Here is a 112,544-nt window from a genome sequence, read left to right as displayed (position 1 = left end):
GCCGGATGGTCTCACTCATAGCAGGAATCTAGAAAACTTAAATAAGGGACCAGGAAAATGAATAACTATAAGAAAGTGAAAATCAAAATCAACAAAAAAACTATGAACCAGAGACACTTTTTGGGGGTGGGGGGGGCGGGAGGGGAAGGATTGGGGTCAGAATGGGGCGTTTGCAATTGTATGGGGGAATATAAAAATAAAATTTAATATTTAAAAAAAAAAAAAAAAAAAAAAAAAAAAGACTTCCTAGGAGACATTGAGCATTCATGCCTGAGAATGCAAATGAAAGATCCAAAAACTAAGGTCCTTTGATAAAGTTATGGTGGCTTTTCTTGGATGTGTGACCCTGAGAGAGTTACTCAATCTCTGAGCCTTGGCTTTCTTGCCTATGAAATGAGGACATTAAAATTTCCAACTTCACAATAAAAAAAAAAAAAAAAAAAAAAAAAAAAAAAAAAAATAAAAGAGTGCCTAGGAGATAGCAAGTATATGAAAGGGCTTGTTAGATAATCAGCCATCCTGTGAGGTGGACAATATTATTTCCACTGAAATTTGAAATTCAAAGAAATATATATATAGGTATGTAGGGTAAGGAAAAATGTCAGGCTTTTCTGCCTTCCCGCCGTCAGGATAGATGATGGATCCTTGCGGTCCTGAATGCCTGATGGCGGACACCTGGAGTAGGGTGTGGGCATAGGTAGATGGGATTCACCTGGGCTAAGACTGTGCATTTAAGGGCGGCGTCACGGAGACGCCAATAGAAGCAGCAGCAGAAGCCGAGTGAGAGAGGTCAGAGAGCCCAGATAGAGTGAAGACTTGCTGGGGGCTGGGAGGCCTGCCAGCCTCCCGGACCTCCAGCACCCCTGCCTGCTGTGTACCTTGTAAATATAAATAAAAAACCTGCAAAAACCACTCAGGACTCTGACTCCTATACCCGGTCTGCTGGATCATAGAAAACCTGCACTGGTCCATTCCTGACCTTACAATGTATGTTACTGTTAAGAAAGTTAGACTTGAACCTAGTTTTCTCATTTCCGATATAATTGCTCTTTTCTCATCAGAGATGAAATCATCACATCTAAACAAGCAAAATTCCCTGTAAAGTATAGGAGGCGGGTCTTGCCCCTAAAACCATCGTTTTAAAGGATGGCTTGTGTTTCTTCCACTCCCAGTCCACACAAAGACCTACTATAAGCTTCAGTGTGCAGGAGCCAATTTGTATTGGCTCATTAGAGCAGATTGCCAAATTTTCAGGAATTTCATGAGCTGCTTAAACTGTTGGTAGCTTGAAATTGGCTGTGGTGGGAGTATTTACACCATGAAATTGGCAGGTGCTACAAATAGGGCTTATTTCCTCTAATGGACCAGTTAGCTAGCACATGCCTGGTCTTATGCCATGAGCAGACAATCCTCCAACAGAGAGTTGGTAAACAGTATTCAGTGGCATGTGATCCACCATATCCTAGGGCACTATGGCCTAAGAAGAATGCCTGGCTCATAGCTAGTGCTTTGTGGCAGAGATTTAAAAAAAAATTACACACTTTGCTTAGCAACAGAAACAAATCAGTGGTGGCCCCTGGTCTCTGATTTCTAGGCATCTGACTCACCATTCTGCTCCTTGTTCCTGTTCCAACACACACACACACAAACACACTTGTCTGCATTATTCAAGTTAAATAGGGACAGAATGACCTAGGAGGAGCCAAAGGAAAGAGTTTACTGTGCAAACATAATTAAATTGCCTTTTTTTACTTACCTTTTTTTCTAGGAAAGGCAGTGAGTGTGGGGGTATTGTTTTAGTCTTTCTTAAAGTGAAGTCTTCCTAATCTAAGCACGTGTGCTCTAACCTTTTGTGGAAACAGCAGAGGAAATACAAAGGGGGCCTAAAGCCAGTAAGAAGAGCTGGTAGACAAGTTGCTGCTTCTTGTGAAGTTGTGAGCCTCAGTTTTCTTCTCCATAAAATGGGAATCATAGCCATTTCATCACTGGTGTGACATAGTGATTGTGAAAATCAGTGATAGCATATTCTCTTCTTACTTAGCATACATATTACTATAATGAACTGCATCATGTGTTGGGTGGGTCCTCCACTGAGGGCTGAGGGTCTGGAGATGGCTTTGTTAGGTCTTGTTCATGGGGAATTGAGAATTAGCATTATTAAATAGATAATACAAGGAGCCTGGATCCAGAATGGAGCGCTGTGACTTCACTGGTCCTGTGGGGAGAGTTTGACCCCAGACCAAGTTGATTGGGTTGAATCTTGGCTGTACTATTTACTAGTTCTATGACCGTATGTGCATTATTTAACATCTTTTCCTACTCTGTAAAATGGGATTGTAAGCTTTCCTCAATTTAATCTGTCAACAGGGGTGATAATAGAACCTACTTCCTAGTATTGTTCTAAATATTAAATGAGATAATACATGTAAAGTTCCCTTAGTTTCTTTTCTATGAAAAATACAGATAATGGTAATGACTTCACTTAGTATGGGCATTAGTGTCATTCTCAAATAACACATGAGAACACTTTGAAGGGTAGAAACAAAAACATGGCTACAATATAGACTAATAGACAACAGGGGTGTTGAATAGATACTTACTCAAGGTGGTAACTGGAGTGAAAAAATACACAGAAGAGGGATTCTTAACAGCCCGGGAGTCAGAAAAGGCATTTGAAGGAGCTGTTGTAAATTGTAAATTCATTCATTCATCAGACAATAAACATTTGTATATCTACCATATGCCAGGCACATATACCCATAGGCTGGGTATGTAGTGATAAACCAAACTGACTCAGTCTTTTCCAGTAGCAGCACTAAGAGATGGCCTGGAAGAAGGGAGAACAGGTGTGGGGGCACTGATTTATTTGTCTGTTCCCCATAATTTCAAGTTTTTGCTTATTTGCAAGAATGGAAAACTGATACTTTTTCAGTTTTACATAAAGTGCCATGCAAACACAATCTCAACACAAACTCTCATTTCAACTTCCAAAAAAGATGTCGACTTTTAAGTCCTTTCTAGAAACATTTTGGAAGTGCGACTAAATGGTTCCCATTTTTACAGAGCTTAAAGTCTGGTGGGAGAAAGAGATATTAAATGCATACATAAACTCTTCAGAAATAAAAATTGCAATAATGGTTTTAAAGAAAATAAGGGGTTCACTAGAAAACAAAACAGAATGAATGGCCAGGGAAGGTTTTTCTCAAGAACTGATGTATACATATTTAAGCCAATGGCTGAACTGATGAGAGTTTGCCAGACAAGGGAAAAGGGGAGAAGAAAGAGTAGTTAGTTCAAAGGCCCTGAGGCAGGAAAGAGATTGGTGTATTTGAGGAACTCAGAAAAGACCTGCTATAGTTGGAATGAAGTAGGGAAGGAGATTTGGGGTAGGAGCAAGACGAGGAGTTCCAGCGAAAGAGGAGTGATGGGCAGGCCACATCCAACAGTGGATCTTGTGGGTCAAAAGTTCACATTTTATTTTCAGTGAAATGGCAAGCATTTGAAAGCCTTCATCAAGAGCTGTGCTAAAGACAGCACTATCAAGCTATCACCACCCACTGCAGCACGAATTCGATCCCCGACCTGGCAAGGGAGCAACCCACATGGCACAGCAGACCTCTTCTGCCTTGTCCACTGCTCCCCTCAGCAGTGTATTTCAGTAGATCTGACTGTTCTGCCCCCCCACTCTCTCTGGTGAATCCTCTCACCCCTCTCACCTCTAGTTTACACCCTGGTTCTTGTATACATACATAAATAAATATTTTTTTTAAAAAAAGAACTGTGCTCCAAGTCACACACAGCAATAAGCTCTGACTGCTGCGTAAAAATGGGTTGGAAGAGGATATGCATGACAGTGAGGAAATCAGCTGGAGGCTAATGCAGTAGTCCTGAGAGAAAGAGAGGGTGGCTTGGGCTATTCAGGTGGCAGTAGAGGTAGAGAAGTGTAGAGGGATTGGAGGACTTGGCATTGTATTGGAGCAGGTGGGTTGATCATAGTGCCTTTTGCTAAGGTTGAGAAACCAAAGAAAGGAGTTGGTTGGCGGGAAGAAAGGCAAGAGTTGAACATTGTATAAGTGAATCCATGACGTAACAGTGAGACATCATGTGAGGATGACAAAGAGGTATGGCACAGGAACTGTGAAGAGAGACCTGGGCTGTGCATATATGGTAGGGTGTTATTAATGGACACATAGATGGTAGTTGTAGCCATGGTGGAGAGCACGTGTGGATCAGGGCTCTTATCCTTTTTTGGGGTCCCAGACCCCTTTCAGAAGCTGATGGAAGCTATACTTCTTTCTTTAAAAATATAAAAATATAAAATGGAAAAAAATTTTGCATTCAAGTTTAAGGAATTTATAGACCTCCTGCAGCCTATCTACAACTCTTGTAAGGTTGATAGATAACAAATTAAAATAGCAAGTTACACAACTTGTGAAGAGAGAGACATGGTTCCTGGATTGAGTCCTGGGAAACAGCATCCTTTAGCACCATTAGGTAGAGGAGGCACCCATAAGAGATTGTGATGGAGTAAACAGAGAGGGAGGAGGAATTCCAAAAGAATGTCATTAAAACTAAGAGAAGGGCCTCCCTGGTGATGAAAAGGGTTAAGCAATGCACTATGAAGCAATCCACAGCCTCTGCAGCTCGAGTTCGATCCCCGGCCAGGGAGCAACCCACATGGCACAGCAGACCTCTCCTGTCTTGCTGGCTGCTCCCCTCAGCAGTGTATTTCAGTCAGTCTGCCTGTTCTGTTCCCCACTCTGTCTCTAGTGAATCCTCTCACCTGCTCCCACACCTGTGGCCTGTACCCCAGTTCTTGTATGCATAAATAAATAAATCTTAAAAAAAAAAACAACTAAGAGAAAAGTGTTTCAGGAATGGCAGATAAATGTTGCTGAGAGGGCCAATAAGATAAGTCTGAAAAGTGTCCACTGAAATTGGCAACAGCGGTGACCTTTGGGAGGCCCAGCACTAGACTACAAAAGATTGTCTCTCCCAGGAGGAGGCGTTGCTCCTCTTCAAAAATGGTTAGGTAAGGGAGGGACACTGGAGCAGATGAGGGTTGATGCATACATTTGTGGGTGGCAAGAGGAAGGTATGGTATTCCCTCTTGTTGGTCTGCATTTTCTGAGTGAAATAGAAAACAAGGTGACAGTGAGAGAGGAAGGCAAGCAAAAATGGAGCTTTCAAGGATGGAGTACATGGGAAACAGTCTTTCTGGAAAGTAAAGTTAGAGCTAACTAGGAAGACTATTATTTATTTGGGGTTGTGATCATGGATTTGGTTTTAACAATTAAGTAAGATAAGAGGAGGCAAAGGTTGGGCCCAAAATGAACAGGGGCCTGGACCCAGAATCATCAAGGGCCAAGAATCAGCAAGACTTCTAGAACTTCTCAAGACTTGCTCCATTCCTTTTCTCTTCAGATTTAGGCTTCTCACTTTCTAATCCATTTTTTCCTTTAGCCTATAAGCATGCTTAAACTTTTCCCAGTGACTCAGCATGTGCTCTCAAGTCAGTATCCAAACTGTTTTCTCTCCATCCTCAAAACATCAGTAGTAGCAGGGAGCTTTTTAAAACATGCAATTGCTTTTTTTTCTCTCTAGAGTTTTCCCTTGCCTGCCTGTGTGTTGCCTTACTTTAGGGATTTTGGCTGCTTCCTAAAATCTGGGACTCTTCATGGTCTTTAATAGCTGGCATGCATTGACAGCATCCTGCTTCCAGCCTTGAGGTACATAGTATAAAAGAAGTACGAGGCAAACACCTGTAGCATTTTTAAAACTTACACATTCTAGATGTGGGTCTGCTACTCCTAAGCGGCCTGCTCGGCCACCATTTTGTTACCTGCAATTCTGCATTCCTATACAAGGTCAGAACTGCCTAGTCAATCAGTCATAGCTAAACCTTACAAGATGCTTTTCAAATCAACCAAGAATAGAAAGCTTGGGACTTCTCTGGAGGCGCAAGGGGTTTAGCGCAGCACTGTGAAGCTGTCCGCAGCCACTGCAGCATGAGTGTGATCTGCGGTCAGGGAGCTACCCACGTGGCGCAGCAGACCTCTCCTGTCTCACCCGCTGCTCGCCTCAGAAGTGTGTTTCAGTCAGTCCCCCTATTCTGCTCCCCACTCTGTCTCTGGTGAATCCTCTCACCCCTCGTCCCCCTCTAGCCTGTACCCCAGTTCTTCTATGTATAAATAAATAAATCTTAAAAAAAAAAAAAAAGCAGAACGCTTGATCACTCTCGGAAGGGTATGCATCGTGAAGTATGACTGGGAACCCCTGGGTGGGGGGAGGCTGAGATCCGCTGTTTGACAAGGGACCCCAGAAGCTGATCAGTGGAATGCCTTGTTGATAAGATTGAAACCCTGGCTGGGGATCTAGGGCTTGATCTTAATTACAATACCAAGTCATCAAGCGATGAGAAGTGCCTGGGGGGGCAGACTCACAGCCCCTGATACTATAGATGACAGAGCACATTTTCTAGTTTCACTCCTCCCTTTTCTTTTTGTCCTCCTTTCCCTCACAACTGATGCTGTATAATTATTCTATCAATAAAAAGGCCAGGATCTTGCTTTTTGGCAGCATCATGCGTCCTATAACTTGCTCTGAGACTCCCATTTATCAGTGTGGTGTTGTCAATGCAACACTAGATAGTTCACTCTGGAGGCTAGGCGAGCTTGTCTGAAGGAGACGGTTTAAAGGCTGCTGTTAACAGTTCAGTCTGGAAAGGATAGCTGAGCTCACGACAGGGGGAACGGAGGTAGGGATTTCAGGTTTAGTAAGGAGGTAAATTAGATAGGATTTGGTGTTGGGACAAGACAGAAGACTGAATCAAGTATGAATCACTCAAGGGCTGAATCAAGAATGACTCACTCATTCCCAACTTTCTAATTCCTGATGACTAGCTGGTGATGCCAAAAGCTGAGGGAGGGGCCCCTATGGAGGCAGAAGATGAGTTGTTTTGGACATGGTGAGTTTGGGGTGTCCTTGTGTTATAGGGTAGTCCTGATACAAAATGGGTTGCCTGACTGTGGGTCCTCACCTGCGTGCTTAAAAGGATTTATCAATGCTCTACTGCAGGCACACATGAAAGGTTAATAAAAGGTTTATTTACAAGGGAAGGGCAAATGAGGAAATGTACAGCTCAGGGAGAAAAGTGGGAGACAAAGTTTTAAATGCGTCCTACCCGATCCGCCGATCAGGAATCCCAAATGGCGCTCTGAGAGCTGGCCGCGAGCCAGGAGCCCAGTGAGAGAGTGAGCCCCCCAAGGCCCACGTGTTTGGTTTTTATACCCAACCTGGCTGCTTAACTCCACCCTCAGGTCCCAGCCACCTTCCCTTTGGTGGTGACAGATTTGTCTTTCCCAATGTCTTGATGGCTTTGGTCTGGAGTGGGGGTGGGGCCCACAAAGCCTGCATGGAATTAGCTCAGGACATCCTTTCCCCCCAACACTTGTAATATCTAGCTAGATTTGCCTGGCAGGCCATTGGATTTTTGGGTCCAATTATTATTATTATTATTATTTTTTTTAAAGATTTATTTATTTATTATTTATACAAGCACTGGGTACAGTCAGAAGCGGGAGGGTGAGAGGATTCACCAGAGCCAGAGCGGGGAACAGAACAGGCAGACTGACGAAGGACACTGCTGAGGGGAGCAGCGGGCGGCAGGAGAGGTCTGCGCGCCATGTGGGACCCTCCTCCAGTGGCCGGGGAGCAGCTGGGGATCGAACCGGCGCTGCAGAGGCTGCGGGCAGCTTCGCAACCCAGCGCTCAACCGCTGCGCCAATGGGGAAGCCCTTTGGGTCCAATTATTGTGGAAGAGGTCTGTACTGGAGACAGCTATCTGATAGCTGAAACTATGAGAGTGGAGGCAATCCTCCCAGAGTGAGTGGAGTGAGAAGAACTATGGGTTTCTACTGGCATCTTGCATTTAAGGTGCAGACTCACAATTGATAGCACTTGACAATACCACCAAAGGAGGCAGAGGCCTTATTTACTGAGAAGTGAGAATTGGAGAAGTGCACTTTTTAGGGGACCAAGGTAATATGAAGATTCCAGAAGGTGGTTGTCAACTGAGGGGTCTAATGTAGCAGAAAGATCCAGAGAAAAAAAGGTCTGGAGAATGCCAGATTTTGGGGAAATGACGGTCTTGGGTCACTCTTGCTTGAGCAGGGTGAGGGAGAGTGGTGGATGTTGGTGGAGAAATCAGTAAGTGTTGAGAAATGAGGAAGTGTAGATAGTCAGGGCACTGTTAATAGGTCTGCATGCAAGGGAGGGAAGCAATTTCTTGGACTCTGACTGGAGAGGGCACTTTGGGTGGAGGGTTCTGCTTGACAGTGTTATTTTGAGGACTTGAGAAACTTGATTTTGTTTCAAGGTTGAGGGGAAATGGCCGGGAGATGAGAGAGGTGGGAATGGAGGTTTTACGGGATGTCCACATCCCTTATGTCACTCAATCCTTTGAATACTGAGCTCTTTGAAGGGGAAGGTGAGCCTAGGGGTTGGGGAGGCAGCAGTGGCTCCATCAGTGCAGTATGCAGTCCACACTACCTACATAGTGTGAGGAAAGGCGAGGAGGCTGTCCAGGGCCGTGAAACCGAGGGGAGCCAGGAGAAGCGTTTTCCAGGCTCCCAGTGAGGTGTCATCGTGCTGTGGCTTGGGGCGGTGTGTTGCCCCAGGTGAGGCGTCACCATGTGTAGTGGACCAGGGGTGACAGCCTCCCATTAAATGTTGCCCTGTGCTACAAAATAGAGGCTCACTGCTCCCTGCCCCTGGACAGGTATCCAGGAGAGCAGCGCACCAGAAACAGCGCGTGCCAGCGTCTTCTTTCTTAAGCTTAAGCAGTTAGAGCTTCTGTTAGCCGCAAGGTGTAATAACAACGACAGCAGGACGGAAAGGCGTAGGCGAGGTAGACTCAAGGTCGAAAGACTTCTACAGCCAGAGGCAGCTGGTTTTTGTGCGCTCTCCACGCGCACCCGGCGCGGTCGCCCTCGCCAAAGGGAAAACCAAACTTGCGATTTGGATGTCCGGCCGGGGGCGGCGGGTAGATAAATCTTCAGCGGAGGGAAGTATTTCATTTGCATTCAGCACTGACGGAAGAGACTCCTTCCCGCCGGAGGCACTGGAGCCGGCGCGAGGAGCTTTCTCTTGCCTCTGCCTCCTTCCCCGCGAGCCTAGCCGCTTGTGAAATGCGGGTTCTAGTTTCTTCGTTTTCCGAGCAGGCTGGGAGGGGGGAGAGTGTTAAGGAATCAAAGAGACCGGGGGGCCTTCCTGGTGGCGCAAGGGATTAAGCGTGAGCACTATGAAGCTATCCGCAGCTGCTGCAGCAGTTCGACCCCCGGCCAGGGAGGTGACCCGCATGGCGCGGCAGACCTCTCCTGTCTCGTCCGCTGCTCCCCTCAGCAGTGCATTTCACTCAGTCTGCCTGGTCTGTTCCCCACTCTGTCTCTAGTGAATTCTCTCACCCCCCACATTTCTGGCCTGTACCCCAGCTCTTGCATGCATACATAAACCTTAAAAAGAAGGAAAAAAAAGAAAAAGGAAAGAGCCCTGGACTGGGAGCCAGGATCTGGCTTCCTCTCCATCCTAGCACCTCCACTCTGGGGAATTCTAGTCGGGGACCCTCGCAGGGCCTCAGTTTCCCTGTTCACAAAATGGGGATTTGGACTATGATTTTGTCTTTCTACGGTGAGTTGCAAATTCACCTCCTCCCGCCAAAAAAAGCCGTCCTGCTAAGTTAGTAATTTCTTTCCCCAACGCGCAACTCTTCAGGCGCGCCTTTCCCCGCCCTTTCTTTGCACGCCGGGGGAGGGCTAGAGCTTAGGCCCTGAGGGGTGGGTGGGGCCAGCCACTCGCCCCGCCCGACACCGTCGGCCCCGCCCCTCTGACGTCCCCTCTGCGCCCCTCCGCCCTCGGCGCGGGGATGAGGCAATCACGTGACCTCACGTCCGGCGCGGGAGTCCCGAGCTCGCCGCGCGCGCTCCCCCGCCCGCTCGCCGGCTCTCCCCGCAGCGTGATCTGGGCGCCACGGCGGAGGGGGGGGGGGGGGCCGCTACGTAGCTGGCGGCTGGAGGCTGTTTCGGAGCGCAGACCGCCCCCTCCCCTGCCCGCCTCCCCCTGCCGCCCTCCCTTGTTCTCTCCCTGCCTCGGCTGCACGCCGCCGCCGCGGGCGCGGAGGAGCGGAGCGCGGACGCCCCTGCGCCCGGCTCGGCCCGGGCCGCGGAGCCTCCCTCTCTCACCCCGAGCCGCAGCGCGGCGGTAGCGGCGGCGGCTGCAGCGGCGCCTCGAGCCCGAGCGACCCGCGGCCGCCGGCGCCGGCCGAGGGCGATGGGGCTGGGCTGAGGCGAGGCGGCGGCGGCGAGACCGGCGGCCCGGCCCCGGCCCCCCGCGGTCCTTCGGCTGCTCGGGCGGGAGGCCGCCGAGGAGACGGCGCGGCGGCGGCGGTAAGCGGCTCCGGCTTCCTGAGGTGAGCGGGGCGCGGAGAGGGTGGGTGGTGGTGATGGGGGAGGTTGCTGGAGGGAAGGGTGAGATCGGGAGCGGCGAGTACCGGGGGCGCCTGTGGTCGGCCTGCCGGAGCCGGAATCGGGCATCTGCTTTCTGGGAAGGGGCGTGTGGGGTGGGGACTGAGCGCTGCGACCGCGGAATGTCAGGGGCAGGTGAAGCGAGGCGGGATCCACGTTGTGGGTGTGAAGGCCTGGTTTGAACACGCTGCTTGAGGGGAGGGCGATTGTTCTGGGGCTTGGCAGTGGGAGGATGGACTCACCCTTTTAGGACGACCCGGAGATGGTGTGGTCGAGGACAGGGGGCATGGGCAGGGCCCTTGATGGGTTTGTGCGAGCGCTGACTGAAGGAATGTTGAGTTCGCTCTTAGCCACCGAGCCGTAGAGCGCTTTGCCAATCTCGCCGCATTTTATTGATAAACCCAGAGGGGCCCCAGGGGAGAAGTGACTGCTGACTTGCCTAAGCCTCTCACTTTGACTTGTAGTAGTGAGGGCTACAAAAGTCCAGGGCCCTTTCCTCTAGTACCTCCGGGGTCTGGCTCTTCGTGACCTTTCCTTCTGCCCATTCCCATCACAAAGTTAGGTTCTGGTGGGTGGTGTGTGACCTTTTTGGGGGGAGGTTGGCGGTGGGCGAGGGAACCAAGTTGGGTTGACAGCTAACTCAGTTCCGGCTTCCCCATAGGAAAGCTTTTGTGACAGGTGTTTACACTTTCCTCTCCTGTAGATCTGACAGAAACATCCTTGGAGCTTGGTGTCTGGACATAGGAGGTATGAATCACTCACATAATTAACTACTTTTAATCATCAGTGTCTTAGGACTATATTTAGTGGTTATATTAGAGCAAAATGACTGGGTATGGAGTCGTAAATCCAGAAACAGAAACCTGTGTTTCCTACATATGATTCTGAATTGAATGAGTAGAACACACGTACACATGTAATGACTGTTTTAGATGTAAGTCGGGAAGTTAGCACTTTTTAAAAAAATCTAAGAAATGTGGGAACCTTAGAGATTATTGCAAAATGGACACTATCATCTAAAGACTTTGTTGCTAAAATGAAGGTGTTCTGCTTCTGATTTGTCTTTTGAAGGGCGATTACATGGTTAAAAGTACTCTACAAGGCACATGTATTAATTTTGTTTTACTGTAACATATGTGGCATTCTTTTCTCAAAAGGATTGTTGCTTTGCTGAATTGGCTACACTTGCCACAATGAGTATATATGGGCATCCCATTTTTGTTTAGCCACCCTTTTAAAAGGCACATCAGTTCCTGGACGTTTGAAATAGTAAACCTATTGTTATGGAAATTTACTTTTTTGCTACTATCCTTGGTTTTTGCACTTTGTTTTATTCAGCATTAAATCAGGTGAGGGTGAGAGTTAAGTGAAGTTTTTGACCATTGTCATAACAACAGAGCCTGTTTTTGATTAGGGATTGAGTGGAAGTAGTGATAACACTGTTTGGTTGCTTCAGTTTATAAATAGTAGAGAAATAAAGTGGCTGTTTATTTTGAAAATAAAGTTGACAGGCAGTGTTCAAATTATATAGCAGGAGGGCCGATTTCTTTCTATAATCTAACCAGGTAGCTTTATTTGAAATACCTCTGGTAATTAAAATTTTAATTTACTACTAGGAAGATTTGCATTATTGTGAAAGAGCTTTATAAGTTGTTAATGTTTTCCATGAAATTTAAAGTATCTGAACGTAAACAATACTCAGGGGATAGCACGATAAGAAAACAACAGTCTTAAACATGACAGCACCTAAAATTTAAGTCATGTTGCCTGGTACATTGGTTAAAATGTGGACTTCAAAGCCATAGACAAGTGATTTTTGAATTCCAGCCTCATTACTTACTAGCTATGTGGCCTGGATCCAGTCATTTAACCTTTTTTAGTTTCTTCATTTGTCAAGTGGAGGCAATAAAGCCTACCTTAGACAATTGTGAGGCTAAGAGGCTCAGTAAATGATAACTTATTATATATATTAGTTTATTAACATGTAACATATTCAAAGAAAGTTGTGTGTGTGTAGAGGGGATACAGTTGAGGATTGCTGTATTGTTTTTTAACTGGGGCAACAGGCAATAATGACATGAATTATATTCAGACTTTCATAGCAAAAATACCATGTGTCTTTGAAAGCCCATCCTTAAAACACAAGATATTTAATCTCATGTGTTTCTAATGTACATGCAGTGTATATTTTTGTCTTTATGTCTTTGGGTATGTTGTTAGTCCTTGTCCTCGCCCTCTTCCCTCCCCACCCCCACTGTTACTCATTGTTTCTTACTGGTAACAAAATTTAAAAATATGTTTAATTGTGTCTAATAGGTTTTTATATGCCTTAATTTCATTTAAAAACCGAATTTGTGAACTAGCTATATCTCTTCTTTTATTTATGTAGCCTTTGGATCCATTTCTTTAAATGTTTGGCACTCATTCTTCATACATCAAAGAGTTGTCATCTATCTCTAGAATATGCCGTAGCTTTTTAAACCATTAGTTTTCTAACCTCCTACTTAATTTTTTTTCCATGATTACCTAAACTTTCTTTAAATTTCCCCATGTTTTTCTAAGTACAAGAATTGTACTCCTTATTTACATGGCAATTATAATAATTTAGTTTACTAAGTAAAATGCAATGTACTACAGGAAAATCAGGAACACTTAATTATTTGAAAGACAAGAGAAACCTAGCAAATTCTTAGTTAAAATAGGTATTTATATTACAAGTCCTTTTGATAGGAAAATATATATTTTTATAATTATTGCCTCTGCCGTAGAATGAGTTGATGAATAATTTTGACCTAATCCAGTCAGTTTTTGGCAAAAAGGATAGAATTAACTGCTTAGTCAGCTTCATAATCATGAATGATTCTGTCCCCTCCCCTTCCAATAGTTTCTTATCTTTGGGGCAGCCCATAGTCAGTGAGCTCTTTCATGTTCCCTTAAGAGTTGTGGTGATTAGAAATTATAGTAGCACGTAAGACTTGTGATTTTATCGGCAGTAAGGAAGGAGACTTGATTAGGACTTCTTGGTTATGCTATTAGCATTACGTTGTTACATCAGCTATGCCAATACTTTTTTTAGTGTTTGTATGTGGCAATCACAGGCATAGATGGTGGGTATACATTGATGAATGAGTTCTGCCATTTTAGAGATAGTCCTGTAGGTGAATACAGTTCTTGTGTAAGTCTAAAGGATGCCATCACACCAGATTCTTTGGGAATGTGACTCCCTGGAATGGCCCTGGGTTGCTTTCATTTAAAAGTCCAAACTCTCCATCACCTATGAGTCCATCTGTATCTTTATCATGTCAAATAAGGCCATTCATCATAATCTGAGCCGGTACCATCTTTCTTAGCTCCATTTCTACCTCTTTAGTAGCCACCAGTGCTCCAAATAGTTGAAATAATTTGTATTCCTGACAGTTTCTGGGATTTTTCACCTTATTTCTGTATGTGGTAATTCTGCTCGGATTCCATCCTTCTGTTATATTTCTGTTTTTTTCCTCATTTATTTGAGGTCTTAGATCAAGGGATAGTTCTTCTCTAAAGTCTTTTCTGGGGCCTCCCCGGTGGCGCAGCGGTTGAGCGCTGGGTTGCGAAGCTGCCTGCAGCCTCCGCAGCACCGGTTCGATCCCCGGCTGCTCCCCGGCCACTGGAGGAGGGTCCCACATGGCGCGCAGACCTCTCCTGCCGCCCGCTGCTCCCCTCAGCAGTGTACTTCGGTCCTTCTGCCTGCTCTGCTCCCCGCTCTGGCTCTGGTGAATTCTCTCACCCTCCTGCGCTTCTGACTGTACCATGTTTGTATGAATAAATAAATAAATACATCTTTAAAAAAAAAATAGTCTTTTCTGTGCTTTACCTACCTCTTCCTCACTACTCTTTTTTATTTTATTGCAGCACTCAACCATTTGCTTTGTATGTTTGCTTACTTACCTGTCTAACCCACTGTATTTAGCTCCTTGAGGTTGGAAATTTAATCTTTGTAATTTCCAGCATTTTGCACAGTGCTTGGCACATATAAACTTTGAAATTCTAACACATGACTTTCTGTGAAAGCAGAGATGGTGATAAATCATAATTATTCTTACTAGAATGCTAATTTAACGTTTACAGACTTAACATTGAAGTACTAGGATATTTGGGCAACATTTTTTTTAAAATTAATTTGCTGTTTCCAAAACCAAGCAGTGATCTGGAGTGAGATTTCAACAGTTTGTCTAGAGTAAAGGCATTCTTCTAAATTCATTGGTGAACGTGTTGGTGAGACTTTCTGTCCATAGCAATGAAACATTGACCAAAACTGGTCTCTCGAGCAAATAAACAGCTTTTCAATCCAAGAAGAATGGGTGATCCATAGGGTTGCCATAGCATCAGCTTCATCTCTGTCTTTGCCAGTAGCAGCTATTGTTGCTACCATGAGGTGTGGATAGAGTGAAGAACGGGGAAGCTCAGTCAGGTAGACTCCCAGATTTTTATTCTGGCCAGCCTTCCTGTGGTGGACTGCAGTAACCGTGCCTCGCATCGTCATACTTCTTTTAAAATTTTGTTACTTAGAGATTTATCTTAGATTTGTCAGCTTTGAGCAGATATAACTCATTTGTTATTAATTTCTAAACAGAATGACTTTTGGTTAAAGAGGAGAGGAAGTAGTTGATGTAAAAGAACAAAATGCTGTGTTGGGGGTTGAGATCACTAGGTGTCTGGGAAAAGGAGTATGGGGATGAGAAATGAGAACATGCTACAGACAAAATTAACTTTATTGTGCAATTTTGCTCAGAAAAAGAGGAAAGGTTTTACTCCTTTCTCATACCCCATCTTGCTTGTCTCATTCATTCACTACATTTCTGGGTGCTAGCCTGGTTTCCAAGCTTTATGGTATTAGTCTGCAGTCCAATATTGTGGGATAGATGCGCTCACAGGTACAGAGGAAGGACAAAAGTGGGAGAATTCCTCTGCTGAGAGGTAGAAGGGACAATAAAATCTTAGAGAAGTTACTTTACCAGGGTTTGGAAGGACTAGGAGGAGCTCTTCAGTCAGACTAAGTTAGGGAAGGGCCTTTTTGGCAGGAGGAGCAAAGTATATAATAAGGAAAAGGAGTCAGGAGACAATAGGGTTCTTCGAGGGACTGTAAATCGTGTTCTATATAGACGGGCTGTAAGGTTTGTAAGAAGCGAGTAATAGCCGCTGGTGAGTTGGCAAATGGTGTTGACAGTCTTCTTCGAATTAGTTTTGACTTTGTCCTCTTCTTCCTTTCGTCCTAATGAATTGTCCTCTTCTCTTTCCCCCACCCCCGCAACTCTTCATGGTAGGGAACCACATCCAGATGTTTGGTATAATACTTTTCAAAATCTTGGTGGTAAGAAAACTGCCAGATTTTATTTAATCTGTATCTTCAATTTATATGAGCACAGGATGCCTTTTTACATTTCTTATTTTGGAGGAACTTTTTTTACTAGTTAGGGAAATGCTTTTGCAGACTATGGGAAGCAATTGAAATATTAAGCAGAGAGAGAAATGTTACTATCTAGATTGTGCATTGATTTGAATGAGAGAGATTAGAGAGGGCATCAGGACTGAGTTAAGGCAGAGTCAGTGGGGATCGGGCATGGTGATGGATTTGTTAAGACAGAAGCATAGAATTTAGTCCAGCTGGATATAGGTTTGGAATAGGAAGCACCTAGAATGACTTTAAAATTCCTGGCATGTCTTTTTAGTCAAATCACATAAAGGAATAGAAGCAATGGTTGTGGGATGGGGCAGAATTTTGGAAGAAAGATAAGATGAAGCTATGAATTTTAGTTGTGTGCAAAACATGTAGTAGATGCTTGAATCTGTGGGTCTGGAGCTTGTGAAAGACAAGTGCAGAAAATACTGTTTGATAACCACCGTAGATGGGCCAGCAGTGCCATTCTTGTGCTTTGGTGATGTTGTTACTTAGAGAAAAGCCTGGAGAATATTAATAACTAAGAAGTGGACAGAGGGAGTGGAGGCTTGGTAACCTGGCTACCTGCCCTGTCACCCAGGCTAGTGTAATATGAAGTAACACTCAGCAGAATTGTGGGAGGTAGAAAAGGTCATTTGTGGGCTGTCTTGGGAAACCAGTCACTGTTTTCCTTATAAAAGAATATATTACATTTTAGAACAATAGCTGGTTTTCAAATGAATTATCGGAAAATAGTCCCTTGAAAGATGATGCTGTCTGCGTGTCATTCCTTAATTGCTGATTAGACTTTTTGAGATAAAACACTGCATGCTTGACTTTATAGAGAAAGTGGAAAATGATAATCCTGGTTAACTGATGATTATTTTTTCCCTTGTTTTAAAGCACAGTATTGACTTAACAATTGGTAAGTAAAGTAGGTAATACTCTAAAAGTGTTCTGTAAACTAAAAATCCCTGTACAGATGTCAGTTTCTATTAATATGGTTGACACGGTATCCAAGTACATTGATTTTTTAAAATCCTGAATAAGGGGCTAGAGAATGACCACAGGAAATGATAAAAGTTCTTGTTTCTTTGATGGTTGTACTGTGAATAAGGCCATTATCTCTGCAACAGCAATTTAAAGTGGTGGATTTTTGAAATAAGTTATTGTGTGCAGATACAAGGACTTTGTGCTACCTTTCTATGCTAAGTCAACATGGATAGATTTCAAATCAGGAAAAATGAGTGAAGTGCAAAAAGACAGGTTGACTTAATTTTAAAAGGCTGATCCAAAGTGCCTGTCCCTTTAATTGTAAATTTGCAGGATTGGACCTTTTTGTATAGGTGGTTCCTTGGTGATTTTATGTTGCCTTGTGGTAGGGTCTTCATGTCTGGAAGAAAGAAATGAGAACCATACTATAGTATAGATCATGAGTTAAACTAATTTTGCTTTCTTGAAAACAAAATACAATAATTCTGAAGTAAGCCATGCTGAGTTAATGAAGAAAACTTCTAGTTTGGGCTCATTTAGAATTTGTTTTGCTTATACAAACTGTTACTAGAACTCTTGATTTGTCAGTTCCAGTTTTATTAAATGTTATTGACACATGATTGCTTTTGTGCTGTTTTTAAAATATTCCTGCTTCAGCTAGGTGTTTTTGCTTGTCAGTACCCACTTTTACCCTCAAAGGAAAAAAGGACAAAACTTTTATACTCCTGGGCCTCCCCGGTGGCGCAGCGGTTGAGCGCTGGGTTGCGAAGCTGCCCGCAGCCTCTGCAGCACCAGTTCGATCCCCGGCTGCTCCCTGGCCACAGGAGGAGGGTCCCACATGGCTCGCAGACCTCTCCTGCTGCCCATTGCTCCCCTCAGCAGTGTACTTCGGTCCTTCTGCCTGCTCTGCTCCCTGCTCTGGCTCTGGTGAATATTCTCACCCTCCTGCGATTCTGACTGTGCCCAGTGCTTGTATAAATAAATAAATAAATGTCCTTAAAATAAATAAATAAATAAATAAATAAATAAATAAATAAATGTTTGTCTTTACCTTTAAAAAAAAAAAACTTTTATACTCTTATAAGTCTGATAATACAGAGACGTTTGAAGAAACCATGAATGAAACATACATGTGTAGGTATACGCGAAAATGATTTCTAATTGGGTTTGTTGGATCAAAGTATGTGGGGTTTTAAATTTTAATACACTGACAGTTGGTTTTCCAAAAAGGTAGTACATAAAGATTCACTGTTAGCAGCAGTGTATAAAGGGTGTTGGTTTTCTTTTTCTTTTTCTTTTTCTTTTTTTTTTTTGCCATTTTAATTGGCAAGTAATGTTTTACCTCATACATTTATACTTTACCTCATCTTGTTCTCTAATAGATTTATGTACTCTTTAATTGTTATTGCTCTGTTCTCTTCTGTTATACAACATTGTGAGACCCCTCAGTTCTAGTTTCAGACAATTGTGAATTTGGGAGTAATCTTTACAAAGGGAATAATAACGTACCTGCCTTTTTCCACTCCCTACCATAATTTGCTTCTGTTTATTGCAAGTCTTATTTTTCTATTGAGACACATGAAACAGCAACTTCTACTTTTCCTATGTTAGTGTCTGTAGTGGTTCTAAGAAAATTTTACATGTAATTTCTGTTTAATCACTCTTGATCAACAGCTGTTCCCTTAAGGCTTGTGGAAACAATTATCCTCTTTCCTTACCAAAGCTGGAACGTCACCTAGTGGTACAAGGGTGAAACAGAAGACTATATACAAATTATATATTTAATGAAGATCATCATGGTTGGAATGTATCATGTGAATTACATCTCATTTAGTGGAGAAGAATTTGAAATCAAGACGGTGAAGGAACTTGTAAAATAGGTTCTGTTGAGTGAATTGTCTTTTACGGACAGGTCAAAGCTGACTCTTAGTTCTGTGCTCTTTTGTTTTTGTTTATGTTTTGGGGTAAAAGTTGCATATCTCCTATTGTTCCTGGTAGTAGTGAACATAGCATACATGTTCACCTAATTCGTTTTATAAAATAATTTGGAATTTGCTGTTGTGTATACAACATCACAGGCTAGTGCTTTTCCTCAGAGGGACCAAAATATGGGGGGGGGGATATAAAAATAAACATCATCTGTAGATTACTAGACATATACTTGATAAAGGAGCCTTAAAAATGACTATTTCATCTTGTTCTTAGGGTAAAGTGACTTTAACTAAGTGTGTGGTCTAGGCAAAGGATCTGTTCTGATAGATCACCAAAAAGTGTTTTAGAGGTTCCCTATAAAGTTAAGATCAAGGTTGATCAGATGTTATAGGATTAGAAATTTGAACTTATCCTTAGCTTTCTCTCTTAACTGTTTTTTTAATTCTTTTTTTAAAAAAAGATTTTATTTTTATTTATTCGTGCATACAAGAACTGCTGGGGTGTAGGCCAGAGGTTTGTGTGTCGGGGGGGGGGGGCAGTGAGAGGATTCACCAGATAGTGAGAAGCAGAACAGGCAGATCTATTGAAATACACTGCCCAAGGGAATAGCTGGCAAGACAGAAGTCTGCTGTGCTCTGTGGGTTAGCTCCCTGGCCGGGGATCGAACTCATGCTGTAGTGACTGGCAATAGCTTGATAGTGCTGTCTTAACCCCAGAGCCACCAGGGAGGCCCTCTTAACCTGTTTTAAGCATATTATTGCATGTAGATGGTGAAAGCATTCTAAAAGCACTGAAGCCTCTTCCTCACTCCCACCCCATCCCTAGGACTCACTAGCACATTTTCATTGTTGGATTTGTCACCATTTTATTAATGTATTTGACTTTTGGTTATCATAGGAGTGGGTCTAAGCTTTCTTTCTAGGTCTTTTCAGTTTTGCTAGTTTGGAATATTCAGTCTGTAGGCCTGGTCTTACCTAGTGGTGCTATCTATGATTTATGTTTGCCCACTGCACCCTTTCATATAATAGGTGGTAAAATTTAGAAATCACTTTAGCAATTGGAATACTTAAAATTTTCAGTCATTGAATATGAAATTTTGAATATGAATATGAAATTCATTGAATATGAATGTGACATAAGATTTATGGGGAAGTATAAAAGTTTTAAGATCAAAGTAACAAATAAAAGCAAAGCTCTCATAAGTAGACATTTAAAAATGTTTACTGTATTGTGGGCCTCCCCTGGTGGCACAGTGGTTGCGCGCCGGGTTGCCAGGCTGCCCGCAGCCTCTCAAGCGCCAGTTCGATCCCTGACCACCTGCGAGGGTCCCACAAAACAAAACAAAACAGTGTTTACTGTATTGCATTCTATGTAAATGATTTTGAAACATTTCCTTTTTTATGAAGTGAAAGTAAGACATGATATCATTTGTTACTCCATAGGTATACTTTTTCCTGCTTTTTATTAATTAACTGCTGGATGATTGTAATAGTCAAAATTACTCTTTTGTGAAATGATGACTGTCTTACTGCATGGAGTTTCTCTGAATAAAGGGTTGATTTCTTCCTTAAAAATAGTTTTATAGTGAAAGTGATAGAAACATTGACCCTAAGGTAGGTAATCACATTATCTTTCCTAATTAGAATTTATTTAGTTATAACTCTCACATTGTTTTGTAACATACAAAAAGTGTAACTATGTAAAGACTGTGCTTTACAAATGTAAATACAGTTTTAGTTTGTTGTATGTTGGATACAATAGCTTTCCTTAAACCTAAACACAGAAACAAAAGCTTGTATTATAAGAGAAAGTTCAAGATGGGAAGTGATAAAATGGTTATTGAGTAGAGCTTTGTTAAAATTTAACTGGTATCCTTGTAAAATTTCCATGTATTCATTAAATTATATTATGTCATTCTTATTGTTAGAAGCTGGTTTTGAAGTGTGGAGTTTTGCCCTCAGAGAGTTGTCACAATTTGGTTATGTAGTTAGGGGATTGAGATTTTCTTTTATTTTTGTATAAATATTTGCATGGATGTGAAATTGAGGTTGTCCAGTGAGTAGAGTCAGGATTTTATATGTATTAGGGTATATTTTATTTTGATTATACAGGGAGAACTGCTTTTGAATTGCAGAGGGTCATCTTAGTTTCTGTGGATGCTACAGATTTGAATATGAAATAATACTCAGAATGCTGGTAGTACTGCTTACTTCACAGTCTTTCAAAACACCTTTTGCTGAGTGGTCCTTGAAGATGGGTTTTTCAGTTCTTTATTTAACATGGGTAGGTATATTTAATTATCAGAAAAAAAATCTAGAATTACAAAACAAAGTAGGATAATGCATTTTGTATTTCAGCAATACAAAGTGCCCAAAAAAATCTTAATTTAGTGTATTTTTTAATTTTAAAACTCTGGAAGTATATGTTACAAACTTATGAACATCATTTGAACACTTAAATTCCTTTTATTCTTAGTTTTGTGAATTTTGAATAGTACATTTTTAATTTTAGTTTTTATGTTAGTCTGAATGTAAAAAATTAAAAATGTACTGTTCAAAATTACTTCAAGTTTTACTTGAGTTACAGATCATTCTCTAAATCACCTTGTGAGTCACATGCTTTGGAATTCTGTTCTTAAAACCCTTCCATATATTCTGTTATACTACTATTGTGACACAGCCATGAGAAACTTGAGTTTGAAATAAAAATGGTTAAGAGATTTGGGGAGGTCTGTTCCTGTTGAGGCTACTTCGTCTTGTTTTAGGAGAAGAGATCTAACTCCTGTTCTTAATTAGAGACTATACTTTGAGTGGTTAGTAGTAATTATATAATGTAAAACCAACAAATAAGCTTTCAAAAATTAGCTTTAGATTTAGTGAGATTTATTCCTAATTTCACTTTGTCTTATGCTGTTTTTACTCACACAAAATCAAGTTCATTATAAATGCAAGGAAGGGTTTGGTTAAGGACAATAGCCAATAAGCTCCTTGCTATTTAGATGACATCAAGGTTCAGGCATGCACTGTAGAATTGGGACTTCAGTGAGCTAACTAGATATGATTTAATTAACGAATGGGAGCTGTATTAGTGGCAGTCAGATGGCAAAGAGTCTAACTTTTGAAAATCCATTTTTGCCATAAAATCAGTGTTTTACAAAATCTTAAGTTTTATGTCTTAATCATTTTGAAAGCAGTTTAAAAAGAATGAAAACAAATTTTTGGCAGAAAATTTATTTGAAGAGAGTTTTTATATTTAATTTTATTATTAAGAACCAGCTTCTGAACTCTGCTAATATCAGCAATTGGGAGGAATGATGATAAGGTGAGATAGGTAAGAAAAACTTAACTTGTTTTCTATGATCTAGAAGTTGACTTGATTGAAAAAATACATGCACTCTAGCAAGTCATCAAAATTATACCTCTCTAATTTAAATGGATTTTACAGGTTTGCTATTAAATGCTTCAAATGTCTAATTAGATATGTCATAGAATAACAATTCATTTTCATCTCAGTGAGCAATGTATTTAAATATGTTTATATAGGTTATTTTCATGGAAGTGAAATGTTAAGGACTTTGTGTCTTAAAATTTTAAATCTATATTTGCAATTGTATGTGTTTTAAATGTAAGCTGTTGGAGTTGTCTCATTGGTGTTTGGTTTTTACTGGAAGTTTATGGGAAAGATGAATTTGAATTCTTAGTAATAGCCTATGAACTATAATGTGTTTAAAGGGAAATTGGTGATTTTTAGAGCAACTTTTAATTTAAATTTTAAATATTTCAACTTTGGTAAAATTTGATAAGACTTAAGAATTTTGCCTTAATAAGCTAAATTTCTAGTATAACTCATAATAAAAAGAGTAATGAGATGATGGGGTCAAGAATGGACCTTATTGGGTTTCAGTACTTTTGACAAATGGCATGTCTTAGTATAAGTTCTTAATGTTTATGCCTGGCGTTAATTGGACTTACTGAATCTTTGGGTTTAGTTTCTTTTCATCTGATAGGGAAAAGTTTTGGAAATTACCATTACATATTTTTGTTTTTCCTGCCTTCCATGTATATTTGAAGTCTCACAGCCTGTTGATAGATGCTGTTGCCTTTTTTTGTTTGTTTAAATCTAGTCATTTTTCATTCTGCTGTTACTTCCATCTAATATTTTTCATTAAATAAATTGTATAAATCTTTACATTCAATTTGGTTCTTTTTTCTTGCCAAACGTGTTCAGTCTTTCCTCTTTCTGAACGTATGAACTACACTTAACAATAGCTGTTTTACTGTCCTTGTTTTCCAGTTCTGTTGTCTCTGTCATTTCATGTTGTTTACGCATTATGTATTTTGCTTATTTGTATAACTGTTAAGTTTTAATTGGATGTCAGACATTGTGACTTACTGGAATTAGATCTTTTGTTTTCTACAAATCTCCTTGAATTTTGTTGTGTGAGGCAGTTACATGGAAACAATTTTATTCTTTAGGTCTTTTAGCTTTGTTACACAGGAGTAGTTTTTAATTTAGGGCTAATTTGATCCTACTACTGAAGCCAACCTTTCTGAATACTTTTTGTGATTCCTTTGACTCATGAGGTTTTTCATCTCTTGGTGGGAACAGGCACTCTTCGCCGAACTCTGTGTGAACCTGGTGCTCATTCAACCCAGTCTGTAGCAGCAGGTAATAAATAGCTCTTGAGAATGAGTGTCACTTCAAGTTGTATCGATTTGATAGATTGGTCTTACCTGGGTGGAACCACTCTGTAAGATTTTAACACTACCCTAGGCTGAGAATTATTACTGTAGTGTCCAAAGTGTTTTGAATGATAATGCAACTTGTTTTGGAAAAGTTGACTAGATACTGCTAAGGCTTCTTTTTTAGGATCACAGTATTTTTTTAGGATAACAGTATTTTGTTGCTTACCTAAAATAAGAGATTTTGGTAGTCTTGTGCTTAGGATTAGTTAAAATCCTAACAGTTGGTTTTTTACTTGGCTATTAATTTACATCATGTAAACACTAAATAGTTATTTCTGTCTTAGCACATATTCATCAGGTCGTTTATTCAAGAAGAATTTTTTGAGTGCCTGACACATCAAGCGCCTGCTATACAAAGCATAGATGAATAGAAATATGGCATCTGGGATTAAAGATGTAATGTTCCCAATAGTTTTCCAGAGGCGAGCCTACTCTATCGACCAGTAGCCCTCAAGCTCTTTGGCTCTGACTCTTCTGTATTCTTAAAAATTACTGTGAACTGTGAGCTTTTGTTTACATAGGCTGTAGGAAACACATTAATTAAAACTGGTTATCTTTAAGAATATTGATAAAACATAACAAATTTATTACATATTAAGTAAGATTTTCTGAAAAACACTTTCCAAACCATCATTGATATTTATTTTGCAAATCTCAATATGTGGTTCACTATCTAATATTTGCCTCTCTTCCCTTAGTTATCTTCAGCTGTTCTGAAGCACAAGACCTTTCAAACCACTGTAGATATGGACAAAGAAGAAAGGAAGACTATCAACCAGGGTCAAGAAGATGAGATGGTAACCAACTTTTATAATTCACTTGTGAAATATGAAGAATTTATCTCTGCAATTTATTATTCTGAGGGAGTAGAAAATTTGTATTTAACGAAAAATGATAGTGAAGTCATTGTGCTTCTTTCCTCATTGTCTTGGGTTACCTATTAATTAAAATTCATTATTATTTAACTTTTATGCTACCAGTGATAAGCAAGAAACAATGCAGATTAGGAAAACTTTATGAAAATAATCCAATAGTTTTTAGTCTAGTGGAGCCCTTTTCATTATCTAAGCCTGGTGGGGGATGGAAGGTAATTGAAATAATTTGGACAGTGAGGTCAAATTGAGTAGTCACTGGTTTTAGGACAATTAATAAATCATTGGGGAAAAATAAGGCTAAAAGCTACTACATCTAAATGCAGTGTGATATTCTGGTTTATATCCTAGAACAGAAATGAGCAATGGAGAAAACTGTTTAAATGCTAATGAAGGCTCATTTTGGTTAGTAGTAATAATGTGTCAGTGTTAATCTCTTGATTTTGAAAACAGTACCAAGACATTAACATTAGGGGAAGCTGGATGAAGTATATGTAGGAACTCTAATATTTCTGTAACTTTTCTGTAAATCTAAAATTATTACAAAATTTAAAAACTCACCAAAAAATAAAAAACAACTACAAGATAAATTCTGGAAGAATTTAAAAGACAAATATAGAAATGAAATTACTTCTACATAATCTCTACATAATTTAACAGGGCATCTTATATTTTATCTAACAATCCTATCTGTCATAGTTCTGGTAAACTATGAATATACACTTTCCATGGAAAAGTACTTACTAAGCATAACATAGATTGTGAAACCATAATATGTAAAAATATCAACAGATTTAACTAAAAATTGTAACTTTAAAAATGAACTTAACAGAAAGAAAATTTAAAGGTAACTATGAGTTGTGAAGATATTTGCAGTGATAAGGCAGTGATACCCATTTAGAGAGCAACTTTGGACTTTATCTCTGACATAATATGATCACTTCCATGCAGGAGATTTATGGCTATAACTTAAGTCGCTGGAAGCTTGCCATGGTTTCCCTAGGAGTGGTTTGCACTGGCGGCTTTCTCCTCCTCCTCCTCTATTGGTTGCCTGAGTGGCGGGTGAAGGCCACCTGTATTAGAGCTGCAATTAAAGACTGTGAAGTGGTGCTGCTGAGGACTACTGTAAGTTCATGTATTTATTTGTAATGTCTTTATATATGCTTTGTTCAAAATACTAATATGAAAGAGTACCTCTGTTAGGATGTAATGAAAAATTCTGGTCCTAGTATTTTGAAAACATCAGTGTTTGAAATAAATAATATTATGGTGACTAGAGTTTAAAGAAACCTTAAAAATGATCAAATTCACCTTGTTTTTATAGCTCTTGATACATGAGAAATTGGATACTTGCCTTCTCCAAGGTCCCTGGAGAGTTAGGATTGTATCCCAGATATCTCATTCATTAGACCTGCTGCCTTTCTACTATGTGATGCTACTGCAGCCCAGATTTTTTTTTTATCTGAATTGGGAACATTTTATAAGAGGCTTTATCTAGCCTCAGCATGTAAATGTGTAAATTAAGAAATTACTCATAATCTTTTATTGCATATTGTATCAGTTAAGTATGTAGTATAAATTGGTGAATAATGCGTAGCACTTCACATTTGAATTTATGGCTTTTCATAAAATGGGTTTAACATTTAGTGAGTAGATTGTAATGCTTTCTTGATTAGAGTTGAGTAAATAATATATATATAATGGAAATCAAAAGGTAGACATTTATGTAATACATGTAATTGAGTCTTTATCTCTTCTAAGGATGAATTCAAAATGTGGTTTTGTGCAAAAATTCGCTTTCTTTCATTGGAAACCCACCCATTTTCAAGTCCAAAATCTGTGACCAATAAGATTTCAAATGGCCATGCTGTTCATTTATCTGAAAATCTGACAGAAGACAATAGGCATGAAATGAGTAAATATTCACAGACCCAGTCACAACAGGTATTGTGATCTAAGTATCAAAGTTTCTTTAAAAACCAGAATAGTTGCATTTTATGCTATTAGGGAAACCTACGATTTTGCACAGTTATTTGAGATAAATGTATATCATATAAAAATCATAAATGGCACAGTTTAAATATTATTAAATGAAACATACTACATGTCACTCTTGTGAATGATTTTAATATGTCTTTGTGTGATAGACTTATGTTAATAAATTTAATTGTTAATGCTTTTTGATGTGTGTTCTACAGATTCGTTATTTTACCCATCACAGTGTAAAATACTTCTGGAATGATGCCCTTCACAATTTTGATTTCTTAAAGTAAGTGTGTTTCTCTTGTTTGGATTATGGGTATCTTGAAAATGTTCTAGTTAGAAATAATTCTAGTGTTACATAAAGTTGAGGAGGTTTTTATTGCATAACTGGTGCACATATTCATTAACAAGTCCCTCCTGTTACTTAAATACTCATTAACTATTTTAGAATAAAATCCCACCAGCAACATATCTTGCCAAAATTTATATGAAAGTAAGAAGTATGATTCCAAAACCCACTGAATCTGAGTTCTTGTTGAGGGTTCGTTTGTTCATTTACCCTTGTTGTGGGTAAATTTTGAGTATACCTTATATACTCTGTTAGAATGTCTGAATTATCACCTCCCATTTTGCTGAAATGAGGGCTGGAGTTGATAGATGAACAGAAACCTAACTTTGCTATGTGCAAAGGATGGGAAATTGCCAAATGTGTTAATAAGCATTGGGTAGGACAGCTTGGGGTAATACCTTCAGAGGTATTTTTGTGAAGACTTCAGTTGCATAAGGGTTCTATTTTTATTGCTTTTGTTAAAGTGATTGTGATTACTACAAGCACTCCTTAAGTATCATTATATTAAAGGAGTTCTTAATATTAGCAGTAAAAAAAGAATTCACCTTGTGAATATTTGAAATGCTCATTCATGCCTGGATTTTTTTCTCAGACACACTAAAGAATTGAATGTTCTGGAATGGACCTGAGCATTTTCATATGCTTAGTACCATTCCTAGTTAGACCATTCCTAGTTAGAACCATTACTTTATAGAGCAGAATCAGTGAGCTGCTCCCAACCCCCTACCCCTCTGCTTTTTTTGTTAACTGACTTGAAGTTTATCTCTGCTTCCTTTGGAGAAAACTCACCAACCTCAGTGGCCTTTTTCCAACCATAGAAACTTGTAGAACTTGAAACTCTTAACCAATGATAGGAGTTAATTATTGAGCTTAGTTTTTCTGTCTGGGGGAAAAAAAAAAAAGTGAAAAGGCATTAGAATTAAATGATTTTTAAGACTCTCTAGAAAAATCTGTGATTAGTATTTCTGTTAAAGTAAGCATAATTAAGACATTTTGGGGGGGGGGGGAAGTAGATATGTTTGTTGACTCCCAGTTAGAATTATTACAGATTTTAGAAATTATGACTTATAAATTCTTTCCTTCTCTTGGGCATGTGTTAAATTGGGAAGATTTGGGTGATGCTTTTGTATAAGAAAAAAGTAGGATTTCTTAGTGTGCAGTTAAAAAAAAATTAAAGAGAGAAAACTATATGGATAACAAGTAAAAAAACTTTAAAATCTTTAGTTTGGAATTCTCAAGTTAGTCATACCTTACTTTTAATTTTATTAGTTTGTTACCTCTTACAGCTTTAGCACAGCCTTAGAGGATCATATTATCAAAACTTCAGTATTTAGAGGCATAATACCATGTGATAGATACAGTGAGTAACTTAGAAGTTTGCCACACTTGAAACTTAGAGCTTTCATTATTTTATATTAAGAACTTGAGATTTAAAATTTCTTATCTCAATTTTTGTTAAGGGTTGCTGTTTTTCACACTTTAAAATCAGGAATATAGAAAAATGAGGCATTAAGAAATTTGGATATTTTAAACTTTGTTTAAAGTAAAAACTTTGGATTTATTTAGGGGACTGGATGAAGGTGTTTCTTGTACGTCAATTTATGAAAAGCATAGTGCAGGACTGACAAAGGGGATGCATGCCTACAGGTAATTTTTATCCAACTAAAGTTAGATCTATTATCAAAACTCCTAAGTAAAGTAGTATATGTAGTCCACCCTTTTATCATGTAGTTGTACATACTAGCAGGTATTTGACTATTATAAATATAGTAGTGGACAATTTAATTGATACTTTATTTGGGTAAGAGCATCTCTCAGCTTAAGAATTATTAACATGTTGAAGTTAGTATTTAGAAATTGATATTCATAAATAAAAACCTGTCATATTATTTCATCAATTCTAAGATGCACATTTTCCCAGATTTTAATATCTCTAAAAGGGGGATGTGTTGTACAGTTGGTGGAGTGCTATCATTTACTTCACAAGACTTTTATCTTTTTTCATGCTATATAAAATAGAGGTATGTCTTACAATCATTAGCATCTTAGATTTTCTGAAATACATTATTGTAAGTATGAGCTCAGATTTGCCACAGTGGAAATTTGTAAATTGGAAGACATCTTTTTTTATAGTGTTATTTTTTGCTAAAGTATTAAAATGTACCAGCATATTAGATATTTTAAAGATAAATGCCATTTTCAAATTAAATTAGAAATATTTGTTGAACAGTTATAGATTGTTCTTCCAAAGGGTTAGAATATAAAAAGATTCATTCAGACTGATACTTCATAAAAGGCAAAAAAAATTCTATCATATGGAAGGTACTTTTAAATTTTAGATATTTAAGTGGGAGAATTTAAGCAGTTTTTCTTTAACATTTTTAAAAAAATGTTAGATGTACATGTTTTGAAATACATGTTCTTAGTACAATATTAGAAAAATGGTGCAGTACTCCTCAAATTTATTTAGTCTCTTTTAAATAATAATTGCAATTCAAAATTGTTGAGACTTAATGTGTTGAAAGATGGGGAAAATGGCTTTCACTGACATGGTTATTGTAGACTGGAAGGAAAGATAACTTGTCACAAAATAGTATGAGAATGATAACTGTTGAGTTATTTAGTATTGACTATTTTGATTTAAATACTGAAGGAAGAGAATTTAAAGACGACAAATACTTATGAAATGATTGTTTTAAATTCCAGATTTTAGCAGTCTATGGTTTGAGCTTTATCTAATGCAGTACCTTCCCTAAATTGTACTAATGCTAAATAATACAATGTAATATTATTATTCTATTTTCCTGTTATAGAAAATTGCTTTATGGAGTAAATGAAATTACTGTGAAAGTGCCTTCTGTTTTTAAGCTTCTAATTAAGGAGGTAAGACTATTGTACGTGTCTCAAATTTGTGCTTAATATATTTGCCAATTTGAAAAGAGGCATGATTTAAGTAATAACGTATTTTTCATTTTCTGTTTACCAACTTCTTGTGGCTTATTTATTTCTTTACTTGGAAGATAAAGGTAGCAACCCTGGGAGATAATTTGGGGCATGAATTATCTTTCTTATTTTGTCCAGCTTTGCTTTTCTTGTCTATAATTGTGGTTCCCCTCTCCCCCAAAAAGGAAGTTGCAGGAGGTTTTGCCCCAACCTATCTTTTCTTTTCCCCTATTTTAAAACACCTTTTCGTGTTTTCTGTAAGTGCTGTTTTGTGATTTGTTATTGGAAACTAGATATTGCACCAGAAATTGGTATATAAAAGGTCACATGGTGATTGACATTGAGAAACTTGCTCTTAGTCTAGGAGAAAATGCATCAGTAGTTGTAATCACTACTCAGTTTTAAGTGTCCTAGAAGAGGTGTGAATGAAGGACTTGGGGCATGTGAATAATGGTGTAAGTGAATTTGCCTTAGCTGACTGAGGGTTCCAGTCTTCCTTCTGGTTTTTGGCTAAAAATCAGAAGTTGACTGTGTTGGGTTCCTGAGAGTACTCATAACAGTGCTGCTTTAGAACAAAGTAGAGTATTAGCGAGTAGCCTTGTTTGTTACATGGTTTCATCAGTAAATAGTTTTGATCATTAGAAAACTTCCACAGCTGTTCCTTTATAAAATTATAGTAAATGCTCTCTAGTTATTTCATTTGATTGTAAAGTAAAATGGGACTATGTATGTGAAAATGCTTTGAAAAATGCAGAAGCAATAATTTTAAGAACTCAGAGGGGTTATTAATTTGTGTTTTAAGTTCATAAAAGCAAATATTAAAATTTTACATCCTTAGTAGTTCAGTAATTTTTTGAAGTATACTTTATTTTTAAAGTAGAATGCAGAACAACTAAGTTAACATAGTCTGTTTCTAGCTGAATTTAAATTTGGGTTTGGCATAAATCTAAATGGACACAGATAATTTAAGTTAAGCTTATTTGGCCAAATATTAGTAGCTTTATGACAACGAGTACTATATTAAGTACATCTTGCTCTACTCTTTGGGTAATAGTATATGTTGCTCTGTGATACTATAGAACTTACACTCTGTTTTGCTAGTTACTCCAATGAAAAGGTGGAAAAGCTGTATGATTATATATATTGCATTCAGTTTAATTTAAAAATCTTGTTTTTCAGGTTCTCAACCCATTTTACATTTTCCAGTTGTTCAGTGTTATATTGTGGAGCACTGACGAGTACTATTACTATGCTCTAGCTATTGTGATCATGTCTATAGTATCAATTGTTACCTCCCTATATTCCATTAGAAAGGTAAGTACAATTTATTATGAGTTTTAAACTGTATTTGTATTTTGTAATAATAGATTAGTACTTGGTACAAAGTAATGTAGTTATTTTTTTAGTTATACAAATATGTCCTCCCCGCACCCCCTTTTTTTGTGAGATGGAGAAGACAAATGCTGTTTATAGTCTTAACTACCACTTAACTGCTTAGGGATGGGTCTATAATTTCTTGTAATAGATGAGAATACCAGAAAGGTGATTCTGATATTTTTAGGATCGGCTCAGTAAAGTGCTTATTTTGTTTGGAACTAAACATTGAATGATCTTTGAATCATTTAGTCTTGACAATTTTAAAGGCAGAGTAATATGCATTTGCCTTATTTAATAGAACCCTTGCTTTTTTCTTTAACGTCTTGAAGAGTGTGTTTATTTTAGCTCTTTACAAATTTATTTTCTCTATTTCAGCAATACATTATGTTGCATGATATGGTAGCTGCCCACAGTACTGTGAGGGTTTCAGTTTGCAGATTAAATGAAGGTAAGTAATTCAGATGATGCATGGAAAATTAAAGTGATACCCATTAAACACTGGTGTATGAAGCAAGCCCTTTGTATTATACACATAATTGCCATTTCTAAAGAAATAAAAATGCATGTTTAGATTTGTATTCTGCTTTTCTACCAAATGTATTCGTTTATGCATAATTGTAATTTTCTTATCTACAGTGTAACAGGTACCATGTTGTATTCTGGGGATGCAGTGGTTACTAAGATGGACACAGTCCTTGCCATCATTGAACTTAAGTCTTCTGGGAAAGACAGATTATGAACAGTAACCATAAAGTATGAAAAATATTTGGAAACTTAGATATTAGAGAGCTCATTTATTGTATGTGTCAGGGATAACTTCTTTGGTAAGTTACCAAGTGGTTGAATTAAGCAGATCAGAGGTAGGTGAGAGGATGGTATGGTGGGGATGAAAAAGAGACAGGAGGGTTCCAAGTGCCCAAAGCCATGGGAATTAGTGAGCATATGGTCATTGTAATAACTGAAAAATACTCAGCTTGGCAGATGCAGCAACGTGATGATGGACAGTCTTCTATGGCTTGTTAAAGGATTTGGACTCATTCAAAAAAGCAGTGGAAAGCCATGGAAGGATTTTAAGCAGGAGAGTGATAGGATGATATTTGCCTTTTTGAAAAAATTATTTTGACTGCTATGTTCAGACTAAGAAGAGTAAAATTGAAGGCATGAAATGATCAAGGTGAGGGCTGTGGAGATGGAGAGAACTGAGATGGACTGTAAGATACTTGAATGTGGGCATTGAACAGTATTTGATGATTATTGGCTGCAAGGAAATAGAGCATTGTTAGACCAGGGGTTTGGGCATTGTGAGGCCATTTAATTAAATAAGGGGCACTGGAGAAGCAGTATTGTAGGGGGGAAGGAAATATTTTGGACATATTAGTTTGTCTGGTGAGATATTAAAGAAATAAAGGGAAGGTAGCAAAACATCATTGACCTTGGAGGCAGTAGCTACTTTTTTTTTTTTTTTTTTTTAAGATTTATTTATTTATACAAGCACTGGGTACAGTCAGAAGTGTGGGAGTGTGAAAGCATGCACCAGAGCCAGAGCCGGTAGCAGAGCAGGCAGAGTGACGAAATACACTGCTGAGGGGGGGCAGTGGGTGTGGCAGGAGAGGTCTGCCGCGCCATGTGGGACCCTCGCTGGTGGTCGGGGATCAAACCGGTGTTGCAGAGGCTGAGGCAGCTTTGCAGCCCAGCGCTCAACCCCTGTGCCACCAGGGGAGGCCCTGGCAGTAGCTACTTTGATCAATCAAGAATACCAAATCAACTTGCTTTCTTTTGGCTCAGTACACTTCATCTACATGTAAAAACAGCTGGGTTTAGCAGATTCTTTTCCTATGCTTCTGATTATTTGCTGCTTTAGGTGGGGGTATCTGCCTCCCCTAGCTGCAGCCTCAGAGATGTAGCTTATTGGTGTACTCCTCTTTCCTCTCTGTTGTTGCTGAAGGTCCTGGGCCTGGTAGGAGAGACTACATTTAACTTGTATCTTCCTTATCCCATTTATGTAGTCTAGCAGGTTATTGATACTGTGTTTCCTATACCCATGAAAGGAATAGAATTTATGTGAAGTTAAAGCTTTAAAAGTCAGGTCTTTAAAACAGGGATCTTATTTAAAAATGAAGATTATTTTACCTACTATGTACTAAATTTCACTAGATTTCTTTAAAACTTACTTTCTCATAACTTAGTAAACTACATTATAGACTAAGACTATAGACTATAGACTAACATTATAGACTATAGACTAACTCTACAAACAATAGGTTTTTCCTGACCTGTCTCCGTGTAATTCTCTTCTGAGCATGGAATTAAATCTAGAAGGGGAAAAGAATGAAAGAGAAAATGTGCAAATATGAGGCAGCCCTAAAGAAAACCCCTGCTAGAGAAAATAATTGCAATGTTTAATTTATTTTGAATATAGTCATAAATGTTAGGGCTTTCAGGAATGTTAAGAAGACAGTGAGACTTTATGGGCTATAAATGGTGGCAACCAGAAGAAGAATGCTGTAAAAAATGATACTGAAATGTTACTAAAGAAAGTATGATATTTCCAGTACTTTTTTTTGTTTGTTTCCCAAAGATTATAGAAATCTGCTTTTATTTACACATTGCAGAGGAGTCTTGTGTGTGGACTCATGCCTATTTACTAAGGACTGATAACTAAAATCAATCATTGACCTTGAAACCCACCTACCTGTTTGATTAGTGAGGACTTGGCATCACCTCTGTGCAATTGCTTTCCTGTCAGAAGACAGATTAGCTGATATGCTGAAACACCATGCTTTGTTAGCCTAAGATATTTGTTGAAATTCTTCTTTTATTAGAATTTTCCTTTTTAGCTTCTGTTTTTAACTTTTTGTCAAGATCTTTTTGCTGCATTTTTATTCCAAGTTAAAAAATATTCTTTACAGACTTTTCTTTCTTTAAATACAGAAATAGAAGAAATCTTTTCTACAGACCTTGTGCCAGGAGATGTTATGGTGATTCCATTAAATGGGACAGTCATGCCTTGTGATGCAGTACTTATTAATGGTACTTGCATTGTAAACGAAAGCATGTTAACAGGTAAGAGGAGTGGTTTATTAACAATACTAGGGTTAAGTTACTGTTTAGATTATCTCAAGATTAGCTATATGGTTTGTACCCTTTCCTCATCAATGCCATGAACGTGAGTGGACCATATTCTGCATCATACTCCACTGTATTAAATCACTATGCAGGTGTTCACTGTATCTCTTGGCTTGCTTCTAGCCACTTTTCATATGAGCAAATGCTTTATAGTAAGGGAAGAGGAAAGAGGGTTTTTGCCCCCAGAGAATGCATGTTATTCCCGTTTTGATGAGGAATAAAGATTTTGTATTTTTTCTTAAACTGGGAAGAAGTGGACAGTAAGATGACTTTCCTTTGGAAATACACATCTGCTGGTAAAGCTTAATATCTTTTATCACACAATTTTTTTTTATTATCATAGTCAATCTGGCAAGAAGGTGATTCTATATAATGCGTTTTCAAGAGTTGTCTTAAAACTCATATACATAAATATCTCTACACACTTGCTGCCTTTGAAGCAAGAAATATTACTCCTACAGAGAATTAAAATTTAATATTAGAAAGAACTTGAGTGTTGTTGGTTGACAGAACTCCCATACTACTCATTCTCTCCCTTGTCCAGATGCCTTTTCTCTTCTTGGGGGGCATGAGGGGATGGTGTAGAGTGGTGATGGATGTGTAGTGAGTGGTAAGGAAGGATGCAGAGTGCTTTCCAGTTCACTTCTTATGGGTCAGAGAAAAGGTGCCGGGACTATGACTACTACCTGGTCTTATTTGAAACTTGACCCAATCATTTCCAAATGATTACCTTTGAATTATCCATCACTTTCAGGGATTGCTGTGGGAGACAAGATTTAATGTTTTTTGGGTAAGGAAATTGATAGAAAGTTAAATGGGTTAAGCTTTATTTTTCACATATGTGAACTCTTAATACCTGTTGTAAATAGTATGATAACATTTAGGTTATATAAGATTTGTGTATTTGATACTGATTTCTATGCTTTAATTTTATGATTTTTTTTTTTTTTTTCTCAAGGAGAAAGTGTTCCAGTGACAAAGACTAACTTGCCAAATCCTTCAGTGGACATAAAAGGAATGGGAGATGAATTATATAGTCCAGAAATACATAAACGACACACTTTGTTTTGTGGGACTACTGTTATTCAGACTCGTTTCTACACTGGAGAACTTGTCAAAGCCATAGTAGTTAGAACAGGTAGAAAATACTTGTCTCTTCTTGCATGCTTTAACATATTTGTCTACTCCGTTTTTAAAAAGAGATTTTGGAAGATAATTCTTTTTTTTTTTTTTAAAGATTTATTTATTTATGCATACAAGAGCTGGGGTACAGGCAAGAGATGTGGGGGGTTATACCAGAGAGAGTGGGGAACAGAATAGGCAGACTGACTGAAATGCACTGCTGAGGGGAGCAGCGGGCAAGATGGGAGAGGTCTGCTGCGCCATGTGGGTTGCTCCCTGGCAGACTGGGGATTGAACTTGTGCTACAGAGGCTGCTGATTGGTTCATAGTGCGATGCTTAACCCCTTGCACCACGAGGGAGGCCCCTATTTTGGAAGATAATTCTTAGTATAAAAATAAAATAATTTTCTTCTTTACTTTTTTTTAAAGGATTTAGTACTTCCAAAGGACAACTTGTTCGTTCCATATTGTATCCCAAACCAACTGATTTTAAACTCTACAGAGATGCCTACTTGTTTCTCCTATGCCTTGTGGCAGTGGCTGGCATTGGGTTTATCTACACTATTATCAATAGCATTTTACATAAGGTATGCACATGGGACACAATAGGATTTGATTTGTAGGTATTGGCAAGTGGCTGAAGAAGTGAAAATGGAAATAATTTTAAAACCATATAAGAGTAGTAACTATTATATTAGAAAATGTAAATAATAAAATGTTTTCATCGTAGTGGAAATTCCTTTGCTGATTCTTGTTTGTTTTGCTCATTACCTAAAAGGGAGAGGTGGCTTCATACTGAAAGCTTTGTTTTTTCTCTCTTTTTTTAAGAGATCTTGTCAAGTTTCTTTCCTGTAGTGAGTGGCCTGGTACAGTGCTTGTCTAGTATGAGTCAATATCTGACAGATGTTCGTTGAACTTTGAGATGTATAGTGGGTGACATAGAGAGCTGTAACACGAGAGTTTTCTTTAAATAGCTGTCATTCTGCATTCCATTGACAGTTCATTGAACTTTTTCCTTTTGCAAAACTTCTGAAGGGAGAAAACTTTAGATGGTTAATAGATGTTGGTTAGTGGATTTTTCCCTAAAGAAATACTCACATTAGATCAGTAAATATTGCCAGTCTTACATGTATTTTTGTGTTAATTGTAGGTAGAAGCTGGGTCAATAATTATCGAGTCTCTTGATATCATTACAATTACTGTGCCACCTGCACTTCCTGCTGCAATGACTGCTGGTATTGTGTATGCCCAAAGAAGACTGAAAAAAATTGGTATTTTCTGTATTAGTCCCCAAAGGATAAATATCTGTGGACAGCTGAATCTTGTTTGCTTTGACAAGGTTAGTTCAGTTTCATAGATTATTCAAAGGTTATTTTGTAGCTTTTAATATTTAATTTTTTTGATCAACTAATATGCACACATTTTTTCATGTTCCTTCAATTTTCCTCTTTTTCAACTTACTGACATAACATTTTTCAGTATTTTTCTCATTTTTTTCAATTTTTGGTCCTTTGATTATTGCTTATTTGCCCAGACCTGAAATTGCATAATCATTCATATCCAGAATTGTGCCTTGTAGTAGTAGTGAGGTTTATTAATCTCTCATGTATTTAACAGGATAGGCTTCATACATATACACTGAAATTTTATTGTTATTAAGTAGATATGTTGATTGTTCTATGATTTTATTATGTTTTAAAATTATGAAGTCATTTAAAATTTTATGTGAACATAACAGATCTTGTACCTGTTTGAAATGTGCTTTGCATGTCACATTGGATTCCCCCTTAGCAACTGAAATTAGTTTTGTTAAGTTTTATTTTGAGAATTAAACTGACCAAAAGACTCTTCCATCAAGCTCTTAATGGATAAATGATACAGGAATTTGTTTTTTGTGCATTTTCATTATTAAGGAAAAGGAAAATGGGCCATATCCCATGACCATATATATGTCTGGAAAATTTCACTTACATTTGTCTTTTTGGGGAAACATTAAAATATATGGAGGAAAAAATTACTGGTATAATGTACTCTTACGCAGCATTAACAGTTATCAACATTTTGTGAATGGTACTTAATCTATACCCTCATTTTGAAGGTGGCAGCACCAGACATTGTATTATACCTACTTCAGTATGTATTTCTAGAAGATACGATATTTTCAAAAAATTATCACTGTTTATTACACTTATCAAAATTAACATTTCCTAAATATTGTCTAATATCCAGTCCTCATTCAGTTTCCCCGCATTTCTAAAAATATGCCTCCAATTTTATTGTTCAATTTTGTTTAAGTCAAACTCTAAATAAATATTATAATGGTTAAGTAATATAAGCGTATAAACCTATCCTCTACACATAATTCCCATCCCCTTTACATAGAGAACTGTACTTTAACAAATAATGTTCTTGTACCTTGCCCTCCACCTGAAGTCATTATATAAGTGTACACAGATCTTACTTCTTTTTCTTTCTTCTCCTTTTCCTCCTCTTTTTACAGCTATATAGTATGCTGTTGTGTGTCTATAACATGATTTTCCATGATTCTTGTTTTTAGAGGCATTATTTATACTTTTTACATTTGTGGTTTTTATTTTTAGACTGGAACTCTTACTGAAGATGGTTTAGATCTTTGGGGGATTCAACGAGTGGAAAATACACGGTAACTATTAGCCAGACTTGATCATTTGTTGGCTGATTTTAAATAAGTATTTTAATATATGAACTCTCAAAAATATCGAAAGTAATATAGTAGACAGCTGTGTACCTACCACCAAGATTAAGTAATTGACACTTTGCATATTTTCTTTAGATTTCATTTAAGAGATTTAAAGTATTACTGATATTACTAAAATCTTAGATCTGTCTCCTTCCCTGTCTCTACCATTGTTTTGAAATTGTGTGTTATTATCTTTACATGTTTTTATGTTCTCATTGTATACATACCTGTAATCAGTAGCTATCTATAAATATACAAAACTGATTCATTCTACACATTTTGCTTTTTTTGTTTCTAGTATTCATGTTGATAATGTATAGATCTAATTTATTAATCTTGACTATTTAATAGTAGTCCATTACATGATTAAACCATAACAGCTGTCCAAGGAACAGCTTCAGTTTCTCCTTCTCTCCCCCCTCCACTTTCACAGTGAAGCAAGTATATTCTTAGTCACAATTTCTTGTGAGCATTTGGTTGTATTTCAGTAAACTAACTTCTCAAAAATGTCAACTCTGGGTCATTTACATTAGCTTTTACATGTAATCATCTTTGTTAGGTGTTGCCTGATTTTAAGTGATGTGTTAACTTACTTTTCCCCTCAGTAAATAAGAGATCCCATTGCTTCACATAATTGCCAAACTTGGTATTGTTGGACTTCTAATTTTTACAGATGAGTGGATAGGAAATGGTATTTCATTGTGGGTTTATTTGCATTTTACTCATACTTACAAAGTTGAATATATTTTCACATTTTGGAAGGAGAAACATTTAGCATTCTTAAACACTTTGTCAGTTTATATCTTGATTTTTCTGTTCTGCTATTACTCTTTATCTTACTCATTTGTTAGAAGTCTTGTATTTTCCTGATGTTAATCTTTTTCATTAAGACCCTCCACCTCTGCTTTATCTTTTCACTTTGCTTTTTGTTGTCTTTTGATACTTAGAAATTTTATTACTGTTGTTGTGTTTATGTAACTTTTTTCTCTTAAAAATCTATATTTGGCTTATATAGTTGAAAGACTATTGTTTGGTTCGTGTAATTTCAGAGTTGTTAAATCTGGAAATATTGTGACTTTATCTACAATAATGTATGTTTGCTTTTAAATTCCTATTATTGTGCTTTAGATTCTGTGTCATCTAATATTTAAATAACATGCCATCTTTTGCCTAATGTTGACTTGGTAGCTTTTCCTTCCATCTGTTTACTTATCAATCTTTTTGTGCCATTGTATTCACAGTTACTGTGATTTCAGATATTTGAAATTATTGCTACCAACTCTAAACCTAATTTAATTTGCACACAAATTTTCTCAGAATTTATTCTTCCTAATCTTTTACTACTTCTCAAATTATTAATATTCACATTTGTAGAGTCTAAAGTGCTTGCTGTCTTTACTGGTTTCTAAGCCAAAACCACATGGACTATAGAATATACATATTTGTTACATATATTTTGTGATTCTGACTTTGGTTATATACAGTATGCATACTTACATTTAACTAAGTTTATGAATATCTTTGCTAACCCTGGCTTCTTGTTTTCTGTTCCTCTAGGTTAGATTGTCATCTTCCAAAACTACATTAATTAGTAAATTTCTGTTTCATTATTGCTCTTGAATGATAGTGTAACCATCAATTTCTGGGTAGACAGTTGTGTTCTTTTAGCATTTTGAAATTTTTTTCCACTTCTCTTGATTTGTTATAGCTATTTTAAAGTCTTGTCCTTGATATGTGCACTTTTCACAATCTTTTCATTTGTGTAGGACTCATTTTGCCCTTTGATTTCAAGAATTCATGTTTTGGGCCTCCCTGGAGGCCTTAGGGTTAAGTCTCAGCACTATCATGATATCACTGCTGTGACCAGAGTTCGATCCCCAGCCAGGGAACTAACCCACATTTGGCGCAGCACACCTCTCCTGCCTCACCCACTGCTCCCCTTAGCAGTGTATTTCAGTAGATCCACCTGTTCTGCTTCCCACTCTATCTCTGGTGAATCCTCTCACCCCCTGCACCTAGCCTATACCCCAGTTCTTATGTGCAAAATAAATATAAATCTTTTTTTTAAAAGAATTCATGTTTTCATATATTCTGCAAAGTTTTTAGCTTCTTTCTTTTATGGATGTAACCCCATTTTTTTGTTTTCTACCCATCTAGGCAGCCTAACCATGTGTTGGACAAGACATTTCATTTGTTTCTTTTCAAATTTTCTTCTTCCCCCAACCCTCATATCTTGGTCTTTGTTTGCATCCTTTCAGTTAGCTATTCTATTATTTATGGGATTCTAATTTTGTCTTTGGAAATTGTTTTTGAGAGTGGATTGAGTTTATGGATTGATCTTTAGCAAGACTTTCCTGTGAGACTTCTTTGTGGCTGTGTTTTGGGGGCTCCTCTCCAGAGACTTTTTACTGTGCTTGGTCAAGTCTTTAGCCAGAAGTAGCATTAATGTTTTCATACAAGGTTTAATGTTATGGTCATAACTAGAGGATTTCCAGACCAAGAGATAGTATTATATTCAAAGTCCAAACTCATCCTGAGTAGTGCGGTGTTTCAGAGTTTATACCCTAAAACCAGTGTTTGAATTCTTACTCTGTTACTCATCCACTGTGTAACTTTGGCAAGTTATGTAACTGCTCTGCTTCGGTTTTCTTCATCTATTAAATGGGGATAATAAGAATCTTCCTGTTACGGTATGAGCATGAGATGAGTCAGATATATTTAAGGTTTTTAGACCAGAGCCCAGTACTTAAATACTATATAGACATTAACTGTTCTTCTTGAACTTTGGGTGGAAGGAAAAGATAATTGTATTCTTAGTTATGCTTTTGGGTCTGTGGGTAATTTTCTTCTAGGATGCTCTTCCCAGAGGTGTGAGTCTTTATGATCACTGGCTATCTTGGGTAAAAGGAATTCTCTTAGTTCCAACTTCCCACTTTATTTGTGACCAGGACTTTGTCTCCTCTTTTGGTCTGGTTATTAAAACTCATGTGCTTGGGACAATGAGATGGCTCTCACCCTTTTCCATCGTACTGAGATGATCATAGCATCAGCTCAGTTCACTCCCTTCTGGTTTCCCTTTCTCTCTCTTACTGGTCATATTATTCCTTTCTTATGAGCTTAGTTTTGCTTTTAAAAGAATATCTCACACATTAAGTTTTTGTCATATAGCCATAGGTAGAAATTTCGTTTATTATTTAGAGTCAAATACTTTCTGTATTGTTACCTCTGAGTTAATTATTCAGAATCTAAGATAATTGTATTTTAACGATGTTTAACTTTAAAGGAAGAAAATGTTTTTAAATGCTAGAAATTACAGTGAAAATTACATGCAGAAATGTAAACATTTTATTTCCATTTTAAAAATTACAAAACCTGAATATTGTTGGAATATTGTTTTGAGTCTTAGGATTTAAGAATCTAATTCAGTGCATGTCTATTTAGTTTTCTTTTGCCAGAAGAAAATGTTTGCAATGAGATGTTGGTAAAATCTCAGTTTGTTGCTTGTATGGCTACTTGTCATTCACTTACAAAAATCGAAGGAGCGCTTTCTGGTGACCCACTTGATCTGAAAATGTTTGAAGCCATTGGATGGGTAAGTTCAATATTTAAAAGTACAAATAACTTCAGTAAAATATAGTAAAAATTGCCTTGCAGGAGGATTAGTTTTTGCTAATCATTGCTAATTATTTTGTTGACAGTCTTGTACCACAAAGGAACTCTAGTTTTGAAGGATGCATCACTGAGAAATACTTAGAAGTGTGTAGAAAGATGTATCTTAGTTAAATTGACTCACTTAAATACCTTCAATAGAGGGTGATCTGCTCAGGCCACTGCTTTAGGTTTATAAAGAAACTAACTGACTAGGGCAGTAGACTGCATCGGTGAGATGTTCATTCTTCAGCAGTGCAGTTGATTGGCCAGAGATAAAAAGTATAGTCAGATATCTTCAGTGATCTTCTGTCGCTGTCTTCTACTTTCTATATCCTTATGCATAGACACACCTGTGTTTTTGGTTTGTTTATAATTCCCTTATGTTTATTTTACCATTGATTGTTTTCTTAGTGCTTGCTTTTGATTGCTTGTTATTACTATTTTATAGCATTTAGTTCTTTATAGATATAGTAAGTTTATAAGGTTCCTTCTGGCTTCTGAACTGTTTATTTTCTCTGGGTTTGCTTTTCTCCCCCCCCCCCCAACATTTAAATCTTTCTCTTTCCGTGCTTTTGGTTTTGTTATACATTTTCATTACCATTAGTTATTATACATTGTATACATGCCATTATACAGTATACGTTTTAGTGGTTGAAGAAAAGAGGGTCTGTTTTGATGATTCTGGCTACCTGAGTAAGGTGTTTTGTCCTTTCCCATATATGGGTTGGTCTGTTTTCCTGAAGTTTTTCCCTGAATGGAGGGGCTAATTAGAAGGAGTTTGTGGTTGTGGTGTCTTGGGGCTGCTGGGAGGTGGGTGGACCACTCATTAGCAGATATTATTCAGTTTTAGAGGAGCAGAATTAGTCTTCAGGTTGCTTTCCTCTCACTCCCACAATACTGCAGAGGCAGAACTTACTTTCGAACAGTAGCCCTCCCTCATATTAACAGCCCTTCCTTTAAGGTAGGCGTTTCATATTCTCATGAGTGACACTAATTGATTCATTTTTTCACTTTTTTCTTAATTCAGCTATTCTGGCTATAAAAAAATGTTCTTATCTTTACTCTACGTTCTGTTATGTTTATTCTGGGTCACTGTTTCCATCGCTGCCATACCCATCAGTATGTTTCAGTTTACCTTTCTATTTTGAAATCTTCTTCCCCTGCTTTCCTTTCTGTTTACTTTTACAGGTTTTTTCCTTTTTTGGCATTTTGTTAATATTTTGAAAGGGAGGGAGATGAATGAGTGAACATATGCTTTGTTACCTTCTGAAAGCTCATAACAAACACTCATCAACTTTAATTTCCTAAAAGAGACACACTTCATTTATAAAGAGTAAAGCAAAATATGGCTGATTTTATCTTTGATGTTCTCTAAAGTTTCTCTCCAAAGGAATAGCTTTTCAGTAGATTAAGTATTATGTTAGTGGATTTTAAAAAATACTTATTTTTATTTATGCATATAAGAACTGGGGTGCAGGCCCTGGAGTGGGGTGAGAGGATTCACCAAAGATAGGGTGGGGGAGCAGAACAGGTAGATCTACTGAAATACACTGCTGAGGGGAGCAGCAGGCAGACAGGAGAGGTCTGCTGAGCCATGTGGGTCAGCTCCCTGGCTGGGGATCGAACTCATGCCACAGTGTCTGGCAGTAGCTTGATAGTGCTGAGACTTAACCCCTGTGCCACCAGGCAGGCCCAATATGTTAGTGTATTTTTAAAAAATGAATAAGTTTATGTGGTAGCATGTTTTGTAGATCTTTCGATGCCTTGATGCTTGAGAGTGTTTCCACGTAACTGCTGTTTAATGTCATTGATGCCCTAAGATACACCCCAACTTCAGACCTATTAAAATGAGTTTTAGAGTTCTATAATTTAGAGTTGTATAAAATTTGGCTACTTGGAAGCAGTTCCTTTCCCTGTCATTTCTCCATTGATTCATCCAGTTATAATAGAGTCAAATTTGTTTATTGTTTGCCATGAATATGTACTTAATACACTTTCTCTTTTGAATTTTTTTCACCCTAAGAGTTTTAAAAATAAATTTTAAGGGGTATTAGAGTCATGGTATCTAACTCAGTGTGTGTTAGGCTAAAACAGTAACACATCATTGGACCCAAGTATGTTCTTGACTTAGTAGTTCTGTTATCCATAACTGAGCTCCATGCAATAGAATCCTTTCCTATTAGCACAATGGAACCCCTATATGATAGACTGAAAAGTTTTGAACTACAAAAACCTTATGTTTTGTTGTAGAAGTAGTGTCTACAGTCAACAGTATAAAAATTAGAAAAGTTTTTATTTATTCTGTACTCTGCCTCTTCTCTTCAAATGGGTTGCTGGAACTTTGAACACACACACACACACACACACACATATATATATATATATATATATATATTTATTTAATGATGTAGTAATGCTCATTTGCTTCTTGGCCACTTTTGTTTTACTTAACTGAAAATAGTCATAATGTTTGATTTAAAGATGTAACCAGTGAATTGAATTTTATGAAGCACATGTTGAATATTTTCCTTTCAGATTTTGGAAGAAGCAACTGAAGAAGAAACAGCACTTCATAATCGAATTATGCCCACTGTAGTTCGTCCTCCAAAACAACTGCTTCCTGAATCTGTACCTGCAGGAAACCAAGAAATGGTAGGAAATTGCTTTAAACTACATAATACTGTTGCTCACATTTAATCTTTAGTGTGGAATGTTAGTAGAAAATGAAATCGTGTTTCCTTTATGAAATTTTAACTGCATTTAAAAGAAACTAAACCTGGTATGTTGCAGGCATTTTTTTTTTTTTTTTTTTTAAAGAAAACACTGAGATTTACTTCATAGTCCTTTTACTTTTTCTTCCTGTTTACAATGCAGCTTAGTGCCTGGTGATTAATCCTTTTCACCTTTGCATCTACATTTCTAAAATTTAATAAAAAGAATGTGTAAAAGGTTTTACATTCAGGCAGATGTTTAAATGCATTCCCTTAGTTTATTTAAGCACTTACTGTTAATATCTTTAGGATAACAGAATATTTGAAAATATTCAAGGTATATTTTTAATAAATAAGAGATGGTAGAGAAGTGATCTTGAAACCTGACTTGAAATAGTCAGAGTTCGCTGCTATTTCCCACATGTTTTATGGATAGTTTATTTTTTTGAGTATGTTATGAACTTAATCTGTACTCTTTTTTTGTTTTTAGGAGCTGTTTGAACTTCCAGTAAGTGAAGAATGTTTACTTATTATACATATTTGTTTCAATTCTTAAGCGATAAATAAATGCTTTGTGCTTCTTTTGAAATTATATAGGCTATTTATGAGATAGGAATTGTTCGCCAGTTCCCATTTTCTTCTGCCTTGCAACGTATGAGCGTGGTTGCAAGGGTGCTAGGGGATAAGAAAATGGATGCCTACATGAAAGGAGCACCTGAGGTCATTGCCAGTCTTTGTAAACCTGAAACAGGTAAGGAAACAATTGGGCTGTGAACAAAATTCTGGTATTTGTGTAAGCCTATACTAGTAGTTTTAACAGTGACACATTTTTTTCTTTTTAAAAAAGTTCCTGTTGATTTTGAAAAAGTTTTAGAAGATTACACTAAACAGGGCTTCCGTGTAATTGCTCTTGCACACAGAAAATTGGAGTCAAAACTGACATGGCATAAAGTACAGAATGTTAGCAGGTAAGCTTGGTAAACTTTTTGTATAGTTTTTACAATAATGAATCATTTATCTTTATGTTAGTGACATAAGATAAATTGTAGTTGTGTATATATTAAATATTGAATGTGTGCAAATAGATACAATACGTTTGTTTTAGGTGATTGAGATAAAAATAAAGAACAGCTTTTAGGAACTACTTTTAATTATAATTGCTAAGTATTTATTGAGTGCATGCTATGTGCCAGGCATGCTTATGTTTTAGTAATATAATTTATAGAAGATAATCTTCCCCTGATGCTATCCTTGTTTTTGAATAGTGGTTGGAACCAAGTGCTAATTTGCATGTAAGTCACATAACTAATATAACTAATTTTCACCCCACTCCCACCCTACCCCCTACCATCAGGCAAATGATACTACCAGTATTACATTTATTTATGTATATACATGGATTTCACATGTAAGGATTGTCACTTTTATTGTAACTGGTCTAGACTTACCCTTTGAGGATAACAGTTTTGTTTCATATTTCCTGGTGTAATTAGCATTTTGTAAGTGAAAAGAATAGTCATTAATTGTTCTGCTAATTCTGTCAAATAACTTCTTTCTCCTTCCCTTCTGCCATGGTCTTTTATTCAGAGAGTCAGCTTTTTTCTCCTGTCTTTCCTCACTGTAATGTGTGTCCCTTGTTAGCCTCCTACTAGGAGTTCATAATCAGGAGCATATATCAAGAAAGGAACAACAAAAAAAATTAACACACACATACTTAATTTAAAAAGGGGAGAGGCAAATAATACAAACAGATAAATATCAAAAAAAGACATGCAAATGACTGATGCAACATGAAAATGATAGATAATTCAGTTCTTGGGGAGCTATAAAATAAAACCACAACATGCTGCTTTTCTCCTAAGGTTGCTAAAATATGAAAGATTGATAATGGCAAGTGTTAGCAAAGATTTGAAAAAGTTTGAATACATATTGCTATTACACTAATGTATATTTGTAAAGAATATGCATAGTATCCATCACAGTTTAAATTTGCTTATACAGTTTAACCCAGCAAAGTCCCGTTCTAGGAATCCAGCCTAAAGAAACATTTCTAGGGCCTCCCCGGTGGCGCAGCGGTTGAACGCTGGGTTGCGAAGCTGCCCGCAGCCTCTGTGGCGCAGGTTTGATCCCCGGCTGCTCCCCAACCACTGGAGGAGGGTCCCACATGGTGCACAGACCTCTCCTGCCGCCCTCTGCTCCCCTCAGCGGTGTACTTCGGTCCCTCTGCCTGCTCTGCTCCCCGCTCTGGCTCTGGTGAATCCTCTTACCCTCCCATGCTTCTGACTATGCCGAGTACTTGTATAGATAAATAAATCTAAAAAAAAAAAAAAAAAAAAAAGAAACATTTCTACATGTAGATAAGGTTCATGTTTAAATAGTGTAAGTATCATAATACTCATCAACAGGTCAGAGGTTAAATTACAGGCTATTAATAATTACGTTAATTATTCCAGCTACATTAAGTGAGAAAGGTAGGCAGTATTTTAGTACAGTTCTGTTTTTCTGAATGAGAACTAAAGAAGTGAAGTGCATAATAACTGAAAGGAAATGTAGGAAAAACTACATTAGGAATTCTACTTATTAAAACAGAATCTTTGGGGGCTGTGGTCTAAGCATTAACATTTTGGGAAAAAAAGTGATAACCAAGTAAGCTAATGCATATGTATGGTTGGGAGCCAAAGATATAAAATAAATACTATATCCTAATTCCTATGAAAGGCACATTAGGCTCTCCTTTCTCTAGATCTTCATCTTTTGCCATTTCCCTCCAATAAAGTGTAACTAACTCTTGAAATGTCTATAGTTCTTGAGCCTGTCATATGTCGACATCCTCGATGCCTTGTATAGGCTCTTCCCTCTGCCCAGAATGCTCTGTCCCTCCCTGTCTCCTTCTCTTTATCTTTATCCCTTTTTTTCCTCATCTTTGAACCAAGACTGTCTCTGTGTTTCATTGTACTTATAGGAATAGGGCTTTTTTTTTTTTTTTGTTATTTTTTCAATAGGAATAGGTTTTGACATATTTCTTAGATTTAAGTTGACTATTGTTTTTCTCATTAGAAGGTAAGATTTTCAATGCTTTTATCATTCATAGGGTTAGGAAGCAGAAACACCTGCAAGCAGAAACTAGTACCTCAGGAGAACTACTGCAGTGCTTCTGAGTCAATAGATTCACATTGATACAGCTTTATGCTTTAAAATGCTTTTTTAGATTTCAGAGCTTGTTTTTCTTTATCCCACTAGCAGTGTCACTTGTATTGTTTCATAACTATTTCCTAATATCCTTACCAACATTGTTAAGTTTACCATTGTTAAACTTAGTATTTCAAAGATGTTTAGTTTTCATTGCTGTGTGCTTCAAGTACTTTCTTACACAATTTTTGGGTAGAAAAACCACTTGGTTGGTGCAAGTCTGAAATTTTGGTCCTTAACCTCACACTTTTTTCTGTTGGCAAAAATATTTATTTGATAGTATTTTAGTAACTTGAAATTTCTTAAGAATGTAGCTATCACTGAGTAGACTTTCTAGTCCCATTATAGTGCCGAAGCACATATTTTTTCCTGCATCTCTTTGCTTACATGTCTGTTTCCCCACAAAAACATCATGAGAGTATTTGCTTTTGACCTCCTAGTTACTAGTACCATACTTGGTGCATAGTAGATATGAAACTCTTTCAAGGAATAGCATCTTGGTAACTGTTGAATATTGAAAAATAGTCTAAAAGACCCATATCTGGGTCCCAAGTGGATCTCATTTTCAAACTTGCCAACAGTTTTTGTATCATACTTCCAGGATCAAGAGTTTTATAAAATTCATCAGACTTGATAAATAAAATAAGTTTTTTTTTTTAAAGATTTATTTATTTATACAAGCACTGGGTACAGTCAGAAGTGTGGGAGGGTGAGAGAATTCACCAGAGACAGAGCAGGAAACAGAACAGGCAGACCGACAAAATACACTGCTGAGGGGAGCAGCAGGCGCATCAGGAGATGTCTGCGCGCCATGTGGTACCCTCGCTGGCGGCTGGGAATCGAGCCGGAGCTGCAGAGGCTGCGGGCAGCCTCGCAGCCCAGCATTCAACCGCTGCGCCACCAGAGGAGGCCATAATAGAGTATAGTTATATCAAAAGGACTTGTACTACAGTTTTTCCCCTGTAAGATGTAAATTAGACTATGTTTTGGGGACAGTCTAAAGAATAAACTTAATTATGCTTCTTCATTTTGTGGATAGTTTACAAGATGACTACTAGAAGTTTTTACTGTCTGACAAAGACATATTTCCAAATGATCCTTGTAGTCCCATGTTTCAAAGGATAAAAGTTTATTTCAAAACTTATTTCTTGGAAATTGTTTTTCCATATTTAAATTTTTTGGGTATTGAAATCAAACAAATTTTTTGGGTATTGAAATCAAACAAATCAAACAAAATCAATAGTTTATTGAGCTAGTAGTGTTTTATTTTAAAATTTATAGCCTCTTTAAATTGCTTTATCGACATAGCAAACAATACCTGTTTTCTTCACTGAGCATCACGTGTTAATAATTTTTTTTTCTGTAGAGATGCCATTGAAAACAACATGGATTTTATGGGATTAATTATAATGCAGAACAAATTAAAGCAAGAAACCCCTGCAGTACTTGAAGATTTGCATAAAGCCAACATTCGCACTGTCATGGTCACAGGTTAGATTTTATGAATGGATACAAAAAATATTGAGTGTGATTTAGCGTTCAAATTATAGAATAATGAGAATCAGTAAGTTGTAAAAGTTATTATATAATGGCTTGATCCTACATTGCTCTGTATTAGCTCAGAATACTTTTCCAAGGTATAAGATAACCTTACTACTCTCTTGAGATGTAGCAAATACTATTTATATAGAGTGTCATAAAATAGTGTCATAAATAGTTAATTATTTGTAAGTCTCTTTTTCTCTACTAGAATATAAGATTTTTGAGGGTTAAGAGTTACCCATTTTTGGATAATCTACAATTTTTAGAACTGTGCCAGATGCATGGAACATAGTTACTAGATATTTGTAAGGGTTACACTTTTATATATGATAGTATACTTATTAGCATTGCTTGAATACATAATAGTGAAAATAACCATTTGTTTTAATTCTTTCATCTGAATGATTTTCTTGGTGGTGGTATACTGTTGTAATATCAGATAATTGCCATTCCTTAGTTGTGTTAAAATTGTGGTAGCTCTGCTTGTTTTTTTCTTAGCAAATAATCAGATTTAGGATACTTTGTGACATTTATGTGTTCATTAAGACTTATGTAGAAAAAGCCCGTGTATATTTTTCTGTTTCAAACTCTTGAGATCCATCTTATAGCATACTTATTACCATATAGCTCAAATAACTAAGTATATTAGCATCCCTGTAATTCTTATTTCTCACTATTTCTTCAAAATTGTTTCATCTGCATATCTCTTCTCCATCTTTCTATGCCATGACAGATTATGACTTTGGGTCTGTAATAGGGCTGTCTGGTCACAGGAAGGTACCCATGGAAATAGTGTGTGAGGATTGGGGGATAAAGTAACATTGCCCTTCAGTTTTAATAGCAGTGGTCTCCAAGCTTTTGTTTCCTTCTAGCATAAGTTTTTTTCCTATTGATTCTGTCCTTACAATGCTTTTCATCAGCTCTTTTTCTCATGACGAAAGTTGTCTTTCTTGCTTCTCTTTAAATCTTGTAAAGATTGTATTCTTGTTACCTTGCCTATTGTTTTATGTAATCTTTTGTATTTCACTGTGTATATGTGATAATGCTCTAGTAATCTTGTATAGATCACCAGTCACTACTAGGTTATTTCAACAGATAACCTACTCTGTATATAGCACTGTGCCAGGCATCAAGTGGGTACAATTAGTGCACAACACAAGTTAATGTATTTATTTATTTTTTTAAATTTATTTTTAAAGATTTATTTATTTGTACAAATAAGAGCTGGGGTGTGGGCCAGAGGTATGGGGGTGAGAAGATTCACCAGAGATAGAGTGAGGGGCAGAACAGGCAGATCTACTGAAATACTCTGCTGAGGGGAACAGCGGGAAAGACAGGAGAGGTCTGCTGCACCATGTGGGTTATAGCTCTTCTGGCCAGGGATCCAACTCATGGCGCAGTGGCTGGTGATAACTTAATAGTGCTGTGTCTTTAACCCATACACCACCAGGGAAGCCCCTGTATTTGATTTTTAAAATTATGAGTGAGACTATTCTGTTTCGCATCTGTGTGCTTGAATTATTCGAGGCTTCCTTTGATAAGTGTGTTCTGATTTTGTTAAGCTCAAGAGCAAGAACAATATATTACCTTCATTTGTCTAGCCCATTCATGTAGTAGAGTCTCAATAGGTACTTGTTATTTTATTACATTCACGTTTCCTTTTTAATTTTTAATATATTTTCATTATTTTAAAAATTAGGTGACAACATGTTGACTGCTGTCTCTGTGGCTAGAGACTGTGGAATGATACTACCTCAAGATAAAGTTATTATTGCTGAAGCATTACCTCCAAAGGATGGGAAAGTTGCCAAGATAAATTGGCATTATGCAGACACCGTAGCACAGTGCAGTAATTCATCAGCAATTGATTCGGAGGTAATGTCATGATGAATTTTCCCTTTTGAAGCTTGTTTGGCTCTAGTCTGAAAATGACAAGCTTTGCATTAAAATACAACAAAATAAAAGAACCTGGAAACATAAGCCTGTGCTATCTGTTCTGGAACTTGATTCATTAAGACTGAGGTAAATCCAGAAGCACAGTTCAAAAGGATAAGAAAACAAACTTTTATCCTGTTTTTAAGATGATGGCAAATGATACAGGTGGTACATAATGTTCATTTAATAGAGCATTTCAAGTTGAAACTAGTACTTAGCCTCACTTAATTTTTTTATTTTTGTTAGACCTGTAATGTAGGCCAGAGGTTTGGGGGAAGAAGGAGGAGTGAAGAGGAAGATTTACCAGAGACATAGTGGGGAGCATAATAGGTGGATTGACTGAAATACAATGCTAAGGGGAGCAATGAATGAGACAGGAGAGGTCTGCTATGTCATACATGGGTCAGCTCCCTGGCCGGGGATCGAACTCAGGCCATAGCAGTGATAGTGCTGAGACTTAACCCCTAGGCTACTAGGGAGGCATCTCACTTAAGTTTTTAAAAAATAAAATTTATAGATAGATTACCTTAAGTTCAATTTCCTCTTCCAATAAGTGTTAAACTTTGCAAATGAAAGAATTCAGTTTTGTCTCAAGTGTATTTAAAACAGAATTGTGTTACTTAGTTTAACTATCTAAATATTGTGTATGTCTTATATACAGGCTATTCCTATTAAAATGGTCCATGATAGCTTAGAGGATCTTCAGGTAACTCGTTATCATTTTGCAATGAATGGAAAATCATTTTCAGTGATACTGGAGCATTTTCAAGACCTTGTTCCTAAGGTTAGTGGTTTGGGTTTATGTATGTGTCTAAATGAATACATTGTTAACAGTATTTTAAATAAGTCATATTTTTTCTAGTTGATGTTGCATGGCACTGTGTTTGCCCGTATGGCACCTGATCAGAAGACACAATTAGTGGAAGCATTGCAAAATGTAGAGTAAGTACAAGTGGTTTGTTGTTGTTTTCACTTTTCATGAATTATTGTTTAATTTTCAAACCCAATAAATAATTTAAACATATAAAATTGTCATCTTTAAGATTGGTGATAACTAGCCTTTGAGTTAGGCTCATGTATTCCATCATTATTTCTACAGTACTGTATCCACAGTTCTTTTTCCAGATACTATCTATGAGGTGGAAGTCATTCACTCAGTTTGATAGGAGTGACTTTATAGTTTTAGTTTTTATTGTTTATAGTTGTATTGTTTTAAGTTTTTAAAGGAGAAATCTTGTCTTATAGCCTTAAAAAGAAGCACACTACAGATGACACTGGCCCAACTCCTTTTTTCTAAAGATTAGGAAATTGAGATGCCAAAATGATAAACTCATTGACCTATCTTATGATAGAAACATACCTGGGGCATTTCATTTTGCAGGCTGGTGCTATTTGCAAAACAGTATGTCCAGTGGTAATTGTAATGGATGGATATATTAGTGACCTGGTAGAAATTTGCTTTTCATAATACTGTATTGGAAAAAGCTTACATGTTGAGTGTTTGAAGAAATTAATCAAATCTTAACAAAATTTTTGTTTTAGTTACTTTGTTGGGATGTGTGGTGATGGTGCAAATGATTGTGGTGTAAGTATACTTTTTGTGGTTTATAGTTCTTTTGCTAGCGTAAGTCACATTCACAAAATTTAAAACAATTTTTTCTTAAAACCATTAGGCTTTGAAGAGGGCACATGGAGGCATTTCCCTGTCAGAGCTTGAAGCTTCAGTAGCATCTCCCTTTACCTCCAAAACACCTAGTATTTCCTGTGTGCCAAATCTTATCAGGTACTAAAAATTGAAAATTTTCATATTACCTCTTTGTACATGCTCTAATAATATAGAAAAGAAAATCACAGGTGATAGGAATTTGTTTAGTGGTACATTAGTATATTGGATCTGTAACTTATTAGTAGCAAGTGGATTGCTGCTGCTCCTCTCTTGGTAGAAAAGTACTTTGTTATAGTTATTTATTGTTGGTGTTTATCTGTTAAGATAGAATTGTGGTTTGAAGGAGGAGTTTAAAATGATTTTATTGACATGTCAACATTTATTTTCACAGGGAAGGCCGTGCTGCTCTAATGACTTCCTTCTGTGTGTTTAAATTTATGGCTTTATACAGCATTATACAGTACTTCAGTGTTACTCTACTGTATTCGGTGAGTACTGACATTACTTACAGAGATGGCACTTAGTTTTATGACATTTAAATTAAGATACTGAGTATGCAGATTTGATTTTAAGTGCATCCATTAATTACAAAATTTACATAAATAGTATCTGTAAATTTCCCTTTAGTTTACTCTATTTTGAGGAGCAGATTGAAAATCTCAGTAATATGAAATAGCATTTTACTTAATGCTAACAACTATGGGTAAAGCAGTAAAGCCTTGTGAGTTTAAAAGATGATTGTATTCACTTTTGCCTTTAACAGATTGGGCATTACAGAACTCTTCGAAATATCATAGGGAAAGTCCAGAGTAAGAAGAGATGTTTCCATAATAGCTTGTAGCACATTATGCATTTGGAGAAAAAACATAAACAGTGGTGTTCATGGGTACTCCTTTGGATTTTATGATCAAAGTGATGTAACTTTAGGTTTTTCTCTAAATGACCATTGGTAACATCCCAAGGAGTATTTGTTAAACTGTCCACTTTTAACATTTATAGAAAGAAACAGGAGGAATGATGTTAGCTATTAAGGAAACTTCAAAATACTAATTTTCAAGAATATTGAATATTGTGAGTAAAGGTTTGTTTCCTCTTGTCAAAAAACTTGCATGTCCAAATGTCTCATTTTGAAGCTGTCATTATTGGGGGTCAGATAGTTCCTAAAAACCTACTAATTTTAAAAATTACTTCTGCAGATCCTAAGCAATCTTGGAGACTTCCAGTTTCTCTTCATTGATTTGGCAATCATTTTGGTAGTGGTATTTACAAGTGAGTGGTTTTTTTGTTGTTTATTATTTCAAAGCATATAAAATTCTGATGTGATTTATTAAACTCTGATAAATTTATATCAACAATTGTAACGCAGTGCATGCATCTCCAGATTCCCTGTAACTGTGTTCTTTATCCAGTTGTTTATATTTGGCCCCATTTCTTTTGTTATTCTTTCTCAGTTTTTTCCTTGAAATATTTAAGAATAATTTCATTTATGCCTCTGAATATTTTCATGTTTTGCTTTAAAAAAATGACCATTCTTTTACATAATTAAACACAGTTACATAGATGAAGAAATTTATTAGGTATCTAATCCATAGCCCATATTCAAGTTTTGTCTTAATATCATCCTTCATACATATTTTTCCCCTAGTTTCCTAGTGCAGGATCTAATGTACACTCATAATTTTCATTTAGTTAGCTTTCGCCTTTTTAGTTTCCTTTATTTATTTTAAAGATTTATTTTATTTATTTATACAAGCACTGGGTATAGTCAGAAGCACGGGAGGGTAAGAGAATTCACCAGAGCCAAAGCGGGGAACAAAACAGGCAGACCAACAAAATACACTGCTAAGGGGAGCAGTGGGCATGGCAGGAGAGGTCTGTTGTGCCATGTGGGACCCTCGCCAGCAGCCGGGGATTGAACCGGTGCTGCAGAGGCTGCAGGCAGCTTTGCAGCCTAGTGTTCAACCGCTGCACACCAGGGGAGGCCCAGTTTCCTTTATTTTTAAAAAAATTTTTTTTAAAGATTTATTTATTTAGGCATACAAGAACTGGGGTACAGGCCAGAGGTGCGGAGGGTGAGAGGATTCACCAGAGACAGAGTGGGGAATAGAACAGGTGGATTTACTGAAATACACTGTTGAGGGGAGCAGCAGGTGAGTTAGGAGAGGTCTGCTGCGCCATGTGGGTAGCTCCCTAGCTGGCTGGGGTTCGAACTCATGCTGCAGAGGCTTTGGATAGCTTCATAGTGCTGTGCTTAACCCCTGTGCCACTAGGGAGTCCCCTTTTTAGTTTCCTTTAAACTACAATAATACATCAGCCTTTTGAGCTTCATGACTTTGCTATTTATGAGAGATAAATAGTTCTGAGTGTTTGGTGAATTTTACTGAATTCAAGCTCTGAATTCTTGGCAGGACTCTCACAAAAGTGACTCTATAGCATCTGGCTGCATTGTGTAAGGAAACACAAGATAATAGTGTGTTCCAGTATTGGTGATGTTGACATCAAAATAAATAATGATGATGATGGGATGGGAGCCATAAAAATTCACAAGTTCACACTGGAAATCAGTAAATAATTGGAGAAGAGAAAGCTCTTTTTTACAGTAAAATGCTAAATAATATATATAGAAGAAATGATGGATTTAGACCATGGAGGTACCTTGGTCTTATTGACATTTGAAGCCAGATAATTATTTGTTGTTAGTGGTAGGGAGATGTTCTCTACATTGTGGGATGCTCTGTGGCCTTATCCACTGGATGTCAGTAACACTATCCCAGTTATGATAACCAAAAAATGATTTCACCAAAATCAAATTGGGTGTGGGGCAAAGAGATTTGATTTCACCAAATTGGGTGAGGGGCAAGAGAGGGCAATCCTAGTTGTCTAACTTATGAGTTAGCTATTAATTTCACCAATTAATAATTTAATCAATGAGTTAGCTTAAGCTAATGAATAAAAGTTAAATGAGGAGCAGTATTTTTACACAGTTTCAGTATCTTTTAACAAAGTAACATGATTACAGAGAGACAAAGGAAACAGTGAAGAAATTGGTAGGCACTATTTTAATAAATGGCCAACACTTTTTTTCAATATTACTGCTATGTTTCTGTTGCTTCAAACCTTTACTAATATCTTGTTAAAAGGAAGCAGTACAGGGCCTCCCCGGTGGCACAGCGGTTGAGCGCTGGGTTGCAAAGCTGCCCGCAGCCTCTGCAGCGCCGGTTCGATTCCCAGCTCCTCCCCGGCCACCGGAGGAGGGTCCCGCATGGCGCGCAGACCTCTCCTGCCGCCCGCTGCTCCCCTCAGCAGTGTACTTCGGTCCTTCCGCCTGCTCTGCTCCCCGTTCTGGCTCTGGTGAATTCTCTCACCCTCCCGCGCTTCTGACTGTACTCAGTACATGTATAAACAAACGAACAAATAAATAAATAAATAAAACATGCCTCTATTTAAAAAAAAAAAAAAAAAAGGAAGCAGTACATATTTTAACTGTAAATTTGCAGTTGAAGATTCAGAAGTAACTTTTTAAACATACCATGGTGATTAATCTTAAGTTTATGTGCATATATCTAGTATTCTTTTTACTTGTACTAAAATTTCCTCTGAACTTCAGTAGATCAATGCAAAAATATTGGGGCTTTTTGGAAATAGCCTAATTGTTTGACAGATTATTGAAATATCTATATTTCTGGCTTGGTTTTTGGACAATTTTGAATTAAAAATTAATCAACACTTTTTTTAAGTTCCTAAATGCCTTTAATAGTGTCTTTTGTAGTGACAAATTAATATAAATACAATACTTTTGTTTTTCTCAATATAGTGAGTTTAAATCCTGCCTGGAAGGAACTTGTGGCTCAAAGACCACCTTCAGGTCTAATATCTGGGGCCCTTCTCTTCTCCGTTTTGTCTCAGATCATCATTTGCATTGGATTTCAATCTTTCGGATTTTTTTGGGTAAAGCAGCAATCTTGGTATGAAGTATGGCATCCACATTCAGAGTAAGTTGGTCAAACAATGAAAAATAAATGTGTGCAATATACATGCATGTAATCATTAGTAAAAATTTATATAGAAGTTTGTATACAACTTGATTAAACCCTTAAATAATTTGGCTTGTATTCACTATTATCACGTTAACTATATCTGTGGGATAGGCTAGGTCCTAGTTAATAACAGCTACCAACATGATGACATTGAACCTGTTTCTTAATTTGCTAATGTGCCTTCCTGATCTGTAAAATGAAAAAGTTAAAATGAATCAACCAGGGCCTCTTCTAAACACAGAATATTTGCGCTTTTAACTTTTCTACTCCCACTTTAGGAAATGATACAAACATTTTTTTTATGTTCATTTGATTGAGGGAGATTATTTGTCTTTAAAAGTTTTAGAAAACTTAAATTTAACATTGCTGTTATATGTCCATATAAATATTGCACATGAAAAAGAGTAGATGGGATTATTCTCAAAAATCTTTCCATAGTTCACTTTGTGGTACATTAACATTTTGTTACCATTTTCCTATGTATATTGTGGTTTATGTTTTAGTAATGGATAATGTGTCTGTGATAGTCCTGCCCTTCTGGAAGTGGAAATAAGAGATAGGCATAGATAAGAGAGTACTGAAGCCATCTCAGTGCTAAATGCTTTGCTCAGCATTAACACAACTTGTCTTACTTGTTCCCCATAGTAAATGGGCTCAAAAATAAGTATTTCCTCAGTTATAACTAAAGAGTGGTAGAGCTGAGATCAAAACCAAGGTCTGTTTACATTTATTATGCAAAAATTGTGCCCCAAATTTAAAAAAAGGAAGAGGTATATTAAAAGCGAGGGCAGGATTATTAATTAAAGAAGTTCATTGCCTCTGATTTTTTACTGATTAGAATGTCTGACTAAAGAAAACCTTCTAATGCTCTTATTCTATATATCTTACCTTGATATTGTTGGATCTTTTGTTGTAATTAGTACCTCATTTCTATTTATGTTATTATAGTGATTTAAGGCAGTTGAGGTAAAATTGATTTCTTTCGGGGAAATTGATATTTTGTTAGTAATACTCAACTTTTTGTGTGTTTTAGTGCTTGTGATACAACAAGAAGCCTATATTGGAATTCTTCACATTTATACAATGAAACTGAAATTGATACACATAATATACAAAATTATGAAAATACTACAGTGTTTTTTATCTCCAGTTTTCAGTACCTCATAGTGGCAATTGCCTTTTCAAAAGGAAAACCCTTCAGGCAGCCTTGCTACAAGAATTGTAAGTTTGGCATTTATTATGATTTCCACCTTGCTTCTCTTTTTTTTTTTTAAAGATTTATTTATTTATACGAGCAGCGGGTACAGTCAGAAGCACGGGAGGGTGCGAGAATTCACTAGAACCAGAGCGGGGAGCAGAACAGGCAGAAGGACCGAAGTACACTGCTGAGGGGAGCAGCGGGCGGCAGGAGAGGTCTGTGCGCCATGTGGGACCCTTGCCAATGGCCGGGGATCGAACCGGTGCTGCAGAGGCTGCGGGCAGCTTTGCACCCCAGCGCTCAACCACAGCACCACCAGGGGAGACCCTGGAAAATTTTTTTAAAATTAAAGGCTAAACGGGAGTTCATACTGTCAAAACATGCTCCCCCATATAGTAGAAACAATAAATTTTTTGTACACATTTTACTAATTTTCTCATCTTTTCTATTTGTCTATTATTGGAGTTCCCTAACATTGGAATATTGTTACTGATGAGTAAAGAAAAAAATGGAAAAGAAAATAAGAAATGACAGAAATAAAGAATAAATATATGAAATAGTATATAATATAAAGTATAAATATAGGTGATTATGAATGTGGAAAGGTTAAGGCTTTACTACAGCTAACTTTCATTTTCTCCTACAATATAGACAATTAGTGTGTTAAGAACTGCTGTTGCTAATTATATCTAAAAGGTAAAATTATACAATATTTTAAAACTATCATGAGATTATTTTTAGAAATTATGTCAGTTTTAGACATTTATGGCATTCTTTACAGGTTTTTTTACTCTCTAATAATTCATTTTGATTCTAAATAAAGTCTTATTACAGTGTACAGTTGCCATTTTCAACTTTAGTTTTTGACCCAGCTGTATTTCTCTTTTGCCTGTGTTGTCATTCTGAGGACTTTGATGCTATGAGCTTAATTATTACAGTCTCTCTTAGCTAGATGTGATTTCTTGGGATTTAGCTTCAGTTTTGTTACAGTTTCTTACTTGATCCCTGTGTTTACTTCCTGTGAAGTCCAAGTCCTTTCTCAGTCTAAGAAGACTGAACTGCTAGTATTTCTCCCACTGTGGGCCTGTGTATCTTTTTTAGTACTCATCTGCCTTTCATGAATTGGTTGGAACAGAGACCAAGAAGCCCAGGCAAATAACATGGCTGTTCAAAGACAGGTATTTGAGTAAGGGAAGGAGAAAGGGTAGGAATAAAAAGACTAGAAATTGTGGTTATAATTCAGACACTCTCAGTTAGTACTTTCGTGCAAAGAACAAGAAAGTGCCAGACACAGGTATTGTGGGTGTATTGATTCTAAGCAAAGTTTCATTTTTGAGTCACTTACTAAGGGGTATACAAAAGAAATACTTTACTGCCTTAATTTGATGCCATTTTCCTTCAAAGGGATCTGGTATCATTAACAAATCTGTTATCATAAACTAGAACCAATTTAATTATAACTTGAAGATACATATTGCTTTACATTTCAAGTACCTATTTTTACTCTTTTCTACAGAGTCCTTATATCCCCATTTTATAGTTAAAATAATTTGACTCTGAATGACTTATTCATGTTTGTATAGCTTTGTGACAAAATTTAAATCTTTAAGGAGCATTCCCCTGTTCCCTCATTACCACCAGTATAGAATTTGTTTTGATAGTTGTGGTCTGGTGAAGTGTATTACTTGCAGTTCAGTAGAATTATCAAGGACTCACCAAAGATGTCAGGAGAATCCAGGACTTGAAACATAGTCTACTAGACACTCATACATCTCTGAAGTGGATTGTCTAAGATTTTTCCATTCTTAATTCAGATCTTTATTGATCTTTTCATTTTGGTGGTTCTGTAACTTTGTTCGCAGTTTTATTCTCCTGTCAAATTCCTGGTATTCAAGCCTTTTTTTCCTTCTCAGGCCACACAAAGGAAGAATTCAGTTATTTACTCTCTCTCTTCTTACAGAAATCTTGGCAGATTTTTAGAGATGTGATCAAATGGGATGAGTGTAGAAAAGAGATGAAAATTTAAGAAATACTGCTAAGGTAGATGTAAGTTTCTTGAGGCTGAGTAAAATTTTTCTTTCTGGCAGTGTGTCAGGAACTAAATTGCAAATCTATTTTTGCTTCTAGGATAAAAATGTAATAGGATTTGAAAACATTCAATATGGGCTATTACTTTATAGAAACAAACCCTTTTGTCTTTTGTATTTTTGTCTCCATATGTCTCTTTAGTATTTACATTTTTACCAATTCTTTCTGTCCTTTTACTAATTCTTTTTCATTTGTGTGTTTTCATATTTCCAACCATCACTTTTAAATGATCATAGTAGCTACTTGAATGACTCTGTACCTTGTGTAGTGATTTAATTGTTGCATTTATTGAATAGAACTTTATAGTTCCTGTTTTCAGTTATACCTAACATGGGCCCCAGTTGTTATTTTTTATCCTGTTGGTGAATGGCTCATAATAAAAAATATCCCCACTTTGTGTGAAGAATGTTAGTATAACATTCTAGTAGCTTAAGCTACTAGAAAAACATATACAGTTGTTCCTCAGTATCCAAGGCAGATCCGTTTCAAGTCCAGTATATAAAGTGGCACAGTATTTGATTACAACTTATGCATATCCTTTTTAAATACTTTAAATCATCTCTAGATTACTTATAAAACCTAATACAATGTAACTGCTATGCAAATATTTACACTATATTGTTTATGAGTACTGACAAGAAAAATGTGCATGTTTAGTATAGGTATAACCATTGTAGGCCTACCTACATAGTTTATAATTTCAAAAAGTCTGTGATTTATTGAATTCATGGATATGGAACCTGTAGAAGGGCCAGCCAACTGTCTGTTAATAATACATACACATACACTAAACAACACATTCATATATAAAAAAATACATCGTTTCTGTTGAACAATAAACATTGACTTGTAGTTTTGAACTGACATGCTAACAAAATTTGTAGTTACAGATGACCTCACATTAAAAACATAGCATTGAGGGGGCCTCACTGGTGGAACAGGGTTAAAGTCTCAGCTATCAAGCTATCAGCAGCCACTGCAGCATGAGTTTGATCACCAGCCAGGGAGGTGGCCCGCCTGGGACAGCAGACCTCTCCTGTCTCTCCCGCTGCTCCCCTCAGCAGTATGTTTCAGTAGATCTGCCTGTTCTGTTCCCCACTCTGTCTCTGGTGAGTCCTCTCACCCCCACAACTCTGGCCTACACCCCAGCTCTTCTATGCAAACAAAAAATAAAGCTTAAAAAAAAAAAATAGCATTGAACTCTTCATTTACAGTTCATAAAGTGGGATGGATATTCACTTTGTCCAATCCGAAGAGTTCATGATGAGATTTTGGTGACATGTAGTGTTACTAAAGTTTGAATTTAAAGCCAACATCAAATAATAACTGTAAATTAAAAAAAGGGAACTATGTAATTGGGAAATAACTGAGCAGCTTTTAACTCATTAAGAAGTGTATGCTTGTATACATGCATGTGTATATATGTACACAGTTAACAAATGGCCATCAGCAGGGAATTTTATGGATGGAATTTTTCATTCTTCGTTATTAGAGCAATCCATAGGGTTAATTCACTTCTAAAACAGTAGATCAGCTCAGTTTCTGACTTTTAGCTAATATTTTCTGTGCAAATGTTTTCACAGAGCAAGTCAATGAAAAAAGTAGGATTCACTTAAAATATACTTACATTGAATTTAGAATGACTATTTAAGGTTATAATGTAGTTTAATTCTGAGAATAGATGTTACTCAGCATTTTTTTTAGAGATTTTTTTTTTTTTTAAATTTTTGCATACAAGAACTGGGGTGTGGACCAGAGGTGTGGGGGTTGAGAGGACTCACCAGAGAGAGAGAGTGAGGAACAGAATAGGCAGGTCCACTGAAATACACTGCTGAGGGGAGCAGTGGGCAACACAGGAGATGTCTGCACCATGTGGGTTAGTTTCCTGGCTAGGGATCTAACCCATCTTGCAGTGGCTGGCAATAGCTTGATAGCACTGAAACTTTAGCCCCTGTACTACCAAGGAGGCCCTACTGAGGATTTTTATAACAATACTTGTCTTTGTATACATATTATAAATAGTAGTTTCATTTTGTCAAACAGTCTTTTTTTGGTACCTGTTTTAGTCTAGTCTCCTATTTGTGGATTACATACTGGTTTCAGAACCTTTTAAAGTAGTTATCAATTGGGAAAAATACAAATCTCCATAAAGACCTCTCTTATTGTTACAAATGCTGATTATTTTCATATCACAAATGGATCCTTTGCAGAAGCCTGAATGATCTGTCATACTTTAGGAAATTAAATAGAGCACATACATTTATATATATCATCACCTAAATTAGAAGAATTCAGAATCAAATTTAGAATTAACAGTAGCCAGCTGTTGTGATATGACTTTTTATTTAAAGGAACTTAATTTAATTGTTCTTTTCTTTTTCAGATTTTTTTGTTGTGTCTGTGATTATTTTGTATGTTTTCACATTATTCATCATGTTGTATCCAGTTGCCTCTGTTGACCAGGTTCTTCAGGTAAGGCTTAAAAATATCACTTATTACTGGTTATCTGAGGAGTAAAAGTATTTGGGATAGCAGTAGTAAGACATAATACAAAATGATACAATAGGACTATCTGAAATTTACCCAGCCAGATGAGACTTCTGGGTGCTTGATAGAGCTTAAGATATCTCCCCTCCTTTTATGTTACCAAGGAAAGAGACTAAACTATCTACGTTTCTTTTTTCAAGGATCTCTTTCCAAATTTTCTAAGATGTAGCTATATTAACCCTGAGAGAACTTAAGAAGTATGAAGAACATGATTAAAACAGTAGCTTTTATTAACTTTTATTTTTCCTTTACCATTTCTTCATTCTTTGCTTTTGGCTTTATTTCCCTTTGTCTGCAAATTTAATGGCCTTTGGTCTTTGAAAAATTATACACTTTGACCCCATTATTTAATAAGTTCTTTACCAGACTACTTCTTGAGCAGTCTGCACATGCTGCCTCTTTTTCACTGTCCTTTTTCTTCATTCTTTTTTCATTAAAAACATTGTAAATAATGAAATACTTGATCTTTTTCTTGAACTTTTTCTCCATATAAAATTTAAGTTTAGCTTGTTCTTTTGGTCTTCTTAAATATATTCTAATAAAATTAGATAGTTTCTCTTTAAAGGTTTTTAGGCAAGTTTTTATTAGATTTTTTTGCCCCTGGAGTATTAATTGCAGATTTTGATTCTCTTTAAAATTATATATTCTAATTCTTTTATGCTGGGGTATGCAGTCAAGTTATTTTGGATATTCATCTTATATTGAGCAGCCTTTTCAAACTTTTATTCTTACAGTTTTAAAATTCTCTAGGATTTTGTTTTAGTCCTTAATTGTCTTTAATGACAGATGTTTTGTTTCTAACATTTTATTCCTTACACTTCCTATATACTTTCCATGTATCTTAATTGTATTAATACTGGTTGTGTTCACAGCAATGTGCTTGTCATTTTCTGAGCCTAAAGCTAAAGGGAATGTTAAAAATTTTACCATTAAATATTATGTGGATTGCAGGTTTCTGACATATACTCCTTAATTTAAGTATTTATTTTATCTAACAAAATGCCAACTTATTTTGATTTTATGTATGAGAATGTGAAGTTTCTACAACTCTTGGGAATTGTAAGTTCTCATGGAATTGCCATTTCTTCCTCTTTCTTTCAAAGGAAACTTGTTCTTCCCTGAATTTTGGGATACTGTCTGGATATAATGCTGTCTTTTCATGATACATGCAAGTTAATTATCTGATAAAGCTAACTAGATTAATTTCTGATTATTTTAGTGTACACTTTATCAGATTGAGAAAGCTTCCTTTTATAGTGTTTTATTTATTTATTTATTTATTTATTTATTTATTTATTTATTTATTTATACAAGCACTGGGTACAGTCAGAAGCACGGGAGGGTGAGAGAATTCACCAGAGCCAGAGCAGGAAACAGAACAGGCAGACTAACGAAATACACTGCTGAGGGGAGCAGTGGGCGTGGCAGGAGAGGTCTTCGCACCTTGTGGGACCCTCGCCCAGTGGCCGGGGATCAAACTGGTGCTGCAGCGGCTGCGGGCAGCTTCGCAACCCAGCTCTCAACCGCTGCACCACTGGGGAGGCCCCTTTTATAGTGTTTTAAATGTAAATATATGCTTAATTTTATCTAATGTTTTTTCTACATTTATAAAACTTTTCTCCCTGGAGAATGCTGTAAATTATAGATGACTGATAATCAGATGTTGAACTAATTAATACTGCATTCCAAAAATAAATTCATCTGGTTATGATGCATTCTTTTTTCTAAAAGAAAGGATTTGATTTGCTGTGATCATTTTATAAGATTTTTGCATGAATGATACCAAACTTAAACTCGCTCTTTTTTTTTTTCCTTGATATGTTATTGACAGCTTTGAGAAAACTTTGAAACTTTGAAAGTTTTATGAGCCAATTTATGGAATGAATATTCCGTTTCATGGATGTTTCCATAATTTAATCCTCCTTGAATGCACAGGTTGTTTTCCTATGTTTTGTTAATAAAAACAAGGTTTATTTTGCAAATCCCTACACACTTCATTAAGAAAGACAACGTACATTTATAAAGTGAATGTGCGAATGTAGGATTGCTTGGTTAAAAGGTATCTAGAATTTGTTTTTTATAAATACTATGTTATTGGAGTTTGAAAAGATTGACAGTTTACGCTCTTCATAGCAGTGTATGAAGTGTCTGTCTTTCCACAGATTTCATCAGATGATTTAGATAAGCACTTTAAGCAAAAGAACTTTGAGACAAAACACATTTATGTTTTTCTCCCACCATGTGTATCTTCTACTTCACAGCCTAATTATTTCTTGATAGTGTGTTATATTCAGCTCACCTTCCAACAAGGTAGAAGGCTCATCAACTAGTTTGACTTTTACGCCTGCCAGTCTACTGAGATTGCCCTTGCCAAAGCCATCAACAACCTTCTTATTAAGTCCAATGACTTGTCCCCTTAGTTTTTTTTCCCCAATGTTACTTGACTCTGGCAATATTTGACAAGGTAACTATACCATTATCCCTGAGGCATTCCCCCGTGAATTCTTTCGGGCTTTCTCTCTTTTGATTTTGTCCCTACTTTTATGACTTCTCATTCTTTATGGTTCTAAGCCCTCTGTTCTTTAAATTATTGAATTTTCTATTCTTACCTGTTGTCTTAAACTCTGTACATTCAGGTGAACTCATTTATAGTCGGGCCTCCATTGTAGCTGCTGTCTATGTGTTGAAGACTCCCAAGTGTTGTGTGTATCTTCAGCCTAGCTCTCATAACTTCAGCTTCAGACCTGAATAGCCATTGAACATTGTAGGCCTGGTTCATCTGTCAGGTTCCTCATGCAGCATTTTAAAACTAAAGTGGCAGGATACAAAATCAACACGCAAAAGTCAGTAGCCTTCCTATACACAAACAATAAATCTGAAGAAGAAGAAATCAAAAAGACCATCCCTTTTGTTATTGAAACAAAAAAAATCAAATATTTGGGAATAAATCTAACAAAAGAGGTAAAGGACCTATACAAAGAAAACTATAAAACACTGTTAAAAGAAATAGAAGAAGACACAAAGAAATGGAGAGACATCCCCTGCTCATGGATTGGAAGAATAAACATTATTAAAATGGCCATCCTACCAAAAGCAATATACAGATTCAATGCTATTCCAATCAAAATTTCAATGTCATTCTTCAAAGAAATAGAACAATTATTGATGAAATTCATATGGAATCACCAAAAACCCCGAATAGCCAAAGCTCTCCTGAAAAAAAAAGAAGGGAATGGAGGCATCAGACTCCCAGACTTCAAACTATACTACAAAGCCATAATCATCAAAACTGCATGGTATTGGAACAAGAACAGACATACAGACCAATGGAATCGAATAGAAAATCCAGAAATAAACCCACAGATTTATGGTCAACTAATCTTTGACAAAGGAGCAAAGAATATGCATTGGAGCAAAGAAAGTTTGTTCAATAAATGGTGCTGGGAAAACTGGGTCGCTACATGCAAAAGAATGAAGCTTGACCACCACCTCACACCATACACAAAAATCAACTCAAAATGGATTAAAGAACTAGACATAAGACCTGAAACCATAAAATATATAGAAGGAAATATAGGCGAAACACTACGTGATTTGCACATCAAAGACATCTTTACAGACACATCACCCAAAGCAGTGATAGTGAAGGCAAAGATAAACAGCTGGGACTACATCAAATTAAAGAGCTTTTGCACAGCAAAAGAGACAATAACAAAAACAAAGAGAAACCCCACCAACTGGGAGAACATTTTTGCACCCAACACTAATGATAAAGGACTGATCACAAAAATATGCAAAGAGCTGATGAGACTCAACAACAACAAAGAAAATAATCCAGTCAAAAAATGGGCAGAAGAGCTTAAAAGAAACTTCTCTGAAGAGGAAATGCAAATGGCCAACAGGCATATGAAAAAATGTTCAACATCACTTGTCATCAGGGAAATGCAAATCAAAACTACCATGAGATACCATCTTACACCAGTGAGAATGGCACATATTAAAAAAACTACCAACAACAAATGTTGGCGAGGGTGTGGAGAAAAAGGAACTCTTCTGCACTGTTGGTGGGAGTGCAAACTGGTCCAACCACTGTGGAAAGCTGTATGGAGAGTTCTGGACCTACTAAACATAGAGCTTCCATATGATCCAGCAATTCCACTCCTAGGTATTTACCCAAAGGACACAGAAACATCAATTCCAAAGAACACCTGCACCCCTATGTTTATAGCAGCACTGTTTACAAAAGCTAAGCTTTGGAAACAACCCAAATGCCCAAAAATAGATGACTGGATCAAGAAGATGTGGTACATATATACCATGGAATATTACTCAGCATTCAAAAAAGATAAACACATGCAATTTGCAGCAACATGGATGGCGCTGGAAGGGATCATGCTCAGCGAAATAAGCCAAAAAGAAAAAGAAAAATACCGGATGGTCTCACTCATAGCAGGAATCTAGAAAACTTAAATAAGGGACCAGGAAAATGAATAACTATAAGAAAGTGAAAATCAAAATCAACAAAAAACTATGAACCAGAGACACTTTTAGGGGGGCGGGGGTGGGAGGGGAGGGATTGGGGTCAGAATGGGGGGGCTGCAATTGTATGGGGAATATAACAATAAAATTTATTAAAAAAAAAAAAAAAGAAAGAAAGATAAACACATGCAATTTGCAGCAACATGGATGGCGCTGGAAGGGATCATGCTCAACGAAATAAGCCAGAAAGAAAAAGAAAAATACCGGATGGTCTCACTCATAGCAGGAATCTAGAAAACTTAAATAAGGGACCAGGAAAATGAATAACTATGAGAAATTGAAAATCAAAATCAACAAAAAACTATGAACCAAAGATACTCTATGGGGGGTAGGGGGCAGGAGGGGAGGGATTGGGGTCAAAATTAGGGGGTTGCAATTGTATGGGGAATATAAAAATAAAATTTATTATAAAAAAAAAAAAAAACTAAGCTCATCATGTTCTCCCTCAGCCTTGCTTATCTTTTTTGATATCACCATTTGCCCAAGTCAGATGTATATTTACTTGTGTGTTCTTATCCTTGTCACTATGTTGCTAGGTTTTGTTAGGTTTATTCTGAGTTTTTGTTTCTCTCTTTACCCCAGTCCTACTTGCCACCTAAAAGGAAACTTCTTTTTCTTTACTCACAACACTTTTAACATCAATATGTGGGGGTTGTTCCATCTACAAACCAATTTTCTAACTCTCTGACATCGACTGGGTATCTTTAATTCAATTTTGATACTACCTGGAGTTAGCATAGGTGAGTCAGTCAGGCTAATGGCTCAATCCCATGAGACGGTTTCTCTCTCCTCCTCCCATCCCCCACATATTTCAGTTGCAAATCCCCAGGTTGTCATTTGTATTTCTAACCAATAGCTGTAAATCAGGGTTCCCCACAGCCCCCTTCTCAGTTTCAGTTATTTGCTGCAATGGATCATAGAACTCAGGGAAAACTTGTTTATTGGTGTGTTATAAAGAATAAAGGTACAGATGAACAGCCGGATAAAGAGTTATGTGGAGTGTCTGGAAGGATCCTAGTACAGGAGCTTCTGTACCTACAAAATTAGGGTATACCACCCTCCTAGTACATGGATGTGTTGAACAACCCAGAAGCTCTCCAAACCCTGCAGTTTAGGGATTTTATAATGGAGTCTTCATTACATAGGCATGATCAATAAACTCAGTCTCCAGGGTAGATGGTGGGGTGGGGCTGAAGTTCAAAGCTTCTAATCATGGCCTAGTCTTTCTGGTGGTCAGTCCTTACCTTGAAGCTCTCCAAGAGGCCACCAAGAGTTTCTCATTAGAACAAGAAAAAAAAAAGATACCTAGGAAATCTTGGGGATTTAGAAGCTCAGTGTTGGTGGCAGGGCAACCAGACAGAGACCAAATACGAATATATTATGCTGCCTTCCTCACTAGTTCAGGCTGTCATCATTTCTGCCTGAAGCACTGTAACAGTCTCCACCCTGCAGACCCTGCTGGAGTCATAAGTGTTTTTTGAAAACATTGAATCCTAAGTGCCCTCCTGGGCACTTAACATAGTATCTTAGTTCAGTAAATACTTGCTTACTAAAAGACTGTGTGCATAAATGGGATTGTTTTCTATTTTTAGGCCTTACAGATTGATCCCAATCTTACAGTGAAAACATAGATAGTATTTACGTTGATCTGTATGCTTCTTTTACAAATCTGTCTTCATAGCAGTGTAGAGTTTTGAATAATACTTTGTAGTTCAATCTGTATCTACCTCATTGTTTAAAGATAGGATTTTATTTTTTAAGCAGGCACCTGTTAGACATTCATGATCTAGTAGAACATGGACTGTTGAGTTCCATGAATAGAATTTGACCCTAACCTGGGCACTTTTTTTTTTTTAAGATTTATTTATTTGTGCATACAAGAACTGGGGGATAGACCAGAGGTGAAAGGGGTGAGAGGATTCATCAGAGACAGAGCGAGGCACAAAACAGGTGGATTGACTGAAATACACTGCTGAGGGGAGCAGTGGGCAAGACAGGAGAGGTCTGCTGTGCCATGTGGGGTAACTCCCTGGCTGGGGATTGAACCTGTGTTGCAGTGGCTGCAGATAGTTTCATAGTGCTGAGACTTAACTCCTTGCGCCACCAGGAGCCTCTGGGCACTTTATTTTTTTAACTTTGAGTTACTTAAGCTTTGAGCTTTATCATCTGAAAAGTGTATATATTATAATGAGTTTTGTAAATTTGGAAATTATGATGTGCTGTTATATCAACTACCTACTACAGTTTCAACTTAAACTTTTTTGTTTTACAGATAGTATGTGTACCGTATCAGTGGCGTATAACTATGCTCATCATTGTTCTCATCAATGCCTTTGTATCTGTCATGGTGGAGGTAAGCACTGCAGATAATCAGACACCTACCGTGCTGCTTTAGGATTCTTGGTGATTTAATGGAAACAGGGGATTGAGAAAGGTAATATTATGGAAGCCCACAAACAGCTTCAGTTTCATTTTATTTAAATTCATTGTACTTTTTCTTCTCATCTTTGAGCTATGGTCACATAAGGGATATGAATTGACTAGACTGCTACAATAAATGGTGAGATAGTAAAGTTAGTGATTGATAGAAAGGACAGAAGATTGATGCTCAGGCAGCCTATAAACTGGTAAGTCATTGACTGAAATCAGTGGGGGTGTACTACTGGAGTCCTATGATATAGTAAGCTTTCCCATTTAAGGAAGAAAAGGAGGGGACATTCTCCATGAAATGTAGTACATATTCATAAGAACTTATTTGACAGTTAAAAATAATCACCATTATGAATTTACCAGCATTTATTATTGGAACTTCCTCCTTAGTATTTAACTATTCTGATAGAGGTCTCAAAGACTCTACAATTCATGGTATATTATATAGATACTTTCCTATTAGGATTACCTTAAGTCTTCTCTAAAAGAAATAGGACTCATTTGCTGCTCTTTTAATAAAATCTTGTTTCTTCCTAGAACTACTATTGTAATTCACCCCTAATGTAGCAATATAGGAAATAGGAGATACAGTTGTAATTTTTAAGGTAGGGGTTTTTTAGGTTAGATTTTTAAATAAAAAGCAAGTAATTTGTCAAGAGATACGTGTACTTAGGTGATAATAGTCACAGACCTGCAAATTTTGCTTAATTTTTTATCATTCGAAAAGATGGTGTGGCATTTATATTTGGGCTTCAATAGGCAGCGTAAATATTATGGTACTTATGATTTAAGTTACCCAGTGAAATGTATTTTTGCTATTTTATGGGCTCTAGAAAGCACATCCAAGATACTATGTATTTAGTGTGTTTCTACAGTATAAATTCATCTTTCACTCAAATGTTTTTTATTAAGATAAAAAGGTTTAAAAACATTTAGAATTTTAAGAAGTTTTAGGGAATCCTTTCATAATCCCTCTTAATTTACTGTCAAAAGATTGTGTTGTATAATATATTCATTTATAGATGCAGCTGTATATATCATTGGTATTATATATTCAGTTAAAATAACTAAGAAAAAGACTAGATTGTAAGTGTTTATGGGAAAACCTGAGGATTCATGTTAAAAACAATATTTTATGTAAAATTTAGAAGTCCCATTTTATCAAGAATTTTATGATTACAGAGATCCTGTTGTTTTTTTATCTTTTTGCCGTATTAATTGAAATTCTCTGCAGTAGTCCCCCCTTATCCGCGGTTTGCTTTCTGTAGTTTCAGTTACCTGTGATGAACCTCTGTATGAATATACTACGTACAAAAAGATATTTTGAGAGAAAGACCACATTCATATAACTTAAACATAACTGTTTAATAGTTTAAACTGTAGTTTAAGCTATTATCCCATTTTATTACTAGTTACTGTTCCTAATATTTTTCTGTGCCTAATTTATAAATTAAACTTTATCACAGGTGGATACATATAGGAAAAAAATAGAATATACAGGGTTGGGTACTATTTGCAATTTTAGGTTCCCATGGGGGTCTTGGAACTCAGCCCCCGCGGATAAAGGGAACTGCTGTATATGTAAACCAGATCGTGTTTTTCACTAATGATGCGGCATTGTGTGAGCTGTTTTAAATGTGCACATTAATAAAGAATGACTTAGTCATTTTTAATTCTTAACTCACTGGAATATCTCTCAGAACTTCTTCCTTGACGTGGTCCTTTGGAAAGTTGTGTTCAATCGAGACAAACAAGGAGAATATCGCTTCACCACCACACAGCCACCACAGGTTGGAAATCAGCACTTACTCTCAATTCTTCCCCTTTCTAGGCTCTTTCAGTTGTGTATTGTGCATTCTATAGGTTGTTCTGTTGTGTGTTGCTTCAACCTTTTTCCCTGTGCTTGGCATTTCATCATTTCTTATAAGGAGTCCTAGAAAATTCACAACAGACATTTGTTACATTTTCAGGACTTCAAATTTCGTAAGTCTCTTTTCTTTCCATTCTAGTCCTTATCTTCTATGTTTGTAAGGTCTTGTCTTCAGTGGTGGGAATTAGTTTATCCATTTGTGTGTTTTCAATATCAAGTTTTTGTGAGTCCTGTTAGAAGCTAAATTTTATGTTAAACAGTTATTAAAAAAAAAAAGGAATTGTTTCTTCATGGATTTGAAGTCCTGAGGTCAAAAGTTTGAGGAATTATTTCTGATTTCTTGTCAATTACTGTTCTGTTATTTTGGATGGTTTTGTTATTCTGATCATTCAGAATAATTTCCAGAGACACAGTGCTCATTTTTATACAAACCATGATATAGAACTTTAACTTTTTGGATTCATTAAGTAACCAATTATTTGAAATATATGCAAAAGAGAAACAGTAAATAAAACCCATTTCCTTGTGTTGAGATGTTTATAATTCTTTATAAAAAAATACAAGTTAGTCTTATTTTTCAAACTGTACCATTGAATCACAACTCGAAGTCAGCCTTTTGTGTATAGAGAACTTGACACAATAAAAGTCTTACTGCATCGCATTGCCCATTGATGTTTGTAGGTGGGTAAGTTCTAAATCTTTCACTTATCCTGACTCACCAAAAAGTCTTCAAAGTTCAAAAGGATTCACTAGCATTTCTAAGTTGGATCACTCACTTTTAAGCCTTGTTTTATCCAAAGAGCAGCTTCATGAGCTCTTATTTTGGTAGTTAAGCTGCTTTGATACCCAGTGTAATATTATTGGATTGCTTTATAAGGGGTCCTGTAGAGTGCCACTTCCTTTTTCCAGTACTTTATGGTGAACAGTGATAATTTTATCATAATTGTTGTAGAGCAACTGAGATTATCTCAGGACATCCTTTCCCCCTAACAGGATGAGTCTGGAATTAGCTTCAGTTCCTTTTTGTTAAAGGAGTATAGTGCCCATTTGTCCCTAGTAGTAGGTATGACCAGGTCCTATATAGCTAAATCTTATCTGTGTCTAGGTTTGTTTTTTTTTTCCTTATGTTACTGCACCTTACTTTAAAGGATTAACTTTGGTTCCTATCAAGTGACATTTATATTGACAAGGCCTAAGGGCCAGGAAAACATTTACAATGAGTTTTAGCCTTCTCTAAAGTGATTGCTGATCTAAACAGGAAATGCAGATTCTGAGGAGAGCTTAATATCCCCATTTAGTCAAGAATGGGTAACATAAGTTTCCTTTAAAATATTTAAGTTGGAAATCCCTTCTCACTTTTCTTTTAACAATTTTTTTTAAAGAGGCATGTATTTTATTTATTTATTTGTTTGTTTGTTTGTTTATACATGCACTGGGTACAGTCAGAAGCGCGGGAGGGGGAGAGAATTCACCAGAGCCAGAGCAGGGAGCAGAACAGGCAGAAGGACCAAGTACACTGCTGAGGGGAGCAGCGGGCAGCAGGAGAGGTCTGCGCGCCATGTGGGACCCTCCTCCGGTGGCCAGGGAGCAGCCGGGGATGGAACCGGCGCCGCAGAGGCCGCGGGCAGCTTCGCAACCCAGCACTCAACCGCTGCGCCACCGGGGAGGCCCCCCTTCTCACTTTTCAACCAAGATTAAATGGCAGAAAATGCTATCATTTGTTAAATATTTATATATTTGTATATTTAGCTATTTCCTAAGTATTTGTGAAGAAGTGCCTGTCTCCTTTAAGAGTTTGTGTCTCTTGTGTAAAGTCTTGCATCGAAAGTGTTCAGGGGAAAGACTGAAGGAAGAACGTGATCTAGAGCAGGTAGGCTCAAACGTGCCCTCCCTGTGGGCTTACTAGTTCTGAGAGTCACTGAGCGTATAATTTTAATGTTCAGTTTCTATGATTATGATTAAGAACTTTTTAAATAATTGGCATTAGAAAAGAGTTCTTAGAATGATTCACTTTCATCTTCTGATACTTCTATATTTAATGTTATTTCACTACTCACATTTCTGACCATTCCAGAGCTAGTCAGTCAGTTATATTACCACAAGGCTGTCTCTCAATAGTTATACTTCCCTCTGCCACCTTCCCCAAGGCAAGGGATTTATTTGGCAGTGTCTGGAGGCATTTTTGGTTATCACAATTAGGGAGTTTGCTGTTGACACATAGTTTCTAACTGTAGAGATCAGGGATACTGCTAAAGAAACATCCAGTAGTAATGTTGTGAGGACATTCCTTCACAATGAAGAGCGCCTAATTCAAAATGTCAGTAGTCTCAAGGTTGAAAAACCCTGCCATAAAGTCAAAAAGAAAGTAAGGTGAGAGTTACAAACTCCTGGGACTTTTATAGTTGCCTTAATTTTCTTCAACCACAAACTCCTGTTCTACTCTGTTCTCTTTTCTAACAAAACTCTTGTCAATTCTGTTCTCTTTTCTGACAAAATCAGTTGAGGTCTCAGGCTGTAACTCTCAACCTTCTATATTAATGTTAGGCAAAGAAGCTATGTTTCTTCTTTTACTTCTTTGCCATGTAGACCCAGGGACCAGTGAGATGGGTTGGACCTTTCAAAGGTAGGCTGGACTAGACTTTATAACTTAGGAGAGTTGAATTGGGAAGTCAGGAGCTTCACCTGCTATCTCTGGAGTTATGTCCAAAATGCCTGGTCATCTACAAAGTACTGTATAACACCTTTAGGAGCCTCCCAATCTTAAGGTGTTTTTAACTTAATTTTACTCATAAGCAGCATTTAATTGAGTTGCTAAGGTTATGTATCTAATGAATGGCAGAATGGGGATTTGAAATCAGGATTTCTGATTCTCATTGCCATACTGCCTCACACATATCACTTATGAGACCACGGAGATATAAACTAACGTAACGGTCATATGGCAGAATTGAGACAAGTATAACTACTGTCAGTACTGACTTTTTGTGGTAGATACTATTTGAGGCATCTTGTATGAATTCTAATTCTTAAGCCCCTGTTATACTCATACCTCCCTACTTCTTTGTTGCACAGTTGCTTGCCTTTCTCTTGTCACCATCTTCGCTCCCTTGATTTATTTCTCATTCCACTTTGCTTGTAGCACCTTTCATTTTCTCTACTAGTGAAGTTACGTTTGAGACTGAATGCTATGTTTGTAAACTAGCAAAATGGTATGTTTATAATGTATTAGTTGTGTATGATATTGAAGAAGTGAGGGTATGTGCATGATACTGGGGGAGGTGAGGCTCCACGAACAAAATATGTGTCTAATTATAGTGCATGGGGAATCCCTGATGTTCCTTATGACTTTATTATTTAAGTTATAACAAATGGTACATTGCTTTTAATAGGGACACGAGGTTTAAAAAGAAAGAAAAATGCGCCTTTAATGTTAAAGAATACTACTGAAATTTGGTTTAATTTCATTGCTTGACTCATTTTCCACTGGTAGGGAACAATGGAATTAGAGATACATGTTTGTATCTTACATGTGAATACATTTGGCTGTAACTTTCTTTAACTCAGCTTTCTGTGCATTGCTCTTCAATCCAGCCATCTCATCTAGTCAGACAAAATCTGTGTTTCTCCTCCCACCCCCTCCTTAAAGAAGTGACAGCTTTCAGATTAATTTAGGAACATTGATCTTTCTTAAAATTAGACGGAAGAATTTAAACATTTTGGAGAAAAGATAGTTTGAACCATCATCTCTTATTAAATATTAAGTTTTGTTGTGCACATGACTACACTGGAAAGAAATTATTTGTATTTGGATCACCTGAAGATTTCTATATCTAGTCTCTATCCTAATGTCAACTAGTTTCCTTGTGGACTTCTTTTAAGGTGATAATAATAATAATAATAGTAATAATTTTCTTTTTAGTTAGGACAGTAGACTACTAGACAATCTTCAAGTCTATATTTCATCACCCCACCTTCCCAGAATCTAATATAGCTTAACTTGTGATCACAGTTTTGAACTTTAAATTCTTGGTAGTTGTGTAGCATCCTGTATTTTGTTTACAAGTAAATGAGACAACCTTTAGAGACTGTTAGTTATTGTCACAATGCCCACCCGCAGTTTTTGAGGAGGAAAGAGTAGTAGGTTCATGGTGATTGTCCTAATTTTACCAAGTGAAAGTATGAAAAAGTTGTTAAAACAGTTTTCATTTTAAAGTATTTTTGTTGTTTTCCATGACCAGAGTATGTTTCAAAATACATGTAAAAGCAAATTTGCCTTTCTTGATCATGAAGGTATTTGGGGTGTTAATGTCAGAACACTGAACATCTATGAATATTTCCATTTTTGAAGATTACTTCAATTGAGATAAGACCTAGTAGTAGCTTGGGTATATGTTGATGGCAAAACAAAACAACTTGGAATTTAAATTTTGCTTTGGAGAAGTAATAGCCAAAATAAGAATTGACTTCTTCAGAGGTGACCATAACTATGTTGTCATTTAGTTTTATTTCAGATTTCAATTAAGACAAATTTTGATGGTCTCTATTGAATTTGCACTTCTATACCAAAACCAATTCTTCTCCCAGAATTATTTATTTAAGATTGCCTTCATCAAAAACATCAGGATTGGTCAGAGGGATTTCAATGACAGCACAGCTTTTGATAATGAAGTGATACTAAGTACTTGTTTTATACCTCTCTGTATACTTCTTTCTAGCTCTGGAGCACCATGGGAAAGCCATTATTATGAAATGAAAGCTTTTTTATATTAATGAGAATGTGGTTTTAAAGACAGATATTGCCATTACATGTGTGATCTGAGTTATAATTTTGACCTAACAAGTTTTTAATCCTACCAAATGTTTTGAAAATGATATTAACAGTAACACTATTATGATTTTCTTCCAAAATAGTCAAGTGACTGAGTTGCTAGGAACAGTACTACCAAAATGTAGTTTGGGATTGAATATGAGTCTCCTACTAAATACTAAAAATATGTTCTCTTTCTGAATAGTTTAAAGTTATTCTTAGTGCATTAGATGTTTTGTGTTATAGAATCATAGAACCCAAATCTACAACTTATTCTTAAAAAATGTACCTGTACATGAGAGGGATAGGTACATAACTCTAAAAGAGAGTAAGTTACATTAAAAAATAAAAAACTAATCTTAAAAAAAATACATGTTCCTAAATAATTGAAAGCTGACTTTTTTTACGTTTTTTAAAAATTTGTTTTTAAAAGTTATTTCCTCTTATTTCCCTTTGCTTATGTGTTGTGCTATAAAATCCTGTTTTTAAAAAGCAGACTTTATTACGATGTTCTTTCTTTTCCTTATTTTCTTAGGAGTCAGTGGATCGATGGGGAAAATGCTGCTTGTCCTGGGCCCTGGGCTGTAGAAAGAAGATACCAAAGGCAAAGTATATGTATCTAGCTCAGGAGCTCTTGGTGGATCCAGAATGGCCACCAAAACCTCAAACAACAACAGAAGCTAAAGCTTTAGTTAAGGAGAATGGATCATGTCAAATCATCACCATAACATAGCAATGAATCAGACTCAGTGGTATGCAAATAGTTTTGAGGAGAAAGTATTTTAGGACTTCCTGATCCTGTGTGTCTGAATGGTACCATTTTAATTTATGTCCCTTCTGATAGAGTAATTAATTTCAGAGCTTAAAAAAAAAAAAAAAAAGCCCCCCCCCCCCCAAAAAAAAAACCCAAAAAGCAAAGATACTGGCCCATCAGTGAAACTGATTATCATTGTATAAAGTCCCTATATCCATTCAGTAACTCTTAAGTGTTATCTATATTTCCATAATTTTCTTGTCTGTTCTTCTCAGTGATATTCTCTATATTGGGTGCAGAAGAAAATTGATATTTGGTAGGTTTTTAGACATTGGCCTTTGAGAATTACTTTTACAATATCCTTTAAATTTATTTTCACAACTCCCTTAAGTAGAAAAAGTCCTCACTTATAAACAAGGCTCTAAATTTGTGAGTGATAAATAAAATGTCTGTTAATTAGCCTCCAGAGAAAACAAAGCATATTTTTTGTTTGATCCCATTATTTCTTCCAAAGAAGTCTATACCCACATAGACACCAGTTACCTTTGATAGCCTAGAGTTAGAAGTGAGTTTTATGGTGTTGCTTATAGAACAACTCAGGTAATTTACATTTATGGTTTTATATTTTCTGTACAAACTGCCTGGGTTTTACTTTTCTAATCAGCAAGGTGCTTCACTGCCTTCTTGAGATGTCCCTCTAAGCTATTAAATGATCTTGTGCAATGTCTGGTGTCAGTAGTATAATTGGCTTTAGTTAAATGTTAAAGAACCCTTTTCACTAGGAAATAAGATCATTTCTTTTGACAGTAGATGTCGATCTAGCTTTCTATACCCTTCGTGTCTGTTTTTTCTGCAGGTTTTATTATTTTAAAAAAGTCAGTTTTTCTACATTCTTCATTACCTAAGACATAGGATAATAGTTGCTGTTTTGTTTTTAGTTAGAATTTTACCTCCTGAGGTTTGACATATGTCTTCTGTCAATAATGAGGCTTGAAAAATGAGTGGTTTTGAATGACTGCTACTTTTTTCAAAGCAATATGAACTTAGTGAGAGTTTGTTTTATGCCATTAGGTGGTGCCAGAGGTCAGAGCTTACTCATGATGGATTGAGTGCTTACCTTGATCAAACATATTTTTTTGGTTGTGGATATTTCTGAGAGGAAAACATTTTGAAATAAAGAATTAAGACATCCACTGAACCAGAGGAAATGTGGAAATTATTTTTCATCTTTGTTTTGCCTGGTTAATGTTTAAATGCGAAACAAAATTAAGGTGATTTTAAAAATGCCTTCATAGGTAAGATCCAGCAGTTTGGCAAAACCCACAGTTATGATAAACGCTAAAGTACTAAAACTGTGTGATATTATCCTATGTTCTTCCTTAATCAATAGCATGCTTGTGCTTTCTACTCCTAGCTGATCATTATTTTCCTGATATGTATTTACCAACTTACAAAATGTTACCCAATACTATAGGACCAAGTGGTTCTCATTTTTTGATGCTGCAGAGACCTGAATGATGTTTGGTAACTGTAGAAAAATGTAAGTTACACTCAGGATCACTGTTCTTGCTATTGCCACTGATACTTCTTAACAAAAACATAATTGAAGTTTTCCATCTCAAAGTATAATATGATATTAATACACATTAGATGATACGAACAATTGTTTCATGAATGATTCTATGAAGCTATGCATCTTAGACCTCTTGAGCTGTGAATTAGCACTGTTTTCTATAGTTACTTACTCTCACAATCATTTTATAATTTCTGTACTCACTGTCAGTATGAACAAGTGTTATTCTTCAGTGATTTCCTAGAATTGTAAATTTTATTCTATAAGTACTGAAGCTTATAATGCATTGTTAAGTAGCACCTTCAAATCCTATTATCAGGAGTGTTTAACATCTTTAAGCGCATGGTCATAAAGAACTATATTTTTGACACCCTTCCCCTTTTTTTTAACATTTAAATTTTATAAGGTTTTTTATCTCATCTGTCCAAACTGTTCTCAAAGAAATGAAATTTTTGGGTAGGTGAGAAAGCGTTTATAGGAAATTAGATTGAACAAAAACAAGGTGTTGTTCAAGTTGTAATTGATGGTTTCCAGAATGTTATTTGAAGAATGTTTTTAAATCCAGGTATGGGTCCTACTCGGTGCCATAGATAGACTGAGTCCTCTCTGTAGGTCACCATTACACAGTGATTTTAATTCTGAATTTCACATAAGTTATTTGAGTGTATACATACCTAAAATTTAAAAATCTGTACATATATTATTTTGATGTATTAAGATTAATAAATATTGCCGATTTAAATTTTATTTATGCACATACTTAAAGGACAGAAATGTCTGGGAAAGTAATTGTTAAATAATGATATGTAACTTTTTTAACTTTTTAAATAAATAACAAGATTTTTAATGTGTGTCTCCCTCAGGGTTGTTTAAAGTTTTTTTTTTTCTTCCCTCAAATATAAATAGCGGTAACTATATGTTTTGTATCTTTTAGCACCAACTGCTGTAAAGCAATGCTGCAAATAATGCTTGAATAAGAAGTGGCTAAGCCAACAACAAAGTAATTTTTTATATTAGTTTTATAATCCTTACATTCGAAAGCTTTCCAAACTGCACTTGCGTTTAAATAAAACTGTCGCAGTTTTTTAACTCTTATTTATTTTGTTCCCTGTGTTTATGAATATACTACACAGTTTCAGAGGCATGAAATATATCATTGTTTAAGTATTCTTTTCCCAAAATGGCTATAGATACAATATCCAGAGAATAGAAAAAATTCAAGCTTTAGAAAACAAATTCTAAGATTTTTTGCATGCAATTTTGACATATCTGAAAGTAGGTTTTTGTATATTTTTGGTGGGAGGTCGTTGGGGACTTTTAACAGAATGTGGGATGTTAATTTTTGTACAGTATGTGGGCATTTACACATTTTTAATGTATTAAAATTTGGTAATTATGTGCACATGAAATTAATAAAATAGTTACTTCCTGTTATGATTTGTGAATTCCTTAAGACTTTGGATTTTTTTAAGTAACTTTATATCAGAAATGATACTGCATCTTTATATTTTTAAAATTGTATTGCTGCTCAAGAATGGTACCCTAATGTCAAAAAGGCATACATTCATAATTGTACATTTAGCACTGTAAATAACCTTATGAGATCTTTTTTGATTGAAACTATTCGAAATAAAAATTTAAATGAATGAAATAACATTTTTCTCTGTCTTTATGCATTATTTGCTTTTTAATGACTTGAATATGCCCTCCTTATTTCTTGTTTTATAGTTTTCTACTTCCTTTTTTTAACTATGGATTTTTGAAAGACATAATACTATACGTCCTATAGCACTTCATGTACATGCCCATCCTGTGGAAACCTATCTGTCAGATAGAATATAGAGCCAAATGTTTAGTATCTGAGGGAAGTGGTAACATATACAACTAGGCAATAACCTATTAATAGTTGATTAATCATGCCCAGAGCTAATATGTAAGAAGCGGTAAGTCTGAAGTGAAATGGTGGTATCCATGAGCATGGAAAAGAACATGCCAAGGAGAAACCATAGAACTAACCAGTGGTCAGAGATTCCAGAGAAGGCAGGAATGTGTAGGACCTTTGTGCCTGGGTAAAAGGTGTTTCCTGGTATGGAAGATTCTACAGGAAGCATGCTTTCTCTGCTGCTGGCTTTGTGGCTGGCTGTGGTATGAATTCTGCCTGAATGTCTCCTTCCTCTTGCCCCTACATCACTGCTAGGTGCTTTAGTCTGAGTTTATTTTGCAGGGAAGGACAGACAGTTCTAGGGATTTGAATAAGACTACCTCTTCAAATTTGTAATTGTGGTTATTCAGGTCTCTGAGTCTCTTCCACAGAGAGAAAAGCACATTTCAAGAAGATGTGGTATATATATGCAATGGAATATTCAGCAATCAAAGAAGATAAACCAATGCCATTCACAGCAACAGGGAAGGAGCTAGAAGGAATTATGCTCAGTGAAATAAGTCAGAAGGAAAAAAAAATATCAGATGGTTTCACTTATAGGAAGAATGTAGGGGAACCAAATAAGACATCAGGGGAAAAAATAACTACAAAACAAAACAACGATTATAAACCAGAGACATCCTGCAGTTTGCTCAAAATATATTTCTACTGCTGCATTATGAGAGTGTATTTCTTCACCCTTCACAAAACACTGTATATTTTCAGATTTTAAATATTAAAAAGGTTACTTCTTTGTGGTGTTGGCAGACACATTATCAAACAGGCCAGAAACAGACCCACAGATTCATGGGATGTTGGACCATGGAAGGGCTGACCTTGTAACTCTGAGCGAAGAAGGGAGATTTTATGTTCAATATATATGACTAGGATATTTGGTTAATGGGAAAAAATAAAATTGTACTCTTCATATATGAAAATGAAGTGAAGATGGAGTAAAGACAAAACTATAGAAACGGCATTTTAGGGTAAGATTTTTCTGACTTGGGAGGAGAGGAGAGCTTATTTTAACAGACAAAAAGTACAGATCATAAAAAGAGATTGCTAACTTATATGAAGACTTCTGTCCAGACAAAAACATCACAAAAGGGTGAAAAGGCAGGTCACAAAGTAATTGAAGATAGTTGTAACACCTGTAACTGACAAAGGATTCATATCCAGAATACATAAAGTATACCTACAATTCCGTTTTGAACGACATAGGTGCACATTTTGCAAGTAGAAAATGGGCAAAAGGGAAGATTCTCAGAAGATGAAGCACAAATGGCCATAAAAAATATGAAAAGATGTTCAAGTTTACTTTCAATGGGGAATTGAAAAAAAAACAGGTAATTATTTCATACAAATGGCAAAAAAAATCAGTTCCAAGTGTGGGCAGAGCGATGAAGCCCATCAGGACCTCCACACACATACCTTGTGCAACTACTTTGGAAAGCAGTTTGACATTGCCAAGCTAACTCAAACGTGGACCAACCCAGCAGTGCCATTACTGAACAAGAATCAAAAATATTCTTAGTCTTATTCCTAAAAAGGGGAGCAGGAGGACTGGATAGAGAGCTAGGGCAATGTGGCAGAAAAGGAAAACCAAAGGAAGTGGGGCCTGTGTAGGGGTGTGGCTGCTGCAATGATCCAGCTGTGGCACTAAACTCTTCTAGCATTAGAGTCATACTGGACCTTTTATGGAGAAAATTCACACTGCTCTTGTTGGCGTTGACAGTAGGATTTGGGTTATATATGGTCTCTTTCAGTTTGAATATATTTGTCATTGAAAACCAGAATATGCCTTCTGAGATAGGGCCCTCTCCATGACTTCTATTCTGGTGAAGTCTTTATCCTCCGGATGCAAGAACACCTCCCTTTTCCTTTGTAAAGTGCCAAATTACAGGCAAAGCTGTAAGCCTCTCATTTGCCTTGGGGAGCATTACCATTTCAGGTAAGGTCAAATACTTTAAAAATTAACATGGGGAAAGGGAGCACTAGATTTTTCTGTGTGTGCATAAAAACTAGAATTTAGGACAAGAAATGATTTTTATAAAATTCCACTAGGGAAATTGTTTTGGTGGATTAGCATTGCTATGTATCGCAGGTAATGCCATGAGTATTAATTTTTAATTAAGCACCTTTGAAATGATGGCTCTGCAATTATTGCTCTGAAATACTACTCTCAAATTCTAGCTGTGTGACACTGTTTAAGTTACTTAATCTTTCTGGGCCTTAGTTTCTTCATCCCTTAATTGATGATAATAATAGTACCAACCTCATACGGTTATTGTGAAGCTTAATGGATTCATTTAAACAAAGTGCTGAGAATAATGCATGGCACTAAGTAGTATTATTACCTGCTTTTCTCAGTGCGACTGTTAACTGATGGCATTTACTATTTGGGGGTGTTCATTATTTTAGTAGAATAAGTGGATACCGTGGCTATACCATGATTGTGATACAGGAATTAGGCAGAGGTTGCTGCTGTTAAACCGATTTTGCTGCTACCTTTTGGACGATGGGTAAGTTCTGGGTAAATCCCGACGTCAAGAGCAGAGCTGCTTTCACAGCGGACACTGCTCTGTGATGTCTGTGGGCTCGAATGTGGGAATGATTAATTCTGTGCGAGTGTACTGGTAACTTGAAAGCGCTTTAATGTCAACGCTCTTAGAGGGCAGAAAATCATTGCGGGAAAAGAATGAGACCTGTAAGCGTAGAATGAAAGACCTCACCACCCAGGAAAATGTGCATTTTCAAGCAGATAAGTCGCTCACAAGGAGAGAGAGACTTAGTTGTAACTGGATAACATTCAAAGTCAGCGATAATCCCGAGGAGGATTATGCTTCCGCGGGGTTCCAAGAGCGAATATGAGCACTTGCTTTTGTGTATTGCCCACAGACCTCCCACTGTCGCTCCTTCGGACATGCTGAGGAGCGCGCTGCTGTGCGCGGTGCTGGGGCTCCTGCGCGCCCAGCGCTTCCCCTGCCCACCCACCTGCAGGTGTGTCTACCGGGACGCCGCGCAGTGCTCGGGAGGCAGCGTGGCGCGCATCGCTGCGCTCGGTCTGCCCACCAACCTCACGCACATCCTCCTCTTTCGAATGGGCCCCGGCGCCTTGCAGAACCACAGCTTCAGCGGCATGACCGTCCTGCAGCGCCTGATACTGTCAGACAGCCCGATCTCCGCCATTGCCCCCGGTACCTTCCATGACCTCGTAAAACTAAAAACCTTGAGGTTGTCGCGCGACAAAATAACTCATCTTCCAGGTGCGCTGTTGGATAAGATGGTGCTCCTGGAACAGTTGTTCTTGGACCGAAATGAGCTAAAGGACATTGATCAAAACATGTTTCAGAAACTGGTTAATCTGCAGGAGCTGTTTTTGAACCAAAATCAACTGGCTTTCCTTCCCGTTAGCCTCTTTGCAAATCTGAAGAACCTAAAATTGTTGGATTTATCGGGAAACAATTTGACCCATCTGCCCAAGGGATTGCTTGAGGCACAAGCTAAGCTTGAGAAACTTTTGCTCCATTCGAACCAGCTTGCCTCTCTGGATTCTGGGCCGTTCCGCAGCCTGCGCGCCCTCGTGGAGCTGCAGCTGGACAGGAATCACATCCGTTCCATCGCCCCCAGTACCTTCGACCGGCTCCGAAATCTGAGCTCTTTGACTCTTTCCAGAAACCGCCTCGAGTTCCTGCCCTCGGCACTCTTTATTCATTTGCACAATTTGACTCTCCTGACCCTCTTCGAGAACCCGCTGAAAGAGCTCCCGGAGGTGCTCTTCGGGGAGGCGCGGGGTCTGCAGGAGCTGTGGCTGAACGTCTCCCTGCTGCGCACCCTGCCGGCCGCCGCCTTCCGCAACCTGAGCCGCCTGCGGGCCCTGGGGGTGACTGCGAGCCCGGGTCTGAGCGCGCTTCCAGAAGGCGCCTTCAGCGGCCTCGGCGAGCTCCGGGTGCTCGCCCTGGACTCCAACAACCTGACCTCTCTCCCCGACGGTTTGCTGCGCGGCCTCCGCAGCTTGCGCCAAGTTTCGCTGAGCCACAACAGGCTGCGGACCCTGCCCCGCCCGCTCTTCCGAGACCTCAGCCGCCTGGAAGAGGTGCGGCTCGACCACAACCAGCTGGAGACCCTGCCTGGCGACGTGTTTGGGGCTCTGCCCCGGCTGGCGGAGGTCCTGCTGGGGCACAATCCCTGGCGCTGCGACTGTGAGCTGCTGCCATTCTTGACCTGGCTGCGGCTGCACCCCGACCTCGTGGGCCGAACCGAACCTCCGCGGTGCTTCAGCCCGGGGCAGCGCGCCGGCTGGCAGCTCTGGGCCCTACCCGACCGGGACCCGGGGTGTTTGGACGCCCGGAGTCCGCCTCCCCACCCTGCCAACAGCTCCCCCGAAGCCCCCAGCCAACCAGACCTCCCCAAGGCACCCGTCCTCCTCGCCTGGGTGCCCAACAGTTCAGAACCCTGGGCCCGGGCCCAGATGGTCGCCAAGGGCACACGTGAAGACCATAGTCTGTTCTGGGGTCTTTATTTTCTGTTTTTAACCGTTCAAGCCATAATAACCGGATTCATTGTGTTTGTTATGATTGAGCTCTGCCGGCAATTTCGAAATTTAATCAGAGCCAGTTCTTGTTCCTGGTCAGTGGAAAACCCTTGCAACTAATTAAAACGTGACCAGAGTGTTGTCAGATGTGGCTCTAAGGAGAACGCAGACTGGCTGCTGCAGTCCTGGTCTCCCTTCCCCCCCCCCCCATTTCACCTCCCCCGCAGTGATGACAGCTTGCTTAAAGGTCTTGGCCTCTACTGTGTGCTGCTGGGGCAGGGCTAGTGTTCGACTCACCTGTCCACTATGCCTGGTGCAGGACAGGGAGCTTTTCAGTGTTTACTAAGAAAATGCGCAAACAAACCAGCCAGCTCCAGCCCAGGGCCTGTCCCCTGCACTAAGTAGGTATATGGCTTGATTGTGAATTTGATGAATAAAATGAATATGGTGATTCAAGTGATGATCCAAGTCATCCTTTTTCTGGGGCAAAGGATAGATTGCTCTCTTTATTTTTATTGAAAAATAGAAACTTGTTTATTGCAGTGCTATTTACCATAGCTAAATTATGGAAGAAGCAAAGTGCCCCACAACAGATGAGTGGATCCAGATGTGGTTTATATACACGATGGAATATTGCTAGTGATCAAAAAAGATGTACTCTCCATTTGCAGGAACATGAATGGAGCTAGAAGGGACAATGCTAAGTGAAAAAAGAAAGGTAAATACTGGATGGTGTCACTAATATGTGGAATATAAAGTAACTAAAGTAATAGTGAGATTAAGACAAGCTTAAAAACTAATCTTGATAGCTAATTACAGAAATGAGACACTAAGGGGAGGGGGGGTGGGCTGAGAAGAAAGAACAAAGAGGGAAGGAAGCACAATGGTCTAAGGTGGTGGAATAAGGGTGAGTTGGTGGTGGGTGCACTACTGTGGTGATACCTGACCGGGGATACCCCAATATTATTTCAACTAAAAATAAATCTAAAAAATTAAATTCAGGGCCTCCCTGGTGGGCGCAAGGGGTTAAGACACAACCAATGAAGCTATCCACAGCTACTGCAGCATGAGTTCAATCCCTACCAGGAAGCTGACCCACATGGCACAGCAGACCTCTCCTGTCTCGCCCTCTGCTCCCCTCAGCAGTATACTTCAGTCAATCTGCCTGTTCTGTTCCCCACACTATCTCTGGTGAATCTTCTCACCCCTCTGTACCCCTGGCCTGTACCCCAGTTCTTGCGTGCATAAATAAATAAATCTTAAAAAAATTAAATTCATAAAAAGACTAAAAAAAAATGAGCTTGAAAAAAGATAGATGAAAAGTAGAACTCTTCCACTTCTTTCCCTTGTCTTATTTTTTTTCCTCACTTTTTGTCTCTCTGACTTGTGGGCTATTTGGAAGAGTGCTGGATTCCATTCATTCAAAACTATTTTCAGGCTTAAACTGCTATAGACCGAGAGAGAAAGAACACAGCCTTCCCTGGGGGGGCGGGGGCCGACACCCAGGGAGAGGGTAAAGGGTGTGGAATGGACCTTGAGGGAGTAGCAGAGGCACAGCAGCAGGTCTGTGTGGGTAGGGGTGGGTCTCTGATTCAGACAGACGTGGTGTGTAAGGCTGCATGTTGTGTGGTCTCCAGGGAGCTTCTGCTTGCTTCCTATATGGGCGAGGTATGTCATTTTGACACTGGGATGGTTTTCACTTCCTGAAACTAAATGCCACATCATTTTACAAACATTTATGGAGCACTTAACATGTGACAGGTGCCCATGGATGTAATGGTAAGCTTGGTTTCTAGTTTATTATGCTTGGATCATGTTCTTGTTTATTCGTCCAATTGAAAACCATAAAAGCCCTGTTGCTTTAATTGGATATCTGTGCTTGTGAGAAACAGTGGTTAAAATATATGGTTGGAGAGTTGACAACTGCAGGTTCAAATCCCAGCTCCATCACTTACTAACTGCATAGGACATTGGGCAAGACACCTAAATTCTCTAAGCCTTCATGTCCTCATCCCTGGAAAGGAATAAATAGTACCTGCCTCATAGAGTTGTTGTGAGAATTAAAGGCAATAAAGCATATGATGACTTAGCCTAGTGCCCTACATACAATAAATGTTAGCTCTTATTATTAAAGGGCAAGCAATTACAACTGCTGTCATGAGTTCTAAAGATGAGCTTTGAGTTGACTCTTTCTCTGAGTATATAAAGGTGAGAGCAAACTTTCTCAGACTGGAGGTTATATTCAAAGTCACCTGTGGGTCATCTCCAGCCTGTGTGGTCAGGCTCTGCTCACAGTCTAGAGAAATGGATCTTCCGGAACACCAATTGCTTGTGGAACAGGAAGAGCTGGGTTCTTGGCATTTGTAGATTCGCTTTTCCTTCAAGACGCAGTGCAAATACCCCTCCTGGTAAACCTTCCCTGGATGCCTGGGCAGCTACAGGCTCCCTTCTCAGGCTGTCCTGCACAGGAACCCTGCCCCTCCCGCCTGGCCCCGCGTGCCTTCACTCTAGGCTTGTGTTTTTGTGCCTCCTGCACTGTTGGTTTCTTGGTCTTACCTCGTCTTGTTTATTTCCACTGCTCCAAAATTTGAACTATCTACAGCAAAAAAAAAATGCACTTTTTTTTTAAACGCAATATGGACCGTGATCCTCACCACTCTGCTCTCAGACAAGATTCCTATTTCTCTCAGCCTCCCTCTCCTCTCCTGTGAAGTGAGGATAAAAAAGATTCTTACTATTATTGCAAGAACAAAGTGAGACATTGATGCCAAATAGAGGTCTGGTGGCTGGCGCTCTGCAGAAGTGGGCTATTGTCATGGTGAGCTCTTTGGGCTCACCCCATGTTCCAGCATGCCTCAGTGCCTGTGTGTGCGTGTATTTTGTGTGTGTGTGTGTGTGTGTGTGTTCACACAGCAAACCTTGTTGGGTGCCTCCTCTGTACCCACAATCTCTAAGTGGAGGAGGGGGCAGTTGGTAAAACAAAGCACACACTTCCATGGAGCTTGCCTTTGGAGTTCCCTCCAACTAAAACATCTTTCCAAACTCTCGGCCATTATCTTTAAACATTGCAGAGAAATATGGAGGACAATTTGGACACCTCAACCAACTTTATTAAATCTTTATGCTTTGCTATATTTGCTAGCAATATTTTTTTTCCCCCACAGAGTAACATTTGAAAAAAGTTGAAACCTTCTCTCCTTATAGGTAATCTACTTAATAAAATTGATGTTTCACTTCCCTATACATGCTTTTATATTCTTGCTACATGTATCTACAACTCTGAACAAGTTGAAGTAATTTGCCTGTTTTCAAATTTTTATGGCTGGTACTCTGCATATAGCATTCTTCAACTTTATTTTCTGAGCTAATATTTTTGAGATTTAATCATATGAAGCATTTGGCACTAGTTCATTCACTTTAATGACTGCACAATATTCAGTCAAAAAAAAAATACCACAAATTATCTGTTCTCTTGTTGATGGACATTTTTTTCCAGGTGTTTTTTTCTTTTTGTTTCCCATTACTCCACATCTTTCCAACTCTTGATAATTTCATACGTTTTAATTTTCATAAACCTGATACTTAAGAAATGGTTTTATTTATTTATTTTTGAAGTAACTTTGGTTTACATTGTACAGGATGGGACCCTACAGGTGTAGTTCTATAGCACACCCACCACCAAAGCACCCGTAGTCCACCACCATAGTCCATTGTGCTTCCTTCCAAATTCGTTCTTGCTCACCACCTCTAGATGTCTCATTTTTACTGTCAGTCTGCAACAGTTAGTTTTTAAGCTTGTCTTTATCTGACCCTTTGTCTGGTTTCTCTGTATTCCACATATAAGTGATAACATCCAGTATTTGTCTTTCTCCTTCTGGCTTATTTCACTTACCATAATCCCTTCCAGCTCCAACCATGTTACCACAAATGGCATAAGTTTATCTTTTTTGATTGTTGAGTAATATTCCACTGTATATAAACACATCACATCTTCCTGATTCACTGTTTTGTTTTGGGGCAGTTTATCTGTTTCCACGTAGCTTGGCTAGTGTAAATAGAACTTCAATACACATGCAGTGCAACTTCCCTTTTGAATTTGTGTTTTTGTGTTATTTGGGTAGATACCTAGAAGTGGAATTACTGGGTTGAATGGCAAATCCATTTTAATCTTTTGTGAAACCTCTATATTGCTTTCCATAAGACCAGTCTACATTCCTTCCAACAGTGTAGGAAAATTCCCTCTTCTCCATATCCTTGCCAGCACTTGTTTCTGTTCTTCTCCATATGGGTCATTCTCATGGAAGAGAGGTGGTATCTTATTTAATTTTGATATGCATTTCCCTGATGATAAGTGATGGACATTTTTTTTTCATGTGCCTATTGGCCTTCAGTTTGTCTTTACTGGAGAGCTGCCTGTTTAACTCTTCTGCCTGTTTTTTTGATGGGTGGGTTATTTGTTTTCTTTTTGCTGAGTTGTGTGAGATCTTTGTAGATCTTCAATATCAGTCCTTTGTCAGATATATGGTGTGAAAATATTTTCTCCCACTCAGTTATGTGACTTCATTTTGGTTATAGTTTCTTTCGAGGCACAGCAGATTTTTAGTTTGATGTAGTCCCAGTTTTTTATGTATTTTTTTGTTTTCCTTGTTGTCAGAGACTAATCTGCAAAACCGTCATTGAAACTTGTGTTGTGAAGTGTCTTGCCTATGTTTTCTAACATGGTTTCAGGTCTTACATCCAAGTCTTTTATCCATTTTGAGTTGATTTTTTTGTGTATGGTGTAAGATACTGGTCTAGTCTCATTCTTTCGCTCACACCTGTCCGGTTTTCCCAACACCATTTATTGAGGAGGTTTTCCTTGCTCTGGTGTATATTCTTGGCTCTTTTGTCACAGATTAAATGTCCATATAGTGTGAATTTATTTCTGGGCTCTTAGTGCTATTCCATTGATCTGTGTGTCTGTTTTTGTTCCAGTACCATGCTATTTTATTTTTTATTTTTAAGATTTATTTAATTTATTTATGCACACAAGAGCAAGGGTGCAGGCCAGAGGTGTGTGGGGGTGTGAGAGGATTCACCAGAGACAGAATGGGGAGCATAAAGTCAGACCTACTAAAATACACTGCTGAGGGGAGCAGCGGGCAAGACAGGAGAGGTCTGCTGTGCCATGTGGGTTAGCTTCCTGGCCAGGGATCGAACTCATGCTGTGGTGGCTACTGATAGATTCATAGTGTTGAGATTTAATCCCTTGCACCACCAGGGAGGCCCACCATGCTATTTTAATTACTATGGCTTTATAGTATAGTTTGAAGTCTGGAAATGTAATATCACCTTTCTTCTTCATTTGGTCAGGATTGCTTTGGCTATTCAGAGTTGTTTTGATAAGAGTGGTATCATATTATTGTTTTATCTTATATTTCCAAGATGACTATTGAACTTGAACTTATTTTTAAATGGTTTTTTTTTTTTTTTTTTGTGGGACCCTCGCCGGCGGCCAGGGAACGAACCGGCGCTGCAGAAGCTGTGCGCAGCCTCGCAGCCAAGCGCTCAACCGCTGCGCCACCAGGGGAGGCCCTATTTTTAAATGTTTATGCAACATTCGGACTTCTGAAAATTATCTGTGAATACATATTAATCAATTTATAATGGGGCATTTTTGTCTCTTATTGATTTTTAGGAATTCTTTACACATTCTGGACACTAATCTTCTGAAAGTTGTATGCTTTGCAACATATTTTTATTTCACTTTATGCTTCCTCATCAAAAGCATTTATTTGATGTAGTCAAATTTAGCAACATACTGTATAATCTGTGCTTCAAAAAATCTTGTTTAAGAATTTCTTCTTTTAATACTCTCAAGTCATAGAAGTAGTCCACTATATTTTCTTCTAAAAGTTGCATCGTTTTGTTTTCACATTTAGGTTTCTGATCCACATGGGATTTATTTTGTATACAGTGAGATTCATAGGGAATCAACTGTGTTTTTCCTAATGTACATCCTATTGTTCCAGACCATTTATCACATAGCCCATTTTTTGCCCACTGATTTGCAAATCCAGCTCTGTCATTTGTCAAGTTTCCCTATATAAATGGTTTGGCTTCTGGGTTCTGTAGTCTAAACCAATGGTTTATTTGTCTATTATAGTCACTGTTTTCATTGATGAATCTTTAATCATTCCTGGTGTGGGATCACCCTTCTACCTTGTTATTTAGAAAAGTCTCATCTGTTCAGGGACCTTTGCAGTTCTGTGCACATTGTGGGGTCAGCATGTCAAGCTCCATTGAGAACCCTCCTGGTATTTTTATAGGAATCATGGAGATTTACATACAAAATAGGGAAAGAATTTGCATTCTTTACAATACCTAGTGCTCTTGACTGTGAACATGGTTCATCTTTTCATTTACGTAGGTCTTTTCTAATCTTTCAATAATAAGGTATTTTATGCATAAAAATATTGCACAGATTTTGTAGATTTATTACTTAGAATCTGCCTCCTTTTTTGAATGGTTGCTATTGTACAAGACACTTTTTTAAAATTACATTTTCTGCACCTCACCAACCCCATTGTGAAGGCAAGAGCTGGCCCTGGCTGGCGTGGTGTGAACAGTGTCACAGAGGGGCGCTTACGTGACAGAAAGATAGAAGGACTTTCCCACAGGAGTATGTGGCATGGGAAGACGTAGCCCGTTAACAGTGGGGCCCAGGGTAGGGAGGAGGAATGCAGCTAGCAAGGGGTTGAACATGAGGTGGAGATGTAAGTGGGCTGGTGTTTGATGGCGGACTTTGAATATGACGCTAAGAGGAAGCTTACTTTTTCTCAGGTAACATGTGGTTGGTACCAGAATTTCATTAAAAGAGTGGCCTGGTGCACTCTGGGGTTTTAGAGGGAATACGGGGAAGATGACTGGACAGGGACTAAAAAAAATAAATAAATAAAATAAAATTTTATTTTCTAATTGTTTATTAGCCATTAGATAGGAATGGAACTAATTTTGTGTAACTGTTCTATATCTGACAATAATTCTAATAGTTTGCTTCTTCCTTTTAAAACGTATACTGTTGGGCCTCCCCGGTGGCGCAGCGGTAGAGCGCTGGGTTGCGAAGCTGCCCGCGGCCTCTTCAGCGCCGGTTCGATCCCCGGCTGCTCCCCGGCCACCAGAGGAGGGTCCCACATGGCGCGCAGACCTCTCCTGCCGCCCGCTGCTCCCCTCAGCAGTGTAACTCGGTCCCTCTGCCTGCTCTGCTCCCCGCTCTGGCTCTGGTGAATTCTCTCACCCTCCCGTGCTCTGACTGTACCCAGTGCATGTATAAACAAAAACAAACAAATAAATAAATAAATAAAAATATGCCTCTAAAAAATAAAAGTTAAAAAAAAAGTATACTGTTATTTACTTTTCTATTAAATATTTTATCTGCACTGATTCGAACCTGCAAGACAATGTAGACTAGAAATGGTGATATGAGCATCCTTGAAACATCCTGATTGCAGATGGAATAGTGCTGGTTCATAAATAAATATATGACATTTCTAGCTATAGTTTGCTAACTACTTATTGTAATCATGAGTAGATGTTAACTTTTGTCACAATTTTTTCATCTATTAAGATGCTCATATACTTATTCCTTCTTGAATGTGTTGAAGTGGTGCATAACATTTATAGACTTTGAAAATAAATTCGATCTTGCATTCCCGAAGCAAACAAAACTGAGCCATGCATTTTTAAATTACATTGTTGACTAAAGTGCCCCAAAACAGACAAGTGGGTCAAGAAGGGATATGTATACAAAGGAATATTTCTCAGCAATCAAAAAAGATAAATTCATTTGCAGCAACATAGAGTGAGCTGGAAGGGACTATGCTAATTGAAATAAGGCAGAAGGAGAAAGACAAATATCAGATGGTTTCACTTATATGTGGAATATAGAGAAACCGGGCAAAGGGTCAAATAAAGCCAAACTCAAAAGCTAGCACTCGAAAGCAGATTCTGGCTCTGAGACATTCAGCGGGGGAAGGGAACTAGGGAAGGGCAGGAACAAAGTTGGGAGAGAGGAGCCTCCCTGGTGGCACACGGCACTATGAAGCAACCTGCAGTCTTTGCAGCATGAATTCCATCTCCGGCCTGCCAGGGAGCAAGCCACATGGCCCAGCAGACCTCTCCTGTCTCGCCTGCTGCTCCCTCAGCAGTGTAATTTGGTCAATCTGCCTGTTCTGTTCCCCACTCTGTCTCTGGTGGATCCTCTCACCTCATACCCCCCAGCACCGCATCTCTGGCTTATTCCCCAGCTCTTGTATGCATCAATGAATAAATCTTTAAAAAAAATAAAATCTCTGCTGTCCCCTCCCCATTGTCATTTTTATCCAACTTCCTCTGGTCTTTATCTATCCTGTAATCTCTATTTCTATTTCATCAGCTTTTAGTATAACAAACTCTGAGTTTTGTCACATCTCTGTGTTGTACAGCCTTTTCTATTTCATTCTTTGTCCTCTTTTTCCTTGTTGTTTCCTTTCTCTGTTTTTTATGAATCCAGTTAGTTCCTTTTCCCTCATATTTCTCAGATTTGATACATAGTCTGCTAATTGTCATTCTTTCTTCTTTTTAAGGTTATAAATTTCCCCTGAGCTCTGCTTTTGCAGTTATCCCTGTTTTAAGCTGTGCTACTGTTGTTAATGTTAATTCTCTGTTATTGGTTCTGTATTTTGTCATATCCATTATCACTCTTTCTTTGAGCTGAGTTATTTAGAATATATACTTTTTAATTCAAATTTTTTAAAGCCTTTCTATGATTGTGTTCTAACTCAATTGTCTGTATACTCCCGATTCTTTGCACGTTTTTGAGACTTGTTGTATGGCCTGATAGATAGTCAGTTTTGGTAATTATTTTCTACATGCATGACAAAAAAAAAAACCTGTCTTCCAGATATATTACATATCAGATAAAGTTTCTTGACTGTGTCATTCAAGAATTCTGTAAACTTACTAAGTTTTGGTTTGCTTAATTTAGTAATTATGGAGAAAAATTTGTGAATTTGTAAAGTTCCTGTTATAATTCTATCTATCATGTAAATAAGCTACATAGCTATTTAAATTTTCTCAGATTATGTAATTAAAAAAAATTATTATATACTATTGTTGCCTGAATTGCCAGTTCCAGCTGCCTGTCACTACAGATGCCAATCAACAGAGACAGAAATTAAGTCTATAAGCAGCACATTTATTTAGATAGCTGGCCAGCTGGTGGGCATATCACCCGGAAGAAGCCGTCCTGACATCACATATAGAGCTGGCTGTTTTATAGTAAGTTGAATAAACACAGTCATCAGTGAGTCAATCTATCAGAACAGCCCATCATAGTTGATGTTCCTGGTATTCATCACATTCAGCCCCCAGTTTGTTATCAGTTTCCCGATTGTCTTGACCTTGCTATACCCTAGTCTGCTTGGTTAATTTCTGGGGGTGTCAATGTCCCGCACTCTTTCAGGCATCATCAGGGCAGGAGTCTCAGTTCAAAGCAAGAGTTTTAGCTGAAATGAAACAGACCAGTAGTCACACAGTGTGCACGTGCAGCCTGGGCTAGGTGTGGATGTGCAGCTTCCTAGCCTACGCATGGTGCGTCCCCTTCCTTCCTAACCCCTATCACTTCCCCACTGTTATTTTAACCCTTATATCTGTAAGGTTTATTTAAGATTAAAAAAATTTAGAGGGGGAAGAGAGTTTTTCTGTCCAAAGCAGGAGAGATATTGCTGTTACCATGTTCTTCTCTGTTGAGTTTGGCCTTCCATTTCTAGAGGAGATTAGGGTGTCGTAGTCTTCTGGCTGCTTCCTACTGAAAGGGGTCGTCTTCAGGGTTTTGTAATGGAAGCCTGTACCCTTGATTCCGTATCTGTTGATGTCATTTTAAGGCTTTCGTGGTTGTATAGCAGCAGTAAGGGCAGGGTGTAATATAAGATTGCCCGGAAATGAAAGTGTTTCATTATCCCACTGGTAGGACAAGAAAGGCGAAATACAAAATGTTAAACTCTCAGTCATTTAAAAATTTAGGATCCAGCCTGGTTTACAGGTGAAAAAAAACAAGAGATGCTCAAAATGTTTGAGGACTAGAATTTGATGTCCACAAAAAGATACAGCCTGAAATAGTTTTTTGTCTCTACCTTTACCCCAATTTTACTAAATAATTACAACAATCAATAAACTTGGAAAGTTTGCATAAATTCAGCAAGAACAGAAATTATTATACAGACCTTTTAATTTTGCTTGGTTGGAGCTGCTTTGTGTGTGTGCAAATTCCTATCCTAGGTGTGGCCTGTCCTCTCCTCCCTAGGCTCCTGTGGGTATCAGTCTATCCCTATAATATTCTCTTTTTAAATTCCCTTAAAAGTCCATTTTATGTGGTATGTGTACATGGTTTTTTTTTTAGTCACTCTAGTATCACTATAGTATATATTTTTCCATTATATTTTTACCTTTTCTCTTTATTTCTATTTTATTTTATTAAATTTTTTTTAGATTATTTATGCATACAAGAGCTGGGGTACAGGCCAGAGGCGCAGGGGGTGGGGGAGGTGAGAGGATTCACCGGAGCCAGAGTAGGGAGCAGAACAGGCAGACTGACTGAAATACACTGCTGAGGGGAGCAGCAGGTGAGACAGGAGAGGTCTGCTGCGCCATGTGGGTCAGCTCTCTGGCCGGTGATAAAACTGGTGCTGCAGTAGATGCAGACAGCTTCACAGTGCTGACACTTAACCCCTTCAGTCACCAAGGAGGCCCCTATTTTTATTTTAGGCATGTCTTTTGTAGGCAGCATTAGTTGGATTTTTCTAACTTTCATTTCCATAGCATCTTTTAATAACTGAAATTGATCTGTTTACATTTTTTTAAAGTTGGTTACTGATGTATTGTTTTTCCTTAACTACATTTTTATTGAGCATTGGTTTATAATGTTCAAATTATGCAAAATAATTGCAAAATTATTTTGTGTGTTTTTTTTTTAAAGATTTATTTATTTATTTGTACAAGCACTGGGTACAGTCAGAAGCGTGGGAGGGTGAGAGAATTCACCAGAGGCAGAGTGGAGAGCAGAGCAGGCAGACTGACGAAGTATACTGCTGAGGGGAGCAGCGGGCAGCAGGAGAGGTCTGCGCGCCATGTGGGGCCCTCACCCAGCGGCCCGGGGATCGAACCAGTGCTGCAGAGGCTGCGGGCAGCTTCGCAGTCCAGCGCTCAACCACTGCGCCACTGGGGAGGCCCTATTTTGTGTTTTTGATTCCCATTTTCTTTCTTTGCTTCTCCGCATGCGCCCCCCACCATGGCCTCTGGTGGACTGACAGTTCATATTTCTCTCTCTCTCTCATTCTTTTAGTATTTTTATTAAACCATGAATATTTAATGATTACATTTTCCACAATTTATTAAGTATTCAGTCTTTCTTTTCTCTTTCTAAACACAGCATGAGTTTTATTTCTTAACTATCTGGTAAACACATAGACCAATAGCCTCAAGTCATTTAACTTTTTGGCTTGATTTTTAAAAACTTAGTTGAAAATTTTTTTTTGTAATTAAATTTATTTACTAAGGTATTATACATTTCTGCTCATCTAGATTATGTTGAACCAGATAAATTTCCTGATAGTCAACTGTTTTAACATTAAAAACACCAGTTTCATGACATTCAGCTTAAAAGCTCTGGCATAGTAAGTAACTTTCTAACAATTATATTTGTAATTTTAAGTTTTACCTTCATGTCTTGTTCCTTCTACTACAGACGAGCTCTATTGGAGCCTTTCTCTGTATGACAGCTGTGCTCCCACCTAGCCCTACCCCTCCCTTTCCTCCCCATGTCCCACTTTCTGTTGATTGATGACTTTTATATTTGCTTATCACATGACTAAAATTTGGGTGACTGCTGAAAAACTTTAAAATGAATATAAAATTGATGTTGTTTCTTCATAAATATTGTTTACTGTGGTGTGAAGTAGTACTTGCACTTGTACTTTCTAGCATTTCCTTCATTTTTCTAGAATTTCTGGAAAGTATTCTAGAATTCTCACTCAGCTGTTTCCTAGAACTCTTCATGGCTTTCCATGATTGTTCCCTAATTCCTAACTTATTCACTCATTTTATACCTTCCTAGAAAAAGGAATACAGGGGTGTCCTCTTTTCTGAGTATCTGCCTGTAAATTTATTCTCCTTTTATACTTGCTTGCTGGTTTAGCTGGAATAGAATTCTAAATTCAGATTATCTTCTCACACCATGATTGCTAGTAAGAATTTGTTGTCATTATCTACAGCTGACTCATTTTTCCTTCTTGAAAGCCTTTAAGACCTTTTTTTATGGCCTTTGTGTTCTGATTTTTCACACAATATTCCCTGCTGTAAGGTAAAAAGTATCAGGCTTTTCTGCCCTCCCGCCATTAGGATAGATGACGGAACCCTGCGGTCCCGAATGCATGCCTGATGGCAGGCACCTGGAGTAGGGTGTGGGCATAGGTAGATGGGATTCACCTGGGCTGAAGCTGGGCTTTTAAGGACGGTGTCACGGGGACGCCAGCAGAAGCCGAGAGAAGCAGAAGCAGAGAACCACAAGAAAAACAGAGAGAATGGCGGAGAGCCCAGAAAGAGTGAAGACTTGCTGGGGGGCTGGGAGGCCTACCTATCTCCCAGCCCCCCAGCACCCCTGCCTGCTATGTAACTGGTAAATCCAAATAAAAGCCTGCAAAAGCCACTGAGGGCTCCAGGACTCTCTCCTCCTTTACCCCGGTGTGCTGGATCAGGAAAACCTGCCCTGTGGCCTTCCTGACCCTACACCTGTAAAGCGCTTGTTTTCATTAAAGCTGCTAGAAATGCCCAGGGCCTCTGAAGATTTATGTCCTTAAGTTCTGTGAAATTACTTTATACTATTTCCTTGATAATTTTTGGTGTGCTCAGTCTTTTTTGTCTTCTCTTTTCAAGCTCTCTTATTTCCTGGTGACTTCTCAACTCTATCTTCCAAAATTTCATTGGGATTTCTCTTAGGATGCTGGAGTTTAAAATTTTGTAGTTTTTAAAGTGTCCTTTTACTTTCTGAACTCTGCCTGTTTTCTCTGGGATGGTTGTTGTTATTGTTTGTTGCTTGCTTACTTCTCTTAACTCTTTGGTTGTCAGTTTATATTTTAAGAACAAAGCAACAAAATTAACCAACTTTGGGAGCTTTGTGCACACATGCAAGAGTTGTTGACTGCAGAGCTTCATTTTAGGTGTCCGGGATAGCAAGCTTAGTATTTTACTGGAAACCTCTACAAGCCAGTATATTTGTGGAGGCTTGTTTTCTCTAGGCCCTTGTAATGGCTTTAAATAACGTTTTTGTTTGCTTGTTTTCCTAGGTATGGATACAGAGACCATGTAGTATGTTCCATATAATTCCTGGCTCTTACTACCACATCTCACATCAGTCCTGTGTTGGACCTAGTGTAATCAAGTTTCAAGTCTCTCAGGCTCTGTTAAGAAAATGGAATCTCTGCTCACACTAGCTGTGGTTTCTTCCTCCTCACCCACCTCCAACTGTTCTGTTTCACAAATTTGCTGAAATCTCCGGTTTGTTGGTAATATTTCCCATTGCTTGCGATGTTGTGGATTTATTTTAATCCTTACTACTATCTCAGTGGGGTCCAAAGAGGGAGAGGAAACAGCTGGGTATGATCATTGTACACATTTCACTGAAAGTCTATTTCTGGTCTCCAAGTTTCCAGTTCTAGAAGTTTCTTTGACTTTCCCTGGGCACAATTAAATCCCCCTTGTCCTGGGTCCTGGGTTCCTCCTGTATTTTGGGTTTCCCACCTTTCCTCTCCGCCACTGCATGTCGTAATTGGCTTCTCTTTCTAGAATTCCCGTAGGCTGGGCTTTGAATTCCTGTTGACATTGGAACTGACCGCATCTGTTTTGGGAGAAGTCACTCTGGGCTTCCCAGCTTTTAAAAATCACCATTACTACCAGGGCGTGCCAAAGGCAGGGAGATTCCAGGACTCACTGCCCAGTCGCTGCACACACCCTCTCTCGGCATCTGGAATGTTACAGGATGATTTCATCAACACCATAAAGAGACAAGCATTAATTGAGTTCAGTAGCTGGATCCACAGGACCGGAAAGAGCAGGAGGTGCCCAGGGGAAAACAATGTACAGCTGCTGCCCAGCGACTCCATTCCCCGTGCCCCTTCCACCTCAACGTTTCCAGGTGCTTCCTGGCTTTAATTACCCCAGCATGGATGTTGATATTTCCAAGTCCAGCCCGTGGGAGGATTCTGTGTTCCAGCTGCTGCTACATTCAACCAATCTTTGATACAAATGTCATACATGCCTGGCACCATGAAGTCAGTTTTCAGAAACCTCCCAAGGCCCTGGGAGGTAGGTATTGTCATGCCGCTTTGCTAATAAGAGAACAGGGTTCAAGTGGGCAGCAATGCACCTACGGTTGATTGATAGCTGCCGTGTGAGCTCAAGTCTCCCAACTTCTGGCCCGGAGCTTAACCAAGGCCCCATCCCCATGGCTCTCCTGCTCTGCAATTGCTGGCCGGGAGAATACAAGCGCCAGGAGGGCGCTCACAGGCACTGTCGCACCCATCCTGGCCCAGGGCTTCATGCCCCACAAGCCTGGGCAGGGGGCCTCCCTGTGAGCTAAAAAGCAATTGTGAGGGCTTCAGCTGGTGAGTAGGAGAAGAGAGACTAAAGAGAAAGTGGTGGAAGAGAAAAGGGTGGGAAGAGAGGATCAAAAGAGAGAAAAGAGATAGAACTCTAAGTGTGGTCTTTGCTAGCAGTTGTTGCAGGTCGGCCCTGACCCAGCAGCATCATCCAGAGCCCGTGGGAGGCAGCCTCGTGTGCTGGGAACAGCACAGACGTTTCCCACTGACTCAGTTTCCCCATCTTCACCTGGATGTTATAAGAGTCAAAGAAGGTAATGAACATAAATGTGCATTATAAGCTAAAGCTCTGTTCAGCAGGAAGGGCCCCCTTGTTGTTGACACAACTCCAGTGGAAGGTGGGGTTTGCACCACCGCCACCACAGCCAGAGTGTTACCCAGAACAGTCCCCTCTGGCACAGAGCAGACCCGGGGATGAAAGATGTCAACAGTGGAAGCAGAGAGACAATAGCTGTGCAGGGTGCATCTCCTCGGCCAGCCTTTCTGTGATACCTCCCTCCACAGCCCAGCACGCCCACCCCCTGCCCCTGGCCTCCCCAGCAGGAACTGCCCGACAGAGGCTTGCCAGCACCCCAGCTTGCACCAGCAGAAGGCAGAGTCGGGCCTTCTCCCCGTCTCCAAACCCCTAGCACTTAATGTTCGAAGTGATATCAAAAGAGAAACAAAAACATGTCAGTATTTCTGCATTTTGTCCCTTCCACTTCAACTTCAAATTAAGTCTCACTTTAAGTTCTTTTCAGCTGGTTAGTAGGACAGCTGTGGAAGAAATTCCGGGGCACCATCCTGCTTTGAGAATGGCGTCTCTCTGAGCAGTGACTGCTCGACCGGGGGTGGTGGGGGTTGCCCCGGCGCTCGCTGCCCACAGCCTATCCACAGCAGTGTCAGAGACCACCTCGGCTGTAGCAGACCTCTGCGTGAGCAACCTCCTCACTGCCAGTGCCCCTTTGTGCTCTCACTAACGCGACGCATGGGCGCTGTGAAGCCTGGTAACAACTCCAGTGGTGAAAACCTAAAGAAGGGGTTCCACTTAATGAAGAGTCTTCATTGCTCAGGCCTGTCAGTAGGAAGAAACAAGCTTCCATGAAAGGCAGTGACCTCTCAATCCTAGAGGCAACCAGGCAGAGGCTGACTTTCTAGAAAAGAAAAGTAAGGCAAAAAGGGGGCAAGCCCCAGACACGCTCTCTTGTCTCCATGCCTTGTAAATTCCCTTTCCTTTTCATGCCAGGGCGCTCCTGCATGCAACCCCTGCTGAGCCTTAAAGGAGCCATTCAAAAGTAATGTCTCTTCCACAGCAGAGCTAGCTGTTCCTTATGGTACACGGAGTAATGGCACCAAAGATGTCCATGTCCTAGTCCCCAGCACCCTGGATGTGTTACCTTATCTGTAAAAGGGACTTTGCAGAAGCGATTAGGTTAAGGGCTTTGAAGATTTTCCTTGATTGTCCAAGTGAGCACAATGTATTCACAAGGGTCCTTCAGGGGAGGCAAGGAGATGGGAGGTCGAAGGAGGGATTTGAAGAAGCAACAAAGCTGTTGCCTTTGAAGGTGGAGAAAGGGGTCCATGACCTGAGAAGCAAGGAAAAGGGAACTTCTGGGGTCTCCAGAAGGCACCCAGCCTGCTGACGCCTTGATTTTAGTCCTGTGAGACCCACTTTGGGTCTATCACTGCTGTAATAGATCCATTTCCATGCCTTTCCTATAGCACCCAACACATTTTATTGTAATTCTATATGAACCCATCTTGCCTGGGTTCCTTGGGGTGAACACTGTATATTAGGTAGTCTTTCTCTCGTGGGGTGACGGAACTCGAATTAGCTTTCTCTGGGCTCAAGATGGACCAGAGAAGCTGGTCCCCAGAACCATGTTAGACAGAGATTAGCGTCAACATTTTCTGTGTTATTGGGGAGTTCCAGGCTCACCCCACTTCCCCTAGGGAGCTAAGTGTTCTCATTAGGAAAAATCAGGATTTGCCACACATAATCAATTATGAGCCACAAGTGCCCATGATTTTGCTCCCTCTGAGCCAGTGTGGGTGTCCCATCAGTCTCTGAAGCCCGCATCAGGGAGCACAAGCCCAAGATAACAGGAAAAAGAAGGGGAATGTGGATAAGTCACCCTTTTAGGTCTCCAGAAGGAGGGTGATGTGAGAGGTTGATCTTCAAATGAGTATAATATTCAATGCTGAAGAGCCTCTGTTAATCCAGTGGAGAGAGTTTAATAGAAAATAACTAGGCTGGAAATTGGGACCAGGGACAGGGGAAAGGATTAGAAGCCAGTCAGGGGTGTTCAGCCTGGAAAAGAGAGGATTTGGGGGGTGCTGGTCATTGTGTTTAACCAAGGGGAAGAAATAGGAATTCATTCCATGTGGTTTCAAAGGATAGAATGAGGGCCAAGTGGTAGGAGAGACAGAGTGGGCAGGGAAGAAGAATGTTGTTGTCCAAGGAAGAACTCAGCACCATCCAGGGCTGGAGTAACCCACCACGTGGGGCGCTGAGCTGTCCTGGAGCGTTCAGGCTTTGGTGGAGCAATCCCAAGAGGAAGGAATTCTGATGTTTGATGGAGATAGGTGTGAGCTGGTAAATGCTCTTTAAGCTCCATTCTCCCTCACACGGTCTGTGATTAATCGACACTGCCCTGGGTTGAACTGGGTGGATATGGGTGTAACCCACTGGCCAGACACTGGTCACTGCAGGCATTGACCATGGCTTGTTGAGCTGACCAGTGCTGAGTGGAAGAGCAATTTGCAGGCATTGTGTTGGCTTGGGTGCTAAATGCCCGGGGGTCAGTGCATGTCCTCAAACAAACACATGTAAAAACAGCGTCCCCAATAGCAGGCTTTTTGCAACTTGCTGTTTCCAGGGAGGGGCCTCTCACAGGTGGTGGAGGCTCCCTGGTTTTATATTCCTAGATTGCTTTGGAAAAACTCAGCCCTGTGTTCACATAGTCCTCCCCATGCTGATGCCTGGCCAAAGTGGGTGTCTAGTTTCCCCCATCTCCCCTGTCTCTTCATTTGCAGGATCCCTCTTCCATGGCACTTCACCCCACCCTTCCCTTGCCAGGGGACTCAAGTGTCTGACCTCTCTCTCTTTATTGTCATTTGTCACAACTCGGGTCCTTGCCTGCTAAATGATCTGTTGGAGTTAGGAGGGATGACCTGCGAGAGAGGTGAGGGACAATGGTTTGTCTGCAGCTCCTGGTGCTTATCAGTGGAGGAGGGGGCCTCTCAGACGCACGCCACACTCAGGCTTGGGATTGGATTAGGCTGAAAGAGTGGTGAGGCATCCCTAGAAGCAAATACTGTTGCATTTTCTTTTCTTTCTTTTTTTAAAGATTTATTTATTTATGCATACAAGAACTGGGGTGTGGGCCAGAGGTGTCGGTGGGGGTGTGTATGAAAGGATTCACCAGAGACAGAGCGGGGAGCAGAACAGGCAGACTGACTGAAATACACTGCTGAGGGGAGCAGTGGATGAGACAGGAGAGGTCTGCTGTGCCATATATGTATCTCCCTGACCAGGGATGGAACTCATGCTGCAGTGGCTGAGGACAGCTTCATAGATTTCCTCTTAACCCCTTGTGCCACCAGGGAGGCCCTACTGTTGCATTTTCAAGCAGCATGTCCTGCTACTGTCCTGCTACTGACCAGCCGTGGGACTTTGAACAAATTCTTTCCTCTTCCTGGGTCTGAGCGTCTCCTTCTATGAAATGGGGATCTGGAATAGATAGTTCTTCTGAAGCTGATGCTACAGGAAACCAGAGTCTAGGTCCTGATGGAATCAGTTCCCCTCCATTGCCCTTCTACCTCTGTCCTTTCAGAGACACACGGGGTCACCAGTCCCCACCCCCAGGTTGCACTTGAATGTCTGACCTGCTCATCTCCCTCCCAACACTTAAGCACTTAAGTGGCAAGAGAAGCGTCCTTTCCCAGAAGATTCCAAGACTGTCAGTGCCCGTCCCGTGCCCCTCTCCCATGCATGCCCACCATCCGCAACATGCTTTGCAGACACACATTTTGGCTGGTGGTCCTCAGGGTGCCTAGTTAGAGGGAAGCTTGGCCGGGTCCTCTCTGAGTTCTAGGTCAGTCCGTGTTGTGGCTGGGCCTCAGGCTCCCTTCTAACTGGGAACACTGCCTGTGACTCCACAGCCACTGCTGCCTGTCCCGGTACACAGAGAACCCAGCCTCCGGCACCAGGGCACAGAGCCTCATGTCCTGTGGTGTGACAGCAAGAGGTCTCCTAAGTTTCTGTGGCCCTGTGCCTGCCCCTGTTGGCAGCTGGGGATAGTTGGTTTTGGACCAGTCATGGTGAGACACTTCGAGAAAGTGCTTTGTGTCCTGCAGAGTTCAGCATGAGGAAGCCCAGCTTGGCTGTGCCCTCATGGCCTGGCCCTAGGTGCATCTCTGGATTCAGTGCCCTAAACTAATTCAGTTCCCTAAACTGACTTTATATGAAATTGAGTTGACTAAAAATGGAGAATCTTTCAATGCTCAATAAAGGAAACTCTTGATCAATCTGAGCAGTGGCAGGGATTCCAGGGGAAAAAAAGGAAGACAGTTCCCTAAACCGAATTCAGTTTCCTAAACTGTAAAGTGCCACAGTCATCCACACACCCGATGGTGGGTGACGCTGCGGGCTCTGTCGCCTGGGACTCCTGGACCACCACCCCTGGGTTGTCATGGAGGCGGAGGCATCAGGGAGACCAGAGCGCCCTGGGCAGCTCAGGGACTGGCTGTGGGAGCCAGGGAGACATGGAGCTCCCTGCTAGGGTTGCCCTTGGGCCTCCTTTACTCAGGAGGTGGCTGTGGGAGAAGCAGGACTGATTCCTAGGGACCCCTCCTTACTGCAAGTGGCACAGCTGCCCCAGCACATCCTCCTGACAGACCCACAGTGTCGGCCTCTTAAACAGAGCCCAGCATTTGCACTTGGCTTATAGACTGAATTATGGATGTCACTTAAATATCCAGTTGAAACCAATTCCCGCATCTTCCTTTTTGCCCCGAGGAATCCCTGCCACTGCTCAGATTGATCAAGAGTTTCCTTTGTTGAGCATTGAAAGATTCTTCCTTTTTAGGCAACTCAATTTCATACAAGTAAGCTCCAGCATGGGTGGGTCTGTATTTTCTAGAGAAACTCTCCACCTCGACACAGGGCCAAGAGGGCAGGGCTGGCTTCACAGCCACCTGATGTTTAAAATCTCAGGCGAGAGGAATGATACTTAGGGAGAGTTGCTGGAATGAGACTTGGCTACGCACAGCTCTGACAGCTAAGACGTATCCTTCACACAAGCCAGAGCTGACAGCTAGGGCCTGGGCCACACACACTGGACCCTCCAGAGATCTGTTTCTGATGTTAGGGTGATCCCGCTTGTTCACGGGGAGAGACGTGGACTGAGGCCTCCCCGGGGTGGTTAGGATGTTTGTTGCGGAGGACATTTGGACTAAGTGACAAAGTGTCCCCTGCAAAAGGGCCCTCAGGTGAAGTGCTCATCTGGCCTGTGTCCCACTTGTCTTTTATCTGGTGCTTTAACTTGGTTTTCTTTTTCTCTCAGATGCTAGAAAACTTATGCTCACTCTGGCAAGGTCTCCCATCCCGTCTGATTCTCTGGTTGTCTCACTCAGATTTCCCTGCAGGTGCAGCCTCTTCCTCATAACCATTGCATGCCGGGAGACCCCCAAGCATCTGCCACCCCACTCCCTTCTCAGCCCCTGCTTGCTTCCTTGGCCGTTTCACGAACTCCTTGGCTTCAGCTGCCTCTGGATCAGAACTGCAGTTGCCCTCATGTAACAGAATCGCTGACGACGCAGCTCTAGCCTGGGCGCAGATGACTCTTCATGTGCCGATGAGCCAGAGGCAGCCCATGCAGGGAGGAGCAGCTGCTCTGCGTCTCTGGTGTGTCCAGGTGTGGCTGTTGTTCCACTGCTCTGTCTGTGGCCTGTGGTATGTGTTCCCCTGGGGCCTCTGCAGCCCCATTGTCTAGATTTCAGGCAGGGAGGAGGGGAAGGCAAAACTGCATGCCAGCTTCATTGAAACTTAAAAAAAAAATGGATTTTAAAATTGCCATTCATATGTCCACACAGAAAGCTCATAAATCACACAAGCTGGAAGAATTATAACAAAAATGGATTTTGAGATCCTCATTCCTGGATCTCTTTCAGTCCTTGAGTTTTGCTTTACTGCCAGTTTTTACCTTGGGGTATTTTGTCACATTTTATTTGAGCTACTTCAAATCCTTTGGGAACCGGAAGAGATAAGAATATGCAAATAGATAAATGGGTGGGTGGATGTGACCAAGAAGCTGATTTACCCAGTCCCCTGTCCTGGAGGACCAGGACTTGTCCTGAATGAGAGGAAGTGCCTCATAGGAGGGGTGAAGTGGGGGATCATTTCAGGGGAGGCCTTTATCACTGGTCGTCTGATTCTCCACTGTCAACTCCTTGTTCATCCTGGCTTCCTTCTCTGCTCCCGGCTGTACCAAGCATCCCCCTGGCACGCCTGCCTTCAGTGGCCAAGCGCAGAACCCAGGCTGCTGCTGCAAGGACCCAGGCGATGAGTTTGACTTAGCATTCCCTGCCTTCCCCTTCTCTCCCTACTCCCCCAGAAATAATTATTAGGAGCAAAGATATTTCAGTTGCCTTACTTACTATTGTTATTTTTTAAATGTAGCTGTCTTGTTTCTTATGAAGAAACAGTCTTAAAAGCAGCAAGTTGCTTTTCAAAAAAAATATAAACAAAGCCAAGAGCATGATGCAAGACGGAACACTGAATGTTAATCCCGACCTTTGACTGAGACTTTTGTGAGACTCAGTTCTCTTTTCTAGAGGAGTATAGCTATTAACTAGACGACATGACGCCTAGGTCCTGCCCCCTCTCCGAGCCCTCTCTCCTCTCCCCTCTCAACAAGCGCTCGGCTTGGGGTTGGTAGTGCTGTGAGCATCCTCACTACTCTTCCATGGCAAAAAATGTTGCTGGGTAATAACACATTATAAGCAGTTGTTTGAACAAAGGGAAGAACCCAATTTCTTTGGATACTGATTTTATTTGGAAAAACTTACTGGACTTACTTATTTTTGACAGGTCCCTTAACAAAGGGGGTGGGGGTAGAAACCCAAGTCCTGAGATAAACATTTCTAAAAGAAAATTTGACTTTCTAAAATGTAGACACACTGTATGGAGCTCTTTCAAGGTATGGGATAAAGCAAATGGACTAAAAACACCGATTGGACTTTGGAGGTTTTCAAAGCAAATGAGTAGGCAGAACCATAGATGCTCTCCCATGGGGCTGCAGTTTGAAATAGTCTCTTCAGATCTTGCGATGGAAGTGAGTCCTGAAGACTCTAAGAGCAAGGGAATGACTGTGGTGCTTGAGACAAGGGGACAGACCGCCATACGCTGTCGACTTAAGTTACATGTTAGCCAGTCCCCACTCCAGGCTGAGAAGACAAGAGATGCTGTGAAATCATCCCCCAGGCCCCTTGAGCCTCTCTCCTTCACAAGACTCAGGCTTCACTTGAAATTCTTGTCTACAGTGCCCTCGGTTTCCTTGCTAGTCCCGTCAGTTTCCTAAGAGGACCTTCTGCCTGCTCAAGACCCTCTTTTACCTTCTACAGCAGCCACCATCATGGTTCATGCTATGCACCTGTGTGCGGGAAGGCTGGCCAGAGGGTCTTGGTCAGCATTTATTAAGCAATGATTTGTGCTGTGCATTGACATGTGTGTGATTGGTCGTTCAAGGAGTCAAGAAATTCTGAGATTAGTCAAGATGGATGCAAATATGAACCAAGATCAAATATTGCCCCCCCACCCCGTTTCCCTCCTTCCTCCCTCTATCAGATGATATGAAGTTCCAGAAAGACGGGGGTGGGGGCGGCGGGGGGGGGGTCCTTATCTTTCTGAAAAGATAAGATGTATTCAAATGGTTATCTCATGAATGTCTACACGTTATGATTGGGAAAACTGACCTCCAAAAAGGGAAGTGAGCTGCTGAAATCCAAGATCTGGGCTCTTAGCCTTCCAAGTCTTTTTTTTTTTTTTTAAAGATTTATTTATTTATACAAGAACTGGGGTACAGTCAGAGGCGCGGGAGGGTGAGAGGATTCACCAGAGACAGAGTGGGGAACAGAACAGGCAGATGGACCAAAGACACTGCTGAGGGGAGCAGCAGGCAAGACAGGAGAAGTCTGCCGCGCCATGTGGGTTTCTCCCTGGCTGGCCGGGGATTGAACCACGCTGCAGAGGCTGCAGACAGCTTCACAGCGCTGCACTCAACCAGCTGCGCTGCCTCCGGGGAGGCCCCCATGTCTTTCTGAAACCTGTTTATCTGGCTAAAGGCATATCCTGTTCCTTTTTGGGTTGTACCCGAGAGGAACGTGTAGAGGGAGTGATGAGCAAGGCCTGTTTCTCAGAGTGGGGAGCAAGAGAAGAATGGGCTCCCTGGATTGAGTCCATACACCCCCTATTTCTGGGCAACCCTCAGTCATGTAGGGCACTCAAAACAGACCTGTTCACTCATGTAATAATTAAGGAAAACACAGCAGCTCTTACAGCGCCCAGCCCTGACCTTTAATTAGGTGTGGTGACGCGCTGGAAGCTGCTCTAGCCATGAGGACGACCAAGTTGCTAGTTTAATCATTTCAAAGCCTGTTCTGTTTTATTGTGGCATAAAATTTGGAAGTCTCATATTCAAATGTACAATTAAATGTAACTCGAATAAATTGCTTTAGGCCAAAGAGAACTTTTCCCTTTTTCCTTCTGTCACTAGCGCCAACCTCTTCCCATCCCCATCTGTTAACTGTCTGTTTGCAAACTCTGAATCCCTTCAAGGGAGAGGAATGGATACATCTCTTGAAAATCCATGTTCTGACACTATGTGGGCAAACTTACCTGTCAGCAACCTGACCAGACTCTGACAGTCGTCCAGGCTGATGGGGCAAGAAGGCGGACACAGCCTCTCTCAGTCCAGATAAGCTATTGTCTTGATAACACAAATAAAATAATAACAGCCACCACCCTTCCTGGCTCCCAGCCACATATGGAAAAAAGGCATACAAGAACTTCCCAGTCCAGTTACCTGTGAAGGTTCACCCTTAAACACAGCACCTTTTCTTGACTCTGGGCCTTTGTTTACCTTGTGGCCCTCACTTAGGACACTTATCTACCCCTCAAAACTTTTAGGAATCCCATTCATACTCCAAAATGCTGCAGCCACCCCACCAGGCCTCCCTTGATCCATCTTGGCTGGCCAAAGCTTTCCTTCCTCTTTCTTTTAGGGGCCTATGGCTGGCATGAGGTCAAGACTGGTTTTAGTTTGAGGGGCTGAAGCTCATTCAGTTGACCTCTGCAGACCCTGAGGAGAGTGTCTGCCTGGAGCCCCGCTGATGACCACAAAGGTTTGCTGGGGCATCTGTTCATCTAGATGTGAGCCTAGTCCATCACTCTGCCCCTACTGGCATGACGACCTGGGAGAAGCATGTCTCCTCAGGGCCCAATCCTGACCAGTGGAGGTCCCACTTGAGAAACACTGACTCTCGGTCAGAAGGAACGGCATAGAGGAGGATCTTTAAAATATAGAGCACTTAAGGAATGTTTTCCTTGTTATAAATATCATCAAATCATCTACAGAAAATGTGGAAAAAATGACAAAATTATAGAGGGGTGACAAGATGGCTCCTATTCCTGTCCTTCCAGAAGGGCCAGCCTTCCTCAGAGGCACACACACCTTGGGGGAGCTAAATTTAGCCCACAGAAGAGGATGAGTTCTCACACCTGTTCACATTTAGGTGAGCCAGGGCCAGCTCCCTTGCATTTGGTTTCTGTGTTCTTTATTTTTGATAATGTCTTGAGACAGGTCTAATTTTTAATTTCTTGGAAAGATATTTCACCAGGTAAACAATGATCTTCAATTTTCTCCATCAGCATTTGATCTGAGGATTGCATTTTTTTGGTGGGAAACAAAAAATTTACTATTTTAACTGTTTTTAAGTGACAGTTCAATGGCATTAAGTGTATCTATGACTGTTGTGCTGACAAAATCATGATCCACCTCTAGAACTTTTTCATCCTTCCAAACTGAAACTCTGTGCCCATTAAGCATTAACTCTGAATTCTCCTTCCCCCACCCACCCCCTGGCACACACCATTCTACATTCTGCCTCTGTGAATTTGAATTCTCTAGCTACTTTTTATAAATGGAATCATGTGTCATTTGTCATTTTGTGACTGGCTTGTTTAACTTGGCATACCGTCCTTGAGGTTTATCCATGTTGTAGCACGTGTCAGATTTTTCTTCTTTTTCAAGGCTGACTAATATTCCATTGCCCATCTACATGCAATTGTTTATCATCTGTTGATAGACACTGGGTTGCTTGGATATATTGGCTTTCATGAATAGCACTGCTAAGCATGTGTGTGTATAAATATTGCTTTGATCCCTGCTTTCAGTTCTTTTGGATAGAAGTGGAATTGCTGTCTTATGGGAGTTCTAGCTTTCATTTTTTGAGGCCCCATCGGTACTATTATCCTTTGGGACTACACGATGTTATACTACCACTGGCAACATGCAAGGACTTTTTTTTTAAAAAAAGATTTATTTCTTTTTTTTTTTAAAGATTTATTTATTTATGCATTCAAGGACTCCAATTTCTCCACATCCTTTCCAACATTTATTATTTTCTTTTTTTGATAGCAACCACCCTAATGGGTACGGAGTGGTAACTTTTGTGATTTTGGTTTGCATTTTACCAATGATTAGTGATGTGGAATTTTTTTTTTCATGTGCTTATTAGCCATTTGTCTATCTTCTTGAAGACATGTTTACTCAACTTCTTTGTCTATGTTTTAATTGTGTTGTTTGTTCGAAGATTGCTTTTTCACGTGTGAAATCCTCTCTCCTCCACCCCCTGCTCCCAGTCTTGACAACTTCCTACTAAACAGCCTGGAGCACTGATGACGCTAAACACATCACCACCACCACCACCATCATCAGAAGCAACAGCAGAATGCCGGGAACAGAGCAATCTCATGACACTTGTCTTTGCCAAAAACACCACTAATAACCAGGTAGGGATGGGGATGAGTCTGGGAGCTGTCCGTAGGGATTTTAAGAAGGTGACTGTGCTTGTTTGTCCCATTATTATGATTCTATATATTTTTAATGTTTCTGGCTTCATTCTTTTCACGTGAGGATGGTGTGCAATACTTTACAAAGACTAAGATCTGCCTCTTTGGAGCCAGTGGGGCGACTATAAAGTCATATCCTCAAAGGGTGCCCTTTTCTTGTGAAGCAGCAATCTTATGCGGGGGGGGGGGGGGGGATGGGCACTCCCACTTACTGAATATCCCCGAGATCAGGACCTGAACTGGACATTTCACTCACGGCTTTTCTTCTAAGCCTTCTTAGGCTCACGTGAGGCAGGTGGTTTTCTGAATTCACCCGTAGAGCAAGGAGCCTCAGGGAGGTGGATTACTTCCACAGAACCCCAGTCTTTGAGAAGCAGAGATGCGACTTGGAAACCACCTCCAAAAGCTTGATCCCTTCCTGTCACAGTAAGCACCTCTGCCCTGCTGCTGGGACCACACCTGAGCACTGAGGTGTGTGTCAGGAACCGTTTCAGGAAGAAAATATCATTTGCTTAGTATCTGTTCTCCTCCCTCCCTTTCCACAGGTGCTTCCACTCACTGTGTCATTTAACCCTCTGCCATCCCCAAAACACCTGTGTTCCCTCCAGGACTCTGCCTCCTACACCCTCTCCTTCTATTCCTCACCTCTGACCTGCCTTCCCAAGACCCCCCCAGCCTCACCCAGTGACCACCACATTCTTTTTAAACTCTGCCCAAGGCATCTCTACAAAGTCTCCCTCTCGCCATCCCTGCTCTCTCTTGAGGCTCTTTCTTGGCCTCTTCGATCCTCTCCTCTTCCTCTGCCTGCTTTGGTGATGTCAGGGGCCCAGTCTGCCTTTCTTAACTCTCAACGACCTTGCTGAGACTCCTTGAGAATCCGGTGAATGACAGGAGCTATCTCCTCTGAAAAATACCCATCATAGCACATCTCACGTACTTTGACATACAGAGATTCCAAGGCCGCATCTCCCTCTCAGTCCCTTACATGGACTTAAAAAAGCCTATTTTAAGACTCCAGATTAAACACCATTTCTGGATCATCTCCCATTTATCTGTCTCCACCCAAACCCTTCCCCTGGGCTCAGACTCTGATTTCAGACTTAAGGGATAGTCCAGATTGTGGTCTCGCAGGCCTCCAATGCAGCCCTACCAAAATGAACCTGCCAGCTTGTCCCCTACTGCCCTCCCCACCCCCCATCCCACTCCTACCCTCTGGTCTTAGTTCTCTTAATGAAATCCACCATCTGCTTGGTCACCCAAGCTGAATCTCACCGGTTCCCATCATAATATTTTCTTTTTTATCACCTGTAGCAGGGGCTGCTAATAGCCCCCTAGTGGCTGCTGGCCCTACTTCTATAATTAGAAGAATTTTAATTTTGTACATGGTACTCAGCTAGAGACTGCATTTCCCTTGCAGGTAGGGACAGCCACAGTTTTGGCCAGTGGAATGCCAGCAGACTGATGTGTGTAGCTTCCAGGCCATACCTTTCAAGGAAAGGACTGAGCTTTTAGCTTTCTCTTCCTTGTCTTTCTTTTGGCTGGAATATGAATGTGAAGGCAGGTTCTGCAGCAGCTGTTTCAGACATGAGGTGGCTACCATAGATGGTGGATGGCAGAGCAATTAGACAAAGGAGGGTCTTGGTCCCTGATATGTTTCAGCCCTCAATGGGAAA

At 39.0% G+C, this 112,544-nt stretch overlaps 2 protein-coding genes across 5 annotated transcripts; both read left to right on the top strand.

Annotated features, from left to right (window-relative positions):
- Positions 1-10,410: 10,410 nt before the first annotated feature.
- Positions 10,411-80,282, top strand: ATP13A3 (ATPase 13A3). Of its 4 annotated transcripts, XM_037525304.2 has the most exons (35): positions 10,411-10,465; positions 11,224-11,267; positions 23,470-23,529; positions 24,305-24,403; positions 25,430-25,603; positions 26,240-26,422; positions 26,677-26,747; positions 28,377-28,457; positions 29,624-29,693; positions 30,933-31,067; positions 31,506-31,578; positions 34,062-34,193; positions 35,215-35,394; positions 35,808-35,965; positions 36,529-36,717; positions 37,979-38,040; positions 41,539-41,689; positions 44,284-44,400; positions 44,950-44,967; positions 45,057-45,210; positions 45,307-45,427; positions 49,015-49,139; positions 50,890-51,065; positions 51,787-51,909; positions 51,988-52,067; positions 52,668-52,710; positions 52,799-52,908; positions 53,183-53,279; positions 53,988-54,060; positions 56,606-56,783; positions 57,862-58,049; positions 62,498-62,586; positions 69,473-69,553; positions 71,331-71,420; positions 76,843-80,282. In XM_037525304.2, exons 4-35 carry the CDS (start codon positions 24,353-24,355, stop codon positions 77,038-77,040), a joined length of 3,771 nt encoding a protein of 1,256 aa, XP_037381201.1. In that variant the 5' UTR covers positions 10,411-10,465; positions 11,224-11,267; positions 23,470-23,529; positions 24,305-24,352; the 3' UTR covers positions 77,041-80,282. The 4 variants fall into 4 exon arrangements, with proteins under 4 accessions (XP_037381201.1, XP_037381202.1, XP_054556432.1 ...); XM_037525305.2 differs by lacking the exon at positions 23,470-23,529; XM_054700457.1 differs by lacking the exons at positions 23,470-23,529; positions 28,377-28,457.
- Positions 80,283-83,478: 3,196 nt separating this feature from the next.
- GP5 (glycoprotein V platelet) lies at positions 83,479-85,252 on the top strand. Its single transcript, XM_037524560.1, has one exon. The coding sequence runs from the start codon at positions 83,479-83,481 to the stop codon at positions 85,207-85,209; it is 1,731 nt and encodes a 576-aa protein (XP_037380457.1). The 3' UTR covers positions 85,210-85,252.
- Positions 85,253-112,544: the final 27,292 nt, after the last annotated feature.

This window comes from Talpa occidentalis, unplaced genomic scaffold (genome assembly GCF_014898055.3).
Source record: "Talpa occidentalis isolate TD23 unplaced genomic scaffold, MPIMG_talOcc4v2.1 talOcc4.4, whole genome shotgun sequence".
NCBI lineage: Eukaryota > Metazoa > Chordata > Mammalia > Eulipotyphla > Talpidae > Talpa > Talpa occidentalis.
This window is presented reverse-complemented; position numbering and strand designations above follow the sequence as displayed.

Excerpts from the sequence above, each read along its gene's own strand:
- ATP13A3 (XM_037525305.2), top strand. The coding sequence starts at position 24,353 with ATGGACAAAGAAGAAAGGAAGACTATCAACCAGGGTCAAGAAGATGAG. Across the intron at positions 41,690-44,283 it reads TGTTTGAAGCCATTGGATGG|ATTTTGGAAGAAGCAACTGA; the intron begins GTAAGTTCAATA and ends TTTTCCTTTCAG. Across the intron at positions 49,140-50,889 it reads TCGCACTGTCATGGTCACAG|GTGACAACATGTTGACTGCT; the intron begins GTTAGATTTTAT and ends TTTAAAAATTAG.
- GP5 (XM_037524560.1), top strand. The coding sequence starts at position 83,479 with ATGCTGAGGAGCGCGCTGCTGTGCGCGGTGCTGGGGCTCCTGCGCGCC.